Genomic DNA, 144,179 nt, shown 5'->3' on the forward strand with positions numbered 1-144,179 from the left:
AATTTTTTGACGGCATCCACAACGTCCAGTCATGCATAAATTATGATTACATGTAATTGCATTGCATTTAATTGTGCATTTAATAAGTGCTTTTCTGCCGTTGGCTATCCATTCACGTCATTCACAATGGTGACTAGATGTCCCAAAAATCCTAGCACATTTTTTATGTAATTACAGTGGTCTTCTAAATATGTATAAACACAACAGGCTGGGAAACAACTCCTTTCTCATTTCTTCCTCCTAAACAGGTCAGCAGTGAGTGACTGAGTCTGAACACTAAAGACAGATTTTTATACATTATCGTGGCGGCGCTTGTGCACCGAAAATAGCTCACAGTCCCAAAACAGCATGTCCTGACTCATGCATGCGACGTGTTGTGAGCCTGTAGATCTGCTACTTTTTTCAGTCACTTAAACACAGCATACATTATAACTTTTTAGGCATAACACTACAGTTGATAATGCTCATATCCTCATCTGATCTTTGATTGAAATATCAACAAATTATGTTCAGTGGAGTCAGTCGGATGTCGACGCCGTCTTTTTGGTGGAGCCCTGGGGTTAGGAAACTGGGAGTTGGAATAAAAGGGATTTAAATGATGAAAAATACAATTAAATCAGAAATATTAACAGGGAAGCCATAATTGCTCCTCATTTTATGCCTCTCCTATTCACTCCTCCTCCCTCTCCCCCCTCTGTCCCTACACCCCCCCCCCCCACCCCCTTTCTCTCTCTCTCTCTCAGGAGACACTAGAGAAAAACCTTTTCACTGTGAACATTGTGACAAGAGATTCTATCAGTCATCTCATCTGAAGAGACACCAACGTACCCACAGTGGAAAAAAAACTTTTCACTGTGAACATTGTGACAAGAGTTTCCGTTTGTCATCTCATCTGAACCAACACCAGCGTACCCACACTGGAGAAAAACCTTTTCACTGTAAACATTGTGACAAGAGTTTCAATCGGTTAGCTCACCTGAACCGACACCAGCGTGTCCACACTGGAGAAAAACCTTTTCACTGTAATAATTGTGACAAGCGTTTCAGTCTGTCTTCTAACCTGAAGACACACCAAAGTACCCACACTCGAGAAAAACCTTTTCACTGTGAACATTGTGACAAGAGTTTCAGTTTGTCATCTCATTTGAACCAACACCAGCGTACCCACACTGGAGAAAAACCTTTTCACTGTAAACATTGTGACAAGAGTTTCAGTCAGTCAAGTTCACTGAAGACACACCAGCGTATCCACACTGGAGAAAAACCTTTTCACTGTGAACATTGTGACAAGAGTTTCAGTGATTCATCTAGCCTGAGGTCACACCAGCGTATCCACACTGGAGAAAAACCTTTTCACTGTGAACATTGTGACAAGAGTTTCAGTGATTCATCTAGCCTGAAGACACACCAGCGTATCCACACTGGAGAAAAACCTTTTCACTGTAAACATTGTGACAAGAGTTTCAGTGATTCATCTAGCCTGAGGTACCACCAGCGTGTCCACACTGGAGAAAAACCTGATTAACGTCAGCAGTGTAACAAGTGTTTCAGTGTGTCAAGTAGTCTGAAGGCACCTTTCCAATGTTCACATTGTGACAATAGTTTCAGTTGTTATAATTTAACTCATCACGCTATCGAGATTTTCACGAACTTTTGAAAAACATATTCCACGTTGCTCCGATATGCTCGTGGAAGTACTCAAAAGATGTGCACGGTTGGCCGTGGAGTTGGTCCATTATATCTCCCCTTAAACACCTTTTCTGCCATTCCAGAAAGCTGTGTTGTTATTTTCCCCGATAAAAGTCGTGATATTGTTTTATATTAAATAACACTAGCGTTGCATCATTGGGGCCCGCGGCTGAAATACAACTCAATCTCCCGTGATCCTTTGGGTGATGACATCATCATAAAGGGAATAATCTCCGTAGGCTTTAATACATTGCTCTGCATAAGATGGCTTTATCGCTGATTCTAGGTCCAAGCACAGGCCACCTTGAAGGGTTAATCCTGCCCTGCACAGATCAGCATAGCCATGTCTCCATGGCCTGGCCAACAGTCCCACATTCTTGTTCTAGACTGAAACTGCTTTAGTTCATTTAGTTAAAGGAGTGGCGACACCGGCCGAAATTGAACATTATGATACAGTAGGTCACGTGTTTCTTCAAACAGTCTGAAAAGGAGGCGGGCCGTATCAGTTAGCAGTGAATGTATACTTCGTCCGCCGTGCGGTGCCGCGCAATGTATACTTCGTCCGTCGTGCGGTGCTGCGCACAACGTGATGCCTTGTTGTTAGCGTGTAGCCCGGCTTGCGCTGCACCGCACGGCTATTTGCGAGAGCTATTGTGTGTGTACACACACACACACACACACGCACGCACGCACGCACGCACGCACGCGCGCGCGCGCGCGCGAAAGCACACACACACAGGCTACACACAGAGTGTATGAGCCACGGAACTCCTCTGCGGAGGAGGAGGAGATCGCTGGACCCTCGTTCTACGCTTGCTCCGGTGTCCCGGGTGCTCCAGTCAGGTTAGGGCAAGAGACAGCAGGGTATGGGTATACGACAAAACCGTCTCATAGACGGGGAGAAGCGTGTTGACCCTCGTACACCTTTTTTGACACCTTTTTTGAAGAAGACATGTACTTTTTTATCGGTCTAACCATTGATTTTATAGCGAATGCTATATAATTTTTACCCCTAGAACTGATAGTTTTAAAGTTGGTTTAGAAAGTCGGAAACACACCTCGGACAGCTTTTTTTGGGGCAGTTTCAAAAGATAATGATATGGATAATCGACTCCGCCCCTCCCCCCATATTAGCCCAATCAAATTAATTTGTTTCAGTTACTGTACAGAAAGTACTACTTTCAGTACAGTAACTACAATAAATTAATTTGATTGGGTCATTTAACATGGGGGTACATGACATCATTAAAAAATTGGCTAATTTGATAGCCATAATTAGCTGTTTTGGCCGTGTCACGCCCCCTTTAAGTAACTGATTTTAGCTCCTTGAACATTCTTTAGTTTTCTAAGTATTCTGTATCCTGGTTATATTTTAATATTGCTGTATGTAAAAGTACATATTTTTGTTGATTATTGTTGTATGTCGACTGCTTTGTATATGAGGGCCTGCCCTCAACTGTACTCTTGAGTTTAAATGAAGGTTATGATGACGATGTTGAAGTCACCCCAAGTGTCATATGGGACACCTCTACACCAAGATGCTCTCCCTAAATGGAGATACATATAAACGGGCTATATATACTAAGTAGGGATGGAGCTTGTTAATTTGTATTGATACTGAGCACCTTATCGTTCCTCCTTACTGAGGGTGTATTGGTTATCTGCAGCCTACCAAGCTGTAGTTTCGGAACAGTTATTTCTTAAGTTATTTCTTATAGTGAAGATGTATTTGTCTCCCTGGCACAAAACAGCTAAATAAATATAGGCTATGAACAAATATTGGTATCAGTGTTTTGGTTATTGGCTGAATTGTTATTTTAAACATCGTTGTCCGTATCGGTCAAGGATCTCCATATGGGTGCATCGCTGTCCAGAACAACGATGAGCATCTTGACCAGCGGGTTCTTACTGAGGGCCACGTCCAGCGCCACCTGGAGGAAACACATGAAACATCATCAGAGACTGAGTGGGTTGTCATTTGAAAATGGAGTATATACTTTGTTTATGTAACTTGGTCACCTGCTGGTAAACCACACCAGTTGCGGAAATCACATTTTGTTCAGAGGCGTCATTTGGGTTGAGGATTGTGTTTAGGGCTGTCACAATTATTACATAATCGTCTAATCGTGATTATTTGACATTATCGCAATTATTTTGTCATAATCGTCATAATCGTGAATGTTGAAAAATGTCCGAAATAGTGGAAATAGCAGATCTACAAGCTCACGATGCGACGCGTTGTGAGCTTGTAGATCGGCTATTTCCACTATCAAAGTTATTTTTTAAGTAGTAAGTTGTCAGTAATTTCTTTGTATATTTAGGTTATGTGTCATATCTACCATGTACAACTTCAAAGCCTAAAAGCCAAACAGAGATGTAATTATCAACGACAAAAACACAATTAAATCGTTAATCGCCAATTATTTGAGTGACAATTAATCGTCATGTAAAATGTCATATCGTGACAGCCCTAATTGTGTTCAAATTCAGTTTCATGCATAATTTGTTTTAGCAGATGAATCATTTCATCGCAAGCAATGCCCGTGTCCATCTAAAATGTGTCACGTGTTATGATCTAGACAAGTCTTTTACTGTATGCAACCCTTTATTGACCACTTTCAATGTGGCGTCGCCACGTCCCTAATAGACCGTTTGTCAGCCTTCTGATTGGTCCCTGAGACTCCCTGACTGGCCAACCAGAAAAAAACATTCACTTTTTGCTATCGGGGGTGGAGTTTGTGCAGTGGAGAATGTTAAATGTGGCTTTCAAAACTGTCCGCAGTGCGCGACACGGCGATCGCCCGGTACGGCCGCGATCTCGGCCGTGATCTCGCTCATCATAATGAATAAGCTTCAACAAACTAGTTCACATGGACCATATCAATGGTCTAAGAGTCACGATTGGGTACATATATTTTAAATGGGCAGAATTACGAAAAGCCAGCCTATTATGTGAGGTTAGGATTATAGTTCTGTCCTCTTCCTACCCAGGATGCAATGCGCGGTCTATTCTCTTTCTGATCCAGAGGATTAAACTAATTAAAACATTTATTTTCGGGGGGAAAACTACTGTTTTGCTATGTAATTACTGTACCTTTTTCTTCCCTTTTTATTAATATCACGTAGATGTGTTTTTTGTGGTACTTTATATAGCTGTAATGAGGCTATGAAGGGAAAAAAAATCCCATCCACTACCACTATAAAAGAATCTGCAAAGAGGATTCTGTCCCACTGGGATTAAACAAATTAAAACATATATTTTCGGGTAAACCCCCTGTTTTGCAATGTAACTACTGTACCTTTGTCTTCCCTTTTTATTAATATCACCTAGATGTTTTTCCTTTGGTACTTTATATAGCTGTAATGAGGCTATGAAGGGGAAAAAAAATCCCATTCACTGCCACTATAAAAACAATCTGCCCAGGGTCAAATGTCCTATCATAGTAACAGGGCAGAATGGGGCGGGATTTGCAAAAGGGCTTATTTGGGAAGATCATCATAGGTTTTCAAACGTTTTCAAATATTGTCTCTTTTTGTCCCCAAATAAATAGGGAAAATTATCAAGTAGATCAACTATTAGTTGATCTACTTGATTTTGCCGCTTTAAAAATGGTACTGTGGTAACTAACCCCCTGTTTCTTCTTTTTTTTTCTTTGTGAAATTACGCCTCTGATTTCATTCAAGTGAAATTGAACTCCACGGCCAGGAGGGTTTAGCCTGTATGCCAGGCTAGTAACTTCGCTGAATACTAGGCTATACAGCAAAACAAAATGCATAATGTGTTAATTAAGATACTTTAAATATACTTAATGATAATGGACAGGCAATGCAAGTCGGGAACACGTTTTATGACCATACTGTATATGGATATCGGTATGTCTGCCTGTGTTTTATGCCCAATTGTGCGGTCATCGTTGAGGTCATTACCACAATTAAGCAGGTCGGATCGCCAGTTCTGGACAACTAAATCTCCATATTATGATTATATGTGCGCACGCACGCACGCGCACGCACGCACGCACGCACGCACGCACGCACGCACGCACGCACGCACGCACGCACACACACACACACACACACACACACACACACACACACACACACACACAGACACAGTGGTGGGAAGACTATACTTGCATGCATTAATTAAGTACAAATATTGCAATGTAGAAATACTCTGTAACAAGTAAAAGTCCTGAATTTAAAATGTACTATACAAAAGTATAAAAGTAGAATACTAATTGTGCAGAATGTCCCATTTCAAGGTTTTAAATGTAGGCATATACAAATCTTTTGAAAAGAGTGGATCTACAAGCTCACAATGTGTCACATCACAATGCATTGTGAGCTTGTAGATCTGCTATTACATTAAAATTCATTGGGAGTTTGATTGATTGATTGATTGAAGACTATTAGAAGTTTGCATAGACATACAGTTCACTGGTACAAGGTCAACCAAAAGGAGATCCTAAAAAGCACTTGGATTATTTACACAGGAAACCACTTAAGCATCTCATATAACATTGAATGGCAGGATAGAACACAGTACTATGCAGTAGATAGTAAAAACATTATAATAATAATAATATTTACAATAGAAGGGTCAGGGTTTTTTTTTTTTTTTTTAATAATGTCCCCTGTTTATTATTAGTGTGGTTGCCCAGCAGGGCAACCACACTATTGGCTTGGGGAAACTTTATTCTCTGTTTCTAGAGTAACTAAATGTTTGACGCCTACTCCTCCCACAGTTTTCGCGTCACACACTCGAGCCATATTAGTGTGGGGCCTTAAGGGGAGCAAATGCTAATTTCGTGCAATTTTGTCTTAAAGCGCCACATTTTGCACAGATGTAGCCCAGGGCTTGCTCTAATGATTTAGCTAGGGCGCCCGAGTCTGCGACCTTCGGGGTCGCCACAGCGGCCAAATCAAGTTGGGCTCCCATTGACTTTCTATACAGGAGGAAAATACTCAGAAAAATATTTTTTTTCTGGGTATTTAAGGAGCATCTGAGGGGTCTAACTAGGGGTTTGTCATGATGCTGAATCCATTGGGGTCCAACCTATGTTTCCCAGGTTCTATGTTCCCCAGGTTCTATGTTCCCCACCTCACAGCATTAGTTTAGTGAGCTTATGGTTAAGGTTAGGGTTAGGGGTAGGGGTAGGTTTAGGTGGTAAGAAAGTGGGGAACATAGAACCTGGGGAACATAGAACCTGGGGAACATAGGTACGGTCCCATCCATTGCAGGCATTTGTTTAGCACAAAAAACATTCTGTGGGCTAGAAATGGCCTCAGAAGTATTCATGTTAGTCGGAGGCCTTAGGGTTTTTTTCTCGTGCTAATCAGTCTAAAAGTGCAAAATTTTGCACAGGTGTAGCTCAGGGCATGCTCTAATGATTTAGCTAGGGCGCCCGAGTCGGCGACCTTCGGGGTCACCACAGCACCCACAAAACTCTGAAAAGTGATGACTCATCACTTTTCATCACTAAAGTCGATGGGAGCCCAACTTGATTTGGCCGCTGTGGCGACCCCGAATGTCGCAGACTCGGGAAAAAAAACCCTAAGGCCTCCGACTAACATGAATACTCACCCATACGTGTATTGTTTTCTGAGGCCATTTCTAGCCCACGGAATGTTTTTTGTGCAAAACAAATGCCTGCAATGGATTCAGCATCATGACAAACCCCTAGTTAGAAACCCTCAGATCCTCCTTAAATACCCAGAAAAAAAATCTTTTTCTGGGTATTTTCCTCCTGTATAGAAAGTCAATGGGAGCCCAACTTGATTTGGCCGCTGTGGCGACCCCGAAGGTCGCAGACTCAGGCGCCCTAGCTAAATCATTAGAGCAAGCCCTGGGCTACATCTGTGCAAAATTTGGCGCTTTAAGACAAAATTGCACGAAATTAGCATTTGCTCCCCTTAAGGCCCCACACTATATGTCAAATCGACCGGCTTCATCAGGAATTTTCAATTTGCATTTTGCTAAGAGAAAAGCTGTATTGTTTAATTGATGTTATTTTTTTAGTGAATTATTTTTCCCCACTGACTTAAATTAAAAATTCAACTTTTCCCAAATCTGGAGATGACTGACATCATAGACTACATGAGATCATAAATGAATGAATGAAAACGTTAATATTAAAGGGATATTCCACTTTCAACAGGGAGCAGTGGAAGGGCTTCTCTCCACATACACACCCATTGTAACTTCAAATGATAGATTCATTAAAAACACCCATTATTATTTTTCTGGTGACTCATACTACCCTCTTAATACGTGAGCAGGCCATGTTTTTTCGATAACTTTTTTCATTTACTTTTAATAATTATTTGGGAAAATTGAAAAAATGAAATACAAAAATAATTATTAAAAATAAATGAAAAAAAGTTATTGAAAAAACACAGCCTGCTCACATATTAGGAGGGTAGTATGAGTCACCAGAAACAAATAATGGGTGTTTTTAATGAATCTATCATGGATAAAATGAAATTTGAAGTTACAATGGGTGTGTGTGGGGAGAGGCCCTGGGCCTGGAGGGCCTGGTAACATTTACATCAAATATTTAAATATTCAATCAAGCAAATTAAAAACCAAAAGTTTTTTTGAAAGTGAAATATCCCTTAAGTCCATATAGCCTATGTATATGGATATATATTAACGGATAAAATAAATAAAATGTCCATATAGCCTACAGTGTGGGCATTACCTGATGATGTCCTGTTATAGGCCCCATTGGGTTTATAGATGCCCTGTTAGGGTACCCCCTTATACTCCTAGCCTTTATGGGGATCCCCGGCATCTGGATGAACTTTGTTCATTGACAAAGTTAGGCTTAAAGTTAGGCTTAAAAGGTTTTAGGCTTAAAACCTAAAACCATATGCCACAACATAAACATCAAAACGGACGCCGCTCTCATTTCTGACAAATGTGAAGTGGCTACCCATGTTAACAAAACCTTAAGACTGGTTGCCCCATCTGGGCGTTATGGTGTAAAATTTGTTAAAAAATTCTACAAAAAACTGGGCGTCAGAAAAGACAGTTTTAAACTTGCCACAGTGACAACTGATGAAGTGTTTAAAAAACTGAGCGCCCTACCTCAACACAAGGCCACTGGCCTTGATAAAATTCCTGCTAGATTTCTCAGAGATTCAGTCGCCACCATTGCTCCAATCATTACCCACATAATTAACCTTTCCATCGAACAGGGTCATGTCCCCCAGGACTTCAAACTAGCAAAAGTAACCCCCCTGCATAAAAAAGGTAGCAAACTAGACCCTGGAAACTACCGCCCCGTTTCCATTCTTAGCTCCATATCCAAAGTCATGGAGAAAATAGTCTACGAACAGATTGCAAAATACCTCGATGAGAATAATCTGATTTACGAGTTCCAATCTGGATTCAGAAAATCTCATTCCACTGACACATGCCTTCTCTATTTGACTGACCAAATCAAACGCGAAGCGGATGACAGCAAATATAGCGGCATGGTCATGATGGACCTCCAGAAGGCATTTGACACCATAAATCATTCTATTCTGATTGAGAAATTAAAAGCCATCGGTCTTGACAGCGCAGCAGTGAGTTGGATGCAATCTTACCTGGTGGGGAGGGAACAGGTGGTGGAGATTAACGGTACCCTGTCCCCCCCCCTCACAGTAAGCTGTGGTGTTCCTCAAGGTCCTGTGGGGTTCCTAATATACGTGAACGACATGGCATCTGCTTGCGACTGCAACCTGTTCCTGTTCGTGGATGACTCGGCTCTCCTAGTCTCGGGCAAGGACCACTTGCAGGTTGAAAAGACACTTAACTCTGCACATGGCTTAACGACAACAAATTATCACTTGGGAAAAACTGAGTCCATCCTCTTTGGATCAAATCATAACCTCAAAAAAGTCGATAACTTCACAATCAAAGTGGGTGACAAGGTCATAACACGAAAAAAACGAAATCTCTTACTAATCTTTCCAGCGAAAAGATGACTTCTAAAGTAATAAATAAAATCAACCAACAAACTCGTTTCCTACAGAGGATCGCCCCGATGGTCAATTTCGACACACTGAGGACCATAGCTGGTGCAATAATCCAGCCCCTCTTTGACTACGGAGTTCACGTATGGTATCGTGGCGCCCCACAAGCCCTTAAAACTAAACTTCAAACAGCCCAAAATAAACTAATTAGGGTCCTGCTTAACCTTCCCTATCAGACTCACCTCACCGCTACTCACCAGTTAAGAGTGGGGTGGCTCAGAGTAGATTAAGAGTGGGGTGGCTTAGAGTAGATGACAGAGTACAGCAACTTGCAATGGGCCTGGTGTACAAGATACACTACACCACTATGATACCCAAGTACCTGTCAAAATACTTTATAAACATTAAGGATGTCCATAATTACAACACCAGAGGCAGCGCCACAGATCACTTTCAACCCAGAGTCAAAACCAACAAAGGTCAGTCAAAGTCTTTTTTCTGCTATACCACCAAAATGTGGAAAGCCTTACCGAAGGTCATAAAGGAGTGTGGATCACTAGCATCCTTTAAAATTGCCCTGAAAAACCACTTACAGGCAGCAGCCGTTCGCAACTGGTAAAAAAAACGAACCTAGCCCAACCCTACCCTCCCCTGCTTTGTATATAGGCTACTGTTTGTTTATACTTACTGTTTTCTTTTTTGTTTTTCTTTACATATCTACTGCATAGTACTGTGTTCTATTTGTCTGTCATTCAATGTTATATGAGATACTTCAAATGGTTTCCAGTGGAAATAAGCTTAGTCTTTTCATGGATCTCCTTTTAGTAGACCTTGTACCAGTGAACTGTACCGTCATGAAACTGTACCTTTTCCTATGCAAACTTCTAATAAAGTCTTCAGTTCAATCAATCAAACTCTAATCTCTCGAGACAGCCTCAGAGAACGCTACGCTAGAGAGACAGACCGATAGGTGTCGCACTTTCTTCTTTGACGATGGGTTCCCAGATTGATCAAACTCTGGAGTCGTGTACTGTGTTTCAACCCGGACAAGATAGAGGGAAGGACCGGGACCGTTTCCTGTCACTCTCTCGTCCGGGTTGAAACCAAACACACCGATAAACAACAGAGCAGAGTCTGTGTTATAAATAATATCAGTTTTCAGTGCACAAACCTTTGTGCAACTTTTGTGTTGGAGAGTGTCGTTGCACAGCAGTCTGTGTAAAGAGTGACAGGCTGCTAGCTCCTTGTGAAAACAGGAGGAATTTATTTGTTTATTTATTGTGAGGGATGCTAATGCTAAGCTAAGCAGTGGAGACTAGAATTCTGATCCACTTTAGAGGCGTTAAAGTGTGTTTTCTACCAGGATACATTCTTGGGGAAGGTATGTTTTCCTTCTCCCGTCTTCTTTTCCCTATTCTTTAGCATAGTACTGTGTTTTATTCATCTGCTATTCAATGTTGTGTTGAATAAAACCGGGACAATCGCAAAGCAATGCTCACTTTACCTTATACTCGCTTACCGTGTGTGCGCATTCTCTAGCGTTCGTGCACGCGCACATACACCGCAGGGTTGCATACAGGCAGTGAGTGGTTGACAACAGGGCTGCCAACTTTCAGGAAAACCTAGGAGTGTGGGGGGGGGGGGGTGGGCTTTGTTGCCGCAAAATAAATATAAAAAATTATATATAGGCCTATATGTTCAACAAATATTACAATAATTTTGGTTATTATTATAATTTTATCGACCCTTGGAGTCACTATTACATTACACCAACCAGGTACAGTATGTTGCTCTAGGTGGGTGTTATTTAATTATCCAAATCTAACCCTCAATAATGAATATGTAATTTTGAGGCAGAAATGTAGTTAATAGCCTATAGCCTACTGTGGATAATTTTGTTGGGGGGTCTGGGGGTCCTCCCCCAGAAAAAAAATAAAAGAGTAGATGTTATTTCCTGTATTCTGTTGCATTTTACAGGGAGTTTGATACTTTAATCTGGCTTTACTAGGATGAGAAAAATATTACATTAAGCTGCAAGTAACACGTCGTTTGCTTGAAGATCTGTTATTTTTGCACACACATCCATCCAAAAGTCCCTCCTCATTTTAACTGCCTGCTCATTTTGGACGAGTTGAATTAATGTTGTAGATCCTCCTGTCGATCTTACTGTAGAGAATGATGTGCGCAGGAACGTGCACGCAGCGTTCCTCACACCAGACGCTCACGCACACACAGCGACGCATCTAATCATTAGGCTACTTCAGAATCAGATATACAGTATTTTAAGCCCTTTAATTGCTCAAATCGCGGCCGAAGTGGATGTCTCAGTGACACTTGAGTTGACGCAGTTTTCCACTTTGTGACGGCTGGTGATATGACGGCGTGAGAAATACGATGTGTGGCGTGAGAGCGTGAGAAGAGGGTCATTTGCGTGAGTCTCACGCTCATTGCGTGAGGGTTGGCAGCTCTGGTTGACAAACAAAGCAGCCTCAGCGTTTAACTCAGTACTCAGACAATGTATTTGTTCATGTTTTCTGATGAGGTGAGCATGTTTACATTGAAAGAACATGATACATGTCTATGCAACGACTGAAAACGGCTACTATTATTTTAATTCTGCCGAAAACCGGGAGAATGTTGTAGTGAATGTTGAAAACCGGGACATATTAGTGTTTTAGAGATATTTGTCAGGACACCGGGACACGGAGCTTGAAAACGGGACAGTCCCGGCCAAACCGGAACGTCTGGTCACTTTGGTCTGGTCTTTTTAACTCATAACTAGAGTTAAAAAAGGAACCAAATTTAAATAAGACGAAAAGCTTTTTTGAGGTGTTGATCCTTTTTTGGCCTCATGAAACTCTTTTTCTTTTCCTATCCAAACTTCTACTAAAGTCTTAGATTAAGAATGTAACTTGGAAGAAAGGCATTTCACTAATATGGCCGGGCTACACCAAAGAACGCGTGGGCTGTCTGTGCGTGTGCGAAAAGCCCCTGACTACACCAAGGAGGGATTATATGTGCGGGGAGAGCAGAGAGTCTGTGTACAAAACACATACGCGTGCATAAAAAATAGAACCGATCCTATTTTTATGGAATGTGTATCTGTGGTTTGCATTATCCGTGCGCCTGGTATAGCCGACTGAATTGATATGCATTTGATATTTCCAAAACGCGCATATGCGCGCACACCCGGCATATGCACTGACGCACATAAAAAGCCTTGGTGTAGCCCGGCTGTCATGGTAGTGAACAGTGTTTACTTGTAAAGCATAAATAAATACAAATATTGGTATTTCATTTGCACAAATCATGACGAATCATTGAGTTACTTTTCTAAAAAATGAATTAATCATTCTACTTAAAGAGGGAGCATTCTCTATCAGAGGGTGAATAACATTATGATAATTAGTTATATTTTCCACATAATGTTAAAGACATATTGAAGTGAAAAAGGACCTTAGAGAGGTTATGAATTATAATAGCATATTCAATTTGTGCTCTTTGACAAAAGTAACATAAGCCGAAGTGGGTATGCAAATTCCTAGTAAAACAGACCTGATTTTCACTGTACTTGAGTTATTTTTTTTCCAGCTAGCACAACTCTTTCCCAAAGAATATCAGATCTACAAGCTCACAGCGTGTTGTGAGCTTCTAGATCAGCAATATGTTTTGGTGAACCTTCCCCCCCAAAATAGGGATGCAGGGGTAGGCCTGGGGCGGTATCGACATTTTGTTACCGCGATTACCGTCTTCCCATTTACCGACGGTACTGCGGTAATTACCGCACCCCCGTATCTATTAATTAAGGTTCGGCGATAAGCCAAAATATTGCAATCATCTTCCCTAAAGGCGACACAGCCTGACCGCCCGAGTTATACTTCTCCGTACAGCACAGCGGGTATGGCTTTGAAAGGAGCAGATCTACAAGCTCACAACACATTGCATCCGCGACGCGTTCTGAGCTTTTAGATCTGCACTGTCGGGTTACCATAGTAACGTAGGCTAGCTAGTAGGCTTTTCAGACACAAACAGCTGTGTGAACAAACCAGAAGAGGACGGGTAGTCAGATCGTGTACAGTGATTCTGTAAACTCACGTCACGTCTCAACTCTCAAATCCCAGTGATTGAGTGCTGCTATATACAGGTTTTAGTTACAAGACTTGACAGAAAAGGTTATAAAATCTCCGACGCGCCGCCGAACGGGCACAACGTGCGACGCGATGGAAAAAGTAAAATAGTTTCATTTTCGTTTTAGTCCACGCGGCCCGCGCTCCGCCAGTAATCCGTATGAATAAAAAAAGATATGCCACAACACAAGGTATGTATTAACATCCTTGTGTCGTGTGGATTACAAAGAAAGTTTACGCTGCTCTGTACTCCTCTACGCAGGCAGCAGCAGTGACTGTCTGTGTCTCTGAGAGTGAGAGTGACGTATGTGGCTTCCAAACTGTGGTACACGGCCCAGAGCAGAGCGGCATGGAGCGCATGCGGTCCTCGCTTCTCCCCTGTTTTAAAACTCGCTTGTTTTCCAATAAAAAATAGACTTTTTTTTGTCTTTTTTTACCGCGGTAAGCACACTGACACCGCGGTAGACCTCGGTTTACCGCGGTACGGCGGTACGGCGGTTACCGTGTCCAACCCTATGCAGGGGTTCAAGTGGTTAAATGTTAAGTATAATTTTCAGTCAGTTATGATGGAAACAGAATTTCTCCGTGACATACCGTATCTCAGGTGGAAAGATGTGCTTATTTACGTAGCGTAATATGATACAAGATTCATGAAAAGGTTATTTACAGGGGTGCCTCGAGTCAAAAAAGTTTGAAAACCCCGGCTTTAGGCCAATATTTGCAGGTTCTATGGCAGTGGTTCTCAACCTTTTAAGGCCACGACCCCTAAAATAATCATATTTGAACTGGGGACCCCCCTACCCCCCCACCCTGACGAGCACTAAGAGTTGAGGCATTACGTTTTGTGTAACACGGTTCTATTGTGAAAATAGCAGATATACATTCTCACAACGCCTCGCATTACCAGGAGTTGTGAGCATGTAGATTGTCTATTTTCACAATTTCTGTCTTTAATATTTGACAATATGGCCAATGTTTATTTTATTTATTTAAGAGGTGTTTAAAGGGTCTTAATGGTTAAAACTCCTTCATTTGTCACTTTACTTTCATAGATACCCTCCATACACTTAAACTTTATGTTGGTTTGTTTACTGTTGAGTGAAAAAAAAAGAAAAAATCTAATTAAATTAATCACCTGGGGACAAAAGAATTGGGGTCCCCCTGACGTCCTGACCCACAGGTTGAGAACCACTGTTCTGTAGCACCACTAGGTGTGAAATTATTAAAGTCCTTGTTGAATTGCTTCATTCCAGACCGGTGTGTGGAGTCCAGACTGCAGGTGAAGATGAACTCTCCAGACTCAGCCAGGGCCATTTCTATTAAACAGGAGGAACCTGAAGATCAGCCACACTTCAGTAAGTTCAACCACTTGAACCCTAGCATCGCTATGCAGGGGAAACATGTGCTGAACACCTTACTAATGTAATGGTTGATTTCTTTTGCTGTAGCATGTATTTAGTTAAACGAATCATCCTAAAATGACCACATTTCTTAGAGCAATGGTTCTCAAAGTGGGGTCCACAAGGGAGTCTAAATGGACCCTTCTTTGTCTGTAACCAGTGGAAACATAATGTGGTTACATTATACCCTCTCAGAGTTATGGAGGTTATTGAAATTAAAATGTTTGACAACCACTGTCTTAGAGCAGTGTTTCTCAATCTTTTTGGCTTGAGTACCCCCTTTCCATGATTTCTGAATCCAAGTACCCCCTTTACCCAACAACAACATTTTGCTTATAAAACTGCATTTAAAATATAAATACGGTAAATAGTGGTATATGATGCTATGATTAACCCCCCATTTCAAGAATATAAAACAAACTAGAAAAATATTGTTCCTTCGAAACAATTGTGGGCTCGCTTCAAGCCAGAAAACAATGGCTATAAAAGCACAAAATGTCAAGATCGCAGGCAGTGCTCTCTTTGACGTTACTGACGTCAAAGATTGGTCCATTTTGTTCCAAAAATGTGTTGTGCAAAAGTTGACCCGCTGGTGGCGCTATAACAGGCCAATGTGAGAAGGTTGGTATCTGTTCCTTGACCTATTGGGAATGTGCTTGCAAGATTTCACGCACATCCCAGGCTGTGTTCATGATTTGAGTTGTTTTTGGCTTTGGACACTTTATCGCTGCTTGCAGCTATATTTATTATTATTATTTTATAATTTTTTTGTGTGCACTTCATAGGCATGTTAGATAAAGGTCCTTAGATTGCGTGTAGAATGTTTCATGCAAATTGCAAAAAAAAAATCCTAGAATAAAAACGGGTTTAAGCGTTTTACAAACTGCTCAAAATTATAAGATTGGTTTCAGTGATATTTGAACTAACCCTCTACACTATTTTGTCATGAAAATGTGACTTTGCATGTGGGTGGGTGACGTGACGTAACGTTTTCGCTGTCCTCGGTGTCAAACATGTATAAATAAAAAATATATTTGTCAAAAACCTTCTGAATATTGTGCAGGACATTAAGCTTTATGTGAACTTACTCAAGATTAAAACATTTCATTCCTCATTTCTTCAGAATTTTCAACCAAACATGGCAAAACTCATATGGTGTGACTGTCCTGACCTTGTTTCTCAAAGTGGGAACTTGAATAAAACTAAGAAAAAGAATTGCTAAAAATCATTTGAAAATGAATTTAGGCTAAAAAAAATGTCTATTTGTGAGCCTATATCTTTTCAAAGTCAAAGCATAATGTTTTCAGTCATTTCTGATCAAAAACATTTTGTCCCCCAAACCAAAATCATTTGGTGTGACACTAGTTTGGACAAATTAAACAGGCAATTATTTGGACACCTATTGGCTAGAGAGGTCCTTCTTCTGTAAGGTTATTCAGCACTCCCAGCACAACTGCAAGACAGGTGTCTGAGGTGAGTTATGATTTTAACATTTTCATGAAATGCCATCTTGTTGAAACTTTGACAAACTCACCACTTTGGATGTCTGTTGGTGTGACACCTTTTCATTAAAAAAAAGCTTAAGTTATTTGAAGTTTTGGTCATATTTCCATGTAGATCTAGGTTGCTTTGTTATAGCTAGCATGCTGTTAGCATGCTAATGTGTACATAGTAGCCTCAAGGTAAACCTAAATGCAGAAAACGTAATATGGTGTGACACTTAATCATAATGGTGTGACATGTCTGCTTGTCACGCCATATGACTTGATTGTCACACCATATGATTTATACTGTATTTAACTACAGATATAACAATAAATAACAAAGTTCCATGTTTCTTTTGTACATTTAAACATTTGTTTTAAACATTTTTACATAAAATGTAATTTAGCTTCATTCAGTGATACTTCAGTGATACAGACAGAGCAGAAACCCCTTCACAGAAACCTTAACATATTGTTTCAATCTAAACAATATTTTCTCTTTGTCTTAAACTATACATTACATTTTCTTTTGTCAGCTGGAAAATGACAAGTGCTGAGAGAACGAGAAAGTACAGGGAGAAACTAAACAATGACCGAGCAAGGAGAGAGGAGCCAAAGGGGCGAGACTGCATTTTCTACGAAGAGCAGGAGGTTGTCTGTGGCATAGCAGAACCGCAACAAGGCAGCCGGTTTGCTACCCTCACCAAATACGACTGGCTGATGTACAATACAGTCTAAATGTATAATCTAATCTGATCTAATACTTTTGTACTTTCACTCACTGGACTGGACAGTGGACAGTGTTAAGGTAGGACCCGAGACAAAACTAGCGAAAATAGCTGATCTACAATCTCTCAACACGTTGTGCTGCGAGAGCTTGTAGATCAGCTATTTTCGGAGTTGCGCAACCCAGCACTCTTTAGCTAGTGGAGATGTGGTGTAATGTCATGATTCCTAATTACATTTGTTCAACACAAAATGCTGTGTTCAAGTTCAGGAGACTTCGGAAAAAAGCAATTTACCTGAATGCTGAGTTCTGTTTCCACTAATTGGTGTTAATAAAATGTTGCCTTGGCTCCAAGTGTGGCTATGCGACTTATTGTCTCTTTAGGATCCTTCTGCCGTGGGCCGGCAGAAGACTTAGGTGTGCGTAGCATTCCTGTGCACATCCTCATCATCCATCTACTACTACAATTCTTTCTTATCCCATGTTAAAGCCCTACAATAATATCCTGTTCAGAAATATTAAGGCCATGTTATCCTGGGTAATTGTTTAATCAATCAGTAAAGTTCAGTACTCACTAATAGGTAGGTTAAAACACAGTTTGCTTTGACACATGAAGATATGATCATACGGTGTGACACTAAATCATTTGGTGTGACATTCCAAATAGTGAAAAATCATACCTTTATTAATGATTAAACCAAACAAAATGTTTATGGATTACATAGAGAATATTATCAGGAAGAGTCACAAATATTTGTGTAATTTTAGAGAAAGTTTTGACAGAATACTTTTAAAATATGTAGTAAGATCATGAACATGGGCCTCACACAGAGTGTCGATTATGAAAAAAATATACAGCTATAATTAATTTTCAAAAGACTATAGTGGATCACTGGTTAGTTATGATAAAGGACTTTGATAAAGTGAGTAACTTAAGAAAGATGTACTCCATTTTCATTTTATGAACAATTATTTTCATGTCACACCATATGACGATTTTAGGCACAAGTACAACAAACTGCTGAATAAAGTCTGATTCCAATAAAATATCTAAAAACAAAATGTATTTCCATAAGGTTGAGAGTGAGTAGAACAAAAGTAAATAACTTTTATGCCTGCAATTTAAAGTTTTTTTAAAAACACATTTTTTGGGGCGTCACGTCACTGACCCATGTATGTTTTAGAGGCAGAAGAATAATTTGCATAAAAATGCAATATTTTTTGAATTATTTAAAAAAGCATGTTTCAATGTCAAAGAAATCCGATCTGACAGATCTTTAGATATCGGTCCAAAGTTCACGTAAAAAAAGTTTTGTGCACGTGACGCGAAAATTCCAGAATAAAAGCGGGTTTACGCGTTTTACAAACTGCTCAATATGGCGGAAAATCGAAGGGCGGAGCTTACTTAACAACGACACAGATGTCTTCCGCTCGAGTCAAAGCACGCGTGTAACAAGTTGCATGTCTTCAAACAAAACGAGTCATGACTTATGCCCGTTTGAAGTTTGAATTTTCAAACGCTTCGTATAGCGCCCCCCTTTGGCCGATTGGAATAAAATTGGTTTCAGTGATACTTTGACTAACCCTCCACATCTTTGCCAAATGCCATGAACGTGTAACTTTGCATGTATGATTTAGAGGCCGAAGAATAATTTGCATAAAACCGCAATATTGATTGAATTATTAAAAAAATATATTTCACTTTAAAAGAAATCCGCCGAGACTAGTTTGACCGTATTGGTCCAAAGTTCATGTGAAAAAAGTTTCATGCGCGTATCGCGAAAATCCCAGGAGGAGATAGATTTTTACTGTTTTTCATATAATTCCGAATTGTGGGAGACCTAAAGGTCAGAGGTCAAAAGTTAGAGGGTAAAAGTTGTTCGGCATGAGGAGACGCATACGTGTATACAGGTTTCATGCCTGTACCTCAAACACAGCATGAGCTATACCTGTTCAAAGTTCGCACTTTCGAAGGCTTCCTACAGCGCCACCATTTGGCCGATTGCTATAGAAAATGATAGCACACTTCGCCACTGTAAACTGAACACATTGATGTTTTTATTTTCATTTTCTCACTAAGTATGTAGGAGTAGAAAGGAACCGAAGTTTTGAGGAGAACTTGATATAGTATAGGAACTAGAAAATGTGCAATTTGTGAAATTGCGAGTGTGGTTGCCCGCCCCGCCCCGGCGCGAGCAGTGGGGCGCGCCGCCGGGACCCTGTGGAAAATGCAGGGGTCGGAGGGAGACGACGTCGGGACGGATACCATCGGGGCCGTTGAAAAGGTGCCGGTCGGATCCTGAGTTCGTGATGTAAGGATATGGTTTCTTGTTTTTAAGAAATAGGCTCCTCCCACAAATTTTGCAAGGTGATTATGTTGTCACGTCTCTCTCGGGATCGTTTGCATTTTGTTTTGAGATGGTCGTTCATCCTGAAAAACGCATTTTGGCACAAAACGGTTACGTTTTGCGCATTTGTAGCGCCCCCTATGGGTCGAAGTGGAAATGCTTTTGGGAATTCGTTGAGTATCCCACCCCTGACTTGTGGTTAAAATTTGGTGTTGATTGGATGTTTTGTTCGCAATTTATGGCTATTTTTTGCTAAATAGGCCCCTCCCACTAAATTTGGAAGGCTGTTACGGAGAAACGGTATGGACTATTAAAATATCGTTTGAATATGTTTATCGCATGAGTCCATAGATCATGTGTACCGATTTTTGTGACATTTGGAGAAAATATGTAGGAAAAGGAGCAAAAAGTGTGTTTTGAAGAAAATTCAAAATGGCGGAAAATCTATCCTGACGCAAATGGGCGTGGCCTATATGAGGAGATGCGTCATGACCCAAGGAATCCAGGGAAAAGGGAATTTTAAATTTCCGACCTACGGTTCAAGAGTTACAGGCCGAAACGTAAAGTGGGCTGTTATAGCGCCACCATGAGGCCGAATGATGTAATTATTTTTCAGTTAATCCTTGCCTGCATTATGAACCTCCTCTCCAAGTTTTGAAACTGTAGCCCCAATGGTTTGTGAGAGAAAAATAATTGAATGTGAGTTTTTGTGATTCCCATTATAAGTCAATGGGGAAAATTAATTCACTAATAAATTCATATCAATTAAAGGATACAACCTTTCTCTTAGCAAAATGATAGCACACGATTCCCGATGAAGCCGGTCGATTTGACATATGGCGCGAGTGTGTGGCGCAAAAACTGTGGGACGTGAAAGGCGTCAAAATAAAGTTTATCCCCCAAAGAAAGAAGAATAAATAAAGTTTCCCTAGAACTATAGTGTGTTGCCCTGTTAGGGCAACCACACTAACTAGAAAATGTGCAATTTGGGAAATTGCGAGTGTGGTTGCCTGTCCTGCCGCCCCCTATGGGTCGAACTGGAAATGCTTTTGGGGATTTGTTGAATATCCCACCCGTGACTTGTGGTTAAAATGTGGTGTTGACTGGATGTTTCGTTTCTGATTTATGGCTACTTCTTACAAAACGGGCTCCTCCCGCTAACTTTGGAACCCTGTTACGGAAGAACGGTATGGACTATCGAAATATCGCTTGAGTATGTTTATCGCATGGGTCCATAGATCATGTGTACCGATTTTTGTGACATTTGGAGAAAATATGTAGGAAAAGGAGCAAAAAGTGTGTTTTGAAGAAAATTCAAAATGGCGGAAAATCTATCCTGACGCAAATGGGCGTGGCCTATATGAGGAGATGCGTCATGACCCAAGGAATCCAGGGAAAAGGGAATTTTAAATCTCCTCTCCAAGTTTTGAAACTGTAGCCCCTATGGTTTGCGAGAAAGAAAATATTGAATGTGAGTTTTTTGCGATTCCCATTATAAGTCAATGGGGAAAATTAATTCACTAATAAATTAATATCAATTAAACGATAGAACCTTTCTCTTAGCAAAATGGAAGCACCCGATTCCCGATGAAGCCGGTCGATTTGACATATGGCGCGAGTGTGTGGCGCAAAAACTGTGGGCCGTGAAACGCGCCGAAAAAAAGTTAATCTAGAAAAAAAAAAAAAGTTTCCCTAGAACTATAGTGTGTTGCCCTGTAAGGGCAACCACACTAATAAATAAATAATGACAATATCTAAAGTGTGCTCGCCTTACAGGCGAGCCCACAATAAGAAATGGGGTGAAAGTTTCAAACAGTGCCTCCTTTTCTCATTTTCAACTCTGTGGTCATAACATTTCAGTCAAGTTTTCATGTCAATAACTTCCAAACATCTTTAAAACACATCCCAGTTGCCTGGTACCATGTAATTTGAATTAACAACTCAGGTTCATATCAAGTTTCTCCATGTGTCTTCATTAAACATAACAGTAAATGTTTTTTTCCCCCTCCTAATTCAATTGTAGTTAATTCTTTAACTATGAACAAGCATGATTTATACTAGTTTTCTTTTTTGAGGGCACTTTCTCGAGTACCCCCTGCAGTACCTCCGCGTACCCCTAGGGGTACACGTACCCCCATTTGAGAAACACTGTCTTAGAGCATACTAAAGCCTCTATCAGAGTCCAGGGTGAAGAGCTATTCACTTCAACGCGGTGTAGTTTTCTAGCTATCACCTAAAAATATGTAACAAAGCCTAGGTGATAGCTAGCCTTGCAACAGCCAGACTCTCCAAAAGGAGAGTCTGGGAGTTCCCCATAGACAATGCATTACGCGATGACGTAGTTGCTTACTTTGACTGACAGGTCCATTCAGTAGTCATCAGCGCATCAAAACATCGTCGGGAGATCATCAAATACGTCTTTTCCAGACAGAAATTCCAAAGGTGCAAACTGTTGTTCGTTTTTAAGTTATGAGATGCCGTTGATTTCAGATAAAACTTCGCTTAATGCAGCTTTTATTTGCGATTTGTGAACTCGCATCGGACATGGGGTCCGCCATGTTTGTTGTCAAAATGCGAGAGCTGTAGCAGCCGCTCGACCAATCAGGAGCGGTGTGAGGAGGGTTCGCTTGAAATGCAGTCTTTTGATTGGAAATTAGAAAAACATTGCTAATAAAGAGGCTCAATGAGAGGGACACCAGACCGAGAAAGGAAGCACATTGGTGATGACGTAGCTCGGGATGGCTTGCGAGGCTAGGTGATAGCTAGGAAACTACAACTCGGTGAAGTGAATAGCTCTTCACCCTGGACTCTGATAGAGGCGTAACAGATCATGAGGCGGCAGTGGCTCAGGAGGTAGAGTGCCACTAGCTTTGGAAACAGAACGTTCCTTGTTCGAACCCGGGTTCCCCCGGCGTTGGTGTCGAAGTGTCCTTGAGCAAGACACTGAACCCCTAATTGCACCTGATGAGCAGGTCGTAGGTCGCAGGGTATTGCGGTCGCAATAAATATATTTTTAAATTTCATGAAACTTAAGTAGTTGCTGAATCTTTCTTATTCTCACACATACAATTACTAGATTAAAACTCTTAGAATTCTTGGGGAACACAAGTGGCGCACTTTCACCTAACCGCTAGAAGGTTGATTCCTGCCTGGGGGCGTGGACACTGGGGGCGTGTTCTCTCCTCTGCGTCATGAGCCCCCACGCCCTAGGTGGGGTTGGCGTAAGGGCCTTTCTGTGTGGAGTTTGCTTGTTCTCCCTGTTCTCGAGGGTAGCTACCCTCACAAAAAACATGCAGTTATCCTGGTCCCTATACTGCCTCCGCCTGGCCATCCGGGGGTGCCATTACTTCCACGTGCTACGTCCAACTGGGGAAACCCCTCCCCTGTCAGTTAATAAGAAGCGGCCTGCTCACTCCTCACACACTGAAGGCAGCATGAGCTCAGTTCAGGGCTCTCCCCAGGTTGGCAGAGGGAGAGCAGAGCCCAGGATTACAGCTTAGGCAATTGGCACTGGGTGAAAAATGGGTTACAAAATATTGGGATAAAAATGTAGGATCATGCGATCATGTGATCTCCTGGTCCTCTTTGTGTTGGAGAATGGAATGATGACTCATATGTTATTGATGAGCGCCATCTAGTGTAAACAGTGAAAACACAAAACATGTGTGAAAAGTCGTTTTTTGCGTTGCAAGCCTTTGAAAAAACAGGTGAAAATACTTCAGAAGTGAGAGTAAATGATATAAGCAGCTAATACCTTATTTTGTACATGAAGGAGGATGAAGTACACTTAAGAAATCCAGTGTTAGCTATCATGTTGTTTTTTCTGCTCTTAGACATCCTGCACATGGTTGTGTGTAAAGAGGAGGTTTCTCTTGAGCAGGAGAGGAGCTCCAGTCTGCTCCAGGAGGAACCAGAGCCTCCACACATTAAGGAGGAACAGGAGGAACCAGAGCCTCCACACATTAAGGAGGAACAGGAGGAACCAAAGCCTCCACACATCAAGGAGGAACAGGAGGAACCAGAGCCTCCACACATTAAGGAGGAACAGGAGGAACCAGAGCCTCCACACATTAAGGAGGAACAGGAGGAACCAAAGCCTCCACACATCAAGGAGGAACAGGAGGAACCAGAGCCTCCACACATTAAGGAGGAACAGGAGGAACCAGAGCCTCCACACATTCAGGAGGAACAGGAGGAGCTACGTCAAAGACCAGAGGAGCCTGATGGGTCAACGTCGATATCAGCAGCAGTGAAAAGTGAAGACAACGATGAAGACATATCTAAACACTGTTCTGAAGTCCAGCTTGAATGTGACTCTGAAGTCACTGAAGACAGCGATGATTGGGAGGAGACCAGAGGAGGTCAGTGCTAACACTATGGGCTGCCATCGTTTTACCATAACTAATGTAGATTAGCTGCCAAGACTTTTTGCTATTGTATTCACCATGTCGGTGATTGCCACGTGCACGTTGTGTGCACGGCTGTTCTCGTCTGCGGCCGTCAAAATCTTTTCTTTCACGCAGAGAAGAAAGAATACAACCGCTATGATCCTTGTGTTAGTTAAAAAAATAGTCCTGTTTGACCAAACTCGCGATATGGGAAAAGAAGCAGATATATGTCCTTGTTTCTGCAGCTAGGATGAATACAATTCAATGGGTGTCAGAAGTCGCTGGATTTAGTACTCTGTGAGGCATCAAAGGAAACTCAGTGTATCTTTCCCGGCCGCGGCAGCGCGTTACCATCATAACCAGTTAACACGGGCCGTGTCACTTCATGGGGGGGAATCATTAACATGTGTGGGGACATGTTAGTTTTCCCATGTGTTAAACACAAGGACAGGACTTATGTGTGTGCGGTAACCCCCCGGCTCCACTGCAAGCGTCGAGCGTCGCGTCAACGGCAACTCGGTTTTAATCAATGAAGGGTTCTCCACTGCCGACGGCAACGTTGGACGCTCCGGTAACGGTGTCCAAACTCAAAAAACACCCCGGTTAAATTTTTACGGCGTCCACAACGTCCAGTCATGTATAAATTATGATTAAATGTATATATAAGTGCTTTTCTACCGTTGGCTATCCATTCATGTCATTCTAAATGGTGACTAGATGTCCCAAAAATCCTAGCAATTTTTTATATAATTACAGTGGTCTTCTAAATATGTATAAACACAGCAGGCTGGGAAATGACTCCTTTCTCATTTCTTCCTCCTAAACAGGTCAGCAGTGAGTGACTGAGTCTGAACACTAAAGACAGATTTTTATACATTATCGTGGCGGCGCTTGTGCACTGAAAATAGCCAATCTACAAGCTCACAGTCACAAAACAGCATGTCCTGACTCATGCAGGTGACGTGTTGTGAGCTTGTAGATCTAATACTTTTTTCAGTCACTTAAAAACAGCATACATTATAATTTTTCAGGCATAACACTACAGTTGATAATGCTCATATCCTCACCTGATCTTTGATTGAAATATCAACAAATTCACGTTCAGTGGAGCCAGTCGGACGTCAACGTGACGGCACAACGCTGTCTTTTTGGTGGAGCCCTGGGGTTAGGAAACTGGGAGTTGGAATAAAAGGGATTTAAATGATGATGAAAAATACAATTAAATCAGAAATATTAACAGGGAAGCCATAATTGCTCCTCATTTTATTTCTTTCCCATTCTCTCCTTTTCCCTCTCCCCCCTCTGTCCCTACACCCCCCCCCCCCCCCTCTCTCTCAGGAGACACTAGAGAAAAACCTTTTCACTGTGAACATTGTGACAAGAGATTCTATCAGTCATCTCATCTGAAGAGACACCAACGTACCCACAGTGAAGAAAAACCTTTTCACTGTAAATATTGTGACAAGAGTTTCAGAGTGTCATCTAGCCTGAAGAGACACCAGCGTACTCATACTGGAGAAAAACCTTTTCATTGTAAACATTGTGACAAGAGTTTCAGTGATTCATCTAACCTGAAGAAACACCTGCGTATCCACACTGGAGAAAACCCTTTTCACTGTGAACATTGTGACATGAGTTTCAATCAGTCATCTCAACTGAACCAACACCAGCTTGTCCACAGTGGAGAAAAACCTTTTCACTGTGAACATTGTGACAAGAGTTTCAGTCAGTCTTCTAACCTGAAGACACACCAACGTACCCACACTCGAGAAAAACCTTTTCATTGTGAACATTGTGACAAGAGTTTCAGTTTGTCATATCATCTGAACCAACACCAGCGTACCCACACTGGAGAAAAACCTTTTCACTGTAAACATTGTGACAAGAGATTCAATCAGTTATCTCACCTGAACCAACACCAGCTTGTCCACAGTGGAGAAAAACCTTTTCACTGTGAACATTGTGACAAGAGTTTCAGTTTGTCATCTCATCTGAACCAACACCAGCGTACCCACACTGGAGAAAAACCTTTTCACTGTAAACATTGTGACAAGAGTTTCAATCAGTTAGCTCACCTGAACCGACACCAGCGTGTCCACACTGGAGAAAAACCTTTTCACTGTAATAATTGTGACAAGCGTTTCAGTCAGTCATCTAGCCTGAAGTCACACCAGCGTACTCACACTGGAGAAAAACCTTTTCACTGTAAACATTGTGACAAGAGTTTCAGTGTGTCATCTAATCTGAAGAAACACCTGAGTGTCCACACTGGAGAAAAACCTTTTCAATGTGAACATTGTGACAAGAGTTTCAGTGATTCATCTAGCCTGAGGAGACACCAGCGTGTCCACACTGGAGAAAAACCTGATTGACGTCAGTAGTGTAACAAGTGTTTCAGTGTGTCAAGTAGTCTGAAGGCACTTTTCCAGTGATCACATTGTGATAATAGTTTCAGTTGTTATAATTTAACTATTTTACTGCCAACATTGATGTTGGTTAGATTTTCACTAACCTTCGAAAAACATATTCCACGTTGCTAAAAAGATGCGCACAGTTGTAGGGTTGGGGACGGTAACCGCCGTACCGCGGTATACCGAGGTCTACCGCGGTGTCACATGTTTGGAAGCCACATACGTCATACGTCACTCGACACAGACAGACCTGCACAGACCGGGCAGCAGCAGCCTCGTAGCAGCACGGAGCATCGTAAACCTTCTCTGTAATCCACACGAGTACGACACAAGTATGTTAATAGAATACATACCTTGTGTTGTGGCAGTTTATTTTGTATTCATACGGATTAAGAGCGGAGCGCGGGCCGCGTGGACTAAAACCGAAAATGAAACTATTTTACTTTTTCTACCGCGTTGCGCGTTGTCCCCGTCCGGCGCGTCAGCGATTTTATAACCTTTTCTGTCAAGTCTTGTAACTAAAACCTGTATATAGAAGCACTCAATCATTTAATCTCCATACATTGCTCTGCATAAAATGGCTTTATCTCTGAATCTTTATCCAAATTGCATCGACCTCCAAGAAAGGCTTTTCTTTTCACCAGCCCGCATCTAAGTGACGGACAGCCGCGTTTGAAAGAAAACATCTTGATCTTTATGACAACATAATGAATTTCCACATCATGGACACGGCCGTGACTTCCTTGGGTCTTCAAAATAAAGCGCAATCAATGGAGGCAGAAGGTATCTAAATAATTAAAGACCCAGTGAAATGCAAAATATGTTTTTCACACTTTTAGAGCGTATCCGTGATACTCATATGGACATTCCTAACACTAGATGCCAAAAAATAAAATAGAAAATAAACCATTGTTGTGTATATTTATATCAAAGGTTCCTAAATAGGCCATTCTTAATTATTTCCTGTGAACAGAAATTCAAAAAGTGATGACATCGACAGGTCCGCTTGCATATAAATGTACCTTATTACATTCACCTGTTTGTTTCCCATTGCTGGCTCCCATTACTCCCATTACTCAGAGATTTTAAATCCCATCGCCTGAAGGGCTGGTCCCCTCGGATTGGTTCAGAAACACACAGGCTTCCTGAAACTTCAAAATAAAATACCCAAAATAGTCATTTCATTGGGTCTTTAAGTATATATAACGCACAGAAAGTGTTAATACCAATTGATATTGTGTTTTATATCATTTTTATCGTTGATTAGTCACGTTTACAAGGAGTTAGCTTGTTATAATGGGGCATTTGTGGAATGAGCAACACAGCCAAACATGTGGGTAGCGCCCATAGAGTATATATATAATAGAGAGCGGACCAGCCCCGCCCCCAGCTATCATTTCAATGCAAGTTGCTCAGTGGCGTTTGAAGCACCCGGAAGACTACAGGAGGAGCCGTTTTGGAACCAAAATACGGCACCCTGATTGGTAGGTGCGGATCTTGTACATCATGCTGCCTCACGCTAAGTAGATAGGCTCCTGCCCTATGGGCCTCATGGCTCATGGCAAGGCTTACTAAACACTTGGGCTGCCATTATTTTTGTAATCTTTTGGCTGTAGAGTGCCGCCATTCACTTATGCTTTATTTTGAAGTGCCCAGGAAGCCACGATCGTGTCCATCTTGTGGAAATGGCCAGGGGATGTAGTTGTTAAGCAAACACGGAACTGAAAGTTCCTATGATTGGCCGCTAGTTGTGCTGTTGTGGCACCAGAAGCAACATGTTCTCCATAGGATTCCATTCATTTCCCCTGAACCTTTAAATTTTCATTTTCTTACCTTAATAAACATTGTCATAAATACTTTATGGTTCCTGTCGCTAGCTTAAAGCCTTGTTTCAATCACCATGATATGCGTTTTGTGAAAATATGGTCCAATTTATATTTGATGTTATAGCAGGGTATGCTTTAGGAGGGGCTTGTGATCAAAGGCTTGTGATGATTCTTCTTTGTGTGTTCTCTGCGTTTTGTAAGTACCTTCTGAGATGAAGCATCAGCAATGAATAGGAGCCTATGCGCACAGATATAAAAAGCTAGATACCTCCTCCGCCGCTGCAGTTCATTAGCGCGACTGACTGGTCAAACACCTCTGGCGGAAGTGCATAACTGTGGAACTGCGGAAGGCACCCTGCCCCCTCCAATGGGAAAGAGAGAGTCCTGCCAGTCCTGCATCTGATTGGCCTACCGAGCATCCCATTCTGTGACGCACAAGGAAGCGTCCTTCAGAATTCCCTAGAGCCCCGCCTCAAAATTCTGGAGGCTTGCGTAGAGTTATTGGGAGGCTTGCCAGCTCTCTTTGACCAACCCCCCCGCCACCGGAGGGAGGTATCTAGCTTTTTATATCTGTGCCTATGCAGATTACAAGCTTCCTGGTGCTGGCGGTCGAGTTGCATCATGGGATATGTAGTTGTTTCGCTCACAAGCGGCCGCAGCAGCGTCTATATACCTGGTAACCAGTTAACTTGTCTCTAGACAAGATAACAAGGCTGTGGCAAATGGAAAAACATATTTTTTTATGATGGAAAACATAGAATATCCAGTCAGGGTGAAGTTGACCGTTTATTGAAGAGGATTCAGCAGAGCAGCAGCATACACAGATCCATGGCCTGATCAACAGCCCCATATTGTTGTTCCAGATTGGAACTGCTTTAATTCATTTAGTTAAATATCTGATTTTTGTTCTTTGAAACATTCTTTAGTGTTCTAAGTATTCTGTTTCCTCTCCTGGTTATATTTATTTTAATATTGCAGTATGTAAAAGTATGTTTTATTGTTTATTATTGTTGTATCTCAGCCGCAAATTAGGGCCTGCCCTCAACTGTATGCCTGAGTTTAAATAGAGGTTATGATGGTGTTGTTGAAGTCCCCTAAAGTAACATATGGGACACCTCTTATACACCAAGATGCTCTCCCTAGATGGAGATAAATATAAACAGACCATATACTAAATCACAGTAGGAAAATGTTGACGGTCACTTATGGACATCGATGGAATTGCTGGATCAGCCTAAAGAGAACAGTGTAGCAGGAATAGACATGAAATGACAGTGACAGTAACAGGAGCTGGAGCTCTTAAAAAAAAAGAAGAAAAAAAACACTTCTACGGCCCAAATACAATTAGACAGAAAATGCTGCATGGTCCAGAGCAACGTTCAGGTGCAGAGTCACTGAAGATGTGGTCCAGAACCAGGGACGTACCATTAGTATCGGCCAGTTATCGGTATATGACGATTTCGGTCAGTATTGGCAAATAAAGCTGACATTAACCAATGGCAGATAGCCGATGGTTATCTGTTATTGGTTAGCATACATTTTGAACTGTCTTTGTTGGTGTATTGGTTATCTGCAGCCTACCAAGCTGTAGATTCTGAACACACAAGGGGGGTAAATAAATATATTAACAAATATCGGTATCAGTGTTTCGGTTATCGGCTGAAATTGTTATTTTAAACATCGGTGTCGGTATCAGCCAAGGATCGGATGGGTGCATCGCTGTCCAGAACAACGATGGGCATCTTGACCAGCGGGTTCTTACTGAGGGCCACGTCCAAAACCACCTGAGGAACAACATGAAACATCAATCACTTTATCAATTATTTTATGATTATTACAGAAATAACAGACAAGCTCACTGTGAGCTCGTAGATCTGCTATTTTTGAAAAAAAAAAAAAAAAAACTAAAAAAAACATGAAAATGTGTGCAAGTCTTTGAAGACAAGTATAGAATCGTTTCAAAGATATTCAATCTACATCCTTCTTATAAATCAGTGTATCCCAAACTTTTTCATGTCAAGGACCCCCAAAATTACATGTATTTGGCCGCAGACCACCATCTCGAAATATGTAGCAGCGACAGAAGCAGAGTTGACAAATGTTTGCCTTTAAAAAGATATACTGGTATTCAAAGATTAACCAAAAAATGATAGATTTTTCCAAAAATAACAGATCTACAAGATCGGCACTCAGTGCCACGCTGTTGGCTGAATACTAGGCTACACAGCAAAACAAAATCCATAATGCGTTGACAATAATTATGATACAACTATATAAAATATACTTCATAATAATTGATAAGTGATGCAATTCGGGAACACATTTTATGCCCACTTATGGAGATCGGTAGGTATCTCCGCCTGTGTCCATTGTATGCCCAATTAGGAGATCTGAGTTCATCGGTGTAAGTCGGTCGAATCGGCAGTCCTGGACAACCAAATCTCCCATGTTACTTATGACTATTATGTGCACACACGCACACACAGATTATTTGAGGTTATTGTTACAGAATGTAGCCTGGCATTATCCAGACTGATAATGTGGATTCACTCACATGTTCCTCCACGGTATCATGGAGGAACGTGTGAGTGAAGTTACGGGTTAATGGCTGGCTCCGCGGTGGACAACCACCAATTACCCGGCTACTAAATAAAATTAATAATTTGACTAAAAACTAAAACAAAAAAAAAGTATTTCCTCCTTTACAGACGGCTAAAAGTATTCCACAAGTTTAACACGGTCGCCTTGGAACATGCTGATTAGATGGAATCCATTTTCTGATACTACGTTACTACTATTTTAAAATATTTTTAAAAACATACTTGAGAGCAACGTTTAGTTCTAAATGTTGCTGTGTGTTTACAACATGTTGGTTACAGCACAAGATTCACACAGAGAAGCCTGACTGCAGCAGGTTTCTGAGCCTTTGATTAGACAGCGGCCTGTTATAGAGCGGGGAATATCAGACCTCTTATTTCAGTGATTGACCAATCAGAATCAAGCATTCAAACAAGCCGGGTAATAATCCACGTTATCAGTCTGGCTAATGCCAGGCTAATTGTTATGACCTTGAGCCTGTATTCCAGGGAGATGATGGGACAGTTAGGTTATTGTTATGACCTTGAGCCTGTATTCCAGTGAGATGATTGGACAGTTGAAGATGCTGGGAGGAAGCAGCGTGGGGATGCTCATCACCCTGGTGACGTTCCGCTGGGTCCTAGCGCTCACCGGATCGCCCTGCTCCTCCCAGAGGTTCCTGACATGGAGCTTCCGTCTCTTCTTGGCGAAGAACGACTGTTTCTCGTACAGGTAGAACCTGCATGGGAGTGTGGGATTTCCTTAGCATAATTTATTTCGTTTTAGTCTGTCTTTTAGACATATTTTGGTCATCTAAAATGGTTTTCTTTTTGTCAACTAAATATAATGAGATTTTGTCGGCGCTTCATGGCATCGTAATGGCTGATAATAGCCGCCCTGTGAGCTTGTAGTTCGGCTATTTTCAGAGTGCAACCAAGCATGAAATGAGTTGTCTTTTACTTTTACTGGATCTCTTCTCCACTAGTCCCTCCCTAACATTTTAGACTAGCTTTTATTTGTCAAAATTGTCAATATATTTAGTCTCGGTTTTAGTCATCATACATGTAGCTTAGTTTTTAAATTTGTTTTTATTTCGTTTTCATCAGTGAAAAAGGCTAGTCGGCGAACATTGTTTGTCATGGTTTTAGTCGACTAAATTAACACTCACCTTGGAGTGACAGTGAAATAAGGTAGTGGACAACACTGACCTGGGAGTGACGGAGCGGCTGGAATTGTTCACTATCTCTGCCTTGACCTCCAGAGCTTCTCCTGTTAAAAATCAATAGATAAAGTCTTAGATAAGTGTTATGGTGGTTTCACAATAATCGCATCGCAGAGATTATTTTGTCCAACACCATAACACAAGGAAGAATTCGCTTTTGTTGAGGTGCAAAATCAGCGCCACTTAACCCTATAAGTGCCTATCCCGAACATGTTCGGGATCAAAAACAATTTTTTATTTGCTATTTTACTTACCCCGAGCTGCTTGGAGCAACGTGGGTGGTCCCGGCTCGCCCAGCGCTCACCAACGAGAGACGCTAGATGCTCCGACGATTTATTCCATTGAAAATGGTTTAAAATAAAGTTTAGAGCCCCCCAAAAAAAACCTCGGTACCGGTACCAGTACCGGGACGTATTCCAGGGTGCCTATCCCGAACATGTCCGGGATATTTAATAAAATGAATTATTTAATCGGAGGCCTCAACGAAGCCCCGGTCTAGACGTCCATCCATGCCCGGGACTTAGACTCGGCCATCCACGGGCCGTATTAGCGCTAACGGCCGCATCGCGCCGCCCACTCCAATAATAAATCACATCTTTAGACAGGATTTTCTCCGGATTGTGTCCCCAGACCCAAAGAGAAAGTTTTTTGCGGCTGAAATAGCTTTAGATCGGGCTTCTAAATGGGTTAGCATTTTGGCTACGTGTCAGCTAGCTTCCTCCTCTTGTCACCCATAGCATTGACTGGAGTGAAAACACAAGCCAGTTGGGAGAGGGTCGACGAAAGCTATAAAGAAGGTCTATGGAGAAATTTCTGGCACTCTAGCACCCCTTGTGGCCGGATGGCACTGTATGAGTTAAAACCTATATAGGCCTACTTGATAAACACCCTTAAATTCAATTCATTATTTATGTGGACTGTTTGACAACCTTGCTGATATGGCCTCTGTGCCCCTCATAAAATGACACCAAAGGCCATGTGGCGTTGATGAAATGCTAGGCCTGATTATCATTGACTAATTGTTCACATTACTGCATGGTCACCTTGCAGGAAGCCCATCCTCTCAGTGTGAACGTTGAGGTGAACATGTCCAGAAGAGAACCAGCGCAGCTCCTTGACCAAGCTCCTTTCCTGACGCTTCTGAAGGTCCAGAGCAAAACATTCAGCGTTAGAAAGTCTAGTCAATGTTCTCTGACAACAACACAACAACAAACTTAAAACAGCAACAAAATATGACTATTCAGACTCTGCGGTTTGAAATATGATTAAGACAAACCACTCTTCTCTCAGCATTTCAGGCAGCATGAGGTTAGTTGCACATGGTTGAGGCATTTATATAATTTGAATACATTTATTCAAGTGTTGAATAGCTCTGCATTGTCATAATAATCATTGCTATAGAGCAAGGCTCTTCAACTGGAACCCCAAGGGGGTCCTCAGAGTTACTACAGGCCAGGGGTGCTGCCTAATCTTTGTGTGATAGCATAAAATGTGTTTTACATCAACCACTTGAACCTATAGTATCCCTATAATGAGGAGAAATTCAGACAAAAATATCAAGCTCACAGGAGCAGACCTGGTAAGTCCTTGAGTTGAAACTATCATGACATATATGTAAAAGTGTAATCTGCTCTGCAACATAAATGTATACAATATTTGGTGGGGGTCCCTCCCTTCATCTGTGATCTGTCTCTCAGCTAAGACCTGAAAAACACCCTCTGCTTTCTGCTATAGCAGGGTTCCCCAATTCGTTTTCCCCAAGGGCATAATCATGTCTAGGGTACCAAGCCGAGGGCCACAACATTGCAGGCGTTCCCGCTACTCCAGCGACAGTTCAGATATCGTCGTTGTTGGGTGAAAATCTTGTATGTCCAAAACCGTTTGTGTTGGTTTAAACTAGTGAAAACAGCCAATCTACAATGTGTGCTTGTAGATCTGCTGTTTTCACTACTTTTGTGCGACGGCCTTGCCGACAACGGCGATATACTAGTGTTGTTGCTGCTCTTATACCACCATTATTACTGGGGTTGGTGGGGGCCAGACAGCCGTAAATGGCCCGCGGGCCGCCTATTGGGGAACCCTGTGTTAGTTCAGTGACAGGGCTCTCCCTGCACACAGTTGGAAATGTGTGTGTCGTGAGGTCACATCAGTTTCAACGTCTTGGACACCACAGTGAAAGGAGGGTCACTCACCATCAGGTCAGGGAGGGACATATCCGCCTTGGAGACCACAGTGAAGCGTGTCTTGGTCTTGCTGGCGGGCCTCATGGACCTGGTCACCTTGGCCTTCAGAGAGTAGTAGATCTTACCGTGCTTTCCCTTGAAGGACGCTGGCAGGTCTCTGAGGGACAGAGGACAGGATGACAATGCAATCGTTACTAGACTAAATGTAACCAAAAGATCTTAACATAAATAATAAATATAGATCATTTGGAGAAAAGAAATTAAACGTTTCTTTGAATATTTTTGACCCGATTGTATAAGTGTCTTCAAAATCTTTCTAAGGTTTTTGAAAAACTCATGTTTCTATCATCAGTGGTTCGCAAACATTTTCATGTCAGGGACGCCCAAAATTATGTAATTGGCCACGGACTCCATTTCAAAATTGAATTGAAATTGTTGTTCCAGGGACCCCCCAGAAGCAAATATTTGAGTTACAAATGTTTCCTTTAAAGAAGATATATTCAAAGATTTGCTCACATTTTCATGATTTATCAAAGATAGCGGATCTAAAAGCTGTGAGCTTGTATATCTGCTATTTGTTTAATAGTTAATGTATACAATAATGGTTTAAGTGGTTCTAGGTCTTAATAGGTTAATGGGGTTATCTGCCATAACGATATTTGCCGATCAGTGTCCGCGGCCAAATTACATTCATTTATCCATTCATCATTTAGACCTGTACAATCATCTGTGTCACTTTAGATTTTAACCACTTTATCCATCATCTTAAACTAGCTGTTCACATTTGCACACTCTCAGAGTTAAACTAACACTGAGGGTTTTACCAGCTCAGTGGTCTTGGGCTTAGAGGGCAGTCCGCCTTGGGATTGAGAGGAGGGGTCGTAAAGTGTACGTCAATAAACAGGAGATTATTCTTGACCTATGGACCACATGTCCTAGCGAGGCTTGCTTATATTCAGAGGTGTAAAGTAACTAAGTACATTTACTTAAGTACAATTTTGAGGTACTTTTACTTTACTGGAATGTAATCTTTTTTTTATTTTTTTATGTACTTTTCCCTCCACTACAATTGTTAGAAAACTTTAGTTACTAGTTACTTTGTAGATTTAGATTATTATTACACAACATACATTAAACACTTCAGCCCGATATACATCCATTTAAAAAAATCCATGTCCATTTGAAAATAGCCGATCTACAAGCTCACGATGCATCGTATCTCAAGTTCTTTTCCCGCCGCTGCTTAGTTTACAGTGTAAGATCTCTGTCTGTCTGGCTCACCTGTCAGGTATGTGAAAAGAGAAGGGACGCTCGTGTCTGCCAGGACCCAACCTCTCAGAGTCTACAGTGTAGATAAAGTACAACCACAATTATATTATATACAGTATACAGGGTAGGTCCTAAAGACAGCAGTACAATAGAGCATCGCAGCGGAAGTGGATTCCTGGGGTCACTTAATATTCCCCATTCATTTTCGCCATAGACTTTTACAAAAGTATTTATAACAATTATGTTAAGCCTCGAACCAAGCCATCCAGGATGGAGGTGAATCATGACCATATAACCTTTGATCCTATGTGAAAACATATTTTAATATTACATTATTTGATATACTACATTTAATAACTACCCTTTGTTTAACGATTTTCAAAATGTTCTTTTCATAGAAAAAAAGGTTATATGGTCATGATTCACCTCCATCCTGGATGGCTTGGTTCGAGGCTTAACATAATTGTTATAAATATTTTTGTAAAAGTCTATGGCGAAAATGAATGGGGAATATTAAGTGACCCCAGGAATCCACTTCCGCTGCGATGCTCTATATAGCCTACTGTAAACACTCAATACAAAAAAACAAAAACAAACTAACACCAGTGGTCCTCGAGGGGGTTCCAGGTGGTCCCCAGCTAAATGATGGAGAGTTGGTAACTCTAAAATGGACCCTTTAGATCTTTAACATTTTTGAATTAACTCTTGAAAGCGTAAACTATAATAACATTATACCAATAATAATAATACCAATAACCAATGGACCCGTAAGGCTTCCATTGTTCCACTGTAGTTAGACCATCTGCATTACTTACTGCAATTTACAAGAAGTCTACACAATAATAGATAATGTAGAAGAATTGTTATTTTATTTTCTTGTCATCATCACTTCATTACTGCATGGAATTTTTGACAAAGTCTTATCTAAAGACAGCTAAATATTATTAAAAAGAAATTGAGTATTAGTATTATTGGAGTCCAAATTATTGCGACCGTAGGGAGCTACTTACTGTAGAAACCTCCACCGGCTGTCTGTGAGTGAGTCCGTCACACGTCACACGTCACACTTTTTCCCTGCTTATATCTCCACAACCGCTGCCCCGATCCATGCCAGATTTTACACACACACTCCTTGCCTGCCAAACTACAACCTCCAAGGACCCCCGGAGCCCCAGGGACCCCCAGGTCCCTGGGGGACCCCCAGCTGTAAAAAATGACCAAATGTGCAAAAATGACCAAATGACCACCCCAACGGGGCTGCTCACGGGGAATTCCCGGGGACCACCGACTCCTGGTGCTCCAGAACGGATGCAAAAGTGGTGGCGCCCCCAGTGGAGGACCCCCTGCCACTGCAGCGCACATAAAATGCCGTAACTCGGGCTAGGAGCGTCCGGGAGACCCGGGGCCGGTACCTATTCGTCCGCCAAGGCAACGCGGAGACTAGGGTGCATCAAATTTCAATGCAAATAAAATTCATCTCACTCTATCTAGAACTTTGTTCCACTGTCTATACAAATGATTTTAGCAAAGTTTGGGGGAAATTCATTCATAGTTAGAGGTGCAACGCAGCATGTCAAATTTAGGAAAAAGTGACATTTCGGCTGCTTTTAGAGCTTTCATTTCTTGATAACATGACATGGCAATTTCTCAAAAATACAACAAATAGTTTGTGAGAAGGTGTTTTTGACAAGAGAAAGCATGTTTAATCAAGAAGAAACATTTACATTTTCATTGATAGTCACTGAAAAATGATTGAAAATATTGAAATATTGTCCTAGTTAAGTGACATTTCGGCTGCTTTTAGAACTCTATTTTTTTATAACATGACATGGCAATTTCTCAAAAATACAACAAATAGTTTGTGAGGAGGTGTTTCTGCCAAGGGAAAAGGTGTTTAATCAAGAAGAAACATTTACATTTTCATTCAAAGTCACTGAAAAATATTGAAATATTGTCCTAGTTATTCACTGTGTTCAGCTTGCACTTATAGACAACATTCCTGGCCGATTGCAGGAGGGACGCCCCGCCCCCAAGTCGAAATGGAACTTCCGGGTTCTCTCTGTCAGGCATGCATATAAACGTGTTGCCAAGTCAATTTATTTACCTAAACTATCTTGTTTTTTTTGCTTATTTATATTGCAAGAGTTGGCTTGTTTGGCTTATTTCTCTCACAAATTTTGGCAACACTGCCTAGCGCTGCAGTAAAAGATTATGACAATGAACTGAAAGGGTTAAACCAACGGAGTTTTTTTTTTCCAGCTGTCAGCTAGATGGTGCGGTGCGGTCATGGTCTCTTGATATGCAAGCCACCGCTATCTTCGATGTTTTTATTCTATCTACACCCGTTAATAGTATTGATGACATCCTTAACATATCCTAAACTCAGCAAACTCCCCAGAGAAGCAGCACGACTCACAACAACAACAACAACAACAACAAGGTAAAACTCTCATGCTAGCTAATTAGCATTGTTAGCTACGATCTTTTACTGTATGGTGACTACTACTCTTGTTACAACTAAGTAAAAGTTATTTTCACTTGTGACAACACAACATTGATTATAATTGAAATAAAAGCTCTTCGCTGTTGTGTTGTATCTGTGAATGCAATTGTTTTCTGTCTTTCAGACCGTACTGTACGTCCATGCAGGACCAATGAAGCCAGATGTGAGGGTCGAGATCTCCTCATCATATTTATTGCAATAAAATATTTATACACACTTTTCTTTGACTTGTCCATGCCTTTTTTTTAACTGTTGAGGGTTTCAAATGTTGTACTGTATATTGTGTTATTGAGATAAGGAATGTTCCCAATGATGCTTTGAAGGAATGCTTTTAAACACTTGTCATTTTCAATTAATCCAGTTTGTTTTTGTATCTATTAAAGCCAAATGTATTCATTGTTTTGACGTGACAGTTTAGGATTTAATGATTAAATGAGCATTAAATATGAATGGATATTTATATTGCCTTGATTAGGATTAAATCGATGATTTACAGTGATATAGTGAAATGAACAGCATAGGATGCACATAATAGGTGGGCTAATGTGTATTATGTCTATTCTGGAGTGGGTTGAGTTGTTGACAGGCCTATTTGTAAAAACATTAATGCATATCACACAACACAAGCCAACTGTGACTTCATGGTGACATCCCAGAAGAGTGGAGAATGGAGAAGATGACGTTTGACATGATCAACCAGCGTTCTGAAGGGAAAAGGTTTGCTAGCTAGAATCATACAACATTCGCTTCCATGAAATACTGATTAGGTTCAATGCTTGCTTTCAAATACACAAATCTGTTTATTTGTAGGCCTATATCAATTCAATTCAAAGGAGCTTTATATTGGCATGAGAAGACATGTTTATATTGCCAAAGCAAGTGTCAAATAAAATAAAAACAGTTTAAAATGGCGAACATATAATATGACATGCAGTTGGAGGGAGTACAGCATTGTGTAAAAAGCTATGTCGCATTGTGACATTTTATATATATATACAGGGTATAAAGCTTTTGAAACAATTTAAATAGCGTTATTTTTTAAGAAGTTTGCATATGAAAAAAGGTAGTTTCATGACAGTACACTAGTACAAGGTCAACTAAAAGCATACGCCCAAGAAAGCCTATGGCATTGTTTCAATTGAGATCTCTTTTTTTTTCCTCCAACTCATAACATTGAATGACGGCAGAACGGGTGTGTATCGTCACAACTCATTTATTTATCAGCAGAGTGGATGAGTGTTGCCATTAAGTGACATTGTTAACATAAGTTACAAAGTAAAATTACAAAGTAAAACAATCCCGTCTCATTAGTTAAGAGGAGAATCAGATCAGATGAACGTAAACAGGAAATCGCGCTACGATCAAGCCCAAAAAAGGGCTTCCGGTCGGAAGTAGGGGGCGTGGCCAGGCATGTTGTCTATAGGAGTGAAGATTGGGATGTTCACGGCGGTCATGCTCAACATTCTGAAGGTGTTGCTCACTTGGCTGCTGCCACAGATGATGTGAGTTTGACCCCTCACTTGGCACAGTCATTCACAACATTGATGGCACGCACATTCACCACACCTGCCTGGAATGATGCACTGGTACCCCAATCCTCTACATTGAGTGGAAGAAATGCTGTATCGATTTTCAACTGGTGCATACCAAACCAGCAGTCTGGGTTGGCAAGGTCGGCTAACCTGGTGGCCGGTGAGAGGACTGGAAACTTTGGCTTACCGAAACCAGTGCCAAAGTGCTACTGTGGGGCTCACATTGGGAGGTTATCTGGTTTGTGCTCCAAGATGGCATCCGCAAGTGCATGCTGCTGATCAGCTGGCATCTTGGTGCTGAGGAGTGCCAGGGGCAGCATCTAGTGGTGCCTCCTGTGCTTTCATGGCTGATGTTGCAATGCTATGTTGCTATGCTATGCTAATGTTATGGGCATTCATTTACATGTGAATTTGACTGAAGCTGGCCATGCATGAATAAAGTGAACGTATATTCTTTATATTATCTTTCAATGGTCGATGTGCGCGCACACACACACACACACACACACACACACACACACACACACACACACACACACAAACACACACAATATAAAGTCTGTGTATATAAATCACATGCTTTCAATTTAGAATGTACCGTTTGTGAAAAGGTGGGAGGCCTCGCTGTGTAAGTCCCGGACAGCGATGGCCTGGAGCTGGTTTTTTGAATCAGTGGACTAGTGAGATAGAAAGTTGGAAGCTTTCTCTGACGACAAGACAGTGAGGAATCCCTCGATTCTCCTGGTTGACCCTGCATTGGACTGGAATTTGATGTCCCAGCTACTTCCCCGGATTCTCCTTTGGCTTCCTAAAGTCAAATATAACAAATATATTAGCTTACTGAACAATGACCAAAAACTAATTCTCATAGTATAATTTTTTCTATCTTTACTTAAAAAAACGTTCTCACCTCAGCTGTGTATCCTACATCAGATTCAGTCATCTCTTCCAAAGATAAGAAGGGAAGAGCAGGATGTGATCTTATAGGCTTTTTGGGAGTGGAGATTTTCGACCCACCAAGGTCTGAAAATTCATCCGCTTCTGCTCCCTACCATCGTAAAACACAATATATTAAAAGACAAACTCAAATTATTATTTTAGTAAGAATTTAGCTAATGTATTCTCATAACTATCCATTACATTTCTAATTTTCCATTCACAAATAAGCATTTATTGGTCTGTGACTGATAGACAAAGCAATGATGTACACTGACCTGGGAGATTTCTTCTACAACTTCCTTGGGCAGCATGCTTGATGGTAAAGTTTGGGTGGCAGTAAAATCCTATCGAGGACACAAAACATATATTGGATCAACATTACATTCCTAAAAAAAAAATGCCTTTTAGGAATATCGGTAATCCACACATCGCTCCCTTTGAGTGTAGACAATGTGTTCTGATGAGTATCTGATTTTTAAACAGAGTGTAAGGCATATTGGGTTTTTTTTTAATGAGGGCTTTTATAAAAAATATTTACAGCATTTCTGCCATCAAATAGCATTTTCTTATTTATACCGTTATAACATAAAGATGTGTCCAGAAAAAAGGTTGCAGATTGGGGAGGTGAAAATACTGTATACGCAACATTCTTGCTACACATACTGTATATTACTGGGGGAGGGGAGTACACAGCATGCCTCGTTGGCCAAAAGACAAAGGCTCGTAGTAACTGATTTGGGGTTTAAAAATAGCTTGTATATAATACAAACTTTGGATGGTTATCAAATAAAACAAGAGAAGGAAATACTGACATTATAATTACAAATAACAAAAGTATTGATCTCTTGAATGTTGTTATTATGGGAATCGAATGATGTATAACAAACAAATATCTTTGGATTTTCTTAGTAGTAATTGACAGTATGTGGACAGCCCGTGGCAGTAAAAACTTGCTTTGTTGTGAGATGGTGTGATTACAATACAGTACTGGCAGTAATACAGTAATTCGAAATTTTAAGAAAAAATGTTTCAGCAGTATATGCAGCAGTAAACATAATAAAAATTGAACGAGATTGAATGGGCGACATCACAGTTTAAAAGAATAGAGCCTATGAATTATAGGGATTTGGTAACTTTCAGAGAAGATGAAAAAGAAGATTACTGACAAACATCGTAAAAAAAAACTTCCGTTCGATTACGATCTTTGGGAGTTCTTTTGGACCTCTTTTTATTGTTTGTCTCAGACCAGTTCGTTTCTTTGGAGAGGTGGTAGTTGCTGCTTGTTTTTTGGCGTGATAATCTTCTTGATCAAAATGATCGCTGCAGACTAACCATTCCTTTGTCTGTTCGGGAGCAAGACTCAAATCCATTCGCATTGCTACGAGCCAAAGTTTTCTCAAGTCCTTGTCCTGAATAGGTAATCTATGAAAACTTTTGAAGCGAAGAGTAGCCTTTGTCTTTGAAACATTACAGCCAGGATACACACAACGCATCGTGGTATAAATAAGAAGATAAAACAAGCAGCAATAGAATGTAATCAAGTCTGTTTGTTGTTCGCTAGAATCCAGTAGAGTGAATGAGAACGCAACTCTCTGTATCCAATGTAAACAAAACAGTGAGGACAGTCCAAGGCACTTCCTGGCTCCGCTCGGATCCAAGCTGGAGCGGAAGTATCGCGAGAATCTCGCGAGGGCTCTAGGCAGCATTCACCTCCGGTTTCCTCAGGCTGTAAACAAGCTATTAACCCTTCACACACTACAACACCGTGTGTGGTGACTCTAGGAAGCATGTCTGGACGATTCATAAAAAAAAAATGTTTTTGGAAGCGGGCGAAATTGCCGCTTTTGTCTGAGGACAATGGAGCCCATTGTAGCTGTAGGGGCTGATCTACAAAATCTCAGAACAGGGGCAGAAATGAAGCAAATCAACCTCACCAGGTAAGAAGGTCTATGGAAAGATTCTAATTCAGGGGGGGTCCTATTTTGGTCTGGATCTCCCCTTTAAACACAGCATACATTATAACTTTTTAGGCATAACACTACAGTTGATAATGCTCATATCCTCATCTGATCTTTGATTGAAATATCAACAAATTATGTTCAGTGGAGTCAGTCGGATGTCGACGCCGTCTTTTTGGTGGAGCCCTGGGGTTAGGAAACTGGGAGTTGGAATAAAAGGGATTTAAATGATGAAAAATACAATTAAATCAGAAATATTAACAGGGAAGCCATAATTGCTCCTCATTTTATGCCTCTCCCATTCACTCCTCCTCCCTCTCCCCTCTCTGTCCCTACACCCCCCCCCCCCCCCCCCCCCCTTTCTCTCTCTCTCGCTCAGGAGACACTGGAGAAAAACCTTTTCACTGTGAACATTGTGACAAGAGATTCTATCAGTCATCTCATCTGAAGAGACACCAACGTACCCACAGTGGAAAAAAAACTTTTCACTGTGAACATTGTGACAAGAGTTTCCGTTTGTCATCTCATCTGAACCAACACCAGCGTACCCACACTGGAGAAAAACCTTTTCACTGTGAACATTGTGACAAGAGTTTCCATTTGTCATCTAATTTGAACCAACACCAGCGTACCCACACTGGAGAAAAACCTTTTCACTGTAAACATTGTGACAAGAGTTTCAATCAGTCATCTCATCTGAAGAGACACCAACGTACCCACAATGGAAAAAAAACTTTTCACTGTGAACATTGTGACAAGAGTTTCCGTTTGTCATCTCATCTGAACCAACACCAGCGTACCCACACTGGAGAAAAACCTTTTCACTGTGAACATTGTGACATGAGTTTCCATGTGTCATCTAATTTGAACCAACACCAGCGTACCCACACTGGAGAAAAACCTTTTCACTGTAAACATTGTGACAAGAGTTTCTATCAGTCATCTCATCTGAAGAGACACCAACGTACCCACAGTGGAGAAACTGTGAACATTGTGACAAGAGTTTCAGTCAGTCTTCTAACCTGAAGACACACCAACGTACCCACACTCGAGAAAAACCTTTTCACTGTGAACATTGTGACAAGAGTTTCAGTTTGTCATCTCATTTGAACCAACACCAGCGTACCCACACTGGAGAAAAACCTTTTCACTGTAAACATTGTGACAAGAGTTTCAGTGTGTCATCTAGCCTGAAGTCACACCAGCGTAGCCACACTGGAGAAAAACCTTTTCACTGTAAACATTGTGACAAGAGTTTCAGTGAGTCATCTCCCCTGAGGAGACACCAGCGTGTCCACACTGGAGAAAAACCTTTTCACTGTAAACATTGTGACAAGAGTTTCAGTCAGTCAAGTTCACTGAAGACACACCAGCGTATCCACACTGGAGAAAAACCTTTTCTCTGTAAACATTGTGACAAGAGTTTCAGTGATTCATCTAGCCTGAGGTACCACCAGCGTGTCCACACTGGAGAAAAACTTGATTAACGTCAGCAGTGTAACAAGTGTTTCAGTGTGTCAAGTAGTCTGAAGGCACCTTTCCAATGTTCACATTGTGACAATAGTTTCAGTTGTTATAATTTAACTCATCACGCTATCGAGATTTTCACGAACTTTTGAAAAACATATTCCACGTTGTTCCGATATGCTCGTGGAAGTACTCAAAAGATGTGCACGGTTGGCCGTGGAGTTGGTCCATTATATCTCCCCTTAAACACCTTTTCTGCCATTCCAGAAAGCTGTGTTGTTATTTTCCCCGATAAAAGTCGTGATATTGTTTTATATTAAATAACACTAGCGTTGCATCATTGGGGCCCGCGGCTGAAATACAACTCAATCTCCCGTGATCCTTTGGGTGATGACATCATCATAATACATTGCTCTGCATAAAATGGCTTTATCGCTGATTCTAGGTCCAAGCACAGGCCACCTTGAAGGGTTAATCCTGCCCTGCACAGATCAGCATAGCCATGTCTCCATGGCCTGGCCAACAGTCCCACATTCTTGTTCTAGACTGAAACTGCTTTAGTTCATTTAGTTAAAGGAGTGGCGACACCGGCCGAAATTTAACATTATGATACAGTAGGTCACGTGTTTCTTCAAACAGTCTGAAAAGGAGGCGGGCCGTATCAGTTAGCAGTGAATGTATACTTCGTCCGTCGTGCGGTGCCGCGCAATGTATACTTCGTCCGTCGTGCGGTGCCGCGCACAACATCACGTAGCGTGTAGCCCGGCTTGCGCTGCACCGCACGGCTATTTGCGAGAGCTATTGTGTGTGTAGACACACACACACGCGCGCGAAAGCACACACACACACAGGCTACACACACACAGAGTGTATGAGCCATGGAACTCCTCTGCGGAGGTCGGAGGAGGAGATCGCTGGACCCTCGTTCTACGCTTGCTCCGGTGTCCCGGGTGCTCCAGTCAGGTTAGGGGAAGAGACAGCAGGGTATGGGTATACGACAAAACCGTCTCATAGACGTGGAGAAGCGTGTTGACCCTCGTACACCTTTTTTGACACCTTTTTTGAAGAAGACATGTACTTTTTTTATCAGTCTAACCATTGATTTTATAGCGAATGCTATATAATTTTTACCCCTAGAACTGATAGTTTTAAAGTTGGTTTAGAAAGTCGGAAACACACCTCGGACAGCTTCTTTTGGGGCAGTTTCAAAAGATAATGATATGGATAATCGACTCCGCCCCTCCCCCCATTTTAGCCCAATCAAATTAATTTGTTTCAGTTACTGTACAGGAAGTACTACTTTCAGTACAGTAACTACAATAAATGTATTTGATTGGGTCATTTAACATGGGGGTACATGACATCATTAAAAAAATTGGCTAATTTGATAGCCATAATTAGCTGTTTTGGCCGTGTCACGCCCCCTTTAACTGATTTTAGCTCCTTGAACATTCTTTAGTTTTCTAAGTATTCTGTATCCTGGTTATATTTTAATATTGCTGTATGTAAAAGTACATATTTTTGTTGATTATTGTTGTATGTCGACTGCTTTGTATATGAAGGCCTGCCCTCAACTGTACTCTTGAGTTTAAATGAAGGTTATGATGACGATGTTGAAGTCACCCCAAGTGTCATATGGGACACCTCTACACCAAGATGTTCTCCCTAAATGGAGATACATATAAACGGGCTATATACTGTATATTAAGTATGGATGGAGCTCGTTAATTTGTATTGATACTGAGCACCTTATGGTTATCTGCAGCCTACCAAGCTGTAGTTTCGGAACATTTCTTAAGTTATTTCTTATAGTGAAGATGTATTTGTCTCCCTGGCACAAATATAGGCTATGAACAAATATTGGTATCAGTGTTTTGGTTATTGGCTGAATTGTTATTTTAAACATCGTTGTCCGTATCGGTCAAGGATCTCCATGTGGGTGCATCGCTGTCCAGAACAACGATGAGCATCTTGACCAGCGGGTTCTTACTGAGGGCCACGTCCAGCGCCACCTGGAGGAAACGCATGAAACATCATCAGAGACTGAGTGGGTTGTCATTTGAAAATGGAGTATATACTTTGTTTATGTAACTTGGTCACCTGCTGGTAAACCACACCAGTTGCGGAAATCACATTTTGTTCAGAGGCGTCATTTGGGTTGAGGATTGTGTTTAGGGCTGTCACAATTATTACATAATCGTCTAATCGTGATTATTTGACATCATCGCAATTATTTTGTCATAATCGTCATAATCGTGAATGTTGAAAAATTTCCGAAATAGTGGAAATAGCAGATCTACAAGCTCACGATGCGACGCGTTGTGAGCTTGTAGATCGGCTATTTCCACTATCAAAGTTATTTTTTAAGTAGTAAGTTGTCAAATATGTCAGTAATTTCTTTGTATATTTAGGTTATGTGTCATATCTACCATGTACAACTTCAAAGCCTAAAAGCCAAACAGAGATGTAATTATCAACGACAAAAACACAATTAAATTGTTAATCGCCAATTATTTGAGTGACAATTAATCGTCATGTAAAATGTCATATCGTGACAGCCCTAATTGTGTTCAAATCCAGTTGTTTCATGCATAATTTGTTTTAGCAGATGAATCATTTCATCGCAAGCAATGCCCGTGTCCATCTAAAATGTGTCACGTGTTATGATCTAGACAAGTCTTTTACTGTATGCAACCCTTTATTGACCACTTTCAATGTGGCGTCGCCACGTCCCTAATTTGGGAAGATCATCATAGGTTTTCAAACGTTTTCAAATATTGTCTCTTTTTGTCCCCAAATAAATAGGGAAAATGATCAAGTAGATAAACTATTAGTTGATCTACTTGATTTTGCCGCTTTAAAAATGGTACTGTGGTAACTAACCCCCTGTTTCTTCATTTTTTTTCTTTGTGAAATTACGCCTCTGATTTCAAAATTGAACTCCACGGCCAGGAGGGTTTAGCCTGTATGCCAGGCTAGTAACTTCGCTGAATACTAGGCTATACAGCAAAACAAAATGCATAATGTGTTAATTAAGATACTTTAAATATACTTAATGATAATGGACAGGCAATGCAAGTCGGGAACACGTTTTATGACCATACTGTATATGGATATCGGTATGTCTGCCTGTGTCCGTTTTATGCCCAATTGTGCGGTCATCGTTGAGGTCATTACCACAATTAAGCAGGTCGGATCGCCAGTTCTGGACAACTAAATCTCCATATTATGATTATATGTGCGCACGCACGCACGCACGCACGCACGCACGCACGCACGCACACACACACACACACACACACACACACACACACACACACACACACACACACACACACACACAGACACAGTGGTGGGAAGACTATACTCGCATGCATTAATTAAGTACAAATATTGCAATGTAGAAATACTCTGTAACAAGTAAAAGTCCTGAATTTAAAATGTACTATACAAAAGTATAAAAGTAGAATACTAATTGTGCAGAATGTCCCATTTCAAGGTTTTAAATGTAGGCATATACAAATCTTTTGAAAAGAGTGGATCTACAAGCTCACAATGTGTCACATCACAATGCATTGTGAGCTTGTAGATCTGCTATTACATTAAAATTCATTGGGAGTTTGATTGATTGATTGATTGATTGATTGAAGACTATTAGAAGTTTGCATAGACATACAGTTCACTGGTACAAGGTCAACCAAAAGGAGATCCTAAAAAGCACTTGGATTATTTACACAGGAAACCACTTAAAGGAGTAGTTCACCACTTTTCAACCTGTCTTCATATAATAGGTCCTCACTAATGTTCATGATAAAATAGCACAATTTTTTTCTACTCAGTCCAAGTCTCCTAGGAGAGCTGTGGGAAGTTCAGAATCCATCGTCTTATGACATCATCATTTTCCACAAAAAAAAAAAACAATATTTTTGAAAAGAATATTTAGATTTTTATTATCGCGAGAACAATGGCTTCCACTTTAAAATTGTAATTTTTCAGGAATAGAAAGCCTGCAGTTTCTATAAGCTGGATTGGCAATCGATGATGTCACAAGACGATGGGTTTCTGACCTGCCCACAGCCCTCCTCTGAAGAAAAAAAAAAGAAAAGCTATTTTTGAGTGAGGACCAATTATATGAACATAGGTTGATAAGTGGTGGAGTGACCCTTTAAGCATCTCATATAACATTGAATGGCAGGATAGAACACAGTACTATGCAGTAGATAGTAAAAACATTATAATAATAATAATATTTACAATAGAAGGGTCAGGGTTTTTTTTTTTTTTTTTTAAATGTCCCCTGTTTATTATTAGTGTGGTTGCCCAGCAGGGCAACCACACTATTGGCTTGGGGAAACTTTATTCTCTGTTTCTAGAGTAACTAAATGTTTGACGCCTACTCCTCCCACAGTTTTCGCGTCACACACTCGAGGCATATTAGTGTGGGGCCTTAAGGGGAGCAAATGCTAATTTCGTGCAATTTTGTCTTAAAGCGCCACATTTTGCACAGATGTAGCCCAGGGCTTGCTCTAATGATTTAGCTAGGGCGCCCGCCAGCGGCCAAATCAAGTTGGGCTCCCATTGACTTTCTATACAGGAGGAAAATACTCAGAAAAATATATTTTTTCTGGGTATTTAAGGAGCATCTGAGGGGTCTAACTAGGGGTTTGTCATGATGCTGAATCCATTGGGGTCCAACCTATGTTCCCCAGGTTCTATGTTCCCCACCTCACAGCATTAGTTTAGTGAGCTTATGGTGCGCCCGAGTCGGCGACCTTCGGGGTCACCACAGCACCCACAAAACTCTGAAAAGTGATGACTCATCACTTTTCATCACTAAAGTCGATGGGAGCCCAACTTGATTTGGCCGCTGTGGCGACCCCGAATGTCGCAGACTCGGGAAAAAAAACCCTAAGGCCTCCGACTAACATGAATACTCACCCATACGTGTATTGTTTTCTGAGGCCATTTCTAGCCCACGGAATGTTTTTTGTGCAAAACAAATGCCTGCAATGGATTCAGCATCATGACAAACCCCTAGTTAGAACCCTCAGATCCTCCTTAAATACCCAGAAAAAAAATCTTTTTCTGGGTATTTTCCTCCTGTATAGAAAGTCAATGGGAGCCCAACTTGATTTGGCCGCTGTGGCGACCCCGAAGGTCGCAGACTCTGGCGCCCTAGCTAAATCATTAGAGCAAGCCCTGGGCTACATCTGTGCAAAATTTGGCGCTTTAAGACAAAATTGCACGAAATTAGCATTTGCTCCCCTTAAACAATACAGCTTTTCTCTTAGCAAAATGCAAATTGAAAATTCCCGATGAAGCCGGTCGATTTGACATATAGTGTGGGGCCTTAACACATTGACCGCCATTTTAACATACCTCCGTACTCCCACCTGCCATTCGTCTCCATAGACTTCCATGTAATTGGGTGTGCACGGATCATGCACACCCATGCCTAGATAATGCACCACGTGTGTTCACATTGCTCACAGCTTTCAAACAAAAAAATCCGAATGGAAATCCGTTCAGGCATTCATGAGATAACAGCCACTATGTTTAACAAAGATGGCTGCCAAAATGGCTGCCATGCTTGAAAGATGGGGTTGCTATGGGGGTTAAACATGCAATTTCGCGATTGCTATCATGCCTACTCCATTTTTGGGGGTCCAAAAAAAAAATTGAAAAAAAAAATTTTTGAAAAATTTTTTTTTTCTTTTTTTTTTTTTTTTTTAAATTCTCGGGACTATCGGGCCTGGCGGGGAAAGACATTGGAATAATCTCGGGACTATCGGGCCTGGCAGGGAATGAGTTTTAACTCATACCCTGCCAAAAAAGAAGTTTCTATGATAAAAACGTCTTTAAAACGTCTTTTTCACTATGGACCTCCCTGCCAGACGTCTTCTGAACGTCTTTTTTTTTTAAATAATAAAAAAAAAAACATTTTTTTTTTTGAAAAAACATTTTTTGGACCTCCAACAGTGTACTAGGCATGATCGCGATCGCGAAATTGCATGTTTAACCCCCATACCAACCCCATCTTTCAAACATGGCAGCCATGTTTGTTTACATTTGAAGAAAACATAAGGGCTCCTTTCTCCTGAATGCCTGAACGGATTTCCAAGCGGATTTTTTTGTTTGAAAGCTGTGAAAAGCATGCACATGCATAGTGCATGATCTGTGCATGAATGTGTGCACCAGCGTGCACACTATTTTTTTAACCCTTTGTTGGCGAACCGGCAATATAAGAGGTCATCCCACTTTAAATATGGCACCGACTGAGTTAATTGATGTTATTTTTTTAGTGAATTATTTTTCCCCACTGACTTAAATTAAAAATTCAACTTTTCCCAAATCTGGAGATGACTGACATCATAGACTACATGAGTGAATGAAAACGTTAATATTAAAGGGATATTCCACTTTCAACAGGGAGCAGTGGAAGGGCTTCTCTCCACATACACACCCATTGTAACTTCAAATGATAGATTCATTAAAAACACCCATTATTATTTTTCTGGTGACTCATACTACCCTCTTAATACGTGAGCAGGCCATGTTTTTTCGATAACTTTTTTCATTTACTTTTAATAATTATTTGGGAAAATTGAAAAAATGAAATACAAAAATAATTATTAAAAATAAATGAAAAAAAGTTATTGAAAAAACACAGCCTGCTCACTTATTAGGAGGGTAGTATGAGTCACCAGAAAAAAATAATGGGTGTTTTTAATGAATCTATCATGGATAAAATGAAATTTGAAGTTACAATGGGTGTGTGTGGGGAGAGGCCCTGGGCCTGGAGGGCCTGGTAACATTTACATCAAATATTTAAATATTCAATCAAGCAAATTAAAAACTGTTCAGGGTGTTCATAAAAGCCTGATTATATGATAAAATTACCAAAAGTATTTTTGAAAGTGAAATATCCCTTAAGTCCATATAGCCTATGTATATGGATATATATTAACGGATAAAATAAATAAAATGTCCATATAGCCTACAGTGTGGGCATTACCAGATGATGTCCTGTTATAGGCCCCATTGGGTTTATAGATGCCCTGTTAGGGTACCCCCTTATACTCCTAGCCTTTATGGGGATCCCCGGCATCTGGATGAACTTTGTTCATTGACAAAGTTAGGCTTAAAGTTAGGCTTAAAAGGTTTTAGGCTTAAAACCTAAAACCATATGCCACAACATAAACATCAAAACGGACGCCGCTCTCATTTCTGACAAATGTGAAGTGGATACCCATTTTAACAAAACCTTTACCACCATAGCCCGTTCACTGGTCGAAAGACTGGTTGCCCCATCTGGGCGTTATGGTGTAAAATTAGTTAAAAAATTCTACAAAAAACTGGGCGTCAGAAAAGACAGTTTTAAACTTGCCACAGTGACAACTGATGAAGTGTTTAAAAAACTGAGCGCCCTACCTCAACACAAGGCTAGATTTCTCAGAGATTCAGCCACCACCATTGCTCCAATCATTACCCACATAATTAACCTTTCCATCGAACAGGGTCATGTCCCCCAGGACTTCAAACTAGCAAAAGTAACCCCCCTGCATAAAAAAGGTAGCAAACTAGACCCTGGAAACTACCGCCCCGTTTCCATTCTTAGCTCCATATCCAAAGTCATGGAGAAAATAGTCTACGAACAGATTGCAAAATATCTCGATGAGAATAATCTGATTTACGAGTTCCAATCTGGATTCAGAAAATCTCATTCCACTGACACATGCCTTCTCTATTTGACTGACCAAATCAAACGCGAAGCGGATGATGGCAAATATAGCGGCATGGTCATGATGGACCTCCAGAAGGCATTTGACACCATAAATCATTCTATTCTGATTGAGAAATTAAAAGCCATCGGTCTTGACAGCGCAGCAGTGAGTTGGATGCAATCTTACCTGGTGGGGAGGGAACAGGTGGTGGAGATTAACGGTACCCTGTCCCCCCCCCCCCTCCCAGTAAGCTGTGGTGTTCCTCAAGGTAGCATACTGGGGCCTCTGTTGTTCCTAATATACGTGAACGACATGGCATCTGCTTGCGACTGCAACCTGTTCCTGTTCGCGGATGACTCGGCTCTCCTAGTCTCGGGCAAGGACCACTTGCAGGTTGAAAAGACACTTAACTCTGCACATGGCTTAACGACAACAAATTATCAATTCACTAGGGAAAAACTGAGTCCATCCTCTTTGGATCAAATCATAACCTCAAAAAAGTCGATAACTTCACAATCAAAGTGGGTGACAAGGTCATAACACGAAAAAAACAAAATCTCTTACTAATCTTTCCAGCGAAAAGATGACTTCTAAAGTAATAAATAAAATCAACCAACAAACTCGTTTCCTACAGAGGATCGCCCCGATGGTCAATTTCGACACACTGAGGACCATAGCTGGTGCAATAATCCAGCCCCTCTTTGACTACGGAGTTCACGTATGGTATCGTGGCGCCCCACAAGCCCTTAAAACTAAACTTCAAACAGCCCAAAATAAACTAATTAGGGTCCTGCTTAACCTTCCCTATCAGACTCACCTCACCGCTACTCACCAGTTAAGAGTGGGGTGGCTCAGAGTAGATGACAGAGTACAGCAACTTGCAATGGGCCTGGTGTACAAGATACACTACACCACTATGATACCCAAGTACCTGTCAAAATACTTTATAAACATTAAGGATGTCCATAATTACAACACCAGAGGCAGCGCCACAGATCACTTTCAACCCAGAGTCAAAACCAACAAAGGGTCAGTCAAACTCTTTTTTCTGCTATACCACCAAAATGTGGAAAGCCTTACCGAAGGTCATAAAGGAGTGTGGATCACTAGCATCCTTTAAAATTGCCCTGAAAAACCACTTACAGGCAGCAGCCGTTCGCAACTGGTAAAAAAAAACGAACCTAGCCCAACCCTACCCTCCCCTGCTTTGTATATACTGTTTGTTTATACTTACTGTTTTCTTTTTTGTTTTTCTTTACATATCTACTGCATAGTACTGTGTTCTATTTTTCTATCATTCAATGTTATGAGATACTTCAAATGGTTTCCAGTGGAAATAAGCTTAGTCTTTTCATGGATCTCCTTTTAGTAGACCTTGTACCAGTGAACTGTACCGTCATGAAACTGTACCTTTTCCTATGCAAACTTCTAATAAAGTCTTCAATCAATCAATCAATCAATCAAACTCTGGAGTCGTGTACTGTGTTTCAACCCGGACAAGATAGAGGGAAGGACCGGGACCGTTTCCTGTCACTCTCTCGTCCGGGTTGAAACCAAACACACCGTTAAACAACAGAGCAGAGTCTGTGTTATAAATAATATCAGTTTTCAGTGCACACACCTTTGTGCAACTTTTGTGTTGGAGAGTGTCGTTGCACAGCAGTCTGTGTAAAGAGTGACAGGCTGCTGGCTCCTTGTGAAAACAGGAGGAATTTATTTGTTTATTTATTGTGAGGGATGCTAATGCTAAGCTAAGCAGTGGAGACTAGAATTCTGATCCACTTTAGAGGCGTTAAAGTGTGTTTTCTACCAGGATACATTCTTGGGTAAGGTATGTTTTCCTTCTCCCGTCTTCTTTTCCCTATTCTTTAGCATAGTACTGTGTTTTATTCATCTGCTATTCAATGTTGTGTTCAGGGCTGCCAACTTTCAGGAAAACCTAAGAGTGAGATTTTTCTTTTTTTGCGAGGGGGAGAGGGGGGCTTTCTCAAAAGAAATATAAAAAAATGATATATAGGCCTATATGTTCAACAAATATTACAATAATTTAGGTTATTATTATAATTTTATCGACCCTTGGAGTCACTATTACACCAACCAGTTACAGTATTTTGCACTGGGTGGGTGTTATTTAATTCTCCAAATCTAACCCTCAATAATGAATATGTAATTTTGAGGCAGAAACGTAGAATAGCCTATACTGTGGATCATTTTGGTGGGGGGTCTGGGGGTCCTCCCCCAGAAAAAAATTAAAAGAGTAGATGTTATTTCCTGTATTCTGTTGCATTTTACAGGGAGTTTGATACTTTTTATCTGGCTTTACTAGGATGAGAAAATTATGGATAAATGTTTACATTAAGCTGCAAGTAACACGTCTTTTGCTTGAAGATCTGTTCTTTTTGCACACGCATCCATCCAAAAGTCCCTCCTCATTTAAACTACCTGCTAGTAAGCAATGGGCATTTTGGACGTGTTGAATTAATGTGGGAAAGTCCTGATCTGGCGAAGCCCGAACTGGCGAACAGGGGAAATGTCCCCTACCGTAGCGATCTGGCGAATCGTTTTATTGTCTTAAACATGGCTCTGTTTTAAGGCATTTTTCGTAGTTATTGAGTGCTTGCGCATTGGTCTCGCCTGTTGCCCGTGGCGTTATTGTAAATGACGCCGCAGCTCCAGGCGGAGCCGCTCGATTGTCCACGACACTGCAAGCGGCGCGAAGGCCAGCGGACCTTGGTCCTGCTCTTCGCCCCCGAGCGCCGCGGCCACTCGAAGCCGTGGTGAATGCAATCGTTATATTTATGCCCAGGCCGTAAGGCCTGGGCAGGTGCACCGCGCACGATAAACGCCCTGTCCAGAAGGATTAAACGAAAAAGACGAAAAATATGCAGAAGTTTTTTTTTCCCCTTTTTCTTTCGCCAGATCGCTACGGTAGGGGACATTTCCCCTGTTCGCCAGTTCGGGCTTCGCCAAAAAGGTACGTGCCCATTAATGTTGTAGCCTAGATCCTCCTGTCGCCTGTCGATCTTACTGTAGAGAATGACGTGCGCAGGGAACGTGCACGCAGCGTACCTCACACCAGACGCTCACGCACACACAGCGACGCATCTAATCATTACTTCAGGATCAGATACAGTATTTTAAGCCTTTTTTTTTGCTCAAATCGCGGCCGAAGTGGAAGTCTCAGTGACACTTGAGTTGACGCAGTTTTCCACTTTGTGACGGCTGGTGATATGACGGCGTGAGAAATACGATGTGTGGCGTGAGAGCGTGAGAAGAGGGTCATTTGCGTGAGTCTCACGCTCATTGCGTGAGGGTTGGCAGCTCTGGTTGTGTTGAATAAAACCGGGACAATCTCAAAGCAATGCGCACTTTACCGTGCACTCGTGTGCGCATTCTCTAGCGTTCGTGCACGCGCACATACACCGCAACATACACCGCAGGGTTGCATACAGGCAGTGAGTGGTTGACAACAGGGCTGCCAACTTTCAGGAAAACCTAGGAGTGGGGGGGGGGGGGGGGGGGGGGGGGGCTTTGGTGCCGCAAAAATAAATATAAAAAAATATATATAGGCCTATATGTTTAACAAATATTACAATAATTTTGGTCATTATAATTCTATCGACCCTTGGAGTCACTATTACACCAACCAGGTACAGTATGTTGCTCTAGGTGGGTGTTATTTAATTATCCAAATCTAACCCTCAATAATGAATATGTAATTTTGAGGCAGAAATGTAGTTAAAGTTATACCATGTAACTTTTTTTATAAAACAAATCTTAAAATTGTCCTAACTCTTAAATCGCTAAAGTTATTTTCAGCTTCTGAAGCCTTCTCTTTATATGTTTTCTATGATCCTGACCGGGGTCCGGTTTTCGCGCAAAAATTACGTCATCATACACTGTATGATGACGTGTGAGGCCCGGTGAGGCCTGGTACGCGGCGAAAAACGGCCGAAAGACGCGGACGCTACTGACCACTAGTTGAGCAACTTACACAGTATAGCTTTAATAGCCTATACTGTGGATCATTTTGTTGGGGGGTCTGGGGGTCCTCCCCCAGAAAAAAAATAAAAGAGTAGATGTTATTTCCTGTATTCTGTTGCATTTTACAGGGAGTTTTATACTTTAATCTGGCTTTACTAGGATGAGAAAAATATTACATTAAGCTGCAAGTAACACGTCTTTTGCTTGAAGATCTGTTATTTTTGCACACACATCCATCCAAAAGTCCCTCCTCATTTAAACTGCCTGCTCATTTTGGACGAGTTGAATTAATGTTGTAGATCCTCCTGTCGATCTTACTGTAGAGAATGATGTGCGCAGGAACGTGCACGCAGCGTTCCTCACACCAGACGCTCACGCACACACAGCGACGCATCTAATCATTAAGCTACTTCAGAATCAGATATACAGTATTTTAAGCCCTTTAATTGCTCAAATCGCGGCCGAAGTGGATGTCTCAGTGACACTTGAGTTGACGCAGTTTTCCACTTTGTGACGGCTGGTGATATGACGGCGTGAGAAATACGATGTGTGGCGTGAGAGCGTGAGAAGAGGGTCATTTGCGTGAGTCTCACGCTCATTGCGTGAGGGTTGGCAGCTCTGGTTGACAAACAAAGCAGCCTCAGCGTTTAACTCTGTACTATGTATTTGTTCATGTTTTCTGATGAGGTGAGCATGTTTACATTAAAAGAACATGATACATGTCTATGCAACCACTGAAAACAGCTACTATTATTTTAATTCTGCCGAAAACCGGGAGAATGTTGTAGTGAATGTTGAAAACCGGGACATATTAGTGTTTTAGAGATATTTGTCAGGACACCGGGACACGGAGCTTGAAAACGGGACAGTCCCGGCCAAACCGGAACGTCTGGTCACTTTGGTCTGGTCTTTTTAACTCATAACTAGAGTTAAAAAAGGACCCAAATTTAAACAAGACGAAAAGATCTTTTGAGGTGTTGATCCTTTTTTGGCCTCATGAAACTCTTTTCCTTTTCCTATCCAAACTTCTACTAAAGTCTTAGATTAAGAATGTAACTTGGAAGAAAGGCATTTCACTAATATGGCCGGCTACACCAAAGAACGCGTGGGCTGTCTGTGCGTGTGCGAAAAGCCCCTGACTACACCAAGGAGGGATTATATGTGCGGGGAGAGCAGAGAGTCTGTGTACAAAACACATACGCGTGCATAAAAAATAGAACCGATCCTATTTTTATGGAATGTGTATCTGTGGTTTGCATTATCCGTGCGCCTGGTATAGCCGACTGAATTGATATGCATTTGATATTTCCAAAACGCGCATATGCGCGCACACCCGGCATATGCACTGACGCACATAAAAAGCCTTAGTGTAGCCCGGCTGTCATGGTAGTGAACAGTGTTTACTTGTAAAGCATAAATAAATACAAATATTGGTATTTTATTTGCACAAATCATGACGAATCATTGAGTTACTTTTCTAAAAAATGAATTAATCATTCTACTTAAAGAGGGAGCATTCTCTATCAGAGGGTGAATAACATTATGATTAGTTATATTTTCCACATAATGTTAAAGACATATTGAAGTGAAAAAGGACCTTAGAGGTTATGAATTATATAGCATATTCAATATGTGCTCTTTGACAAAAGTAACATAAGCCGAAGTGGGTATGCAAATTCCTAGTAAAACAGACCTGATTTTCACTGTACTTGAGTTCTTTTTTTTCCATCTAGCACAACTCTTTCCCAAAGAATATCAGATCTACAAGCTCACAGCGTGTTGTGAGCTTCTAGATCAGCAATATGTTTTGGTGAACCTTCCCCCCCAAAATAGGGATGCAGGGGTTCAAGTGGTTAAATGTTAAGTATAATTTTCAGTCAGTTATGATGGAAACAGAATTTCTCCGTGACATACCGTATCTCAGGTGGAAAGATGTGCTTATTTACGTAGCGTAATATGATACAAGATTCATGAAAAGGTTATTTACAGGGGTGCCTCGAGTCAAAAAAGTTTGAAAACCCCGGCTTTAGGCCAATATTTGCAGGTTCTATGGCAGTGGTTCTCAACCTTTTAAGGCCACGACCCCTAAAATAATCATATTTGAACTGGGGACCCCCCTACCCCCCCACCCTGACGAGCACTAAGAGTTGAGGCATTACATTTTGTGTAACACGGTTCTATTGTGAAAATAGCAGATATACATTCTCACAACGCCTCGCATTACCAGGAGTTGTGAGCATGTAGATTGTCTATTTTCACAATTTCTGTCTTTAATATTTGACAATATGGCCAATGTTTATTTTATTTATTTAAGATGTGTTTAAAGGGTCTTAATGGTTAAAACTCCTTCATTTGTCACTTTACTTTCATAGATACCCTCCATACACTTAAACTTTATGTTGGTTTGTTTACTGTTGAGTGAAAAAAAAAGAAAAAATCTAATTAAATTAATCACCTGGGGACAAAAGAATTGGGGTCCCCCTGACGTCCTGACCCACAGGTTGAGAACCACTGTTCTGTAGCACCACTAGGTGTGAAATTATTAAAGTCCTTGTTGAATTGCTTCATTCCAGACCGGTGTGTGGAGTCCAGACTGCAGGTGAAGATGAACTCTCCAGACTCAGCCAGGGCCATTTCTATTAAACAGGAGGAACCTGAAGATCAGCCACACTTCAGTAAGTTCAACCACTTGAACCCTAGCATCGCTATGCAGGGGGAACATGTGCTGAACACCTTACTAATGTAATGGTTGATTTCTTTTGCTGTAGCATGTATTTAGTTAAACGAATCATCCTAAAATGACCACATTTCTTAGAGCAATGGTTCTCAAAGTGGGGTCCACAAGGGAGTCTAAATGGACCCTTCTTTGTCTGTAACCAGTGGAAACATAATGTGGTTACATTATACCCTCTCAGAGTTATGGAGGTTATTGAAATTAAAATGTTTGACAACCACTGTCTTAGAGCAGTGTTTCTCAATCTTTTTGGCTTGAGTACCCCCTTTCCATGATTTCTGAATCCAAGTACCCCCTTTACCCAACAACAACATTTTGCTTATAAAACTGCATTTAAAATATAAATACGGTAAATAGTGGTATATGATGCTATGATTAACCCCCCATTTCAAGAATATAAAACAAACTAGAAAAATATTGTTCCTTCGAAACAATTGTGGGCTCGCTTCAAGCCAAAAAACAATGGCTATAAAAGCACAAAATGTCAAGATCGCAGGCAGTGCTCTCTTTGACGTTACTGACGTCAAAGATTGGTCCATTTTGTTCCAAAAATGTGTTGTGCAAAAGTTGACCCGCTGGTGGCGCTATAACAGGCCAATGTGAGAAGGTTGGTATCTGTTCCTTGACCTATTGGGAATGTGCTTGCAAGATTTCACGCACATCCCAGGCTGTGTTCATGATTTGAGGTGTTTTTGGCTTTGGACACTTTATCGCTGCTTGCAGCTATATTTATTATTATTATTTTATAATTTTTTTGTGTGCACTTCATAGGCATGTTAGATAAAGGTCCTTAGATTGCGTGTAGAATGTTTCATGCAAATTGCAAAAAAAAAATCCTAGAATAAAAACGGGTTTAAGCGTTTTACAAACTGCTCAAAATTATATAGCGCCCCCCTTTGGCCATTTGGGGTAAGATTGGTTTCAGTGATATTTGAACTAACCCTCTACACTATTTTGTCATGAAAATGTGACTTTGCATGTATGTTTTAGAGGCAGAAGAATAATTTGCATAAAAATGCAATATTGTTTGAATTATTTAAAAAAGCATGTTTCAATGTTAAAGAAATCCAATCTGACAGATCTTTAGATATCGGTCCAAAGTTCACGTAAAAAAGGTTTTGTGCACGTGACGCGAAAATTCCAGAATAAAAGCGGGTTTACGCGTTTTACAAACTGCTCAATATGGCGGAAAATCGAAGGGCGGAGCTTACTTAACAACGACACAGATGTCTTCCGCTCGAGTCAAAGCACGCGTGTAACAAGTTGCATGTCTTCAAACAAAACGAGTCATGACTTATGCCCGTTTGAAGTTTGAATTTTCAAACGCTTCGTATAGCGCCCCCCTTTGGCTGATTGGAATAAAATTGGTTTCAGTGATACTTTGACTAACCCTCCACATCTTTGCCAAATGCCATGAACGTGTAACTTTGCATGTATGATTTAGAGGCCGAAGAATAATTTGCATAAAACCGCAATATTGATTGAATTATTAAAATAAAAAAAATCACTTTAAAAGAAATCCGCCGAGACTAGTTTGACCGTATTGGTCCAAAGTTCATGTGAAAAAAGTTTCATGCGCGTATCGCGAAAATCCCAGGAGGAGATAGATTTTTACTGTTTTTCATATAATTCCGAATTGTGGGAGACCTAAAGGTCAGAGGTCAAAAGTTAGAGGGTAAAAGTTGTTCGGCATGAGGAGACGCATACGTGTATAGACAACATTCCTGGCCGATTGCAGGAGGGACGCCCCGCCCCCAAGTCGAAAGGGAACTTCCGGGTTCTCTCTGTCAGGCATGCATATAAACGTGTTGCCAAGTCAATTTATTTACCTAAACTATCTTGTTTTTTTTGCTTATTTATATTGCAAGAGTTGGCTTGTTTGGCTTATTTCTCTCACAAATTTTGGCAACACTGCCCAGCGCTGCAGTAAAAGATTATGACAATGAACTGAAAGGGTTAAACCAACGGAGGTTTTTTTTCCAGCTGTCAGATGGTGCGGTGACTGCGGTCATGGTCTCTTGATATGCAAGCGCACCGCTATCTTCGATGTTTTTATTCTATCTACACCAGTTAATAGTATTGATGACATCCTTAACGTATCCTAAACTCAGCAAACTCCCCAGAGAAGCAGCACGACTCACAACAACAACAACAACAACAACAAGGTAAAACTCTCATGCTAGCTAATTAGCCTTGTTAGCTACGATCTTTTACTGTATGGGGACTACTCTTGTTACAACTAAGTACAAGTTATTTTCACTTGTGACAACACAACATTGATTATAATTGAAATACAAGCTCTTCGCTGTTGTGTTGTATCTGTGAATGCAATTGTTTTCTGTCTTTCAGACCTGTACTGTACGTCCAGGACCAATGAAGCCAGATGTGAGGGTCTCCTCATCATATTTATTGCAATAAAATATTTATACACACTTTTCTTTGACTTGTCCATGCCTTTTTTTTTTAACTGTTGAGGGTTTCAAATGTTGTACTGTATATTGTGTTATTGAGATAAGGAATGTTCCCAATGATGCTTTGAAGGAATGCTTTTAAACACTTGTCATTTTCAATTAATCCAGTTTGTTTTTGTATCTATTAAAGCCAAATGTATTCATTGTTTTGACGTGACAGTTTAGGATTTAATGATTAAATGAGCATTAAATATGAATGGATATTTATATTGCCTTGATTAGGATTAAATCGATGATTTACAGTGATATAGTGAAATGAACACAGCATAGGATGCACATAATAGGTGGGCTAATGTGTATTATGTCTATTCTGGAGTGGGTTGAGTTGTTGACAGGCCTATTTGTAAAAACATTAATGCATATCACACAACACAAGCCAACTGTGACTTCATCCCAGAACAGAGGAGAATGGAGATGACAATGTTTGACATGATCAACCAGCGTTCTGAAGGGAAAAGGTTTGCTAGCTAGAAATCATACAACATTCGCTTCCATGAAATACTGATTAGGTTCAATGCTTGCTTTCAAATACACAAATCTGTTTATTTGTAGGCCTATATCAATTCAATTCAAAGGAGCTTTATTGGCATGAGAAGACATGTTTATATTGCCAAAGCAAGTGTCAAATAAAATAAAAACAGTTTAAAATGGCGAACATATAATATGACATGCAGTTGGAGGGAGTACAGCATTGTGTAAAAAGCTATGTCGCATTGTGACATTTTATATATATATATACAGGGTATAAAGCTTTTGAAACAATTTAAATAGCGTTATTTTTTAAGAAGTTTGCATATGAAAAAAGGTAGTTTCATGACAGTACACTAGTACAAGGTCAACTAAAAGCATACGCCCAAGAAAGCCTATGGCAATTGTTTCAATTGAGATCTCTTTTTTTTTTCCTCCAACTCATAACATTGAATGATGGCAGAACAGGTGTGTATCGTCACAACTCATTTATTTATCAGCAGAGTGGATGAGTGTTGCCATTAAGTGACATTGTTAACATAAGTTACAAAGTAAAATTACAAAGTAAAACAATCCCGTCTCATTAGTTAAGAGGAGAATCAGATCAGATGAACGTAAACAGGAAATCGCGCTACGATCAAGCCCAAAAAAGGGCTTCCGGTCGGAAGTAGGGGGCGTGGCCAGGCATGTTGTCTATACAGGTTTCATGCCTGTACCTCAAACACAGCATGAGCTATACCTGTTCAAAGTTCGCACTTTCGAAGGCTTCCTACAGCGCCACCATTTGGCCGATTGCTATAGAAAATGATAGCACACTTCGCCACTGTAAACTGAACACATTGATGTTTTTATTTTCATTTTCTCACTAAGTATGTAGGAGTAGAAAGGAACCGAAGTTTTGAGGAGAACTTGATATAGTATAGGAACTAGAAAATGTGCAATTTGGGAAATTGCGAGTGTGGTTGCCTGCCCTGCCGCCCCCTATGGGTCGAAGTGGAAATGCTTTTGGGGATTTGTTGAATATCCCACCCGTGACTTGTGGTTAAAATTTGGTGTTGACTGGATGTTTCGTTTGTGATTTATGGCTATTTTTGGCGAAACGGGCCCCTCTCGCTAACTTTGGAAGGCTGTTACGGACGAACGGTATGGACAATCGAAATATCGCTTGAATATGTTTATCGCATGGGTCCAGAGATCATCTGTACCGATTTTTGTGACATTTGGAGAAAATATGTGGGAAAAGGAGCAAAAAGTGTGTTTTGAAGAAAATTCAAAATGGCGGAAAATCTATCCTGACGCAAATGGGCGTGGCCTATATGGGGAGATGCGTCATGACCCAAGGAATCCAGGGAAAAAATAATTTTAATTTTCCGACCTAAGGTTCAAGAGTTATAGGGCAAAACGTAAAGTGGGGTGTTATAGCGCCACCATGTGGCCGACTGATGTAATTATTTTTTGATTAATTCTTAAAATTATTATGAATCACCTCTCCAAGTTTTGAAACTGTAGACCCTATGGTTTGCGAGAGAAAAATACATGAATGTGAGTTTTTGTGATTCCCATTATAAGTCAATGGGGAAAATTAATTCACTAATAAATTAATATCAATTAAACGATAGAACCTTTCTCTTAGCAAAATGGAAGCACTCGATTCCCGATGAAGCCGGTCGATTTGACATATGGCGCGAGTGTGTGGCACAAAAACTGTGGGCCGTGAAACGCGCCGAAAAAAAAGTTTATCTAGAAATAAAGAATAAATTAGAATTGACAGAGTCAATTTTGACAAGTGTGCCTGCAGCGCGCTAAATGCGCGACCTCGTGCGGCGGTTCGGACCGCGAGACCGTCCGCCGAGTCGTCCGCGTTTCGTCGTGAGAGGGTCGGTCCCCGTGAAAAACGCGTTCTGGCACGAAACGGTTACGTTTCGCGCGTTTGTGACGCCCCCTAGGGGTCGAAGTGGAAATGCTTTTGGGGATTCGTTGAGTATGCCACCCCCGACCTGTGGTTGAAATTCAGTGTTGACGCGACCTATTGTTTGTGATTTATGGCTGTCGTTTGCGAAACGGGCCCCTCCCGCTAACTTTGGAAGCGTGTTACGAACGAACGGTATGGACTATCGAAATATCCTTTGACTATGTTTATCGCGTGGCTTCATAGATCATGTGTACCGGTTTTTAAGACATTTGAAGAAAATATGTAGGAAAAGGAGCAAAAAGTGTGTTTTGGAGAAAATTGAAGATGGCGGAAAATCTATCCTGGCGCAAATGGGCGTGGCCTATATGGGGAGATGCGTCTTGACCCAAGGAATCCAGGGAAAATTAATTTTAATTTTTCGACCTACGGTTCAACAGTTACAGGCCAAAACGTAAAGTGGGCTGTTATAGCGCCACCATGAGTCCAAATGACACTATTATTTTTTATTTAATCCTTGAAATCATTTTGAACCTCCTCTCCAAGTCTTGAAACTGTAGCCCCTATGGTTTGCGAGAGAAAAATAATTGAATGCGATTCCCATTATAAGTCAATGGGGAAAATTAATTCACTAATAAATTAATATCAATTAAACTATAGAACCTTTCTCTTAGCAACTTACTAGCACACCATTCCCGAGTAAGCCGGTCGATTTGACATATGGCGCGAGTGTGTGGTGCGAAAACTGTGGGAGGAGTAGCGTGCCAAACTTTGGGGAAAAGTATGGACAGAAAGAAAGACATACATAAATAAATAAATATGAGCGATAACAATAAGTTGCCTGTTCTTGCATAACAGGCACACTTAATAAAGTTTCCCTAGAACTATAGTGTGTTGCCCTGTAAGGGCAACCACACTAACTAGAAAATGTGCAATTTGGGAAATTGCGAGTGTGGTTGCCTGTCCTGCCGCCCCCTATGGGTCGAACTGGAAATGCTTTTGGGGATTTGTTGAATATCCCACCCGTGACTTGTGGTTAAAATGTGGTGTTGACTGGATGTTTCGTTTCTGATTTATGGCTACTTCTTACAAAACGGGCTCCTCCCGCTAACTTTGGAACCCTGTTACGGAAGAACGGTATGGACTATCGAAATATCGCTTGAGTATGTTTATCGCATGGGTCCATAGATCATGTGTACCGATTTTTGTGACATTTGGAGAAAATATGTAGGAAAAGGAGCAAAAAGTGTGTTTTGAAGAAAATTCAAAATGGTGGAAAATCTATCCTGACGCAAATGGGCGTGGCCTATATGAGGAGATGCGTCATGACCCAAGGAATCCAGGGAAAAAGGAATTTTAAATTTCCGACCTACGGTTCAAGAGTTACAGGCCGAAACGTAAAGTGGGCTGTTATAGCGCCACCATGAGGCCAACTGACGAAATTATTTTTTCTTTAATTCTTGATATCATTATAAATCTCCTCTCCAAGTTTTGAAACTGTAGCCCCTATGGTTTGCGAGAAAGAAAATATTGAATGTGAGTTTTTGCGATTCCCATTATAAGTCAATGGGGAAAATTAATTCACTAATAAATTAATATCAATTAAACGATAGAACCTTTCTCTTAGCAAAATGGAAGCACTCGATTCCCGATGAAGCCGGTCGATTTGACATATGGCGCGAGTGTGTGCGCAAAAACTGTGGGCCGTGAAACGCGCCGAAAAAAAGTTTATCTAGAAAAAAAAATAAAGTTTCCCTAGAACTATAGTGTGTTGCCCTGTAAGGGCAACCACACTAATAAATAAATAATGACAATATCTAAAGTGTGCTCGCCTTACAGGCGAGCCCACAATAAGAAATGGGGTGAAAGTTTCAAACAGTGCCTCCTTTTCTCATTTTCAACTCTGTGGTCATAACATTTCAGTCAAGTTTTCATGTCAATAACTTCCAAACATCTTTAAAACACATCCCAGTTGCCTGGTACCATGTAATTTGAATTAACAACTCAGGTTCATATCAAGTTTCTCCATGTGTCTTCATTAAACATAACAGTAAATGTTTTTTTCCCCCTCCTAATTCAATTGTAGTTAATTCTTTAACTATGAACAAGCATGATTTATACTAGTTTTCTTTTTTGAGGGCACTTTCTCGAGTACCCGCTGCAGTACCTCCGCGTACCCCTAGGGGTACACGTACCCCCATTTGAGAAACACTGTCTTAGAGCATACTAAAGCCTCTATCAGAGTCCAGGGTGAAGAGCTATTCACTTCACCACGGTGTAGTTTTCTAGCTATCACCTAAAAATATGTAACAAAGCCTAGGTGATAGCTAGCCTCGCAACAGCCAGACTCTTCAAAAGGAGAGTCTGGGAGTTCCCCATAGACAATGCATTACGCGATGACGTAGTTGCTTACTTTGACTGACAGGTCCATTCAGTAGTCATCAGCGCATCAAAACATCGTCGGGAGATCATCAAATACGTCTTTTCCAGACAGAAATTCCAAAGGTGCAAACTGTTGTTCGTTTTTAAGTTATGAGATGCCGTTGATTTCAGATAAAACTTCGCTTAATGCAGCTTTTATTTGCGATTTGTGAACTCGCATCGGACATGGGGTCCGCCATGTTTGTTGTCAAAATGCGAGAGCTGTAGCAGCCGCTCGACCAATCAGGAGCGGTGTGAGGAGGGTTCGCTTGAAATGCAGTCTTTTGATTGGAAATTAGAAAAACATTGCTAATAAAGAGGCTCAATGAGAGGGACACCAGACCGAGAAAGGAAGCACATTGGTGATGACGTAGCTCGGGATGGCTTGCGAGGCTAGGTGATAGCTAGGAAACTACAACTCGGTGAAGTGAATAGCTCTTCACCCTGGACTCTGATAGAGGCGTAACAGATCATGAGGCGGCAGTGGCTCAGGAGGTAGAGTGCCACTAGCTTTGGAAACAGAACGTTCCTTGTTCGAACCCGGGTTCCCCCGGCGTTGGTGTCGAAGTGTCCTTGAGCAAGACACTGAACCCCTAATTGCACCTGATGAGCAGGTCGTAGGTCGCAGGGTATTGCGGTCGCAATAAATATATTTTTAAATTTCATGAAACTTAAGTAGTTGCTGAATCTTTCTTATTCTCACACATACAATTACTAGATTAAAACTCTTAGAATTCTTGGGGAATACAAGTGGCGCACTTTCACCTCACCGCTAGAAGGTTGATTCCTGCCTGGGGGCGTGGACACTGGGGGCGTGTTCTCTCCTCTGCGTCATGAGCCCCCACGCCCTAGGTGGGGTTGGCGTAAGGGCCTTTCTGTGTGGAGTTTGCTTGTTCTCCCTGTTCTCGAGGGTAGCTACCCTCACAAAAAACATGCAGTTATCCTGCCTCCGCCTGGCCATCCGGGGGTGCCATTACTTCCACGTGCTACGTCCAACTGGGGAAACCCCTCCCCTGTCAGTTAATAAGAAGCGGCCTGCTCACTCCTCACACACTGAAGGCAGCATGAGCTCAGTTCAGGGCTCTCCCCAGGTTGGCAGAGGGAGAGCAGAGCCCAGGATTACAGCTTAGGCAATTGGCACTGGGTGAAAAATGGGTTACAAAATATTGGGATAAAAATGTAGGATCATGCGATCATGTGATCTCCTGGTCCTCTTTGTGTTGGAGAATGGAATGATGACTCATATGTTATTGACCAGTAAGGCTCCCTAATCGGGAGATAAGCGACCGTAGGTCACTTATCTCCACAAATAGGGCAAAAATTTGTTTTGCCAAAATCTTCCTGATCCATGTTGATGACATGAGTGTAGACATACTGTGTAGTGATTTTCGTGATTTTAGGGCAAAATCTGTAGGAGCAGTGTCCAAAAATGTGTTTTTAAAAATCGGCCTGGAGGTGGCGCTATATGGGACAGATTCATGTTGATGGGATGAGTGTAGACATACTGTGTACCGATTTGCCTGATTTTAGGGCGGAAATTGTAGGAGCAGTGTCCAAAAATGTGTTTTGCAAGAATCGGCCTCATGGTGGCGCTAGAAGAGGGCCATGTGAGAAATGAGGGGTGGGGTCTCCGCGCCGGCAATGCGGACGAATAGGTACCGGCCCCGGCTGTCCCGGTCGCTCCTAGCCGGAGTTACGGCATTTTATGTGAGCTGCAGTGTAGGGGGTCCTCCACTGGGGGCGCCACCACTTTTGCATCCGTTCTGGAGCACCAGGAGTCGGTGGTCCCCGGGAATTCCCCGTGAGCAGCCCCGTTGGGGTGGTCATTTGGTCATGTTTGCGCATTTGGTCATTTTTTACATCCGGGGGTCCTTGGAGGTTGTAGTTTGGCAGCCAAGGAACGTGTGTGCAAAATTTGGCATGGATCGGGGCAACGGTTGCGGAGATATAAGCAGGGAAAAAGTGTGACGTGTGAGGTGTGACAGACAGACTGACGGACGGACTGACGGACTCACACTTTGTGCAGGTTTTGATAGTAAATGCGACCTACGGTCGCAATTAGCGCCATCTAGTGTAAACACTGAAAACACAAAACGTGTGAAAAGTCGTTTTTTGCGTTGCAAGCCTTTGAAATTAAAATCACACCCGTGTGAACTGAGCGGTGGTTTACCCACCAACCCCCCCCCCCCCCCCCCCCCTCCCCCCTCCCCCCTTCCCCCCTGTGTGTGTGTGTGTGTGCGTGTGTGTGTGTGCCTGGCCTGGCCTGAAAACAGCGCCCCTCCCTTAACATGTGTGGCCATAAAAGGTACTACACCACATGAGGCTACATACAGACCCACAGACCCACCCACATACCCACATACCCACCCACATACCCACCCACATACCTACACACACGGCCACGCTATGGAGACGGTGTGACCACCGCTCAAAAACAGGTGAAAATACTTCAGAAGTGAGAGTAAATGATATAAGCAGCTAATACCTTATTTTGTATATGAAGGAGGATGAAGTACAGTTAAGAAATCCAGTGTTAGCTATCATGTTGTTGTTTTTTCTGCTCTTAGACATCCTGCACATGGTCGTGTGTAAAGAGGAGGTTTCTCTTGAGCAGGAGAGGAGCTCCAGTCTGCTCCAGGAGGAACCAGAGCCTCCACACATTAAGGAGGAACAGGAGGAACCAGAGCCTCCACACATTAAGGAGGAACAGGAGGAACCAAAGCCTCCACACATCAAGGAGGAACAGGAGGAACCAGAGCCTCCACACATTAAGGAGGAACAGGAGGAGCTATGTCAAAGACCAGAGGAGCCTGATGGGTCAACGTCGATATCAGCAGCAGTGAAAAGTGAAGACAATGATGAAGACATATCTAAACACTGTTCTGAAGTTGAAGTCCAGCTTGAATGTGACTCTGAAGTCACTGAAGACAGTGATGATTGGGAGGAGACCAGAGGAGGTCAGTGCTAACACTATGGGCTGCCATCGTTTTACCATAACTAATGTAGATTAGCTGCCAAGACTTTTTGCTATTGTATTCACCATGTCGGTGATTGCCACGTGCACGTGTGTTCTCGTCTGCGGCCGTCAAAATCTTTTCTTTCCCGCAGAGAAGAAACAATACAACTATGATCCAGCTATGATCCTTGTGTTAGTTAAAAAAATAGTCCTGTTTGACCAAACTCGCGATATGGGAAAAGAAGTAGATATATGTCCTTGTTTCTGCAGCTAGGATGAATACAATTCAATGGGTGTCAGAAGTCGCTGGATTTAGTACTCCGTGAGGCATCAAAGGAAACTCAGTGTATCTTTCCCGGCCACGGCAGCGCGTTACCATCATAACCAGTTAACACGGGCCGTGTCACTTCATGGGGGGGAATCATTAACATGTGTGGGGACATGTTAGTTTGCCCATGTGTTAAACACAAGGACAGGACTTATGTGTGTGCGGTAACCCCCCGGCTCCACTGCAAGCGTCGAGCGTCGCGTCAACGGCAACTCGGTTTTAATCAATGAAGGGTGCTCCACTGCCGACGGCAACGTTGGACGCTCCGGTAACGGTGTCCAAACTCAAAAAACACCCCGGTTAAATTTTTTACGGCGTCCACAGCGTCCAGTCATGTATAAATTATGATTAAATGTAATTGCATTGCATTTAAATGTATATATAAGTGCTTTTCTACCGTTGGCTATCCATTCATGTCATTCTAAATGGTGACTAGATGTCCCAAAAATCCTAGCAATTTTTTATATAATTACAGTGGTCTTCTAAATATGTATAAACACAGCAGGCTGGGAAACGACTCCTTTCTCATTTCTTCCTCCTAAACAGGTCAGCAGTGAGTGACTGAGTCTGAACACTAAAGACAGATTTTTATACATTATCGTGGCGGCGCTTGTGCACTGAAAATAGCCAATCTACAAGCTCACAGTCACAAAACAGCATGTCCTGACTCATGCAGGCGACGTGTTGTGAGCTTGTAGATCTAATACTTTTTTCAGTCACTTAAAAACAGCATACATTATAATTGTTCAGGCATAACACTACAGTTGATAATGCTCATATCCTCACCTGATCTTTGATTGAAATATCAACAAATTCATGTTCAGTGGAGCCAGTCGGACGTCAACGTGACGGCACGACGCTGTCTTTTTGGTGGAGCCCTGGGGTTAGGAAACTGGGAGTTGGAATAAAAGGGATTTAAATGATGATGAAAAATACAATTAAATCAGAAATATTAACAGGGAAGCCATAATTGCTCCTCATTTTATGTCTTTCCCATTCTCTCCTTTTCCCTCTCCCCCCTCTGTCCCTACACCCCCCCCCCCCCTCTCTCTCAGGAGACACTAGAGAAAAACCTTTTCACTGTGAACATTGTGACAAGAGATTCTATCAGTCATCTCATCTGAAGAGACACCAACGTACTCATACTGGAGAAAAACCTTTTCATTGTAAACATTGTGACAAGAGTTTCAATCAGTTATCTCAACTGAACCAACACCAGCTTGTCCACAGTGGAGAAAACCCTTTTCATTGTAAACATTGTGACAAGAGTTTCAGTGATTCATCTAACCTGAAGAAACACCTGCTTGTTCACAGTGGAGAAAAACCTTTTCACTGTAAACATTGTGACAAGAGTTTCAATCAGTTATCTCACCTGAACACACACCAGCTTGTCCACAGTGGAGAAAAATCTTTTCACTGTGAACATTGTGACAAGAGTTTCAGTCAGTCTTCTAACCTGAAGACACACCAACGTACCCACACTGGAGAAAAACCTTTTCACTGTAATCATTGTGACAAGAGTTTCAATCAGTTATCTCACCTGAACCAACACCTGCGTGTCCACACTGGAGAAAAACCTTTTCACTGTCAACATTGTGACAAGAGTTTCAGTGAGTCATCTAACCTGAAGAAACACCTGCTTGTTCACAGTGGAGAAAAACCTTTTCACTGTAAACATTGTGACAAGAGTTTCAATCAGTTATCTCACCTGAACCTACACCTGCGTGTCCACACTGGAGAAAAACCTTTTCACTGTGAACATTGTGACAAGAGTTTCAGTGGGTCATCTAACCTGAAGAAACACCAGCGTGTTCACAATGGATAAAAAAACTGATTGACGTCAGCAGTGTGTCAAGTAGTCTGAAGGCACTTTACCAGTGTTCACATTGTGATAATAGTTTCAGTTGTTATAATTTAACTAATTTACTGCCAACATTGATGTTCGACTTGCCACGCTATCTGATAGATGTTCACTAACCTTTGAAAAACATATTCCACGTTGCTCCGATATACTCACGGGACGGCTCAAAATACTTGTACATCATGCTGCCTCACGCTAAGTAGATAGGCTCCTGCCCTATGGGCCTAGTGGCTCGGCAAGGCTTACTAAACACTTGGGCTGCCATTATTTTTGTAATCTTTTGGCTGTGCCGCCATTCACTTATGCTTTATTTTGAAGAGCCCAGGAAGCCACAATCGTGTCCATCTTGTGGAAATGGCCTGGTGATGTAGTTGTCCCAATTTAAAATGAAGCAAACACGGAACTGAAAGTTCCTATGATTGGCCGCTAGTTGTGCTGTTCTGGCACCAGAAGCAACCCAGAAGCAACATGTTCTCCAAAAGATTCTATTCATTTCCCCCGAACTATGAACATTGTCATAAATATGGTTCCTGTCGCTAGTTTAAAGCCTTGTTTCAATCACCATGATATGCGTTTTATGAAAATATGGTCCAATTTATATCTGATGTTATAGCAGGGTATGCTTTAGGAGGGGCTTGTGATCAAAGGCTTGTGATGATTCTTCTTTGTGTGTTCTCTGCGTTTTAAGTACATTCCGAGATGAAGCATCTATATACCTGGTAACCAGTTAACTTGTCTCTAGTCGAGATAACAAGGCCGTGGCAACTGAAAAAACAACTTTGTTTATGATGGAACACGTAAAATATCCAGTCAGGGTGAAGTTGACCGTTTATTGAAGAGGATTCAGCGGAGCAACAGCATACACAGATCCATGGCCTGATCAACAGCCCTATAATGTTGTTCCAGATTGGAACTGCTTTAATTCATTTAGTTAAATATCTGATTTTATTTCTTTGAAACATTCTTTATTGTTCTAAGTATTCCATCTCCTCTCCTGGTTATATTTATTTTAATATTGCAGTATGTAAAAGTATGTTTTATTGTTTATTATTGTTGTTTCTCAACTGCAAATTAGGGCCTGCCCTCAACTGTACGCCTGAGTTTAAATAGAGGTTATGATGGTGTTGTTGAAGTCCCCTCAAGTAACATATGGGACACCTCTTATACAGCAAGATGCTCTCCCTAGATGGAGATAAATATAAACAGACCATATACTAAATCACAGTAGGAAAATGTTGACTGTCACTTATGGCAGGGGTCTTCAACGTTTTCAGGCCGGGGACCCCCAAACTGATGGGGAGATGGAGCAGGGACCCCCTACCACCTCGTAGGGTGGGGGGGGGGTCGGGCTACGACATATCTTTTATTTTAAACATGTACTTTACAGCGAGCAGGGTGAGCTGTACCACTACCATTTCTAAACATATTACTTATTAACTGAGAACCAATGTCAATAATATCAACAATCTGTCAGTTGCATAGTAATAATGTATTCAAGCTATTCAAAATGGATAGAATCATGATTTATTTTTTAACATAAATGTGAAAAATGAAAAAAAAGAAAGAAAAAAAACAATTTTTTTAAATCTTTTTTTTTTTTTTTTTTTTTTTTTTTAAGCAATAATTTCGCGGACCCCCTGCAGTACCTCCGCGGACCCCCTGTTGAAGACCCCTGACTTATGGACATCGATGAAATTGCTGGATCAGCCTAAAGAGAACAGTGTAGCAGGAATAGACATGAAATGACGGTAACGGGAGCTCTTAAAAAAAAACAAAAAAAAAACACTTCTACGGCCCAAATACAATTAGACAGAAAATGCTGCATGGTCCAGAGCAATGTTCAGGTGCAGAGTCACTGAAGATGTGGTCCAGAACCAGGGACGTACCATTAGTATCGGCCAGTTATGGGTATATGACCACGTTTTCGGTCAGTATTGGCAAATAAAGCTGGCATTAACCAATGTCAGTAGCCGATGGTTATCTGTTATTGGTTAGCATACATTTTGAACTGTCTTTGTTGGTGTGTTGGTTATCTGCAGCCTACCAAGCTGTAGGGGGGTAAATAAATATATGAACAAATATCGGTATCAGTGTTTCGGTTATCGGCTGAAATTGTTATTTTAAACATCGATGTCGGTATTGGCCAAGGATCGGATGGGTGCATCGCTGTCCAGAACAACGATGGGCATCTTGACCAGCGGGTTCTTACTGAGGGCCACGTCCAAAACCACCTGAGGAACAACATGAAACATCAATCACTTTATCAATTATTTTATGATTATTACAGAAATAACAGACAAGCTCACTATGAGCTCGTAGATCTGCTATTTTTGGGGGAAAAAAGAAAAAAACATGAAAATGTGTGCAAGTCTTAGAAGACAAGTATAGAATCGTTTCAAAGATATTCAATCTACATCCTTCTTATAAATCAGTGTTTCCCAAACTTTTTCATGTCAAGGACCCCAAAAATGACATGTATTTGGCCGCAGACCACCATCTCGAAATATGTAGCAGCGACAGAAGCAGAGTTGACAAATGTTTGCCTTTAAAAAAAGATATACTGGTATTCAAAGATTAACCAAAAAATGATTGATTTTTCCAAAAATAACAGATCTACAAGATCGGCACTCAGTGCCACGCTGTTGGCTGAATACTAGGCTACACAGCAAAACAAAATCCATAATGCGTTGACAATAATTATGATACAACTATATAAAATATACTTCATAATAATTGATAAGTGATGCAATTCGGGAACACATTTTATGCCCACATATGGAGATCGGTAGGTCTCTGCCTGTGTCCATTGTATGCCCAATTAGGAGATCTGAGTTCATCGGTGTAAGCCGGTCGAATCGGCAGTCCTGGACAACCAAATATCCCATGTTACTTATGACTATTATGTGCACACACGCACACACAGATTATTTGAGGTTATTGTTACAGAATGTAGCCTGGCATTATCCAGACTGATAACGTGGATTCACTCACACGTTCCTCCACGGTATCATGGAGGAACGTGTGAGTGAAGTTACGGGTTAATGGCTGGCTCCGCGGTGGACAACCACCAATTACCCGGCTACTAAATAAAATTAATAATTTGACTAAAAACTAAAAAAAAAAAAAAGTATTTCCTCCTTTACAGACGGCTAAAAGTATTCCGCAAGTGTTGCGCTAGGCGCAACACGGTCGCCTTGGAACATGCTGATTAGATGGAATCCATTTTCTGATACTACGTTGTCTATTTTAAAATATTTTTAAAAACATACTTGAGAGCAACGTTTAGTTCTAAATGTTGCTGTGTGTTTGTTTACATGGCTGACATGTTGGTTACAGCACAAGATTCACACAGAGAAGCCTGACTGCAGCAGGTTTCTGAGCCTTTGATTAGACAGCGGCCTGTTATAGAGCGGGGAATATCAGACCTCTTATTTCAGTGATTGACCAATCAGAATCAAGCATTCAAACAAGCCGGGTAATAATCCACATTATCAGTCTGGCTAATGCCAGGCTAATTGTTATGACCTTGAGCCTGTATTCCAGGGAGATGATGGGACAGTTAGGTTATTGTTATGACCTTGAGCCTGTATTCCAGTGAGATGATTGGACAGTTGAAGATGCTGGGAGGAAGCAGCGTGGGGATGCTCATCACCCTGGTGATGTTCCGCTGGGTCCTAGCGCTCACCGGATCGCCCTGCTCCTCCCAGAGGTTCCTGATGTGGAGCTTCCGTCTCTTCTTGGCGAAGAACGACTGTTTCTCGTACAGGTAGAACCTGCATTGGGAGTGTGGGATTTCCTTAGCATAATTTATTTCGTTTTAGTCTGTCTTTTAGACGTATTTTGGTCATCTAAAATGTTTTTCTTTTTGTCAACTAAATATAATGAGATTTTGTCGGCTGTAATGGCTGATTTTACTCTAGGTCCCATGTGGAAAATAGCCGCCCTGTGAGCTTGTAGTTCGGCTATTTTCAGAGTGCAACCAAGCATGAAATGAGTTGTCTTTTACTTTTACTGGATCTCTTCTCCACTAGTCCCTCCCTAACATTTTAGACTAGCTTTTATTTGACAAAATTGTCAATATATTTAGTCTCGGTTTTAGTCATCATACATGTAGCTTAGTTTTTAAAATTGTTTTTATTTCGTTTTCATCAGTGAAAAAGGCTAGTCGGCGAACATTGTTTGTCATGGTTTTAGTTGACTAAATCAACACTGACCTGGGAGTGACGGAGCGGCTGGAATTGTTCACTATCTCTGCCTTGACCTCCAGAGCTTCTCCTGTTAAAAATCAATAGATAAAGTCTTAGATAAGTGTTATGGTGGTTTCACAATAATCGCATCGCAGAGATTATTTTGTCCAACACCATAACACAAGGAAGAATTAGCTTTTGTTGAGGTGCAAAATCAGCGCCACTTAAAACCTATATAGGCCTACTTGATAAACACCCTTAAATTCAATTCATTATTTATGTGGACTGTTTGACAACCTTGCTGATATGGCCTCTGTGCCCCTCATAAAATGACACCAAAGGCCATGTGGCGTTGATGAAATGCTAGGCCTGATTATCATTGACTAATTGTTCACATTACTGCATGGTCACCTTGCAGGAAGCCCATCCTCTCAGTGTGAACGTTGAGGTGAACATGTCCAGAAGAGAACCAGCGCAGCTCCTTGACCAAGCTCCTTTCCTGACGCTTCTGAAGGTCCAGAGCAAAACATTCAGCGTTAGAAAGTCTAGTCAATGTTCTCTGACAACAACACAACAACAAACTTAAAACGGCAACAAAATATGACTATACAGACTCTGCGGTTTGAAATATGATTAAGACAAACCACTCTTCTCTCAGCATTTCAGGCAGCATGAGGTTAGTTGCACATGGTTGAGGCATTTATATAATTTGAATACATTTATTCAAGTGTTGAATAGCTCTGTATTGTCATAATAATCATTGCTATGTAGAGCAAGGCTCTTCAACCGGAACCCCAAGGGGGTCCTCAGAGTTACTACAGGCCAGGGGTGCTGCCTAATCTTTGTGTGATAGCATGTGTTTTACATCAACCACTTGAACCTATAGTATCCCTATAATGAGGAGAAATTCAGACAAAAATATCCGGTCTACAAGCTCACAAGAGCAGACCTGGTAAGTCCTTGAGTTGAAACTATCATGACATATATGTAAAAGTGTAATCTGCTCTGCAACATAAATGTATACAATATTTGGTGGGGGTCCCTCCCTTCATCTGTGATCAATCTCTCAGCTAAGACCTGAAAAACACCCTCTGCTTACTGCTATAGCAGGGTTCCCCAATTAGTTTTCCCCAAGAGCCGAATCATACCAAGCCGAGGGCCACAACATTGCAGGCGTTCCCGCTACTCCAGCGACAGTTCAGATATCGTCGTTGTCGGGTGAAAATCTTGTATGTCCAAAACCGTTTGTTTTGGTTTAAACTAGTGAAAACAGCCAATCTACAAGCGTGTGCTTGTAGATCTGCTGTTTTCACTACTGTTGTGCGACGGCCTTGTATGATGAAGCAGGGCTTTACTTTGCGAAAGAACATACAAATTTGGAGATACAAGGTTTCCACCCGACAACGGCGATATACTAGTGTTGTTGCTGCTCTTATACCACCATTATTACTGGGGTTGGTGGGGGCCAGACAGCCGTAAATGGCCCGCGGGCCGCCTATTGGGGAACCCTGTGCTATAGTGTGTTAGTTCAGTGACAGGGCTCTCCCTGCACACAGTTGGAAATGTGTGTGTCGTGAGGTCACATCAGTTTCAACATCTTGGACACCACAGTGAAAGGAGGGTCACTCACCATCAGGTCAGGGAGGGACATATCCGCCTTGGAGACCACAGTGAGGCGTGTCTTGGTCTTGCTGGCGGGCCTCATGGACCTGGTCACCTTGGCCTTCAGAGAGTAGTAGATCTTACCGTGCTGTCCCTTGAAGGACGCTGGCAGGTCTCTGAGGGACAGAGGACAGGATGACAATGCAATCGTTACTAGACTAAATGTAACCAAAAGATCTTGAAACGAAAGGCTTTTGCACACCTACAGCGACAGGTGCTGTCGAGGAGAGACCAAACAATGGTCGGTAAACTGAAAAGGCAAAAACTCCACGCACACTGTCTTCCAATGCCAAAAGGGGGATTTAATAAAGAGATGCAACGTTTCGGTACTTAAACCAGGCAAAGTTTGCCTGATGAAGGTTTAAGTACCCAAACGTTGCATCTCTTTATTAAATCCCCCTTTTTGCATTGGAAGACAGTGTGCGTGGAGTTTTTGCCTTTTCAACCAAAATATCTTAACATAAATAATAAATATAGATCATTTGGAGAAAAGAAATTAAACGTTTCTTTGAATATTTTTGACCCGATTGTGTAAGTGTCTTCAAAATCTTTCTAAGGTTTTTGAAAAACTCATGTTTCTATCATCAGTCGTTCGCAAACATTTTCATGTCAGGGACCCCCAAAATTATGTAATTGGCCACGGACTCCATTTCAAAATTGAATTGAAATTGTTGTTCCAGGGACCCCCCAGAAGCAAATATTTGAGTTACAAATGTTTCCTTTAAAGAAGATATATTCAAAGATTTGCTCACATTTTCATGATTTATCAAAGATAGCAGATCTAAAAGCTGTGAGCTTGTATATCTGCTATATTTGTTTAATAGTTGATGTATACAATAATGGTTTAAGTGGTTCTTGGTCTTAATAGGTTAATGGGGTTATCTGCCATAACGATATTTGCCGATCAGTGTCCGCGGCCAAATTACATTCATTTATCCATTCATCATTTAGACCTGTACAATCATCTGTGTCACTTTAGATTTTAACCACTTTAACCATCATCTTAAACTAGCTGTTCACATTTGCCCACTCTCAGAGTTAAACTAACACTGAGGGTTTTACCAGCTCAGTGGTCTTGTGCTTAGAGGGCAGTCCGCCTTGGGATTGAGAGGAGGGGTCGTAAAGTGTACGTCAATAAACAGGAGATTATTCTTGACCTATGGACCACATGTCCAAGCGAGGCTTGCTTATTTGCTTATATTGAGTGGTGTAAAGTAACTAAGTACATTTACTTAAGTACAATTTTGAGGTACTTTTACTTTACTGGAATGTATTTTTTTTTTTTTTTTTTCAAATATTGTACTTTTCCCTCCACTACAATTGTTAGAAAACTTTAGTTACTAGTTAACTTTGTAGATTTAGATTATTATTACACAACATACATTAAACACTTAAGCCCTATATACATCCATTTAAAAAAATCCATGTCCATTTGAAAATAGCCGATCTACAAGCTCACGATGCATCGTATCTCAAGTTCTTTTCCCGCCGCTGCTTAGTTTACAGTGTAATATCTCTGTCTGTCTGTCTGGCTCACCTGTCAGGTATGTGAAAAGAGAAGGGACGCTCGTGTCTGCCAGGACCCAACCTCTCAGAGCCTACAGTGAAGATAAAGTACAACCACAATTATATTATATACAGTATACAGGGTAGGTCCTAAAGACAGCAGTACAATATAGCCTACTCTAAACACTCAATACAAAAAAACAAAAACAGACTAACACCAGTGGTCCTCGAGGGGGTTCCAGGTGGTCCCCAGCTAAATGATGGAGAGTTGGTAACCAAATGGACCCTTTAGATCTTTAACATTTTTAAATTAACTCTTGAAAGCGTAAACTATAACCAAATGGACCCGTAAGGCTTCCATTGTTCCACTGTTGTTAGACCATCTGCATTACTTACTGTAATTTACAAGAAGTCTACACAATAATAGATAATGTAGAAGAATTGTTATTTTATTTACTTGTCATCATCACTTCATTACTGCATGGAATTTTTGACAAAATCTTATCTAAAGACAGCTAAATATTATTAAAAAGAAATTGAGTATTAGTATTATTGGAGTCCAAATTATCTATAATACTACTACTAATCCTATTACTACTAAGATCATAACTGTACCATCTCGTCCTGGTTGTAGGAGCACGTTTTCCAGGGAGAAGAACTGCTCTTTGGAGTAGTAGGTAACGTGGGTGTTCCCGCCGTAGTGTTCGCTCCAGCGGACCTTTGCTTTCCCCTCGGCTCTCACGCAGAAGGAGTCGACGGTGGTTTCTTTGGAGAGCACCAGCACAACTCTCCCCGCCACGCGCTCTCCTCTCCTGAAGACATTCTGTGGGTTGTTGGGGTCGTACTGGATGGAAACACTCTCGATGGTCATTCCTGCTTCCTTCGCTATACAGTATGTGCTCTCAAAGAAAAAGAAACAAACCCTGGTCAACCTTTATATGCTCCCATGGTCGCTGCATCTTTATGCGTTTCAACGCTGTCAGGCAGAAACCTTGTATCTCCATTTTTCCATTTTTTTTCCCATTCCATTTTTCCATTTTTCCAAATTATTATTATTATTTTTTTTACAACATGGGTTCATATCTTAGAAAAGAAAAGATGAGTGTTAAAATGTTGTCATTTACTGCTTTCTATTGTTTTAGCGATTTTAGTATTTTGATTTCAGTGGGTGGGGGCATGCGTACAAGTGGCTAAATATGTCTTTTTAGACACAATAAGCAGGTAATCTCTTGGTTACTATTTACACCATCCCCCATAAGTCACATCTGCCCATGGTGCATCTTGGGAATGGGCTTATTGTGTCTAACAAGACAATTATCCACTTGCCCTTAAAATATGAACCCTTGTTGTAAAAAAAAGAAAAAAAACGTTGTCCTTTAATGTTTTCTCATAAATAAAAGGAGTAGTCATTTTCTCTATCAATTACACACCCCATGAAGCCTAGGATTCATGGGGCGGCATAGCTCAGGGGTAGAGAAACCGTTATTAGAGCACGAAGGGTTCCCGAAGAGTTTCCAGTTCGAATCCGGGCTCCCCCTGAGTTAATGTCGAAGGGTCCTTGGGCAAGACTCTGAACCCCTAATTGCTCCCGGTGAGCAGGTTGGTGCCTTGCATGGTTTCCTCCGCCACCGGTGTATGAATGTGTGCATGAATGGGTGAATGTAATGCACAATCTCTGTAAAGCGCTTTGGATAAAAGCGCTATATAAATGCACCATTTACCATGCATTGTTTTTGTTTTTTGTTTGTTTGTTTTGGTCGCATTCTTAACCCTTTAAGACTCGAGGACAATTCTACATGTCTTCTAAATCCTTCTAAGGTTTTTGAAAAAACTATGTTACTATGATCAGTGGTTCTCAAACTTTTTAATGTCAAGGACCCCTAGAATTACGTGTATTTGACTGTGGACCCCCAACTCAAAATATTTTGTTCCTGGGACCCAGAGAAAGAACATTTTGAGTTACAAATGTTCACTAAATAATACCTACAGTACATTTCCTGAAAGGTATCAGTTTTGGACATAAAAGGTTTCCACCCAACATTTATCACCCTGCAGGCAGTGCAGCTGATAAGCTGACTCACCCGTTTTATGACTGTCACATGACATAGAGTAGAGTAGGCCTACAATGTTTGCCATGATGCACGTTAGGTCACAATAATACTTATGCAAGACAGGGGAGTAGGGCAGTGATGCAGGGACGTGCTGGCCATTGGGAAAAGCGGGACAACTCCTGAACGTCCGGTTCATTCCCGGCCGGTCCAGGCCGGCCATTAGGGGGAAAAAAAAAATGTCGGCCTTCGTTCCATTTTGGGGGCTGTGCGACCAACAACGTAAATCGTCACTGTCGGGCAGAAACCTCTTATCTCCAAGTTTCAAATTTATAATTTTTTTTGCAAAGCAAAGCCCTGCTTCATCATACAAGGCTGTTGCACAAATGTAGTGAAAACAGCAGATCTACAAGCACACAACGCCTCGCACCTTTAAAATGATAAATACAAAACAAACGGTTTTGGACATAGAAGGTTTCCACCCGACAACGACGGGAAAAAAAAAAAAAATAGGGCCTCTCCAACTCTTTTTCCCGGGCTGAATCAGGGGCCCAGCACGTCCCTGCAGTGATGGAAGAGGTTTTCAAAGGTGAGTTTGAAAACATGACCAACGACAAAAATAAAATAAAACTCCCATACCTACTGGGAGAAATGCAATGTGCGAACACAGGAGCAAGAGTTGTGAACTGTTGCGATAAAAGAAAAGGCTAGAGAAAGTGAATGGAATACAACCACCCTCCATTGAGTGACATAGACCTACTGTACTGCACATATAAACAGAGCTGCAACCTTTTAACACATTTTAATGTTTAGGAGGCCTTTGTGTATACTTTTTAAATCGTATTGAGAAAACAAGAACTCTGCTATTTGTCCCAAAGCGATTGAATTGAATTGGAAGACTTACTCACATGTTTTACCTAAGTTGTGAGGGAGTTCAAAAGGACCTCTGCTTCATAGCTGCTCTATCTATCCACTGTCTGACCGTCAATCAATGGATCCAGTGATTTGATCTTTTAACAAAACTAACCAGCACTCACTTAAGTGCTTTGCACACAGGACCGTGCGTTTCTTTCCGTTTGCTGCATGATTAAAACACATTGGATTTGGTGTGCAAGGCTGTGCGGAATCCAAACTGCGGATCCGAAAAGGAGTCATAATATGATGAAAGAAGACACACGAATCGAACTGGGTTCGATCTGGAAAAAAACGCACTGCCGCAGCCACCTGCCGCATGGCAAATTCGGAGCTGGTGTGCATTCATAGAGAATCATTGTTTTCTTTAAAAAAATAAATTGTCTGTTTTTTCCGTGCGAGAAAAACACGTCTGTGTGCAAAGGGCTTTTGATAGGAGTTTTCTCTGTTTATTTAGGGTTTAACCCCTATCCACAACTTTCCAACATCCCATCGTGCATTGCGCAGAAGGCGAGCGGCATTTCCGGCGTCACAACCGAGTGTGATCTACAAGCTCACACCGGTTGCATCTGCGACGCGATGTGAGCTTGTATGTCTGCATTTAACCGGAAGTGTCCCGCAGATAATGCTACTGTTAAGTCTTGCGGAAACAGGTGGATAAAGGAGAGAAAAGCCAGATACCTCATCTGCAGTTCATTGAGTGACCTGTAAAAAATGGGAGGAATGACCAAAAGGGTTTTTTGTGCAACTGCTGGGGGTGAAACCCTAAATAAAAAAAAGGAAGAATCCTATCTAAGTGAGTGCTGGTTTATTTTGTTTAAAGTTCATTCTTCACTATAGAGACACAAAGAGTCTCCTTGTTGGCTTATAGGAATGCAACAAAAACAAACATAACATTTCCATGGTAGTCTCCATGGAGTGATAATCGATAGGAAAAAAAGTCATTTGGGGTGAACTATAAATTGGTAGTTTGAGAAATGCTTCAATGTAATGTGAGCTCTGAGGTGCTGTCAAGTAAACATCCACTAGAGGGCACTGTTGGCTCAGGCAACAGGTTTATAGCAAAGTACAACACTGCAAAGTAGGGCTGCAGCTGTCAAGTGACTCTTAGTTTAGCTTTTTATTATCATTGACTATCAGTTATGTTTCATATTGGATTAAACCGATTAGTTCAATGACATGTCTCATCCCTGGTGCACAGGGATTTGACTTTTAAGTCAGAAAGACACATTTGCTGCCCAGCCAATCAAAAATACGAACTTATTGTTGTCGGGTAAATAATAATATAATATAGGCCCCACGCCTTGGGTTATTTTTTGTCACAGTACATTTGCACATACGTGAAATGTGTCCTCTGCATTTTACCCATCCTATAACAACTAGGAGCAGTGAGCAGCCATATGTTAGTCGGGGGCCATAGGGTTCTGCTAATCAGTCTAAAGGCGCCAAATTTTGCACAGTTGTATCCAAGGGCACCCACCCTCTAATGATTTAGCTAGGGCGCCCGAGTTGGTGACCTCCGGAGTCGTCACAGCGGCCAAATCAAGTTGGGCTCCCATCGACTTTCTATACAGGAGGAAAATACCCAGAATAAAATCTGCTTTAAGTAGGATGTGAGGGGTCTAACTAGGGGTTTGTCATGATTCTGAATCCATTGCAAGCATTTGTTTTGCACAAAAAACATTCCTTGGACTAGAAATGGTCCCACAAAATGATGATTTAGTGATGAGTCATCACTTTTCACAGTGTTTTATTTTCCTCCTGTATAGAAAGTAGATGGGAGCCCAACTTGATTTGGCCGCTGTGGCGACCCCGAAGGTCGCCGACTCGGGCACCCTAGCTAAATCATTAGAGCATGCCCTGGGCTACATCTGTGCAGAATTTGGTGCTTTTAGACTGATTAGCACGAAATTACCATTCTATCTCCCTAAGGCCTCCGACTATGTGGCGCTCGGGGAGCAATTAGGGATTAAGAGTCTTGCCCATGGGACACGTCGACACATAGCTGGCCTGGCCGGGAATCGTACCTGCGACAACCAGGAGCTCTGGCTCCCCAGGCAGGCTCACTAACCTGGCTCACTCAGCCAACCCGGTAAAGAGAGCAGACCAACTTGGATTCAGGGAAAGAGAGACTGAAGCCAAAACAGTTTGAGAACCTCTGAAATAAATCAACAACACAGCATGATATAAAATAAATACAATCTCGGAGTCGACTTTATTTCATTATTATTAATTGTAAGAATACAGAATCCAACAGATAACACATTATTAAGCACTGAAAACCTTATTTTTCCCCGGGGTCCCCCAAGGCTCTGTACTTGGTCCCCTCCTTTTTTTCTTTTCTTTTTCTTTTTTATGTAACAAAACTAAAGCTTCTCAATCAATGTCTAAATAACTTGCAAAGCTAGAAGGTAATATTAATCAAATTACAAACAAGGTGTCATAGAACACGGCTATAAACATCACAGCATCACTGCACATCAAATGGTATTATTATATTACATTATATCAAATGACGATTACTACAAGGCTTTATGTACAACTATGTGGAAACGCCGGCCACCATTTTTTTATAAACTCCTCACAAAATGTTTGGAAACTTAACTTCGGTAAATTATTTGATTAGTCACCTTTACAAAAGACGGGGTAGACTATAGGAAGATAAAAATTAAATATAACTATAATATCTACAAAGAAAACTATAACAACATCTGATTATCCAGACGCGAGAATGTCATAGTCTAAAATGCATCTTGGGTCCATTTGGTTCCATTTATACACTGTCAGAGTGTAAATTACACTGAGGAGATAAAGAGTGTACCACTGGGGTCCCATAGATATAAAATGGGGGATCCTTGAAATAAAAAAAAAAGGTTGAGAACCACTAGTTTGCAGTCCTTGTATCACTAGAGGCTGCATAGCACACAATGCAGCGTTAAGGCTGTTTTAATGGGCTCAGATATGATCCAGTTGGTGTGGAGAATTCATAATATCAAAGTGGATAAAACAATAAATACAACTGTGATGCTTCCATGCTGTCTTCTCTTCACCATGTTTTCCTGCATCAGCATTTATCATCCTGGAAAGAAACAACACACAGTACTATACTGTTAATACTCCAACCTGCCACAAGTCACAGCATAAATGCACAGCTTTTGATTGATTGATAAATATAGCAGCATTAGCTCTTTGGTTGTGAAATGAAACAGAATCTTACCAAGAGACGTTCCTGGTTTGACCTGAGCATAAACGGTCTGTTCAGTTTGCTGGGGAGCTGGGGATTCTGTCAATGGAAAATAATACACAGAACATGTTCATTTAAATTCACATTATGTTAAAATAATACACAGAACATGTTATCAGAAAGTATAAGTAGATAATTTAAATTCACATTATGTTAAAATAATGTCGGAGGGACTGTCCCTCTGTCAGTCAGTCTGTCCGTCACGTCACACTTTTGGCCCTATTCTTATCTCCGGCACCGTTGCCCCCTATCCATGCCACACTCCTTGGCTGGCAAACCACAACCTCCGCCCCTGATTTCTCACATGCTCCTCTTCTAGCGCCACCATGAGGTTGCTTTTTGCAGTGTTGCGACCTGACGCTTATCTTCCGATTAGGGAGTCTTACTGGTATTCATTGTGTATTATACCTTTCATATTCTTCTTGGCTTTAGCTTTGTTCTGGTAGTTCACCTGGGCGTAGGTCACATCTGGTTCTGCTGCTCCTTCTACAACACGCACGCACAACACACACACACACACACACACGCACACACACACACGCGCACACACACACGCACAGTGAATTGACGCTCTGTGCTTTAAGCCTCTCTGCTGAAAGCTCCAAGACACTCTCCCAAAAGCAAGTCCTATCGACTGAAGATATTTTAGCTTTTGGCAGGCAGGGAAAAGCGTGAGTTCAAGGTAAATGCCCAGCGCTACGCCAAGCTGCTGGAGTTTACCCCTTATAAACAATTAAAAACATGGCGCTGCACTCAGGAAAAAGACACAGGTCCTTACACTGTACCTTTCTTATTGTTGGATGTAGCTTTGTTCTGGTAGTTAACCTGGGCGTAGGTTACATCTGCTTCTGCTGCTGCTCCTTCTGTAAGACACACACACACACACACACACACACACACACACACACACACACACACACACACACACACACACACACACACACACACACACACACACACACACACACACAGAGAGAATAGTATTATGCAAGCACTGGCAGTATACTGTATAGAGACAGACAGAGACATATTCGTAGCATAGAGTACATTACGTCAGAGCTGCTTATGAATCATATTTCAGTCATCAAGAATCAAGAGGTGTTTGTCACTCGCTCATGGTCCAAGCAGCGATTTCACCTATTTCATTTTGTTTTGTTTGTGTGTTTGTTTACTCGCCATTCTTCTTGCTGATATTCTTCAGTTCAATCTGTGAATATGTCCCGTCACTGGACTCATCTGCAGCCTTGTCTGAAAGACACACCATAGACACCATTGCATTACATTTTTATTTAATGTCCACCATATTATTCTATATAATTCTGTAAGATCAGACAGTTGCCTCTTTGAAAATCCTCAAATAATAAGCACATGCTATCATGAAGTACTCAATGTGCTTCTGTAACATTTTCAGTCAGTCGAGGTCCTTGGTAACTTTATAAAAATATCTTGCTTGTGTTAAAAGAAGGCCCGGTTTTACAGCTGCCGATTGATTGATTGATTGATTGATTGATTGATTGATTGATTGTTTGAGTGAGTGAGTGAGTGAGTGAGTGAGTGAGTGAGTGAGTGAGTGAGTGAGTGAGTGAGTGAGTGAGTGAGTGAGTGAGCGAGCGAGTGAGTGAGTGAGCGAGCGAGCGGTTGAAAGACTGACCATTCTGAAGTGGGGCGTGCATATTCTGAAGTGGGGCGTGTACATGGTCTGGACCTCCTCTCTGGTTGGTCCTCTGGTCTGCTGCTGAGTTCTGATTGGTTCCCTGGGACTCGACCAATCTATTTCAAGATCAGCACAAAGAAGCAAACATGATCTACTGTGATCATGTGAAGATGAGACAGACAGGGGCTGACCTCTCATGGATGTTAGTCCACAACAATAATAGTTATTGGAATCTTGATAAATATAGATTTAGATAGTTGATTTGTGAGAGGCAGTAGTCTGGCGCTTCTACAGAAAAATGTGATGCAGCCAAACACAAATAACAATCCATGTTGAATCCAACAGCAGTCAGTGGAATAGTAGTGGTGTTGCACTAGAGACAGATGGTTGTACCTACCTGACACAACATGGACCTGTAATACAAAGAATAACACATGTTAAATAGTGTTTTACACTGCAAGCCAGTCCTCTGCTATTCACTGTCTCAACATACTGTAAAGGAGGGAGTTTATTGTTTTGAATATATAGTTGCGACTGTCAGGTCGCAAGTTACTATGAAAACCTCCACCAGCTGTCTGTCAGTCCCTCCGTCAGTCAGTACGTATGCCTGTCATGTCACACTTTTGGCCCTACTCTTATCTATGGCACCGTTGCCCCTATCCATGCCAAACTTTGCACACACACTCCTTGGCTGGCAAACCACAACCCCTGATTTCTCACATGCGCCCCTCTTCTAGCGCCACCATGAGGTTGCTAAGGCCAATTTGTGCATACATGCGACCTGGCGGTCGCTTATCTCCTGATTAGGGAGTCTTACTGGTCAATATGCAAGTGTTTTTCACCTTTATATCTTGTGTATCGATGCAGCAGCAGCAGCAGCAGGGCGACCAGTAGAATCACACCAAGAAGTCCTACAATCAGACCCACCATGTGTAGAGAACTCAGTCCCCCAGTTCCTCCAGACACTGAACGTTGAGACAGCAAAGCAAATAGCATTTTAATTACGGTACCTTACACATAGGCCTATAACTGATTCCCGGTAGCTGTGATTTTCCTTTCCCAAATCTTTAATTTGAGAACTACTAGATGTTCTGTCACGGCTGGAGAGCCTATTTCAACCAAATATTGCTTGGTTGGAACTACTTAAAAACAATCAAATTAAAGAGCATATATATTACTCACCAGAGACAGTGATATCAACTGGGTTGCTGTAACATGTGAAGTATGTTGGCTTTCCTCTCCCTCCTCGACACCAGTAGGTTCCACTCTCTGAGACACTGGAGGGACTGAATGTGTAGGTTGTCTGTTTGGTCACCGTTGTTACTGGTTTAAAGTCTTTGTTGTCTTTGTACCAGTAGATGTTCCATGGATATGTACTGTCTTCTACAGTACAGGTGAGGGTCACACTGTTTGATGTCAGTACACTGGTTCTGTCTGATTCCAGTGTAGGCGTTGGTTTAGCTGTTATTTATGAACAAAATATTTAAAAAAATGTAATTGTCTCAGTAATTCTCCCAACCACTAGAAGTGGGAAAGAATGGGTCTTATAGAAAGGAGGAAAAAAGAAAAGAAAACAACAAGGATATTATAAAGACAGAAAGAAATAGGAAATGGAGTCTAAAAAAAAAAAATAAGGGTAATAATAATAATAATAATAATAACAAGCATTGCTGATTATGACGTCACATTTCTCACAATATAGAGCATAGAACCACAATTAATGGGTTCATAAATGTATTAATTCTTCTGGATGCACGTACGTCATGTTCTAGTATGAGCGAATGGGGGAAGGGGATCAGTGTCAAGTGATTCTCAAATAATTTTACTTTACTCATGCAGTAGAGCAGCACATTTCAAACAGCGTTGAACCAAAGTGATGTACACTCTGTAACAAATATAGACAAAAAACACTTGACAGCTATTTTTTTGTCCATGCCTTACCCCTTATCACTAAACGTCTTTGCCTTTTTTTTACTCTTTTGAAAAAAACATTTTAAAATATTTCAAATGGCCCATCTACATGTAGATCAGCTATTTGAGATATTCAAAAATGTTTTTCAAACTAGTAAAACATTGCAAAAAAGGTAAAGGGATAAGGAGTAAGTCATGGACGAAAATAGAGCCCTAAGAGTAAAAACAATCCACAATAAATATGATAGAGGGTGCTCCTCTGGTTATCTGTCTCACCTGTCTCCCCAGCCTTGACTGTGGGACCAGAATAAATCACCTCACGACCCTTGTAGGGTTATCGGGAGGTAAAAGCTCTAATATTTACACATTGGTGCCAACCCATTTAAAGACTTAAAAACAACCATTGAAATCTTAAAATGAATTCTGTAACAAATAGGGAGACAAGAATCAGAGAGATGTGATCATACTTCTGTGCCCATGTTAAAAGGCGAGTTTAGACTATACTGTATGTAGGCGTGACAGGCAGGCTTGGCTAACGCCAATATTTATAAAGTGCATTACAGCAGTCAAGTTGGGTTCAGATAAAAGCATGGATAAGACGTTCAAAATCAAAAAGGGTTAATTAAAACTAAAAGGTATGAGTGCTGTATATGATCGTCAGTGATGGGTTAGGGTGAGGATATGACTTACCTGATACAATCAAAGTGACCTTTTTGCTGTTTCTTTCAAAGCCTTGAGATGTTTTACGGCTACCGTAACACTGGCATTCATATTTACCATCTGACTCTACTTGCAATTCAAAATAATTCTGCTCAAAGTCCTTAACAAAGTAACCGTCTTTGTATAAGTGATAGTCCCAGTCATCGTCCTCTCTTCCTCCCACGCCACATTTGAATGTAACATTCTCTCCAGTAAATGTTGGGTTGGGTTGCACGGTCAGAACAGCTTGTGGTGCATCTACACAGCAAACACACAAATAGAATTTAACCAAATACTAAACAACACGTCACTAGATCACAGCAACAGGTAAACTGACTAGATTTACAAATAATACTTAATAAAAAGTGAGTATATATATATATATATATATATATATATATATATGGATGAAGTATGTGGACAAGGTGTGAATATGATCTTTAGTGAGTGAATAAAGACACTAGATATTAAATCAATCCTCACCTTGACTGAGTCCATAGGAGAGCAAGCTGCTCACCACTGGAAAAACATGATGAGACAATATCAACCTCTGCATAAATATTATTCCTAATTAACACCAACTAGACAGCTGACTCAAGATCAATCTGAACAAATAAACAATACATTAAATAGGTATTTGATTTAAAACACTTCTGGGGTCATTTCAACCAGTGGTGTGATGTGGATTTTTGAAGTAGAGGTACTCTATTTTCATGACGTCACGTCATGTGCATGTGCATGCAATGTGTGAGCGCAGCCTGCCGTTCGTTACTCTATTCAACACACATGATGGAAAACCTTTTTTTTCAATGTAGTCTAATTATATTTCTTATTTATTGTTAATTTGTAGCTTTCATTTTAGTTTCAATTAATTAATGTTCCTTTCCTCACCCCAGATTTCAACATCTACTCTGGCTTTTGTGTTGCACCCAAGACAGTTTATAAGTTGCTTGATTCAATCACATATCTAAAAATATTTGATATACAATCTTTAATCAGATCTTATCAATGGACCTGCACATTTAGGAGTCTTGTACCGTCATGAAACTTCTAATAAAGTCTTCAATCAATCAATCAATATAGATGAGTGGTTCTCAACCTTTTCAGGGCGTGACCCCCAAAATAATCATATTTTCACAATGTTTTGTCTCATTTTACAATTTGGCCAATGTTTGACCAGTCTTTTATAGTATTACTTTTGATGCATCAATGGTCTTTTTCTTGAGGTGTACAAATGTCTTAAAAGGTCCTTACATTGTCACTTTACTGTCATCTGGGGACCCCCCAAAATCATAGGTTTAATTCCAAAAGCATTTTAACTTCTGCTATCCCACACATGTTTTTTTTTATTTTTGTATTATTATTTCTTTTTTGTATATTCAGCTTTTAACAGATAAAAGAATAGTTTTGCAGGCAGACCAGAACCCCTAGAAGTGTCACAGAGACTAGACCTTTTTTTAAGGAGCATTGTTACCAGTCTGAATATAATAAAATGCCACATTTAAATAAAAATAGAAAAAAATAAATATTAACCAAACATTTGATTATGCCAGCAGAACATAACATTTATCTGTTTTAAGTGGTATGTGTAATGTTTTTTTTAAGGCTCTGCTTTTTTTTTTTATTATTATTTTCTGTAATGAGCCTATGTCATGTCCTATAAAAGCCATGTTTGTTCTGCATTTTTGTTTATTCGCAACACGTAGGTGTTTTATTCTCGCCACCATGCATTAAGGGCTTTGCACACAGGCGCGATTTTCAACAAATGCTTTTTTTCTGTTTGCTGAAGGATTAAAACACTTTGGATTTGGTGTGCAATGCTGTGCGGAATCCGCACTGTGGCGTCATAAAAGGAGTGATGAGTTTTCACCGTATGCGACAAGACGCACAAATCGAACTGGGTTCGATAGGGGAAAAAACGCACTGCCGCATGGCAAATTCGGAGCCGGTGTGCATGAGGTCATAGAGCATCATTGTTTTCTTTAAAAGAATTAATCGTCCGTTTCTTCCGTGCGAAAAAAATTGTCTGTGTGCAAAGCCCTTTTAGCCAAAAAACAATTAAAGGCTTTTGTCCCACAAGAGCGCCCTAGTCTCATCTTTTTTCATTAATCCTGTTCCCTTGTTGGAGACTTTTACACCAGCCTAACACATGCGCTCCTTCCTCTCTTTTTTTCTGCAACAGGTTTCACTTAAGTCATGCAGCTTCATGTTTCTGACAGCAGCAACAACGCACCACTTACACAACCCTGGCTAGTGGCTAGTGTCTCTCACTGTCTGTGTGTTGACAGTGTTCTGAAGACAATGTTCTGAAATTCTAAATCAAGGTGAAAACACCCCCCCCCCCCCAAAAATAAATAAATAAATAAATAAATATATATATATATATATATATATATGAAAAAAGAACAACAATGTAAATTCCTCTGACATAATGTATTGTATTCAAACTGAACAGCTTAACTTAAAATGTTAGGTAAAGTCACATATTATTTTACAGAATATTCAAATACTAGTTCAATAGATCTGTTAGTTATAATAGTGATTTAATAGAGTAGACCTTCTAATAACAATATAAATATACTCACAAAGAAGAACGCAGTGATGTGTGATCCCCATCTTGATGAACGGCTCTGAATAACTTCATACTTCCTGATTACTGTGAACTATAGTTACTGAGAGGGGGGGGGGGGGGAGATAGAGAGAGAGAGAGAGAGAGAGAGAGAGAGAGAGAGAGAGAGAGAGAGAGAGAGAGAGAGATACCGTACTACATCATGTTTTTTGTAACTTATTCTACTCTTCCTTCCTCTTTTTTGAAAGAGAGGCTCAGTTTAAGGAGTGAGCTCATTCCTTGCAGGTCCCAAAGATATGTAGAAATCAATACAAAATGTCATTAGACACACCAAGTGTAAGTAAGTAAATGTGAGACGGACAGACGGACGAACAGGGTGCAAAACATAGTCTTGGCCATGCCGAATGGAATGTAGCCTAGTTATTAAGTTAATAATTTAATTCCTAATGCAGCAGCGATGTTGTTACGCTGTGTCTAGCAGCGTTTCACTTTAACCTCTTAATTGATAATATCGTAAATGATGTAAAAAATTGATAAAAGGATAAAACACAAAAGGTTAAAAAGGATAAAAGGATACAACGCAAAAAAGCCAGCGCCTTATGTTGCGGTCTTTTTCATCATCTGAATCATGACTCATTGTTTGCAAGAACTTAAAGGGGAAGTGGTTTTGGGCAGGACTAGTTTTGGTGGTGGTTTCCTGCATCTCTACATGCGTATAATACAACAGTAAATACCATGTAAAATAGAGTGTATTAGACACATTGATGAATGATCATGTGTAGGATGTAGGTACGCATACAGATAAACATATTATGATAACATTTTGGATTGGTGTTTAGTGTATCCATGTATCCAACTCCCGCCCTCCCCACTATACACCCCACTATACACTATACGACATTTAAATAAAAGTAGAATGATGCTTTGAACAAAGAACATCTGAACAGTAGTTAAAGTACATCCAAAACTGTTACTGTTAAGGCAATGTAAAAATAACTATAACCTGCATCCAATAGATCCAATGCACACATTTATTATAATATTATTATTTTAGTTACAAGCTCTTTAACCAATTTCATTTCCACTTTCAATTTCATCTAAAAGATAGCTGATCTACAAGTGTGTTGCATTGCAAGCATTGTGAGCTTGTAGATCAGATAATTGTTTTGATACTTTTGGCATTCATTTATGGAAGAAAAAAAAAACTATTAAGGAGATAAAGGGATTCTGCCAGACAGTGAGGGTAAGTGTTGTAGGGCTGCTGTGGAGAGAACAACGTGTGAATGTCTAAACATTGTTGGTTTGTGGTCAGTGAGTGAATCACTGACCACAGGACCACATCTAGACTGTGTGGTTCCCAGGTGTAATATACAATTACACATCTGATGAATCTTGTCTCCATTCAAACATTTTCGTACAGGAATTATCAGTATCATATTAACACACTGAAGCAACGTTTATTCTAAAATATACTGTACTCAGGAGGAGAGAAACACAGCTGTATGACGCCTGATCTATGCTTCGTTGCATGACGGTGTTGCACATCGAAAATAGCAGACCTACTAGTTCACAATGAGATGCGTTGTGACGCGTTGTGAGCTTGTATTTCGGATATTTTCGACGCGCGACACAGTCATGAGATGAATATGCTGATCTAAGATCAGATAACTGCAGCACAACTATACGCAGCAGAATGTCAGGATCAATGTTAGCTCATACTAAACTGTAATTAAATATGATTTTAATGATTACATTTACAACTACAATGTAGGCATTCTGTGGAAATATTTAGATCTTGCATGGGGCAGGACTTAGCTTGGAAGAAGACAAGCTCTGTCTTGTCTGGTGAATTATTTTAAACTATTGTATTTTAATTTTTAATGTTGTTATACATTATCCAAATAATAATAATAAGTATAAGGGTAAGTATAATAATAATAGCCTAATGATAATATAACAGCATTTCTGAGCAGGCCACAGTGGCCAGCGATGTTTTTATTTAACGTTCAATTAAAACTGTTATGGGTCCATGGCTGACTAACAGAAACCTTGGTGTCTTCATCCAGTGTGCTGTAGGGTTTTCCTACACGGCTGTATCTGAGGAAATGAAACACAGTTACAGTAACATTAAAACAAGACACTGTGTCATTAAACATGCAGTGCAAAACATAGTCTATATTTCCTTCCAAATTCAGAAGCAAATTCAACTGAAAACAACAGCAGAGGGCAGCTGGTTCCCAGATTTTTTTTAAAGGCTATGAATATATTATTCACCATCAGTTGTGTTCATCAAGGTGAGAGCATCACTGTAGTCAGAGTAGTAAACTGGATCTCCTCTCCCTGCTCTGCACCTGTAGACTCCTCCCTCTGACACTCTGATTGGTCCAGCAGCATCTTGTATGATCAGTGTGTTATGTTGGTACCAGCACAGATATAAAAAGCTAGATACCTCCTCCGCTGCTGCAGTTCTTTGGCGCGAATGGTCAAACACTGCTGGCGGAAGTGCGTAACTGAACTGCGGAAGGCGCTCTGCCCCCTCCAATGGGAAAGAGGGAGTCCTGCCAGTCCTGCATCTGATTGGCCTATCGAGCTTCCCATTCTGTGACACACAAGGAAGCGTCCTTCAGAATTCCCAAGAGCCCCGCCTCAGAATTCTGGAGGCTTGCATAGAGTTATTGGGAGGCCAGCTCTCTTTGACAGAACCCCTCCCCCCCCCCTATCTAGCTTTTTATATCTGTGGGTACCAGTAGTAGTTCCATCCAGATTAACCCTCCACAGAGCAGTTCAGTGAAACACTGCCCCCTCAGCTGTCAGTGTGGCCTTTGGTTGATCTGTTGTTCACAGTAGAGGGGAGAAACAAACAAACACACACTTGCATTTTGAGCATTTGAGTGAAATTTGTAATTGTACAAAAAGTAGCTAGCTATTAAATGTCAGGACGGCTTGTCATATACTATATAAGTGCAATTCATCAATTAAAAAAACCTTACCAAGCCCTTAAAGGAGTAGTTCACCCCCAAAATGACTTTTTTTCTATTGATTTGTCACGCCATGGAGACTAGAGTTCAATAATAGTCGCATTACTAAGACAAAAATTTGATAACAATAAATGTACCCCCATTCGTTCCGGATGGTGACCCTACTCAAATCAATTTTTTGTCTTAGGAATGTGACGAAAACCAAAAAATATTATTGAACTCTACTCTCCATGGCATGAGTAATCAATAGAAAAAATGTCATTTTGGGGGTGAACTACTCCTTTAAGGGGATCGATCTTCCACCAGGTGCAAGACCACACAAAGGTGTGTGTGTGTGTGTGTGTGTGTGTGTGTGTGTGTGTGTGTGTGTGTGTGTGTGTGTGTGTGTGTGTGTGTGTGTGTGTGTGTGTGTGTGTGTGTTTAACTTATTTTCTGTTAGTGAATGCAGGTCTTCCTTAATCCTACTTATCAGAAGAGAGCCTAAGATAAAGAAGTGAGCTCATTCCTTGCAGGTTCAAAAGTATGTATTTTTCTGTCAACATGAGGTACAGAGGAGTGGCCTTTATTTATCTTATAACAACATCACATTCTAATAAAAATCTTGGTTTACAAATCTGGATTGGTTTGTGTATGGTTTAGTAATAATCTAAATCTACAAAGTAAACTGTGGTGTATAATGAGTGATATCAAAGCCTAAGTTGTGTGGCTTGTGTAATTATGTGAAAACTGCTGTTTGGACGCCCTCTAGTGTCTGTTTGCTGACATTACATTATGATGATGGACCATGGATGTGAAAATGTTTTACATTTTTAAATACATTTCATTTCTACAATAGATTTAAATTCATGGATGCACGCACTGGCCATCTATATGGCTTTGTAAAAACGTACTTGCACGTTTTACTTAAATAAAAGTAAAAGTCTGGAATTCAAAACATACTTACAAAAGTAAGTAGTAAAATGTAGAAATTATGCTGAACGACCCCATTTCAAAAGTTTTTAAATAGTTATGTTTAATGTGTGAAGAGGTTTGAGGTGTAGTGGAGTAGAAGTAAACATATTTACATTTTTTAAATACTCCAATATAAGTAAAAGTACCTTAAAATCTATTTAATTACTTTCCATAGTCTGAAAGCAGACTATGGGATCCATTAACTCTGCAGGTTGAAGATCCGGCCCAGCTGTAGAGGCCAAAACGGAAACGGTATGTATTGTGTGCATGCTCAAACTACCAGATCCGGAAGGCGGGCTTTAAACCGGATGTGATGTGAGCATTGGCTAATGGCTATGGCTACAAACGGTTTGCAGTTGTGAGAGGTCTGGTTTCATCTTGCACACAGCAGCAGGTAAACACTAAACACAAATCTGAGTTCCAACTTCCCAGAGGTCTTTTCTTCCGCCACTAGGTAGGTAAACACATGTTTAAATTCCATGAAAAGTAACGTTTTTGGACCATGCATGCATATTTAACACAATTGTTTACGAATTCGCTTTTTAGACCACTAAACTATAACTTTAGTTAAAACGACCGTAGCAGTCTTGGACACTTCCCAGTGTTTGTTTGTGGTTTTTGTGTATAAGCCATGTGTACATCCACATTTATGTACATATTAATCATGTACAGTGATTTTCCTTAAGCAGTGGGTGTTACCTAAACATCCGGGCTGTTTTTGTTTGGTAATATTCCGTATAGTTTAATAAAATACATGTTTAATCACGGCTGTGAGTGAATATCATCGTGTTACATTGGTTTATATGGAGTGTAATACTGGCGTTCACCTGCTGCGCCACTACACCCACTGAGGAATACAGTGCAACTTTATTCTCTTCATAGAAACTCTTTGTTTTTATTAAACGATACGGGATATTTCTGAACACAGACTGGGCCCGTATGGTCAGGTAAACATCCGTGGCTTTGGGGAATAAGCACTTAATGTTTTGGGAATATATGTGTGTGGAGATAGGGGTCTTAAGCAATGAGCTCCAAACACTTTTACAAACTGCATGTATTGCCCCAAGCCTTTTAATTTATATCATGTGTTGTTTTTTACTCTTCTGTGTGGCATGACATTGTTTTGAAGGTAGGCTACTTATGCAAGTAAATCTTAATTAGTATTAGTAGCATTATAATTATGGAGTGTTTGCTAGAGCGTTTGTTCAGTAAAGTGTTAAATAAATAACTATAGGCCTATCTTGTGATAGTTGGCCTAACTGTTGCTATAGAGTGTTTGTTTAGTAACAGTGTTACATAAATAACTCTATATTGTGATGGTAATCATTGCTAGAGTGTTTGTTCAGTAACAGTGTTAAATAGCTCTATATTGTGATAGTAATCATTGCTATAGAGTGTTTGTTCAGTAACATTGGCAAATGGCTCTATATTGTGACATGGTAATCATTCATTGCTATAGACTGTTTGTTCAGTAACTTTGTTAAATAGCTCTATATTGTGATAGTAATCATTGCTATAGAGCAGGGGTGGGCAATAATTTTTTCCATGGGGCCACATGAACAACAGAACATATTGTGGAGGGCCGGGCCAAAAGGCAGTGCACCCAGTAAATAAACACACAGCTTTACCTCCAACTTCAGTAAATAAATACATTTTTTGTTGAAAACCCAGCATTCGGCATTGACCTTTCTTTTTTTAGCCACTTTAGCCATGTTTTGAGGCAGGTAGTCTTGACGTGTGACCAACCTGACCACCTGCTTGTTATTGAGACAAAGATCTAATGATCATGCACATGCTGATGTACGCATTGCGTCCATATGTACGTGAATAAAAAAATAAAAAAATAAAAGAAATGCAGCTTTAGTCCATGCATGAGGTAAAATTACAAAATGTTTTTATTTTGTAATTTTCCATTAACCATATAAGGGCTGGTCAGAGTGAACCAAAGGGCCGCATACGGCCCCCAGGCCGCACAATTAGGTCTGCTATAGTGTTTGTTCAGTAACAGTGTTCAATAGCTCTATATTGTGATAGTAATCATTGCTATAGAGTGTTTGTTCAGTAACAGTGTTAAATAGCTCTATATTGTGATAGTAATCATTGCTATGCTATAAAGAGTGTTTGTTCAGTAACAGTTCCTATAGAGCGTTTGTTCAGTAAAGTGTTAAATAAAGAACTATAGGCCTATCTTGTGATAGTTGGCCTTTATTAATAAAATAGCTAAAACGGACAATCTACCAGCTTGTAGATTGTATACAATATTTACACAATTTTGAAAACATCAAAAAAGTCAGTTAACTTGGGGGGCATTCAATTAATCTTAATATGCCCTGTGCAACCTTTCTTTACAAAGCCTAACAAGCCAACCAACATGTCCCTATGTTCAATGCCAAAACAAACACAATTCCAATATTTAATCACAATTATTTCTGAAAATGAATGGTGAAGTAATATGTGATATGTTACACAGCCCGGTCAGTGACCACCAGATTATGATAATGGTGACAGACCCGTCAGTGACCACCATACACAACTCACCGATTTGTTTTTCTTTTTTCATGTCTTTACAGAACATGAAGTAGACAAGAAGAAGACACCTGTAAGGTCGAGAACTCTGCTGCATGCCATGGTGATGGAAAAGAGCATGTGCAACGACAGAGTGAAGAGGATGTGCCACTACAGAGCGAAGAAAATGTGCCACTACAGAGCGAAGATGATGTGCCACTACAGAGACGCCACGGGAAGGTTTAACCCGAGGACTGCCCTAGAGATGGAGATCTGGAGATCTCTCTCTATCAGTGGATTTGTCAACCTGCATTCCTCCTCCGCGGACGGCCCTGGTCTTCCGGGGGCGTCACAACCCTGTCAGTGACAGTGTCGGCCCCTGCTTCTTAAGGTAGGAAACCCCCTTTAGGGCCGTCACGATTACGACGTCTAACTTGACGATTGGTTGTCGCTCAAATAATTGCGATTAAGGATTTAGTTGCGTCGTGATGGGAACGACTGTGACTATTCTCCCTCCCAACGCGTATTGGGATTATCTCAAATACTTGCAGTTATGTAATAATTGTGACTGGCCCTAATATTTACTTTACCTTCGCTGGATGCTGCAGCTGCTTAATGCTTGCAGTTTGTGTGCTTGGGATGCTGACTGGCTGCGATTGGCTGCGACTGGAGGCGTGTGTGTGTTGTGTATGAGAGTCTGTGCATCCACCGTTTTTTATTATTAGGGGTCTATAAACCCGGGTCCTGGACCTGGTCAAATGAAAAGGTCCATAAGACCTGGACATTTGAAAATATCACTTTTTGGTAGCTACCCAAAGGTCCTGTTTTGGCACAGTAGGCACCAAAACGTCACTTTTTGGTAGCTACCAAAAGGTGACTGTTTGGGTTGCTGGGGTGGGGAGAAATGGTGTATATTCACAGTTGCTCAACAGCCATTGAGCAACTGTGCAAGAGGCAGTTTATTCATTTTAGACTTCCATTACTTAGTGATTTTTTTATGTTGTCTCATCAGAGTTTGTCTTGTCTTGTGTCCCCCTCCCATGTGTTGTGTCCTGTGTCTCCCCCTCCCCTGTGTGTCCCCCACTCTCGGCCTGCGCCTTGTCGTGGTGAGTGGGCTTTAAACCAAGACAGGCCATTTAACCAACAGCATGCAGTACAAAATGTGATGCAAGAGTGTGGTGTGGTCTAGCCAACACCAATTCAGGACTCCTGGATCGCTGCCCTCCACACTCTCCTATCTAACATCAGTGTCTAGAGCTCTACAGTGTTGTTGGCTAAACACTCCACACTCTCCTATCTAACATCAGGGTCTAGAGCTCTACAGTGTTGTTGGCTAAACACTCCACACTCTCCTATCTAACATCATGGTCTAGAGCTCTACAGTGTTGTTGGCTAAACACTCCACACTCTCCTATCTAACATCAGGGTCTAGAGCTCTACAGTGTAGTATTGTTGGCTAAGTTGTTGTACCACAGTGCATCTACGTACAGTAGTTTGTGCTTCTTGCCCCTCCTGGCTTTGCCCTGGGTTGACTCCCATAGTGTCCCATACAGCAGTGGTTCTCAACCTGTGGGACGGGTCCCCAAATAATTATGGGGGGTCCCCAGATGATTAACTTAATGTGCAACACTGATTTCTCACTCAACAGTAAACAAACCAACATAAAGCTTAAGTGTACATATACTGTAGTTTAGGACAGTGATTCTCAACCTTTTTTGGCTGTGATCCCCAAAACAATATTTTAACTGGGGACCCCCCCACCCTGACAATCACTAAGAGTTACATTTTGTATAACACAGTTACATTGTGAAAATTGCAGATTGGCTAGTAGATCAGCTGTTTTCACAATTGCTGCCTCTATAGCCTATTTTACAATTTGGCCAATGTATAATTTGTCATTTTAGATGTTAAAAAGTAAAGTGTTACATTAGAAATGTGCAGATACGCTCTGTACACTTAAACTTTAGGCTGGTTTGTTTACTGTTGAGTGAGAAAACAGTGTTGCACATTAAGTTAATCATCTGGGGACCCCCCAAAATAAATTGGCGACCCCCCCAAGGGGTCCCGACCCACAGGTTAACACCTTCTAAGCCACGGGGAGCCCCTTAATGTTAAAACCGTACTATATCGCACATCCCCCCAGGGACTCTCAGCCACGTCGTACATTCCCGGACTTTGTCTTTAAAACCGGAATAAAAGCTTTTGATCCGAAAATCGGCGATCGTCTAACCTTCCCTAGTCACCACTCGTGCACTGATAGCTCATGCAGACCGTGCATGAAGCAGAGGTGACGTCAGCGCCTCTCCTTCTCCAAGGCTACTCCCAGCCATCCGTTTGCTGTCTGCACACTCGAGCTCCTACAGCAGCCATGCTTGGGGCTATGCTAGCGAAACTTTTCAGTTCTGTTCTTCAGTCACACATGGACTATTTGCGGGGACATTTACGTGAAAGGATCGCGCACGCGAAACGCACGGGGACATCGACGATCGGCCAAAACCCCCATTCTATCCCAACGGAAATCGAGAAAATCATGGTGAGTTACTGGCCTGGGGAAAAAAGAAAAAACAGCGGCGCTGTTCAAGATGGAGGGGCTGCGGGGTCATGTTTATAAACATAATATTATGTCTCAGATCACAATACAATAATAGAAATTTCACGGCTAATCTACCAACCACCATTCTATTTCGGACGTCAAGGTGTTAAGAACCACTGGTGTAGGATACGGTGTTGGATATAAAATAAATAAAAAACTTGTAGTACATCCGCTATTTTCTGAACATGTCGGCGTGTCTCCCTCCCAAACGACCGCTGTTTCCTTGGCTTCACAGACGAAAATATGACCTTGAAGCTGGGCTGAATGAAAGAGAAGACACCGCTGAGCACCGAAATTAAGTCGGGAGGTCACAACATTTCGGCAGCACAGAGGAGCCGAGTTAAGTCGGTTGACGCTCCCCCGAACCGGGAGAGGCGACCCATATTTGGGTCTGGACAGTGTCGAACCGAAATAAGTTAGGCTCCTTATAAGAGTCAGAATCGACCCTTACCGTCGCTGCACTAAGGGAGCGGGTGTGTCACATCCGCTTTATCGTGTGCTCATGATTAAAATTTCCGTCTCCCAGACTATGACGGGAGCATATTTGCTAATGGACCCCTCACAACTCCGCCCCTCCAAACACTGTCTCCACCTCAACCTCCGACTAGAATATATAGTATAGCCTCTAAACGAATCAGTGTAAACGGCTCTGTAGGTCCAGCAGCCAGGCGACTTCCTCATTCCGCTGCTGCGTCCTTATATATTCCTCTGTCGTATTGTTTTAAAAGTTTAAAGGTCTAGATATTTTTCCAATGCATATCCAGGCCTTGTTGACGGAATATTATGTATCAGGGACCCCAGAAAAGATTTGAGTTACAAATGTTGCTCGTTTTGAATTATATACTGTTGGTACTGTTGGACACATTAAAACACGGAGCTGACCAGTACTGTTGGACTTCTCAGGTCCTCCAGCAAATACGTTCTTCTGACGACCAATCTCGTCACTAAGTGTGACCGGGCCTGGAGTCGGTTGATGGTTTTAAGCACTTGTTAAAAACACACTGTTGTCAGCATTTTGTTTTATGACGTTTTTATTATTTTATTTATTTCATTTTTTATCTGACTCACTTGTGCAGGTCATTGTTTGTTTTATTCTTGTTGTGTTATTGAGCCTATGTGTCTTGCTTTTAACTTGATTGTGTATACCTTTGTCCATTGTACAGCACTTTTTCCCGAAAAGTGCTTTATAAATAAAAATGTACTTACCTTCTTACACATTAGCCACTTCCCAATTCGGAGGCTATAGACACTACAGAGTGCAGCCCTAGCTACTGTAGTGCTAGTGTAGTGCAGGGCGCAGGGCTTTGCCCTGTGAAGTGCACATTTTGTCTGTGAAATGAGACAGCACTAGCAAGAACAGAGCCAAGCTGTGTTGCTTTTGCTGTACTTTTAAGCCTTCTTAAATGTCCCCAAATGTCTTTTTTTGTGACGCAAAATTAAAATTTAGGATATATTTTTTTATTATTTCAAAATATGAATTAAAAACGAAATTATATGATTTTTTTTTGTACTGACATGATTTTATATAGAGCATTTATATAGCATTATATAGAGGCAGTTTATTTCATATCTAACCATAAGAAAACAATATGAAACAGATTGCCTGTTAATTATAGCGGCTATAATTATAGCCACAACAAACAACGACTCCCATGGATATCAGACATGTATCTCATATCGTCTGTTCCCAGTGGTGTAAAGTAACTAAGTAAATTTACTGTACTTAAAGGAGGACTTTGCCACTTTTCAACCCATCTTCATATAATAGGTCCTCACCCTCACTAATGTTCATAATAAAATAGCACAATTTCTTTCTACTCGGTCCAAGTCTCTTAGGAGAGCTGTGGGAAGTTCAGAAATCCATTGTCTTGTGACATCATCATTTTCCAAAAAAAAAAGAAAAAACAATATTTTTGAAAAGAAAAATGTGATTTTTATTATCGCGAAAACAATGGCTTCCACTTTAACATTGCAACTTTTCAGGAGTAGAAAGCTTGCATTTTCCATTAGCTTGGATTCCCAATCGATGATGTCACAAGACGATGGGTTTCTGACCTGCCCACAACCCTCCTCTGAGAAAAAAAAAGGACCAATTATATGAAGATAGGTTGAAAAGTGGTGAAGTACTCCTTTAAGTACAGTTTTGAGGTATTTGTACTTTACTTGAGTAGTTCCAGTTTTCAATATGTTTACTTCTACTCCACTACATCTCAGAGGCAAATATTGTACTACTAGGCCTACTAGTTACTTTGCAGGCCTATAAATGATTGTATTTTAAAACATACATGCCCTATTTTATACCTAAGCTATTTGAAAATAGCCGATCTACAAGCTCACAACGTGTCGCATGGTGACGCGTTGTGAGCTTGTAGATCTGCTATTTTCAAACTTCAAACCTTGCTCAATGGCACTTCACTTCCTCACCCAACTCGGGCTCAAGTCCGAACAAGAGGAAGGAAGAGCAGACCTGAGTTCACTAAAGAAGAAGTTGATAAAACTCTCTCTCTCTCAGTAACCATAAGTTTACCGTCAACAGGACGTATAAGGTTATTCAGAGCTCCCCATCGCAGCAGAGGATGGGGCCTAATCTGCCCTGTGTTCTCCTCTGTGAGTATATTTATATTATTATAGTGGGTATATATATATATATATATATCACTATTTTTGTAGTCAGATTTTTCACCTATCATGTCAACACAATTTAAATGTATTACATAAAGAGTAACACAATATAAAGTGCAACTTTGTGCATTCGTGAGGTAGCAGAAGTGAAGGTCCTTTTGGAATTGCACTCAATAGAATAGACAGTGGTTGTGAAAGTCGGTGCCGTGGCGGCAGTCCAGGGCTGCCTCAGAATACTTTGCTAATATTTTGAATTCATCAATATCACTTAAGTTTAACCAGTATAAACAAACCTGAGTTGCACGGTACTTGGTGCGATCTTTTTTCAGCCTACAGTAGGCCTGCACCAAGTTTCTTCATATCACCAAAAATAGCAGATCTACAAGCTAACAATGTGTCACAATATGGCACATTGTGAATATTCACCCCAGAATAGGGATGCTGGGGTTTAAGTGGTTAAACACCATGTATAAAAGTAAATTTTCTATCAAGCTATAATGAAAACAGATGTTCAGTGATGGAAAAAGTATGTTTTACTTTGTTACAAGTAAAAGCCCAGAAGTCAACATTTACATAAATAAAAGCACAAACATATTGTTATCAAAATATACTTACAGTACCAAAAAAGTACTCTATTATGCAGAATATCCCATTTCACAGGTTTCACATTATGTATAGAAAGCTTATGGAAATAGCACATCTATTGTGAGCTTGTAGATTGGCTATTTTCAAATGGGCTACAAATGGCCTACTGTAGGCATAGGGTTGAAGTGGTTAATGTATGTTTTGTAATAATAATCAAAATCTACAAAGTAACCGAGCTAAAAAAAAAAATTGACAACCATTACAGAATCCTCAGCATGATAGTTCATTGATAAGGTATGATTAAATGGATATCATGACAGTCTATTGATAAGATCTGATTAACCTGTTAAGCCCCAGGGGGGTCCAGGGGAAAAATCAGCCTAAAATGTATGCCCAAATTGGAACAGTTGTGGACACAAAACTACCATGATTGTGGCTACTCTTGACTCACTCTTGATGTCGGCTAACCCCTGAAAATTCACAAATGCAGTGTAAAACATCACATTTCTCTTACCAAATTGTCCTGCTGTGATCATTTACCAAGGAAAAGATGATTGAAAAAGACCTCCGCCTATGGAAATTTAGTCTTATGAATAGTGAATGAGCCTATATATATATATACTGAATAGAAAAAATGTTCACCAAAGTGTCATCACTTGATAGGCAAAATTGTATGTATATATTCCAAACTATGTAAACTCTACAGATGTTTTAGTGAGAGTAGTGCTGTAATATTAGTAATGTTAAAGTATAGGGTGAAAAATGATAAAAACGAGTAACAATAAGTAGTTATAATACTGTAATATGAGTAATGTATGGATGAAAAGTACAATGGCAGCTGATTACTATGCTGTAGGACCACTGTAACAATAATCAACAAAGAAATTGTAGTTTGATTTGGTCTCTATTGATTTATTGACATTTATTGACAGCTGTTCAGAGGTCAACACCTTTTGCCCCCGCCGGCGGGGGCAATGGGGTTCAAGAGGGGATATCATTGATAAGATCTGATTAAATGGTTATCAAGCAACTTATAAACTGTCTGGGGTGCAACACCAACACAAAAGCCAGAGTAGATGTTAAAATGACTCCAGAAGTGTTTTAAAGTCAAATATCCCTTCAAGATATTATGTATTTATTCTTCTTGAACTTGATCCAACCAGCTGTCTGTGTTGGTCTTTTGTTAATTAGGAATCATTAATGCAGTTCATGCTTAGCTTGATATTGTCTCATGTTTTCCAGTGGTGAGCAGCTTCCTCTCCTATGGACTCAGTCAAGGTGAGGGTTAATTTAATATCTATTGCCTTTATTCACTCAGTAAAGATCATATTTACAACTGTCACATGCGTAATCCTCTCAATTATTGCATACATTATATTTATATCAGTTTTCTACTATGTACTAAATAATAATGTTTTGTAAATCAGTTTACTTGTTGCTTAGTGACAGATTGTTTAGTATTTGGTTTAATTCTACCTGTGTGTTTGTGTAGATACACCACAGGCTGTTCTGAGGGTGCAACCCAACCCAACATTTACTGGAGAGACTGTTACATTCACATGTGACCTGGGAGGAGGAGACTGGGAGTATCTCTTATACAAAGATGGTCACTTTGTTACCAAATCTGAGCAGAATTCTTTTGCAGTGCAAGTATATCCAGATGGGGAAAATAAATACCAGTGTTTGACTCACCATAAAGGGTCTCAAGGGATTGAAAGACAAAGCAAGAACGTGACTTTGATTGTATCAGGCAAGTCATATCCTCACTCGTACTCATTACTGACGATCATTTAAAGCACACTGTAATTAACCCTTTAATTATGTGTCTGTGTCAAGCATGTGCAAAAAGTTACTTGATAATCAGTGGGTTATTCAGTGGTACATGTGTGCGTACAGAGCCTATTTATCCCGATCTGTTCGAATTGAAGATGTTCTTCAATTCTAGCACGTGGGAGAAATACAGAGACTCAATAGTGACACAATTCTATTTTATGTATCTTTCATCTCTTTCTCTTTCATTTGTGTGTGTGTGTGTGTGCGTGCGTGCGTGCGTGCGTGCGTGCGTGCGTGCGTGCCATGAATAACAGCTAAACCAATGCCTACACTGGAAACGGACAGAACCAGTGTACTGACATCAAATGAAGTGACCCTCACCTGTACTGTAGAAGACAGTCCAGCTTCATGGAACATCTACTGGTACAAAGACGATGAACCAGTGACCAGCGTGACCAAACAGACAACCTACACATTCAGTCCCTCCAGTGTCTCAGAGAGTGGAAGCTACTGGTGCAGAGGAGGGAGAGGAAACCCACCATACTACACACAGTACAGCAACCCAGTTTTCATCACTGTCTCTGGTGAGTTATTATACAACAGTACACTATAATGTAATGTAATCTCATCTCTCTATCCACCGCTGTAGAGTCTAACATGGTGCATCCATCTTGTTGAGCATGTCTATAGCACAGTTAGCCATGTTCGTGGGAGGGGAGTGTGTGTACACATAGACCAAAAATGTTGCATAATCGACCTTAAACTGTGTGTGTGTGTGTGTGTGTGTGTGTGTGTGTGTGTGTGTGTGTGTGTGTGTGTGTGTGTGTGTGTGTGTGTGTGTGTGTGTGTGTGTGTGTGTGTGTGTGTGTGTGTGTGTGTGTGTGTGTGCGCGCGCGCGCATGCGTGTGTGTGTGTTACTTCTACAGAAGCACCTGTTCCTGTTCTCAGCAGACATCCTGACTGGCCTGAGACTTTCATCAGAGAGACTCTTATTCTGAAGTGTACAATTCCAGGAAGTACTTCTGACTGGACATACCGTTGGTTTAAGGATAATCAGTTTGTGTCTTCCAGTGAAAACTCCGAATACATTGTAGGTCCTCCTGAAAATCCCAGTGGTCAATACCAATGTTCAGGGCTACGCAAAGATGACAGGCAACTTTCCAAACGCAACAATGTCATCACAGTGTCTGCTAAATGTATGTGTGTGTGTGTGTGTGTGTGTGTGTGTGTGTGTGTGTGTGTGTGTGTGTGTGTGTGTGTGTGTGTGTGTGTGTGTGTGTGTGTGTGTGTGTGTGTGTGTGTGTGTGTGTGTGTGTGTCTTCTCTCTCCCTCTGGCCCAGTTCATTAACAAGAGTGTTGTGTTGAAATTGTATGGATTTTTATTATGATCAGTTGGGCTTGCATTGTGAACACACCTATAGGGTTATCTTAATCCCAAAGCACTGTCTAAAACAAATAGTTTCTGCTATTAGTTTCTACTACTACTGTGTATTCATGCCTTTAAATGCCAGTGTATTCATTCATTAATCTATGCTGCTAATACATTATTTTTTTCTCAGATCAACCAAAGGCCACACTGACAGCTGACCAGACAGTCATCCCAGCAGGGGGCAGTGTTTCACTGAACTGCTCTGTGGAGGGTTCATCTGGATGGAACTACTACTGGTACCAACACAACACACTGATCATACAAGATCCTGTTCAATATTCTGATCATGGACCAATCAGAGTGTCAGAGGGAGGAGTCTACAGGTGCAGAGCAGGGAGAGGAGATCCAGTTTACTACTCTGACTACAGTGATGCTCTCACCTTGATGCTCAACACAACTGATGGTGAGTAAAAGAAACAAGAAAATAATTAACTAAATGTGCAGGGGTCTGCATATGACAGCACTATAAAGTATCCCCCTTATGCAAGTCAAGAGAATGGAGTTTGTGTTTATTGTGGGTTAATAATCAATGGGCCTACACATTTAAGTAGCATTTCCCTGCTAGAAAAACCAGCACAAGACCAGCAGTAAGACCAGCACCAGCACCAGCACAAACCAGCACATGTTGTGTTTTACTGCTCGTCTGTGCTGGTGCTGGTCTAGGTTTAGCTTAGCCCTAGAATGTCTCCAATGTTCGGTCGATTGACACTCAAATCTGGAGCCATAGAACGCTCCCATTGCGCGGTGGTTAGCAGCTAATCTGCGCGGCCCTAAAGTGCTGCGCGCTACTTGTGTACTCACCCAATAATGTATTCCTCAGCCTGGGAGAACGATATTGTCCTATAGTGTCATATCCATTTGAAAGTTCTGGCTGAAAACATGTACTTTGTAAAATATCACCACTTATCACGAGCCAACACGGACGACTTACACGACCGGGCGAGGGGCTCGGAATGACTGCTGGACTGAATATATCAAAACTTCCTTTGGGAAGCACAAAACGTACGGGGCACACAATTGACAGGTGCTTGTGATTGACGTGGGGTGACTAATCACACCACCTGCGTGATTGTGTGCCCCATACTTTTGTGCTTCCAAAAAGAAGTTTTTATATTCAGTCCAGCAGTCATTTCGGGCCCCTCGCCTGGTCGTGTCAGTCGTCCGTGTTGGCTCGTGATAAGTGGTGATATTTTACAAAGTACATGTTTTCAGCCAGAACTTTCAAATGGATATGACACTATAGGACAATGTCTTTCTCCCAGGCTGAGGAATTAATTATTGGGTGAGTACACAAGTAACGCGCAGCACTTTAGTGTTGCGCAGATTCGCTGCTAACCGCCGCGCAATGGGAGCGTTCTATGGCTCCAGATTTGAATGTCAATCGACCAAACATTGGAGACATTCTAGGGCTAGGTTTAGCTGGTCTAGGTTTAGCTGGTCTAATTTGCTCTTTGCTCTGGTGCTTGAGTCCTGTTCTGATGCTCTGCTCCATGGGTATTTGACCATATTAGATTGTGACATTATTTCTGACATTGTGAGTGGGATTCGAACTTACTACCTCTGGCGCTTCAGTCCTGCACTCATCCTCGGCGCCACTGGAACCTGTTAGTTAAAATGGGTGTTTGTCCCTATTTGTATATGACCAGCTTAGACCAGCACAGACCAGCACCAGCACAGACCAGCACCAGCACAGACCAGCAGTAAAACACAACATGAGCTGGTTTGTGCTGGTGCTGGTCTGTGCTGGTGCTGGTCTGTGCTGGTCTATGCTGGTTCATGCTGGTCTGTGCTGGTGCTGGTCTATGCTGGACCAGCACCAGCACCAGCACAGACCAGCAGTAAAACACAACATGTGCTGGTTTGTGCTGGTGCTGGTCTGTTCTGGTCTGTGCTGGTCTATGCTGGTTCATGCTGGTCTGTGCTGGTGCTGGTGCTGGTCTATGCTGGTTCATGTTGGTCTGTGCTGGTGGACCAGCATGGGACCAGCACAGACCAGTATAGACCAGCACCAGCACAGACCAGCATGAACCAGCATAAACCAGCATAGACCAGCACAGACCAGCATGAACATTGTGCTGGTCTGTGCTGGTTTTTCTAGCAGGGTTAAGTTCCCACTACATCACTGAGTTACAGGTATACACATATTTACAAAAATAAAAATAAAAAATAAAATGTTATTTTGGTTTCAGTGTCTGGATCTGCTGGACTGAGTCCTCTACACGTAGGTGTGGTTGTAGGACTTGTTATTGTGATTCTACTGACCATCCTACTGCTGCTGCTGTGGAGATACACTACATGTAAAGATGATTATACATCTACTTTACATCATTACATCTTTACATAGATCATATCTACATTACATTATATGATTCGGGCCTCTAGATTACATTACATGGATGTCACCATGTAACTTATTGTTTTTAATTTACAGGTCCATGTTGTGTCAGGTAAGTGCTGCTAAATATGACCTATTCATCAACATGACAGCAGTAGTAGATTACAGTACATCTTGTCTTACTTCCTTTCTGATAAATATTTAATATATTTTAATGACAGACCCACTCTGTCTCCGGGAACCAATCAGAGCCCCGCTACAGGCAACACAACCAATCAGAGTGCGTCTCCTGATGACGTGTACTGCCCACTGCAGCACGGTCAGTCTTTCAACCAATCATATTCATTCTGGACTCTTATTATGATTTATTTATTCATTTATTTATTTATTCATGAAACAGGATTTCAGTTGTTTTTTTATTTTATTTAGATTTTTATTGACACAAGAACAATGGCTTCCATTATAGCATGCTAACTTTCCAGGAATAGAAAGCCTGCAGTTTAGCATGTATTCCTCATCGATGATGTCACTGGTAGGCAGATCTGTCCACAGCCCTCCTCTGAGACACACACCAGTCAAGATTAAATGTATTCCCTGAGCTAGCAGGCTGGCTCTATTAGCTCTAAAGAAGGAAAGCAGGTTTAAATATGGATTAGAAAAGCAGGAAAGTTACATAGTGCTGCTTTAACTGAACTGAAACCATTACTGAAATAATACAATTAATCACCACATTAATGCATAGTAATTACCTTTAGGTGACACAAGCACCTATGGGATGATCAGCCAACCTGATGAGGACTATGAAAATGGTACAGTAAACACTTTCTAAACATCCAATACAATGATTTCAATCTGGTTTCATTTGGTGTTATTGTGGAATATTAATGTGAGAAGAGACATTCATTTTCAGGTTCAGATTAATTGCATGTGTTAATTGGTAGAGTTACTTTTGACAGCACATTTTGATTTAATTTTAGTGCTGTTTTGGTCAACTGAAAGTTTAAAATGGCATCATATACTTTATCGGTTTTAATGGTTTAACAAGAAAAATAAACTGACAAAATAGCCTATTTCTGCAATTCTGCATGTTTTATTTCGTTCAGATATGTGTTATAACTTGTTGTTTTTAATTTACAGATCCATCTCATGTCAGGTAGGTACAGTATAATGATCTCTGTCTAGTGTCTATTGATCAAAATGACAGCACAGATTACATCTTGTTTTATAATTTATAATCACTGATAAATGTTTGTCTTTTAATTAACAGACCCATGGAGTCCCAGGGAACCAATCAGGGCTCAGCTGCAGTCGACCAGGCGACCAATCAAAGAGGGGATCCTGATGATGTGTACTGCCCACTGCAGTATGGTCAGTCTTTGAACCAATCATGTTCATTCAGTACACTTATTATGAACAGAATTTCAAATGTTTTTATTTAGATTTGTATGACGCGAGATTAATGATTGATGATAACAACCATTGTAGCATGCTAACCAGGAATAGAAAGCCTGCAGTTACTATTCAGTTACTATTAGCTTTTTATTCCCCATCATTTAACATCTCTGGTCACAGGAAGGTTTCTGAACTGTCCACACTATTGTATTTACCTTTAGGCGACACAAGCACCTATGGGGTGATCAGCCAACCTGATGATGACTATGATAATGGTACAGTAAACACTTTTTAAACATAAAATACAATGATTTCAATCTGGGTTCATTTAGTCATAAGACCAAACCCATTAAGAGGACCCCAATGTAAGCACAGAGGACCCCGATGTAAACAAGCCACAGTGTTTTCTTGGGTTTAAATCCTACTAGTTTGTATTGTCATGTCTTTAACTATGCAAACTGCGACTACATTATTCAATCAATCAATCAATCAATCAATCAATCAATCAATCAATCAATACAAATTCTAAATACCATCTAAACCAGTAGTTTCTCGTGCCAAATACCTCCCAAATGTATATGTATTTGGCCACAACACGGATCAGTAGCATTAGAGTTCAGAAGACTAATGTTGCATTCACACCGGCAGCTACAAAGATACAGGATAACATTAATTTACAACAATGGTCACCAGAGACATGGAGATACATCTTTGTATCTTTTGTATCTTCAAGTGTGAACGCAGCTTAAGTGTTTGTGTAGCAGAGCTATTTGTGATGTGCTGAACCTAACCCTAACCCTTAATGAATGATGAAACTGAATGAGATATGAATACACTTGTTCACATTCCACATTTATGTTTAAGTTTTATGTGTTATGTTAATATCTTCACACTCACAGTATAAAGAATACCTCAACAAAAGGTACACTGTTAAAGGTGATCAAAATGACTAGGCCTATCCTACTTTACTTAAGATAGATGATTGAAAAGTACAGTAATCCACCCAGACAAAAAAGAAAAGAGAAGGAAATAAGAAAATGTATTAAGGAAATAGTATCCTGTTTTAATGTTACTGTAACTGTGTTTCATTTCCTCAGATACAGCCGTGTAGGACAACCCTACAGCACACTGGATGAAGACAGATGGATCTACACCAAGGTTTCCTGCTATATATCGGCCACTAAGAGTTTTTTAATTGACCGTTAAATAAAAATATCGCTGGCCACTGTGACTGGCTGTGAAATTTAGACTATTATTATTATTATTATTTGGATATTATAACACAACATTGCAATACATAATTAAAGTTTAATATGAGCTAACATTGATCCTGACAGTCTGCTGTCTGTAGTTGTGCTGTAGTTATCTGATTCTAGATAAGCATATTCATCACACAACGGTGTCGCATGTCAAACATATCCGACCTACAAGCGTACAGCGCCTTACAACACATCTCATTGTGAATTATTTTCGATGTGTAACACTGTTGTGCAACAAAGCATAGATCAGGATTCACACAGCTGTGTTTCTCTCCTCCTGAGTACAGGTCTTCTTGGTTGAGTAAGGCATTGTGCATGATTGTACATGATAAACAGAGCTACTGTATAGAATTAGAACCAGCCCGGCCTTAAGTGATAAAACAGGGACGCAAACTCTATGGGTTGTGGATATTACAAGTAACACATGTAGGTGCTGTAACTGTTTGTAACCACATGCACAGCACACACATGGATCTTCACCAATCAGTGTATGTACTGTAGGTAGCATGTAACCATACATGTGCAAGAACCATGGACACATGGACACACGTGCAAACAATCAATTTGATTTAAATGTGGTGCAAATGCATGCACTGTATTCTGTATACTAATTATTAATACAGTAAAAATGATTTAGCATTTCAGTTTTTTTTTCTTTCTCTTTATTTTTTCTTCTTTTTTATTTGGAGTAGACAATAATGTTGTACCCCTTTTTCTCCCAAATGTAGTCGTTATGTCAATGAATCCACCCACACATTTTCACTGCTGTTGTATCCTATACTGACTCACCAGGCTGCCAGTAGAGCCTTCGTTCTACTCCTCCCGCCCTACACTCCCTGCTGTCAGTTAGGGTTACATGCCCATGCATTGACAAATATTACCATCCTCCCTGCCCGGCTTCCCTCCCCAGAACACGGGCCAGTTGTGTTCACATAGACGCCCGACAAAACCGGTTGCACTGCGGTGGATTCGAAACCCCACCTTCGTAGTGTTTGGCAGGGACTAAACCACTGTGCTGCCACCCAAGTGCATGATTTAGTAATATAACTGGACTAGATAGATAAACTGATCTCTAGCAGCTTGACCCCAGAGAGTCAACTCACTCCTCCGTGAACTCCATGGAAGGACTGGCATTCTCTGACCAGGCACGTGCACACATACAGTAGAGCCCCTGCCCTTTTATCAGTCTGTAAAAGGTGCCCTCTCTCTCTAGAGACCATGAATGCAGTTTTTACTATGGTGAAAGAAATGCAAATGCCCTCCTTTCCATGCCGTACCTGAAGGCAGCATTCAATAGCATTTTATGTTGAAAGAATTGCCCTCTCTGTGTAGAAGTCCATATGCCGTTACGCCACATCTCCAGTATTGACTTGATTATGCTTAGTTCAGTGTCGTATCACGCACAGAAAATAGCCGACCTCCAAGCTCACAATGCGTCGCAGCGCCCTTTTAGAAATGTCAGCCTCTGCCTCTATATTCTCTGCACGTCCCTGCCTCTGACCCACCTCCCCCCACTTTATTTCTCTATTAATATATCCAGTATTACTTTTAGTGTTGTTGCTGATATGTAATGTACTGTATACAGTATATGTAATGATGATGAATTGAGTACAATGGACCACAATGTAAACATTGTTACTGTACTGCCTTCAAACTGGAAAAAAGGGTTTTATTTTCATTGTTTACTGAATTTATACAGTGTTTTATTCAAATATGTTAACCACATCAACCCTACAAGGACATAAGTCTCTATTTTACGCACATTTTGCTAATATTATTTACTGTACATCTTCAAAATACTTGTGAAAATAGTGTAAATGGCCGATCTACAAGCTCACAATGGGTTTGCATCTGCAGGGTGTCCGCGGATCTTGAAAAGCCTTGAAAAGTATTGAATTTAGTTTTGGAAATTCAAGGCCTTAAAATGTCTTAAAAAGTATGGAATAGTGTGAGTGGGGGTATTGAATTTTATCTGGGGCAGAATGAATAAACGTGTCGCAAACAGAATTTCGTTTCATTAATATCCTTGCCAGAAAGTGCCTGCCGTCTGTCTCTTTCTGCATGCAGCGGAGCCACAGCGCTCTGCTCCAGCCTCCACTGAACTTCAACGCAGTGAACGGAGTCAACGGACTGGTCACTGCTCGCTCGCTCCCGCGTACATGAACGTGCTCTCCTCTGTCACTGTGATGTGATGCTACGTTTAGCTACATGCTAAAGCAACTGCCGTTTCTGGCTTCTCGTCTCGTCTCGGTACAGAGTGAGGCTAGAAGTTGGTCGTTTACTAGGCTAGAGTAGCTCCTTTCGGAACCCCTCACTCCACTGCTACGCAGCTCCGAGATGGGGTTCCTACTGGTAGCATGCCGGAATCCTCCGCCAGACTGTTGCCTCCGCGATTTGGTCAAATGCTCACAGCCACGCGAGACTACAACGGGGGGAAAACACGGGAAAACACAGAGCCGGCTGGTCTTTCGAGCGATATAAAAACTTTATTTCACCCCCTTGCTTCGAGTTTCTTCCACCTTAAAGAAGTAAAAGGATTATAGATGAATAGAGACCGGTCACTTTTTGGATAGAGTGTTCACCAAAAGGTAAGAAGTGTTCCCTAACGGCGGATCGGCGATCCAGCCGGAGGATTCCGGCATGCTACCAGTAGGAACCCCATCTCGGAGCTGCGTAGCAGTGGAGTGAGGGGTTCCGAAAGGAGCTAGGCTAGAGTGAGGCTGGCAGAGAGTCATAAACTCATTAAGTCATAAAAAGACGTCTGATTTTCAAAGCGCAGAAACTAATTATCTGTGATTTCATTTACAACAGCCGTTCTCCCGACCAGAGCGCGCTAGTCTATGTACACGTTCTCATAGTATTGCGTCTATCCCATATGATAGAGTGGTCTCTCCCCTCTTCCGAGAGCCCCCATATACACAGTGGTGAGAAAGGTATACTCAAAGGTTTTACTTGAGTATACTGCAAGTAAAAGTCCGGAATGCTTGAGTAAAAGTATACACTTAGGACTAAAAGTAAAAGTACTCATTCTATTATCTTATTCTGTTTCACATGTTACCAAATAATATCCTTTGAACATAGCCATGGCTGAAGTGGTTATGTAGGCTATAGGCCTACTTTTCAAAGTAACTAGTTTTCAAATAATTGTAGTGGAGTAAAAGTGCAATATTTGCCTCTGAGATGTAGTGGAGTAGAAGTAAAATAAATGAAAATTGGAAATACTCCAGTAAAGTAAAAGTACCTTAAATTGTACTTATAAGTACAGCACTTGAGTAAATTACCCTTTTATTACCTCAAGAAAATAAAAAAACATACCATTATTGCACCAAAGTAATCAACAAACTAAAACTATACTATAAAACATTTTCAAACACCAAATGGTAAAATAATATAAGAAAGAGGCAAACATTTTATAAATAGCCGATCTAAAAGCTCACAATACTAAAAAAAATTGGGGACCCAAACATTTTTTTCTGGGACCCATTTGAATGACCACCTGTGGTGCAGGACTCATTACATTGAAAATCTAGCAACATCACTGTACATCTTTTCTTACTGTCGTTATGCCGAATGGCATCGTATTACTTGTTTACATGTATTTATCCAATGCAATTCAATAAACAATGCAATTAATAGTAAACCTTTTAAAAATGTTGCCGCGGTAATGGTATTAAATTTGTGTTTTTAGAGGTATTAAAAAGCCTTAAAAAGTATTGAATTTGTACTTGGAAAATGTGCAGATACCCTGATCTGTAAACATGTTAAGCTTGTCAACTGTCAGTTTTGGCTATTTGTTGTATATATATATATATATATAGAAAATAATGGGTTGATGATTTTTTTTATCAAATAATTTTCTTTACTCAATTAAGTTTACACATACATGGTTTTAAAAGTATGTGAAGAAATTGAACATGTTTATATTTTAGAATAAATGTTGCTTCAGTTTGTTCATGTGATGATAATTCTTGTACAAAAACATTTGAATTCCGAGACAAGATTCATCAGATATGTAATTGTATAGTTTGCATTTTAATTAAAACCACTTTGTTGTATGAACTCCTCCTCTCTTAATAATTACCAGTAAGACACCTTAAGAACGAAAAGCGACCTTGCCCCATGTCTTGCCCATCTGGCCAAATGTTTGGTTCCCCTGGCATCACAGGGATCTCCATATATGGCAATAAAAGCGATTTGGTTCCCCTGGCATGACAGGGATCTCCATATCTCCATATATGGGCATAAAAGGGATTTGGTTCCCCTGACATTACAGTGATATCAGAGCGTGATGTCAGAGTGTGAGAGTCAATCAACAAAAAAGACAAGCGTTACCCATACAGACAGACAGACAGACAGACAGACAGACAGACAGACAGATACGGTCAAGATATGACGGTTCTGATAGTGGACGTCACAATTAATCTTCTTATTCTTGTTCTTATTATGGCATGTGGCATGCATTTAAGATAGATTTAACAGTCTCTCCAGTATTGACTGTATTATTTTAAATAGTAGTGTAACTTTTTACAATATTTCAAGGACCCCCAGTTAGATAAAAACAAAACATACAGTATATCTCTGAGACCCCAATCTACTGTACACTGTAAAAGTGTGTACAATATAACCAAATGGACCCATAAGAGACCATTTGGTTTGGTTCCATTACAGTTACAGACCCGTAAGGATACATTTGGACCCATGGTGGTCCCTGAACCCGATGTTGAGAAACAACGGTCCATATCATTGTGTATCACATACTGTATCACATCCACACAAATGATTTACTTTCGAGATTTCAAAGTGTCAGACTTCTGAAAAATAGCCAATCTACAAGCTGCACAACGTAGCTCAGTACTGTACAGTACATCATTCAAAAACAGATTACAAGGAAAGGGGAAAAAAGTATCCTATAGTAGGACTAGGAGAGACATGCAGCCAGAGCAACACCAACAGTAAGGTTGCAAAAAGAATGAATTACCAAACATGCCTACTGATAATGTGAGGTCTGAACTGCCCACAGGTGTCCTCTGATGATGGCTTCACATTTTAGCGTGCCGTCAAACGGACTCCAGACCACCTCCCGAGGCGGTCTCGGGTACGGTACAGACGTGCGGTGATACGTTTCAGGGAACAGTACGCAGCCTTCACACTCTCACAACATCTGCCAAGTGGTCTCCAGCGCGGACCCGGGACCGCAGTGTGAATCTGCCCTAGACACAAAGTGAGGACAGAAATGGGGTCTTATAATGAGCATTAGCGAGGAACAGTTATATGAAAATATGTCACCAAGGGAACCACACAAGCTAGATCTGGTCCTGTCACTGTGGTTAGTGATTCACTCACTGACCACAAACCAACAATGTTTAAACATTCACACTTTCACACATTCACACCTTAGTCACGTTGTGACTAAGGTGCCGATATACAAGCTCACAGCGTGTCATGATGCAACACACTGTGAGCTTGTTGATCAGCTAAGAATACAATCTGACATACCAGTAAGACTCCCTAAACGGGAGATAAGCGACCGTCAGGTCACATGTACCGTTTGCGAGATTTTATGGCAAAATCTGTAGGAGCAGTGTCCAGAAATGAGAAATGGAGGTTGTGGTTTGGCAGCGAAGGAGTGTGTGTGCAAAGTTTGGGATGGATAGGGAAAACGGTGGCAGAGATATGAGTAGGGGAAAAGTGTGACGTGTAAAGTGATGTTGACTGACTGACTGACTGACTGACTGACTGACTGACTGACAGATTGACAGCCGGTGGAGGTTTTGATAATCTGATACTCATCTGATTCACAGGAAGAAGGGCTGAGGGAAGCAAGAATGTGGACTTCAGCCTAGTATAGTGATAATGGCAACAATAGACCTGACACACTTCATAGTATTCAAACTTCATTCGGTGACCACACACATGTGCATCTGGGAGAGAGGGAATAGATGTAGATGTCATTCAAAAGAAATCTAGAAATCAGCGCTGCTCTATACACACATACTGTACTGCTGCTTACCACTGCACTGTAAAAAAAACACGACAACTATATACACTAAACTTCAATCCACCAATCCTACAACATACTACATGTGTTTGTGTTTATAGGCTATTTACCTACACCCTAAAAGTGATCATTTCATTTCACCACATTTCACTGATACACTTCTCCGTTTTCTTCTTTTCTTTTTTCATTATGATGTTGAAAGGCATGAAACCACCAGCAAAAAAACAAGTCCAGCCCAAAGCCACATCCCCTTTACTGTATGTGTTACACCATGCACATGATCAGCCATCTTTCAGATGACTCTGACCGTTGCCCGTTATGGTAAGTACCTTTTACACTATGATACTTTTTAAATATATATCACTCTGTTGAGTTGCTTATATTTCATAGGTTATGAATGCTACAACACTACCTCCACTACCCTGATAGATAGACACAGCATGTTGGAATTAACTCATTAACTGAACAACATTCCACAGTTTTATTATTATTTAGCCTATCCTGATCATGTTCTTTTTCAGCAATGCTCTGCTTCACATTCTGTTTTCTCAGTGTAATGTAATGTATTCTATTGTCTACCTTTTTTAGTTTTTATGTGAATTTTTGTGGGGACTGTGGATGTAAATTATCATCATAGCTAAACTGCTTTGCATTGATATGTATTGTAAATACAATACAAGACACAAATGAAAACCGGGAAGCTGACCAGCAGAACCACAATCTAATACTGTTGTACTGGAAGCTGACCTGTACAACTACAGACTTAGACTTAGACAAAGGTCACATTATACCCTGAAAAACCTTGTAGCTTGTCTGTCTGTCTGTCTGTCTGTCTGTCTGTCTGTCTGTCTGTCTGTCTGTCTGTCTGGCTGTACAGGAAGTGATGTCAGTGAGTCACAGTGATGTGGTACAGAATTACTCATATATGGGCATAAAAAGGACATCACTTCCTGTACTGACAGTCAGAAAAGCTACGAGATTTCTCAGGGTATAAAAGTCCATTATGGTCATTCCCAGAAAAAGAAAAAAAAAAACGTTTACGTCCATACATGGAGATTTCTGATGTCATAAATTCCAGGTTGAAAATGAAAACGTTAGGGTACTATATATGGCCCATATATGGAGATCCACAGGCATCAAACCAAGGCCCTAACTCACCAAGGCCCTGCTTGGCATTACTAATTAACAGACTTTTTTTTAATGCCAATCTCCATGTATGGGCATAACATATATTGTATGTATATGGATACATATTATTATTAAAACACACTCCCTGCCAATTAAATATGGGCTTTTTGGCTCATATTGCCATAAATCTCCATAGACTTCCATGTAATTTATAGTGCACAGATCATGCACGCCCATGCACAGATCATGCACCATGTTTGTGCAGGTTTTTTTTTTTCTTTTTTTTTTTTTTTTCTAAGTAAAAGTCGATTTAAGTCGTTTGGCAGGGAAGTCCATAGTGACATAGTTGATCTGAAAGTCGTTTGGCACTGAACTAGTTCATAAAGGATAAAATAAAATAAAAAGTCCATATATGATCATTCCCATGAAAAGTAAAAAAAACTTTTATGCCCATACATGGAGATTTCTGATGTCATAAATGAGAATGTTATGGAGATCCACAGGCATCAAACCAAGGCCCTAACTCACCAAGGCCCTGCTTGGTATTACTTACGTATGTTTTATGTAATTATTTAATCCAGAGTGAATTTTTATCTGTGTTTGTTTTTTGAGTTTCTATTTTATGCCTATCTATGTTTTTATGTTTATCTTTGTTTTTATTGTTTTTATTTCTATTGCTTGCTGTGATTCTTGTAAAGCACTTTGGTCAACTTGTTGTTTTTAAATGTGCTCTATAAATAAAGTGGATTGGATTGGATTGGATTATGCCCATATATGGAGATTCCTATATTGTCAATATTAAGGACATTATTAAGGATATTATGGTATCAATATTAAGGACAGATATGGGCGGCGTGTTCCTCCCTCCGCGTCATAAGCACCCACACCCTAGGTGGGGTTGGCGATAGGGCCTTTCTGTGTGGAGTTTGCATGTTCTCCCCGTGTCTCCAAGGGTTGATACCCTCACAAAAACATGAACAAACTCCCCCCAGAATGACAACAACTAGAATCGTCAGAGAAACGCTGTGGTTGGCCAGATGGCCAAGAATTGGCGCGACCTCGCCCTTTAGGGCGAGGTGACGAGGTCGCATGTCACCCTGAGGTCGCAAGTCACCCTGAGGTGTCTTACTAGTAGGTATAAGCGACGTGCGTCGGTGCGTGTGACGTCATTTAAATAGCGTTACCACCAAAGATAAAATAACCACTACACCACTGCTCAAAGGTAAAAGTGACAGATCACTGTGGGTTAAGAAAGTTAAGGTTCAAAATGGCATAATCAGTTATATCTATAGGGAATGGAAAGATTTATAACAAGATAAGCTTATTTTTTTTTTCATGTATGAGCATGGAGTGTCTAATCATGGAAGATGTCAGTTTAATGGAAGATGTTGATTTCTAATAAGAGAGCCACATCTTTGAACTGGCAAGGAATGAGCTCACTTCTTTATCTTAGGCTCTCTTCTGATAAAGAGGAAGGAAGACCTGAGTTACTAAAGAAAAGAAAAGTTTAAAAACATGCTGATCTCATGGCATGACGTGTAACCACTCTATTCCCTCTCTCTCTCTCTCTCTCTCGCTCTCTCTTTCTCTCTCTCTCTCTCTCTCTCTCAGTAACCATTAGTTTACTGTGATCAGGACATACAGTATAAGGTTATTCAGAGCTGTTCATCGCAGCAGAGGATGGGGCCCAATCTGCCCTGCGTTGTCCTCTGTGAGTATTACTACTAATAGGTCCATTATATCACTAGTATTACTTGTGGGTCTATGAACTACCATTTAAACCCTTGCATTGAAACAAGGGGGGCTGGCGGGCTGCACCATTGTGCTAAATTTAAGCAGCTGAGTCTGAGTACATTAAACCATGTCAATTGAATCTACATACTGTACTGTGTGTGTATATATTTCTTGACTAGTGTTTTCACCTATCATTTGTACATGTTGGTGTTAATTATGAACCATTTATGCTGAGCTTGATATTATATTTTCTCATCATGTTTTTCAGTGCTGAGCAGCTTCCTCTGCTGTGGACTCAGTCAAGGTGAGGATTAATTTATTCTGTCTTTATTCACTAGTCCCACACGTCGAGAGAGAGAGAGAGAGAGAGAGAGAGAGAGAGAGAGAGAGAGAGAGAGAGAGAGAGAGAGAGAGAGAGAGAGAGAGTGAGAGTGAGAGTGAGAGTGAGAGTGTGAGTGTGAGTGAGTGTGTGAGTGAGTGTGTGTGTTACTAGACCAATTTTTATATTTCTTGGTGTCTGTTTTTTTCTCCCCAATTCTAGAAGATGGGAAAATAGTTATATATTATTTTAGTTCTTTCATAAATAACAGCTCAACCCACAGCTTGAGCTGAAATCAGACAGAACTAGTTTACTGACATCAGACAGACCATTTCACAGCTGTACTCCACTTTTTCCACTGTTGGTTGTAGACATTTTAATCATAATACATTATTGATCCATGTGTTTGTGTAGAGGGACCACTAGCTGATCTGCAACCCAGCCCATCATTTACTGGAGAGACTGTTACATTCACATGTGACATGAGAGAAGGAGAGCAGAATGACTGGTCTTATACAATAAACAAAGATGGTGCTTTCTTTGTCAGCTACTCTGCTCAGAATCAATATGTATTTGAGACACAGCCAGGCTACAGTGGTGAATACCAGTGTACCGGTGTTCTTAAAAAGGATAATGTTGTTGTAAAGCAAAGCAACAGAGTCACCTTGATTGTATCAGGTGAGTTATATCATCACACTTACCCATCACTGACATTATGTTCATGATCATTTACAACAGTCATATAATGGTTTAATTATGGTTCTGTACTACTATAGTGTAAAATACCCTTAAAGAGATGAATGTATTGTATAGGATGTGGGAAATGGGACTTGATAATCAGCTGTGTGTGTGTGTGTGTGTGTGTGTGTGTGTGTGTGTGTGTGTGTGTGTGTGTGTGTGTGTGTGTGTGTGTGTGTGTGTGTGTGTGTGTGTGTGTGTGTGTGTGTGTGTGTGTGTGTGTGTGTGTGCGTGCGTGCGTGCGTGCGTGCGTGCGTGCGTGCGTGCGTGCGTGCGTGCGTGCGTGCGTGCGTGCGTGCGCGATGAATAACAGCTAAACCAACGACTACACTGAGGTCAGACAGAACCAGTGTACTGACATCAAACAGTGTGACCCTCACCTGTACTGTGGAAGACAGTACATCTTCATGGAACATCTACTGGTACAAAGACAACATAGACTCTACACCAGTGACGCCGGTGACCAAACAGACAACCTACACATTCAGGCCCTCCAGTGTCTCAGAGAGTGGAAGCTACTGGTGCAGAGGAGGGAGAGGAAACCCAACATACTTCACACAGTACAGCAACCATGTTAATATCACTGTCTCTGGTGAGTTATTATACAAACAATACACTATACTGTAATGTAATCTCATCTCTCTGTCCACTGCTGCAGAGTCTAACATGGTGCATCCACCTTGGTCTATGAGCAGTAAGACATGTTCGTGGGAGTTAGACCACAAATGTTGCAAAGTTGACCTTAAACTGTGTGTGTGTGTGTGTGTGTGTGTGTGTGTGTGTGTGTGTGTGTGTGTGTGTGTGTGTGTGTGTGTGTGTGTGTGTGTGTGTGTGTGTGTGTGTGTGTGTGTGTGTGTGTGTGTGTTACCTCTACAGGGGCACCTGTTGCTGTTCTCAGCAGACATCCTGACTGGCCTGAGACTTTCATTGGAGAGACTCTTATTCTGAAGTGTACAGTTCAAGGAAGTGCTTCGGACTGGAAGTACCGTTGGTTTAAGGATAATCAGTTCTTGTCTCGCACTGAAAACTCTGAATACATTTTAGGTCCTCCTGAAAATACCAGTGGTCGATACCAGTGTGTAGGTGTACAATATGACAATCATATGTCCAAACGCAGCATAATCATCCCAGTGTCTTTTAAAGGTAAGTATCTTTGGATACTAGTATTTTAGACACTGAATAGCAAGCATTTGTCACGCATCTCACTATTCAAATGTGTGTTTCTGAGTGTTTTTTAAAATGATTTCATTGTATAAGATTTACTTCCAAAGATAATTGAGTCTCTCTCTCTCTCTCTCTCTCTCTCTCTCTCTCTCTCTCTCTCTCTCTCTCTCTCTCTCTCAATATGAACAACAGATAAACCAAAGGCCACATTGAAAGCTGACCAGACAACCATTCCAGAAGGGGGCAGTGTTTCACTGACCTGCTCTGTGGAGGGTTCTGGATGGAACTACTACTGGTACCAGAATAACACACTGATTGCTGGTAATTACTCTACTGGACCAATCAGCGTGTCAGAGGGTGGAGTCTACAGGTGCAGAGCTGGGAGAGGAGATCCAGTTTACTACTCTGACTACAGTGTTGCTCTCACTTTGATGAACACAACTGATGGTGAGTAAAATAAACAAGAAATAATTAACTAAATGTGCAGGGTTCTGCAAGGTAAATGCAATGACTCTATAAAGCATCCCCCTTATGCAAGTCAAGAGAATGGAGTTTGATAGTTATTGTGTTTATTGTGGGTTAATAATCAATGGGCCTACACATTTAAGTAGCAAATTCCCACGGCATCACTGAGTTAAAGTTATACACATATTTACAGTGTAATTAAAATGTCATTTTGGTTTCAGTGTTTGGATCTGCTGGACTGAGTTCTCTACATGTAGGGGTGGTTGTAGGACTTGTTGTTGTGATTCTACTGACCATCCTACTGCTGCTGCTGTGGAGATACACTACACGTAAAGGTGACAACATCTACATTACATCCGATGATTACATCTACAGTACATCATTACATCTTTACATGGATTATATCTAGCCTAAATGATATGACTCTCTGGATAGCATTACATGGATTATGTCACCATGCATGTAACTCATTGTTTTTAATTTACAGGTCCATGTTGTGTCAGGTAAGTGTTGCTAAATAAGATTCATCAACATGACAGCAGTAGTAGATTACAGTACATCTTGTCCTACTTCTTTTCTGATAAATATTTAATATATTTTAATTACAGACCTGCTCAGTCTCCGGGAACCAATCAGAGCCCAGCTACAGGCCACACAACCAATCAGAGCCCAGCTACAGGCCACTCAACCAATCAGAGTGCATCTCCTGATGATGTCTACTCCTCACTGCAGCACGGTCAGTCTGAATCATATTCATTCAGGACACTTATTATTAGGCTATTTATTAATTACCAGTAAGACTCCCTAATCGGGAGATAAGCGACCGTAGGTCACATGTACACACAAAGAGGGCTGTAACTGCCATTGGTTCCTAGTTGTGTGGGCAATGTGTAGACATACTGTGTAGCGATGTGCGTGATTTTAGGGCAAAATCTGTAGGAGCAGTGTCCAAAAATGTGTTTTGCAAGAATCGGCCTCATGGTGGCGCTAGAAGAGGGCCATGTGAGAAATGAGGGGTGGGGTCTCCGCGTTGCCTTGGCGGATGAATAGGTACCGGCCCCGGCTCTCCCGGACGCTCCTAGCCCGAGTTACGGCATTTTATGTGAGCTGCAGTGGAGGGGGTCCTCCACTGGGGGCGCCACCACTTTGGCATCCGTTCTGGAGCACCAGGAGTCGGTGGTCCCCGGGAATTCCCCGTGAGCAGCCATGTTGGAGTGGTCATTTGGTCATTTTTGCACATTTGGTCTATTTTTACATCTGGGGGTCCCCCAAGGACCTGGGAGCCAAGGAGCGTGTGTGCACAATTTGGCATGGATCGGGGCAACGGTTGCGGAGATATGAGCAGGGCAATAGTGTGACGTGTGAGGTGTGACAGACAGACGGACAGACTGACTGACTGACTGACGGACTGACTCACAGTTTGTGCAGGTTTTGATAGTAAGTGCGACCTACGGTCGCAATTATATTTTTTTACAATATTTGAATTGTTTTTATTTAGATTTGTATGAACGTGAGAACAATTATAGCATGCTAAGTTTCCAGGAATAGAGAGCCTGCAGTTTCTATTAGCTTGGATTCCCCATCGATGATGTCACTGGTAGGCAGGTTCCTGAACTGTCCACAGCCCTCCTCTGAGACACAGACCGGTCAAGATTCAATTTGTTTATCTATGGCTGGCTCTATTAGCTCAATGGTAAAATGTTCAGCACTAAAGCAGGAAAGCAGGTTCAATTCCAGGTTAGAAGAGCCTAGAGGAAAGTTATAGTGTTGCTTAAAGGACTGAGATAACACAATTAATCACCACATTAATGCATATTATTTGCCTTTAGGCGACACAAGCACCTATGGGGTGATCAGCCAACCTGATGATGACTATGAAAATGGTACAGTAAACACTTTTTTAAACATCCAAAACGTATAGGTTCCGAACGGAACCATGTTTATTTAATACCGGAGGACAAGGTCCCCCATTGGGATATCAGCGCCATCTGGCGCTGCAACAGAGTAAAACTCATAAGCTCCCGTACGAGAAATATCATTTGTCGGTAGGGCTGTCAATCACAAACGAGGGCACCGCCCCCGAGTGTATATAAGCCCTGCGGGCTATCATAACTTCCTCTAAAGCCGCACCTCTGCGCCCGCAACTAGCGAACCGAGGGGCTTTATTCTGGGGGACCTTGTCCTCCGGTATTAAATAAACATGGTTCCGTTCGGAACCTATACGTTTATTGTCATACCTCCAGACAAGGTCCCCCATTGGGACTCATATACTCCCCGAGAAGTCATGAACCGACAAGACTGTCGTGCACACCGACCACACCCGGAAAGGAGGTCCTGTCAACCGACGTGACCCCTTTCAGGACTGATCCGACCCAGACCCACAGGGCCTGGGCGTGTTCAGACAGAAAAAGACCCTGACAGACCGAGGCCTGCCTTATGCACTAAGGGCAGACACAGGTCCACCTTATAAAATTGCAATAATATAAGGGAAAAACTCAGGGTCCCCCCACGTATTCTAGAGACAGCAACATGCTATCTCAGGAAGGGGAGAGAGAGCCGCCCCACTACATAGTAGGAAGGGCAGCAGCATCCAGAACCGTATGCGCCATAGCAGAAGGCGCAACGTCCAGGTGATAGTAGGTCGCAAAGGTAGACGGCGAAGACCAATTCGCCGCTGCACAAATCTCCTCAATGGAGACACCTTTGGACAAAGCCCAAGAGGTAGACACACCCCTAGTACTGTGGGCCTTAAGTGCTTCCGGCACTTCAGACCCAGACCGGGTGTAAGCCAACCTAATAGCATCCACAAGCCATCTCGACAGAGTGGGTTTGGACACCGCTTTTCGTTGACGGGCATTCATGACCACGAAAAGCTGAGAAGTAGACCTGCTGTCCACCGTCCTATCACAGTAGGCCTTCAGGGCCCTAACTGGACAAAGACAATGAAGACGCCTATCCTCCTCTGATGCAAACGGAGGAGGATGGAAAGCCGTCAAAACAACAGGTTCCTTCGGGACCACTCGGTTCTTAGGAATAAAACTCAAATGAGGTTTAAGAAGAACCTTGGAGTCATTATTGAGAAACCTCATACAATCAGGGCTCACAGAGAGCGCATGAAGGTCGCTCACACGCTTAGCCGTAGACAAGGCAAGCAAAAGAGCTGTTTTGAAACTTAAATGTTTCAAAGAGGTCCTCCCAATCGGTTCAAAAGGTGCCTTGCAAAGGCCCTCAAGAACCACTTGTAGATCCCAAACAGGAAACAAGGCTCTGGTCACAGGTCTCAAATGGTCCACACCATGCATGAACTGGACCACCTCAGGGATTTTAGAAAGGCCTTTGCCTGCCACCCCCAGGTGGCAGGCATCAATAGCCGCTAAATAACCCCTCAGTGTAGAGAACGCCAGACCAAGGTCCAGGCGGTCCTGCAGGAAATCTAACACCTTCTGGGCCGAAGCTATATGAGCCACCACAGGTGGCTCCTGTAGCTCACACCAGTCCAAAAAGGCATTCCATCTTCCATCATACACAGCCCTAGTAGAGGGGGCTCTAGCACTCTGAATAGTGGCTACAACCATCGGTGAGAAGCCTGCTGCAAGCAGGTTCTCCCTCTCACGGGCCAAACCCACAGGTCTAGGCCCCGTGGGTCTGGATGGAAGATCTCGTCCCCTGCCTGGCGCAGCAGATCCCTGAGCAAGGGAAGCCGCCAAGGGGGTTGAGAGAGCAGTGGGGTGATCAGAGACCTCCACACTCCCCTGGATGGTGTCACCAGAAGAACCTCCTGGTTGGAACATCTGATCCTCTCCAGAGTGGGAAGAATCAGTTCCAGGGGTGGAAACGCGTAGAGAAGACCTTGTGGCCATTCGTAAGCAAACGCGTCCATCCCCAGAGGAGAAGGTCCCCTCACTGAAAAGTAAAGGGGGCACTTCGCGTTCTCCTGGGAGGCAAAGAGGTCGACTCGCGGTCGACCGAACCTGGAGAAAATCTGCCTCACCACCGCAGGGTGGAGAGACCAATCCTCGTAACGAGGCTCCCCCCTGGACAACAGATCGGCGCCGCCGTTCTGAAGGCCCGGGACATGGGAGGCTCTGATGGACCTCAACCGAGGCAAGCACCAGAGGGTCATCTCGCGCGCCAGCTGATCCAGCGTCCGCGAGGAGAGGCCGCCCTGTTTGTTGAGATAATACAGGGCCGCCGTGTTGTCCGTCCTGACCAGGACATGGCAACCCCGGAGAAATGGTTCGAAATGCTTGAGCGCCAAGTAGATCGCCATTAATTCCAGATAGTTGATGTGGTACTCCAACATGGCCTGGGTCCAAAGACCCCTGGCTGAGCGCCCCTCGTGGGTGGCGCCCCACCCCGAGCGGCTGGCGTCTGTGGTGATCACCTTGCGTGACACCACTTCGCCCATGGAGACCCCACTTGTCAACAACGCCTGGTCCCTCCATGGGACCAGAGCGTCCATGCAGACCTGGCTGACTGTCACCTTCCTGTACCCTTGCAGGGAAGGAATCCTGAGCGCCAGTGACCACCGCTGGAAAGGTCTCATATGAAACCTGCCCAGACGCAGAAGTTGCACTGCTGAAGCCATCAGCCCAGTCAACTTCATGCACTCCTTGTACCTGACCACCTGGTTCAGTCGGAAGGAGCCCAGACAAGCCAGAAACCTGTCCACCCTCTCCGGGGAGAGGCGAGCGGACATGGTGGCCGAGTCCAGAGATATTCCTATAAAGGAAATCTGCTGGGAGGGTAACAACATACTTTTGCCAAAGTTGACGTTGAAACCCAAGGCCTTCAGGTGTGACAACACCAGATTGGTATGGCGCGCCGCTTCTGAGCAGGAGGCGGCGGAAATCATCCAATCGTCTATGTAGTTCGCCAGCCTGACTCCCTGATGCCTCAGTGGAGCAATGGCTGCCTCGGTCACTTTCACGAAAACCCGAGGGCTCAGAGAAAGACCGAAAGGGAGGACCGTGTACTCGTACAGGCGCCCCTCGAAGGCGAACCGCAGGAACTTCCTGTGTGGGGGATAAATGAGGACGTGTTGATAAGCGTCCTTCAGGTCCACTGAACAGTGGAAATCCCCCTGTCTCACTGATTTCATCAGTGACTCTGACGTCAACATCCTGAATTTGAACTTTTTCAAGTGCTTGTTCAGAGCACGTAAGTCCATAATCGGACGCAGCCCCCCTCCTTTTTTCTGAACCAGAAAATAACGGCTCCAGAAGCCTAAACGGCTCTGGTCGCGTGATAACTCCACTATAGCGCCCTTGCGCAATAGTGAGCTTATCTCCTCCCTCAAGGCATCGGCCTTCAAGCCGCGGGCTCGAGTATAAATAACCTTGCTGGATAGGGAGGGTTTTTTCGCGAACTGTAGTCTGTAACCCCGCGTCACCGTCCGAAACACCCAGTGATTCGGATTGCAACGTTTCCATTGCTCTGCACACTGTGCTAACGTGTTGCTGAGCAACGGAGAAGCCTTGGGGTTGTACCGCCTGAGCGGAACTACTGGGCCGGGAGGGAAAGGTTCCATATCCGGGCACGTATCCGTATCCGCTAGACGCCGAGCCGGAAGGCGCGGAGTCACCGGCGGAAAGAGCGTTTCCGTTTCCGGTACGCTTATTTCCGTATCCGGTGGGGGACGAACACGTGACCTCCGGGCCGGAAGGCGCGGAGTCACCGGCGGAAAGAGCGTTTCCGTTTCCGGTACGCTTATTTCCGTATCCGGTGGGGGACGAACACGTGACCTCCAAGAAGCCTCGCTTGTTAATAATACATGCGACACACAACGTGGAGCCCGGGGGACAGGGTTCATCGCATAAGTAACATAATCCCCGGCTCGGGGAATTGTATTTACGTTTATAACCTGTGCTAAGGCCTTTATATGCTTCCTTGCGGGAAGACGAGGCCGACCCTGGGTGATATGTGTTGGCTTCTTCCCTGACGCTAAGACCAAACTCCTGTCCTGAACTAGAGTCGGCATAACAGTGCCGCTCGGTGGAGACAGAGGGGTATTGCACACTAGAGAGACTATACCACTGTGAATAGGAATTAGCTTGTCTGGGAACATTTTGCAAAGAGAAATATTCTGCTTGTAACCTGTCTGCATGACTGGAGGAAGCGATATTATCTGAGTGGAAAGAAATTCCAGCCTGGACTTCTCTACACTGGTTAAATTCATGCAAAATGGGGTCGTCTGTAGTAAAGCAGGTGGGTTTGAAATAAACAGGCATTGTTTCATCAACACACTTTTTATTACAGGCACTGGAGGAGAGCACAGAGGAGGAATAAACATTGATTTCTTGGCATGAGAAACATAGTTTGTATTGTCCAAACGTCTGCGCTTGCAAGGGGGGGTCCCCTGAAATTTCAGGGGGACCCCGCCAGAGTCCAGTGTCACTTTCGCGGCGGCTTCCCGCGGGCTTTGTGGGAGCTGGCCGGTATCCCGTGCCTGGGAGGGTGGCGGGATTGAGAGCGGGCCTGAGCCCCCGCTGCAGTGCGAGGGGGTCCCGCGGAGGAAGAAGAGGGGGTCCTAGGGGGATTGTTCTGTTTCCCCTGCTTGGAGGAAGAGCGCCCCCTGTCAGCCTGACCAGGGGCCTTGCTCCGTCCCTGTCTCTTTTCCTTTCTGGGTACCTGGGGGTCCGTCGTGGCTCCCAGGAGCTCCAGAGTGATCTTCTTATCCGCCACCTCCTGGCGGAGAAGCTCCAGTCCACCGCCCATGAGGAAGGTAGGGTGGCCGGGGAGGTCTTGCAGGATCTTCCCGGTCTCCTCTCCAGAACTGCCAGGACACTGTACCTTGTCTAGCCACCTGGCACGTTCCGCCTGGATGCAATAATCCATGCCATGTCCAAGCCACTCGATCGCGTGGACATTCAAGTCCATCAGCATGCGCAGCGACTTGTCCATTTCCTCCACCAACACGTCAGGCACCTCCCGCATCTCGCTGAGGAGGCGCCTGGTGGAGGAAAGCAGCAGCTGGGTGGCGTTCATCGTCCTGGCTGCCAGCGCGGACGATCTGTAAGAGTTCCTCACCCTTGAAGACTGCTTGTCGTCAAAGGGGATGGCAAACCCAGGAGGCTTCTTACCCACGGCCAGATTGAGGGGAGGCCGGCCTCCAGGACCGGTCCGCTCATGGTTGGGCTTGAGGCTCCCTACCAGGGACTGGGCCATCAGCTTGTCCATGGGAGGGCACAAGGGGATTCCCGCCTTCTCTGAGTCGCGGTAATCGACCAGGAAGGGGAGCTTGGGGGGGTCCTTGTGTGTAGTCCAGGTTGAATGCAGGGCCTCTGCAAAGCCTGGGACTAGTGGTAGCTTTTCCATCCGACGCGGGGGAGAGGACTCCAAATCCTGGCCCAGGAGAGGAATCCTAGCCCGTGGTCCGAGTGGCGCATCTCCGAGTGGCAGCTCCAGGCCACAACGGATGGCGGCGCGTTCCAGCACCGAGAGCTCGTCCATGGGGATGGAGTCTGGGTCTTGCGCCGCTGCCCCTCTCGCCCCAGCCGGCATGGAAGGGGGGAGAGAGGCAGAAGGGGCTTGGGAGGACGCGGCGGAGGTGGAAGCCTCGGCATGAGGAACCACCCTGGCCGCGCCTCCGCCCTGTCCGGAGGGGAAAGAGGACTCGTCCTCCTCCGAGTACTCACCCTCCGTGTCCAACTCCTCCATGTCGTAGTCCTCTAGCTCCGGTTCGTCTCCGTCGCTAGCATGCCAGGAGACGGGGCTAGGTGGCCGCATAGCCCGTAGCTGGGGGACGGAGAAGGAGAGAGGAATGTCCCCGACGACTAGAGGGTGGAATTCCTTGGGGGGGACGATCCACGTTGTAGCTGGCGGAGAAACAACGTGGGCGGTCTTGCATGTTCTCTTCTTGGGCACGGCACCAGTCGAGCCCGTCGGAGAAACAGCAGTGGAAACAGGGGCCGCAGACCCGCTAGCAACGGGGCTACCGAAGCTAGCAGAGGGCGAGGCCGCTGGAGGCCTAACCACGTGGCGAGAAGCAGCGCTGTGGCGTACAGCGCTGTCCGGCACACGAGGAGAGGTGTCTGGGAGGGTTCCGGCGGAGACCGTGGTGTGAAGGCCGTAGCCTGCGGCAGCGATCTCGCATCGTGCCTCGAGGGCTGGAACATCGTACTGGAGGCATTCAGCACAGTTCACCCCCGTGGCCGGGGCCGGAGGGGACAGAGAGGCCAAGGCGTGTCCTACCCCCATGCAGACAATGCAGAACGGATGTGTATCTTCATTGGCGATGAGGCCTTTGCAGCTGGGAAGGCCGCACTTCTTCGGTACCCTAGCTAGCAGGCTGCTAACTGTAGGTCGACGAGCTGCCATCGTGAGCTAACCGAAGCTAAGCGAAGCTAAGCTAAGGCAGGGAGACACGTGGCAGAACGTACAGAGAAGAAGTAAAGACTCAAAGCGAAAGTGAAGAAAAGAGACCGAACTGTTAGGAAGAATAGAATTAGAACGTACAGGAGAATAATCTCTAAAGGCCAGTGGCCGACTTTCCTAGTCAACGCTTAGGCTAAACTTTAAAGAAAATTATACTTATATGGCTGAGTTCGCGACACTAGTTGCAGGTAAGCAGAGGTGCGGAAGAGGAAGTTATGATAGCCCGCAGGGCTTATATACACTCGGGGGCGGTGCCCTCGTTTGTGATTGACAGCCCTACCGACAAATGATATTTCTCGTACGGGAGCTTATGAGTTTTACTCTGTTGCAGCGCCAGATGGCGCTGATATCCCAATGGGGGACCTTGTCTGGAGGTATGACAATAAACAATGATTTCAATCTACACCTGTAGACTCACCTGCAAAACCTAAAATATATTTGTAATAACTTATTGTTTTTAATTTACAGATCCAGCTTATGTCCGGTAGGTACAATATTGATAGGCCTACATCTCATCAACCTGACAGCAGTAGATTACATCTCATTTTATTTATTTCATTTTAATCAATTATATCTGTATTTTAATTACAGGGTCATTGAGTCCCAGGGAACCAATCAGGCCGCAGCAACAGGCGACCAGGCGACCAATCAAAGAGGGGATCCTAATGATTTCTACTGCCCACTGCAGTACGGTCAGTCTTTGAACCAATCATGTTAATTCAGCACACTTATTGTTTGAACAGAATTTCAAAATGTTTTTATTTAGATTTGTTTGAACGTGAGAACAATGATTGATGACAACCATTATAGCATGCTATCTTTCCAGGAATAGAAAGCCTGCAGTGAAGCTCTGTCCAGACCGGCGAATTAGCGAAAGCGACGTGAATAAGCGAACCAAAATGGCGAAGAATTCGCGATTCGCCTTTTTCCATACACACCAAAAAGCGACGCGAATATGCGTATAATATTCGCTTAATTCGCCTAAAACGAGGGGGTGATTATCTGCCTCTGGCGCAGGAGAAAGGAGAAGAGAAGAGAGGAGAGAGTAGAACGGAGACAGGGTCCAGGGAAACAAATAGTACACGCGCTCCTTATATATTTGCGAGACAGTGCGCTTCTCTCTGAGTCTGCATGCAGTGCATTTGGCCAGAGAGAGAGAGGGGAAGGGGAGCAGAGCGTTCACCGTTCCTCCTCCGCCCGTGTCCCTGCATACTGGCAGGTCCCCGCAGCAGCTGGTGGAAAGTAACTAAAAGTACATTTACTTGAGTAGCCTGTACTTGTAGATGAGTCCAATTTCCAGTACTTTCCTTCTACTCCACTACACTTCGGATCCTTTTGTATTTAATACCCAGCGATTTATTTTAAAACATTAGTCTTTTTGCAGTTATAAATTAGCCTAAAACATGTACCATGCTTTAACCAGTAATACATTCGAGTACTTTTTCCAAGCAGCACGCTGCCACACAGAGAGAGACGCGGAAAAGGAGAAAAACACTGTTCCCCTCGCCCTCGGCCTCAATGCAACGTGAAGGTCCCTCCACCATTCTCTCTCTCTCTCTCTTGAAATAGGGTAGAGTGGGATTACTTTGATACAGAGAGAGAGAGGAATTCGCCTTTGAACGTTCGCTAAATTCGACACAAGGGCGAATAAAAAAACAGGCGCCTTTTTGCTTTTTCGAAATTCGCGTTCGGTGTGGATGCTTCCATTGACTTTATAATGTTTAAAAAAAAAAGTGAATTATACGCTAATTCGCTATTTGCCAATTCGCCCTCAGTATGTACGGACCTTTACTATTAGCTTTTTATTCCCCATCATTGACGTGTCTGGTCACAAGCAGGTTTCTGAACTGTCCACAATATTGTTTACCTTTAGGCGACACAAGCGCCTATGGGTTGATCAGCCAACCTGATGATGACTATGAAAATGGTACAGTAAACACTTTTTAAACATCCAATACAATGATTTTATCTGGTTTCATTTGGTCTTAAGACCAAACCCATTAAGACTTGAGGCTGATTCTCACTGAATTGAATTCAAAAGACCCCAATGTAACAAGCAATAGTGCTTTCTTGGGTTTAAATCCAACTAGAGGACCTTGTATCTGAACTGTACTCTCATGTCTTAAACTCTGTGAACTGCTAATAACATATTCATTCAATCAATCAATCAATCAATCAATCAATCAATCAATCAATCAAAATTCTAAATACCTTCTAAAGCAGTTGTTTCTCCTGCCAAGTACCTCCCAAAATGATGTGTATTTGGCCACAACACTGATTAGTAGCATCAAAGTTCAGAAGTGATTACATGTTGAGACTAAAGCTGTGTTCACACCAGCAGCTACAAAGATACAGGATAGCATTCATGTTCAACAATGGTCACCAGAGACATGGAGATACATCTTTGTATCTTTTGTATCTTCCAGTGTGAACACAGCATAACTATATGTGTAGCAGAGATATTTGTGATGTGTTGAGATGGAATGACAATTTAACTTAATGGATGATAAAACTGAATGAGATGTGAATACACTGGTTCACATTCCACATTTAAGAAAATACATACTAACGTGACACAGTAGGTATCCTGTTTTAATGTTACTGTAACTGTTTCATTTCCTCAGATACAGCCGTGTAGGAAAACCCTACAGCACACTGGATGAAGACAGATGGATCTACACCAAGGTTTCTGTTAGCCTGCCTTTGTAATCCATACCGATAACATTTTTGATTGGCCGTTAACCGTGGCCGACTGGGAAATGCTATGTTATTATAGGCTATTATTAGTATTATTTGGATATTGTAACACAACATTGCAATACACAGTTTACAATCATTAAATTATATTTAAAGTTAATTATGAGATAACATTGATTCCGACTGCAGTTATCTGATCTTAGATCAGCATATTCATCTCATGATGGTGTCACATGTTGAAAATATCTGACCTACAAGCTCACAACGCGTCACAACGCGTCTCCTTATGAACTAGTATGTCTGCTATTTTCGATGTGCAACACTGTCATGCGATGAAGCATAGATCAGGCTTCACACAGCTGTGTTTCTCTCCTCCTGAGTACATCTTATTGGTTGACTCAGGCATTCAGGGTCCATTTTTAGGCACCCGGCGCACAACTGGGTGCTGGGTGCTCCGCGACGACGGTGTAATGAAATTAGCAGGGTCTTTCGCGTTTTGCACGCTGTGACATTAACCATGATCCCATCATATAACAGATATCTAACAGCACAGCACCATAACTGCACTGCCAAAGTTGATATTGCATAGTTGTTTTCCAACTAAGATATCTAAATATGAATCAGACGGAAAAACATTCGATTTATTTGGCAATGCATCAGATGAGATCAGTCTATGACCATTGGATCTCCACTGGGTGAGTGTCTGTTTGTCTGTCTGTTAGTAGCCTCGCGTAGCCAGGCTTACTCATCTGCGAAGAGAAAAGCCTGGTGACAATAGAAGGCAGAAGACGTTCTGGGAGGGGGGGCTGAATTTTCCCGGAAGCTGTATTTTTTTCACAGTGCGGTGTTCCTGCAAACGTATTCCCTGCACGAAAAAAGCTGGTCTGCGTCTCCTGCTCCGTCGGTTACGCTCGCAATAAACAACATACAAACAAAAACATTGATTCAAGCAATGTTACACCTATTCAGAGTGAGTTAAGAGCTACAATCTATTTTAGTTTTTTCGCTGGGGAATGTAAACAGACCCGCATCGCATGACGTAACTTCCGTTAACCGCAGCACTTCCGCTAGGAATTTTGACACACACCGGAAGCCCTATTGTCTACAGGGTGGTCTGTTAGTGAGTTGATCAGGCATCATGCCATGATTATTTTTTCTCTCTCATTTTTTGGTGCCCTTTTTACAGTGTGTCTTGTGCGTCATGGTAGCGGCGGCACTGCAGGCATTGTACATGATTCTACATGATTGTACATCATGATTACATGTGGAACAGGGCTATAGAATCAGAACCAGCCCAGGCCCAAATGAAGATAATAAAACAGGGACCCCAACTCGCAGGCTATGGGTTTGTTGATATTACAACCTGTGTATGTGTGTAACCACACACACGCAACCAGCAATCAATGTATGTACCGGTAGGTAGGTAGGCCGGGTAACATTTATGCATGTAAGAACCATGGACAGTTGTACACACACCCATGCACAAACGTGCAAACAATCAATTGTCAATGCATTCAAATGCATGTGCACACGTCACATGCCATACACACAAGAACTGTGGAGACACGGGCAGTCGCACCCACACACCAACATGTTCTCAGACCAATGCGTCAGATGCATGACTTGCTGTCATGTCACCAAGTGCGCCCAAACCTGAGAATTCAGCTATGCCCTCAGTCTCCAAGGCAACTTAGGCAAGACATTAGACACATTGGGTTGTATGCTTGCTCCCTCTAGATATCAGGTATAGTATTGCAAGAATGTGGAACCCAAACAAACCACACCACATTCTAATGCCACTAAAATATTCAAAATTTGATTTGTCTCACATCCAAAACAAACATATAATGTTGGTTAAATGTAGGTCACAGTAAGCTACTATTGCAGATAACAGGCTACAATTGTGTTTGTGCTTGTGCAACTGCCTGAAAAAGGCTGTTATTTATAACGAAAAGAGTAGTCATTACACAGTTATTACATGTGTATTTCTATATGTCAGTTTTTTTATTATTATGACCTAAAACATGTCTCTCCTCAAAATATAATTGGACTTATAGATAAATTGAGCTCCCAACCTCTTTCTTCTGTAAATAATATGGTATTGCTCTAAGTGTTGTTTCTGATATGTAATGTATTGTACAGTACGTCATGATGATGAGTTGAGTACAATGGACCACTATGTAAACAAGATTTTTGTGTTATCCCTTTAGTTTTGCTACTGTATCAAACTGCACTATTAAGTATTATGTATTGTGTAATATAGGCCTGTTTTATTCAAATATTTTAACCACGTCATCAACCATACCAGCCTCTATTTTCATAAATAGAAATGTATAAATAGCTAAAATATGTGATCTACAAGCTCACAATGGCATCACATTTCTATACATTTTAAGGTTGTCGATCAGCTGTTTTAGCTATTTGTTGTATGAAGAAATACATTGAGATTAAGAGGTTGATGACAATTTTATATCAAATAATTCTATTTTGTGTCACTTTCTATTTCATAAGAATTTTCTTTTGATTATTAAACTCTTAATGTTTTATTGTAACTTTGAGGAATCTATTTTCATTAACCTCAAACTAAAGATGTCATGTTTTCTACTATTATCCTACTCTACTCAATTAAGTGTTTATGCTTGGATGTTTTTAAACTATGTGAAGTAATTGAATATCACCTATATTATTATTATATATTTACTTTTTTGAATGCTTTTTTTAATCGCTTTAGTGTGTTCATAATTTAATGTGATACCACTCGTACGAATCATGTTTGAATGGAGACTAAATTAATTCGAGGTTTGTTTGGATAATTTTCATTTTAATAAAAAAAACAGTTGGTTGTATGAACTCCTCTCTTTTTTTAATTTTCATATTATTATGACAAATAGCTGATCTACAAGCTGCACAAAGTATCCTACATGCAGACAAAGCAACACCAACAGTAATGTGGCAAAAATAAAGTAGGAAAAAAATGTGCATGTGTGATTGTTTGAAATACGACACTTGCCTACTGATGATGTCACTGGTAGACAGGTTTCTGGACCGTCCACAGCCCTCCTCTGAGACAGAGTGAGGACAGAAATGCTGTCATCTTATGATGAGAATTAGGCGTCATTCCCACCGGCACGATAAAGATAAAGATAAAGATATTTTAATCGTTCTCAACTCAAGTGTGGTAGCTTCCACACCACAACGATAACGCCGACATATTTTAAGGTAATCTTTATTGTGCTTGGTGGGAATGACGCTTTAGTGAGGAGCACTTATATGAAGATAAGTTGAAAATGGCATGAATGAAGTGTTCCTTCAAAGGGAATTTCCAATGCTGTAGGATAACTTAAAATACTTCTACAGGCTGTTATTGCTGATATTCTGTATTTTTAGTTATATATCGAGTATTATGCCTAAAAATAGACTTGGAGGTTGTATGGTTCATTTTACCCCTAAAATTAAGAATGAAATATAGCTGCAAGCAGCGATAAAGTGGCCAAGGTAGAAAAAGTAGGAAAGCAAAAAAGCATCAAGGGAAAGCAAAGAAGAAATCAAAGAAAAACTGGAAGCAGTGTTCTTCCGAACAGGTCTCCGGCAGGTCAGGTGTTTTTTTTTGGCCTAGTGGTGACTATAATAGGCCAAAGTCAAAAGGGTACCACGTGTTCTTTGGCCTTTCACGGCAATCGGACGCTGCATGCGGGATTTGAGGCATTTTGTACCAAAAATGGGTTTTGCAAAAATTGACCCGCTGGTGGCGCTATAACAGGCCAATGTGAGAAGGGTGGCATCTGTTCCTTGGCCTAGTGGGAATGTGCGTGCAAAATCTCACACAAATAGCAGGCTGCGTTTGAGACATTTTGTTCAAAAAGGAGCAATCCTGCAAACCTTGGAATTCAATGTTAGCCAATTAGATAGAATATGATATTGGACAAATCCATCATGATTACATCACTGTAGAGATACTGTGTGCCCATTTGTGTGATTATCGGATAAAATCTGAAGGAGTAATATCGAAGAATGCGTTTTCGGCCTTCTGGTGGCGCTATAAATGACACTCTGCCGATTTTACACTAATCGGCATAGTTATTGGTGAAAGCACAAATTGACCTCTACACAACATGTATGCAAAAGACTATATGCAACAGACATAAAATAGTTCCAAAGAACTCAAGGTTTTAACTCAATATCTTTATTTTCCAACTTTTTCATTAGTTGTCTTTGTTGAAGAGTTGGTCATCAGGTTGTAAACCTTCAAAACAGAGGGTTAACAACCTAGCCATTTTCAGGCATGTCTTTTAAATCACAATGTTTTCAAATAATTCAAGTAGTAAACGTCTTCAAATAAAGTTTTTAAACATTAAGTATTGTGAAGTCTGAACCCAAACCAGCACACGGAAACAGTTCTCAAGGTGAAAACGCAATAAGCGTTGTTTTATTCAATGGGGCGTTCCCCTAAAACATGAAATAAAGTTCTTCCCAAAACCGGGGCTTTTAACACGTCTTCAAATAAAGTTTTTAAACATTAAGTATTGTGAAGTCTGAACCCAAACCAGCACACGGAAACAGTTCTCAAGGTGAAAACGCAATAAGCGTTTTATTCAATGGGGCGTTCCCCTAAAACATGAAATAAAGTTCTTCCCAAAACCGGGGCTTTTAACTCAAAATATGCTTCTTTCCAGAACTTAACAAACAGGGGTTACATTCGAAACACATGTTTCACAGTATGCCGTTGCTTCCATTAACACATGCCATTTCTCTTCCAAGATTCAGATGCAGCTCCTAATTTGCCTACAATGGGAACAGATAGAACCACCATTAGCAATGTGGCAAAATACAGAGCAAATGAACATAGTGGAGTTTTGCTTACTGCTCGCTGGAAGAGTCCCTTCGAGAGCCAGCTACACAGTGAAGCAGAGCTCGGTGGTTAAGAGCAAAAACATTTGGATTGCCTGACTCGGAGAAGCTGTGTTGCGGCCAGGTGCTGACAAATCAAACTGATTGCAACAAGCAGCCATCTTAGCTGCTGCATTCTGGGAAATGTAGTTTTTCTGAAATCCAAACAAAGCCATCAGTTAGATTCAGTTCACATGCAAAAAACAGGGCCTGGATAAAAAAAAGATATCAACTAATCAGCCGATCTACAAGGTTAAAACAAAATAAAGTCAACAGATCTGCTGATTTGGAGGTTGTGATTTGCCATCCAATTTGCGTGATTTTAGGCCAAAATCTGTAGGAGCAGTGTTGAAAAATGTTTTGCAAGAATCGGCCTCATGGTGGCGCTGGAGGGCCATATGAGAAATCAGGCAGCCAAGGAGTGTGTGCAAAGTTTGGCATGGATAGGGGCAATGGTAGCGGAGATATGAATAGGGCAAAAGTATGATGTCACACGGACAGAGTGACAGCCGGTGGAGGTTTCGATAGTAACTGCGACCTAACAGTCGCAATAATACTCACATCTCTTTAGTTAAATGCTTACATTAAAGAAAGAGATGAGGCCACACCCCAAACAATAGTGGACACAGGCAATCATCCACAACTTAACACTCCTGACAATATAAACTAATAAAAAAAAAACTAATCAGCCGATCTACAAGCTTAAAACAAAATAAAGTCGACAAATCTGCTGATCTACAAGCTTGCCATTGAACTCAAAACACATCAATAATCAACTTAGCAGCTTATCTACAAGCAATAATTACATTCCCGAAATGAATCTTTTTACATTCCAATCCCAAAACCAGAAACAAACATTTCTGAGCCACATGTTCACTTACCAATTTATCTTCCAGCCAGGTGAGGTGAGCTGAGGTGAATGAATTAAACTGAATGAATGAATTAAAACTGTTAGAAATAGGAATAGTTGTTGAAATAATGAACAGTACAGATCTGCAGCAGCTCCAGTGATGTGCACCTCACTGAGCAAACTGCAGACTGACGGTTTTATACTGGGTGTGGTGATGATTGTCAATTGCTGCGCAGCTGTGTGACTGATTGGGACTTGGGGACCGGGACCAGGGGCGTCACAAGGGGTAGGAAAGTGGGACTGAGTTACTAGGGCCCAAGTTGGAGGGGCCCTAGTAACTTTAGCTATTGAAAAATAGCAGATATACAAGCTAACAGCGCGTCGGTGCCGCGCTGCGAGCTTGTAGATCTGCTATTTTTGAAAAGTCGTGAAAATGTGTGCAAATCTTTGAATATATGTGTTTTTTTAAGCGAACATTTGTAACTCAAATTTTGCTTCTGGGGTGTCCCTGGAACTAAATATTTTGAGATGGGGGTCCGTGGCTAAATACATATAATTTTGGGGGTCCTTCACATGAAAAAGTTTGAGCATCACTGACATGGAAACATATGTTTCTTGCACACATTTTCACATTTTTTTCAAAAATAGCAGATCTACAAGCTCGCAGCGTGGCACTCGGTGCCGCGCTGTGAGCTTGTATATCTGCTATTTTTCAATAGTTAACATTCATGGGGGGCCCGCTGTGAATCCTTGTACCCAGGGCCCAGAATTTGGTGTGACGCCCCTGACCGGGACCAAAACATTGCATGTGGAAATGAAGAAAACATTCCATTTAAAAATAAAATGAAACTAGGAATAAGTGTCACTGCGGCTGCTTTTTCCTACCCATAACCATAGGTCAGACAGGATTGTGTCAGTCTTTCTGCAGGCTCGCCATCTTTCAGATTCAGTTCTAGGCAATAAACCTGGCCTGGATCAAAGAAAAAGGCCAAATGAATAGAAAAAGAAAAATTCAAATAATCTGCTGCACTACAGGCTTGAAACAAAATAATTCCATTAATCTGCCCAACTAGGCATTGGCATTAAACTCAAAATACATCAATTCAATAATCAACGTTGCAGCTAACATACAAGCATTACATTCCAAAAGAAATCGTTTAACATTTAGATCCCAAAACCAAAAACAACATAACATTTCAGAGCACATGGTTAGCTTACCAAGTCACATTGTTCCTCCATCACACACAGCCAGTGTATCGAGTGGATCGGGTAGGTATGGTCAGGTGAGGTAAATCTAAAAGCCAAATTATAGTATGGGTAAGTATAATGAATAAAACTGTTAGAAATTGGAATAGTTGTTGGAATAATGAACAGTGTACAGACCTGCAGCTGCTGCATAATGTAGCAGTGAGTAGCAGCAACCAGCAGCACCATGCAGCTTCCAAACAATTTGAGAGGGGGGGAGTGGCTTCAACTCAACCACTATTTATACTCTTGCTTAAGAAGGTTGCCATGTTTGGTCGGGTTGCCATGTTTAGTTGCAATACCAGGGTTTTCACGGCAAAATGTTGTAAAATGTATTTTAAATGCATGAGGTAAGGCTTGAACAGGAGACTTCTGGAATGATAGACAAAGGCCTTACCATGTGAACTATGCACAGCTCTGCACAGTGAGAAAATATTACTTTGAATGTTTGTTTTAGAGGCAGAAGAATAATTTGCATAAAACCGCAATATGAATTGAATTATTAAAAAAGCATGTTTCAATTTTTAAAAAATCCGATCTGACATATCTTTAGATATTGGTCCAAGGTTCATGTAAAAAAAAGTTCCGTGCACGTGACGCGAAAGTTCCGGAATAAAAGCGGGTTTAAGTGTTTTACAAACTGCTCAACATTGCGGAAAATCTAAGGGCTTACTTAGATTTACTTAACAAAGACACAGATGTCTTCCGCTTGAGTCAAGGCACGCGTGTAAGCAAGTTGCATGTCTTCAAACGAAACGAGGCATGAATTATGCCCCTTTAAAGTTTGAGTTTTCAAACGCTTCGTATAGCGCCCCCCTTTGGCCAATTGGAGTAAGATTGCTTTCAGTGATATTTGGACTAACCCTCGACATATTTGCCAAATACCATGAACGTGTCACTTTGCATGTATGATTTAGAGGCAGAAGAATAATTTGCATAAAACTGCAACATTGAGTGAATTATTAAAAAATAATGTTTCGCTTTAAAAGAAATCCGGCCGCTGTGCGATGACCGTGTTGGTCCAAAGTTCATGTAAAAAAAAGTTTCGCGCGCGTTACGCGAAAATCCCAGGAGGAGATAGATTTTGACTGTTTTTCATATAATTCAAAATTGTGGGAGAAGTAAAGGTCAGAGGTCAAAAGTCAGAGCGTAAAAGTTGTTCGGCATGAGGAGACGCATAAGTGTATACAGTTTCATTGCTGTACCTGAAACAGGGCATGAGCTACACCAGTTCAAAGTTGGCATTTTTCAAAGGCTTCCTACAGCGCCACCCTTTGGCCGATTGTTGCGGGCTTCGCGTTTTAGCCGTTTGGCATAGTCCTCTGCCATACTGCCGAGTTTCGTAAAAAGCGACTGCACGGTCTAGCCGCTAGAGAAAAAGTGGCGGAATAATAATACTGAAGTCCAATATCAATGAGTGGCCTTTTGCCACTTCGTGGCCTTGGCCACTAATTAAACAGAGGCGATAGGGTGTTGGGGGCCTATAGGCAAAGATATTGATGGGGATTTTTTTTTTCTTTTTTTGTTTTAGTTTTTTTTTGCGCTTATTTTGTAGGCATCATGCTGAGTTCTTTGGGTTTATATTTTGAGCGGTGCTCCTGGAACATAGGAGCTAAGCTCCAACACCTGGCTTTGTCCAGTTCCCAAACTGGTAGGGCCTAGTAAAACGTGTTAAAAAATGTCCGGGGCTAAAGTGAACTGAAGCGTGGCATACATTTGGCCTACATCTTGGCACAAATGATTCAAAGTTTGTTGTATGCCCAGGGTCCCATTGGCAAAGCTTCTCAGGATGCACTGTGATTAGCTAGTGACGCTTGATGAAATTAACTCAATACATAGCACCGCTCACTTCACACTAGGTATGATTTCTTTCTTGTTGGCCCAGCCTTTTGGGTATTTTTTTGCATAATGGCTTTTCTATTAAAATTTTACAGGATGGGACCGTGTATGCCTTCATCTTTATGATTAACTTCACAGCATCATAGTCAAGGTGACGGATGCTAGAGATGGATATCTGAGGAGTCTGAGGATACAGTATCTGTTGGATGTTTTATCTACAAATCTGTGTGCATTTGTTGCGACCGTCAGGGAGCAGTTTACTATGAAAACCTCCACCGGCCGTCCGTCCGTCGGTCGGTCACACGTCACACGTCACACCTTTGCCCTGCTCATATCTCCGCATCAGTATATAGGGCTTGTTTGTTTATTGTACCAGTAAGACTCCCTAATCGGGAGATAAGCGACCGTTGGTCGCTTATCTCCACAAATAGGCCAAAAGTTTGTTTTACCAATTATTACACTCTATGTGAACATTTACATCAACAAATCCCAAGTACTATGCAGAACGACCCATTTCAAGTTTTTAATGTACAACAATATTTAGAAAATAGGTCTACAAGCTGACAGTCCTCGTCCCTTATATTCCCATAGGTTATATGGAGATCTCAGTGTTTGTCAGTCCTTGTTCATTTATGCCCATATATGGACATCTCTATATCTACTGTAACAGTCCTTGTCCCTTTATGCCCATATATGGAGATCTCTTAACTGTAAGTCCTTGTCCCTTTTATGCCCATATATGGATATTCCTGATGTCATCAGTATATGAACATATATGGGCTTTCTGATATGCCCATATATGGAGATCTCTTAACTGTAAGCCCTTGTCCCTTTTATGCCCATATATGGATATCCCTGATGTCATCCGTATATGCCCATATATGGGCTTTCTAATATGCCCATATATGGAGATCTCTGTATCTCCATATATGGGTATAAAAGGATACTTCAGGTCTGACATCAGGTTTGTTTATATTGGGTTGCTAGGTTTGACATCACAAACTCTATGGGCCATCTGACCTAGAAATCTATATTTGGGCATAGATGACTCATC

The sequence above is a fragment of the Nannobrachium achirus genome, assembly GCF_963921795.1.
Source record: "Nannobrachium achirus genome assembly, chromosome: 16".
NCBI classification, from domain to species: Eukaryota; Metazoa; Chordata; class Actinopteri; order Myctophiformes; family Myctophidae; genus Nannobrachium; species Nannobrachium achirus.